The 144,179-nt window shown below is 37.6% G+C and overlaps 1 protein-coding gene across 1 annotated transcript; it reads right to left on the reverse strand.

Moving 5' to 3' along the window:
- Positions 1-71,614: 71,614 nt before the first annotated feature.
- LURAP1L (leucine rich adaptor protein 1 like) lies at positions 71,615-118,081 on the reverse strand. Its single transcript, XM_052645395.1, has 2 exons — positions 117,776-118,081; positions 71,615-71,989 (listed from the first exon to the last, which is right to left on the reverse strand). Exons 1-2 carry the CDS (start codon positions 118,079-118,081, stop codon positions 71,615-71,617), a joined length of 681 nt encoding a protein of 226 aa, XP_052501355.1.
- Between the last annotated feature and the right edge of the window lie 26,098 nt (positions 118,082-144,179).

Below are 144,179 nucleotides of genomic sequence, written 5' to 3' on the forward strand. Positions count from 1 at the left end.
GCAAGGACCTGGTGTATAGCACACAGAACTATACTCAGTGTTTCTAATAATCTATAAGGAAAAAGAATAGATCTGTATATACGTATAACTGAATCATTGCTATTTACCTGAAACTAAGATGATATTAAAATCAAGTATACTTCAATAAAAATAAATTAAACGGATAAGGCCCTTTAAAAAACAGATGTGTAATAGCTATAATAGCTAATTCTCAGAGCCCATTGACACATATATTCATAAACTTAAAGTATTTATTACTCAGTCCCTGTAAACTGGCCCTAGTATTCTTTGCAATTACCTAGTTTTTTGTTTTGTTTTTGTTTTTTTTCCCCACAAGCTTGGTCATTTCTTCAGTTCCTATCACACATTATAAGAAAGTTAGGAAATTTGGGGAAGCCAGCTTTCTCATGTACTTGTGTAACAGTGTAATATCCTGAAGGAGTTTGTAGCCCTGAGAAAACCACTTTTACATTTGGAATATGCTTCACTGTATTTGCAAATACAAGTGATGGTTCTTGCTATGTCATCTCACCAACATTCATGGAGTTTATGGTCCTTCATTATGTACTTGTTGTATTTCAGGTACTCTGTGAGGACACAATGATAAATCCAGTTGCAGGTGAAGAAATAAGATAATGAACTGTGGCAAAGACTGCACATACACAGTGCTATAAAAGCATGTTGCTATGATTGGAAGACTTAAGTTCAACATTATTTTTAAGTCTTGAGACTTGAGTAGGTAATACTTGAGTTGAGCCTTAAAGAAGGCTCCATCAGCACATAAAGGATCAGTATAAACAAAGGCATGGAAACTAGCTATCACATTGAGGTGACAGCAAATAATTTAGTATAATTGAATATCTGGGTGATGGGGGCAAAGTCAAGGAATAAAAGATAAGGCTACAAGTATATGTTGAAAATTGAATGCCTTTTCCTTGGCATTGTGATGATTATGTCATATACTATAGTATATATATATATATATTCCTTTTACACATATATTTGTATAAAATATGAATGTATGCATCAGTAAATTTTAAATATTTTTTAAAAATTAAACTCATAAAGTATTTGGGAAATATTCAAACTTTCTGAAGACATGAATTCCATTATAAAGTTTGCCTTTTTGAAAGACCTATTGACATTGCAAAAGATATACTGAAGGAGAAAAATAACAGAGAGATAGTAATAAGGAAGTTAGCCTAATAGAGTTATTGTGAGGATACGGATACTGGATGTGTGTTTTGTGTTCTGAACATATGTCATCATTATTATTAGAGGTTAGGATTCTTGATTTTATGCAACTGTTGGTGCTTTTTAAAGAAGTAATGTTCTCAAAGATTAAGTGGAAACAAACATTCAATTATTGCTGATGCTCCCTGTTCAAACCTTTTCTTCCTAAGTTCCTTCTTAAGTTATCCAAAATGTTTCTGAGAATAATGACAGTTCTGACTTTTGACAAACTGATGAAGAGATTAAAAAAATTAAAGAGAAAGTTAAAGTGGATGTATATAGAAAGGCTAATGGGTACAGATATAAATTATAGTAGTTGTGGTAGGATAGAAGTGTGAAAAATTTAATCTCACCACATGTTCCTCACTGAGCCTCAGTTTCCTTATCTGTCAAGGGTGCAACCAGTAGCACCTCCCTCATGATGTTGTATCAGAAATAACTTAGTAATATTTTGAAAGCACTTGGAAACATGTCTATGAAAGTGCTCCATAAATATTTGACAATGTGTCATGCAAGGTTTTGATATAAACGTATACGAATACATAAAAATAAATATCCTCAACTACCCATTTTATGGATACCATAAATTTTATTTCACTATCTTTGCTCTATCATGGTTATCTTTTAGAAGGTGAATAGGGAAACTAGGTAAAGTGGTACCGGGATGAGGGGGATACATCTCCCTTTAATTTTTATGTGTGTGTATGCACATATATATATATGTTTGATTTTTGAACACTGTTACTGCATTATCTATTCAAAAAAATAATGATAGTAGAACCTAGCATTTACTGAGTTTCTAACACTGTAGTATACACAGAACTAGGTACTTTACATATACTGTTTTATATTTAATTATTGTAAATCATACATATAGCAGATTGGTTTCCACTTTGGTTTCCATTCAGATGTGTGAAGAGAGGTCTTGGGTTTCCGGGGGCTTGTGGACAAGATTCAGGGATGAATGACTTAGCATAAGCTATGGAGAATGAGGCAATGATATAGGGAAACTCAGTGAGTACCACTGTGAAGAGGCATTATTGAGCACTTGAACCCTTCTATATTCCCATTGCACTGATACTCTGTAAACCCCAAAACTTAGGCACATCTCAGGAAAAAGAGGATGAGAAGCAAAAAACTCATGATGTTTCTGTCATACAGATAAAATGAAGCACAAAATAGAAGCTGCTCAATTATAGACAATTATAGAAAATATTAGTAACAAAATGAGAAGACTTATACTGAGTATCTTAAAAACTTAAAAATAAATTAGAAAATTCAGTATGGATCTCCTTCTAGTGTAAAAATCGAATGCAATTCTTAAAAAGAAACATATTTCTTGTGCATTTGAGTTGTGGGCTAAGACTAATGTCTGCTACACATGTTCAACAATCTTTATATAATAATTTAACCATCTACTACTGTTCTTTAACACCAACTGAATCAAGAAATTATAGGTTTACACACATTGTGGGATCTTTCTAAATATAAGTGTTCAATCATCTCATACTTCCTTTCATAGGAAGAAATCTAATCCAAAGAGAAAATATACTTTCCCAAGGTTACATAGAAGATGTGTGGCAAATTTGAGCATAAAATATTTTTCAATTATTTTAGGGGCACTAAACTTTCCTTGTTTGTAAACAGTACCTTTCTCCACCTTCAGGCACTTGAAATTTCTGTTTTTTATAGGAGCGCATGGATGGGTAAAAGAAGTCTAAAATACATTCAGATTTAATCAGTTGTTCTCCATATATGTATGAAAATCCTAACAAAGTGAAAACAGAAGAGAGAAAAGCATTTAATTAAGCATCCATTCCATTTTTGTTAACAATAAATATGAGTATCAGAGGTTTTAGCCACAGTACAATCATTAATGTGTTTAAAAAGACGTTTTTTGAGCTCAAAGATGAAGGAAAAAGGCCCTAACATATTTATGAATAGTGGGAATAAGAATCAGCATTCTAGAATTTCAGAGATGATAAAAAATAATATTTCCTGGAAAAATTAGAAAAAGCTTCACAGAGACAATGAGGTTTTACCAGGCTTAGAGAGTGAGATCTGAGTGGACCTAGAAGGTTGGAACAGACATTCCAGGTATGAAAAATAATTGGAGGAGGAAACAGAGAAGATTGTTGAAACAGAGAGGACATTTATCATTCATCAGGACCCCATGAACATTTACTGAGTCTTATGTCCTTTTTTTTTGTTTTAAATTTTATTTTTACTTTATTTTACTTTACAATACTGTATTGGTTTTGCCATACATTGACATGAGTCCACCACGGGTGTATATGAGCTCCCAATCCTGAATCCCCGTCCCACCTCCCACCCCATATCATCTCTCTGGATCATCCCCATGCACCAGCCCCAAGCATCCTGTATCTTGTATCGAACATAGACTGGCACTTCGTTTCTTCTATGATAGTATACATGTTTCAGTGCCGTTCTCCCAAATCATCCCACCCTCTCCCTCTCCCTCAGAGTCCAAAAGTCCGTTCTATACATCTGTGTCTCTTTTGCTGTCTCGCATACAGGGTTATCGTTACCATCTTTCTAAATTCCATATATATGTGTTAGTATACTGTATTGGTGTTTATCTTTCTGGCTTACTTCACTCTGTATAATCGGCTTCAGTTATCCATCTCATTAGAACGATTCAAATGTATTCTTTTTCATGGCTGAGTAATACTCCATTGTGTATATGTACCACAGCTTTCTTATCCGTTCATCTGCTGATGGACATCTAGGTTGTTTCCATGTCCTGGCTATTATAAACAGTGCTGCGATGAACATTGGGGTACATGTGTCTCTTTCAATTCTGGTTTCCTTGGTGTGTATGCCCAGCAGTGGGATCGCTGGGTTATAAAGCAGTTCTATTTGCAATTTTTTAAGGAATCTCCACACTGTTCTCCATAGTGGCTGTACTAGTTTGCATTCCCATCAACAGTGTAGGAGGGTTCCCTTTTCTCCACACCCTCTCCAGCATTTATTGCTTGTAGACTTTTGGATCACAGCCATTCTGACTGGTATGAAATGGTACCTCATTGTGGTCTTGATTTGCATTTCTCTGATAAAGAGTGATGTTGAGCATCTTTTCATGTGTTTGTCAGCCATGTGTATGTCTTCTTTGGAGAAATGTCTGTTTAGTTCTTTGGCCCATTTTTTGATTGGGTCGTTTATTTTTCTGGACTTGAGCTGCATAAGTTGCTTGTATATTTTTGAGATTAGTTGTTTGTCAGTAGCTTCATTTGCTATTGTTTTCTCCCATTCAGAAGGCGGTCTTTTCACCTTACTTATAGTTTCCTTTGTTGTGCAGAAGCTTTTAATTTTAATTAGATCCCATTTGTTTATTTTTGCTTTTATTTCCAGAATTCTGGGAGGTGGATCATAGAGGATCCTGCTGTGATGTATGTCGGAGAGTGTTTTGCCTATGTTCTCCTCTAGGAGTTTTATAGTTTCTGGTCTTACGTTTAGATCTTTAATCCATTTTGAGTTTATTTTTGTGTGTGGTGTTAGAAAGTGTTCTAGTTTCATTCTTTTACAAGTGGTTGACCAGTTTTCCCAGCACCACTTGTTAAAGAGATTGTCTTTACTCCATTGTATATTCTTGCCTCCTTTGTCGAAGATAAGATGTTCTTATGTCCTTTTACTCTTCTATATTTCAAGGAACAGAGACATACCCAGTCTTCTGTAATGCTGCTGCTGCTAAGTCACTCCAGTCGTGTCTGACTCTGTGCAACTGCATAGATGGCAGCCCACCAGGCTCCCCCATCCCTGGGATTCTCCAGACAAGAACACTGGAGTGGGTTGCCATTTCCTTCTCCAATGCATGAAAGTGAAAAGTGAAAGGGAAGTCGCTCAGTTGTGTCTGACTCTTAGCAACCCCATGGACTGTAGCCTACCAGGCTCCTCCATCTTATGGGATTCTCCAGGCAAGAGTACTGGAGTGGGGTGCCATTGCCTTTTCCTCTCCTGTAATGAGCTTGCTTTTTTATTATAAGTAAGTTGTTCTGCCCTAGGAGTCTCCTGGTATCACTGTTCTCTGTCTAGTTATTTCTTTTTTTTCTGTGTCTCCTTTTCTCTATTTCTCTCCACCCATTCCCATCTTGGAATGTGGAAGTGAGGGGTAGTAAAGAGATGAGTAAAATGTTGGGTGAACACATTTGCCTTTGACCTTGAGAAATTCACAGTCTCCTTAGAAGATAAGACAAAGAAAACCCACTATGATCCATTCTATAGCAGAAGACAGCAGAGGGTGCTATGGGATCAACAAGGGCCCGTTGTTGAGTCTGAGCAGAGTTCAGAGAGGGTTTGTGGGTGCTATGAGCTGTGCCTTAAATATGGGTCAGTAAGGTCATGGTTTATAAGACTGCAGCAGAGGAAATGTAAGGGGCAGGAGCATGTATGATTCATCATGATGGGCATTGAAGAAATACAGTAATCTGGTTTTCTAGGTTATAAAGTGAAAAGTGAAGAAGATGAGCAATGATTGTGTAGGAAATAGTTGGATTCGAGTGCCCTGCAGTGGATGTGAACTTGTCTCACAAGATATGGGTTGCTTCTGGAAGGCTGTAAGCAGCAGAGTAAACTCTGGGAGTTGGTGATGGACAGGGAGGCCTGGTGTGCTGCAGACCATGAGTTTGCAAAGAGTCGAACATGACTGAACTGAACTGAACTGAAGGAACAGAGCATAGAATTGCATTTTGAGAGATTATACTTTTTGGCTGAGTGAAAGATGAATGTGAGGAAGGAAAAGATAAAGACCTGAGTAATGTAAACATACTCTATTTCTTCATTCTCCAGAGTGCATCCTATTTTTCTTTACATAGCCTATGTCTTGAAATCATCTTCCAGTGCCATACCGAATAAGGTAAGATGGTGACAAAAAATACTGTTAGGGCAGAGAGAGTCTCTTTTCCCTTTACCCCTGGGTGATGGACTAGAGACCGAAGCAGATAGCTTTCAGTCATGGGCTTAGGAGATCAGACCCTGTTTTTGTCAACAATATCCTCATTACTAAGAAAGCTGCTGTCATCACTCCTATGTTATGAGAAGGATGAGCTTCCCATAAGACTAGTGCAAAATGTACAATTTGGTTTCATTGTCTGCATTAGAATATATATTCACAGAATACAAAACTCAACAATGCTACATACATCTCCACGCCACAGTCTTGTCACAGTCTACAATTGAAGACATATCTGCAGCCATGAAATTAAAAGACGCTTACTCCTTGGAAGAAAAGTTATGACCAACCTAGATAGCATATTGAAAAGCAGAGACATTACTTTGCCAACAAAGGTCCATCTAGTCAAGGCTATGGTTTTTCCAGTGGTCATGTATGGATGTGAGAGTTGGACTGTGAAGAAAGCTGAGCACCGAAGAATTGATGCTTTTGAACTGTGGTGTTGGAGAAGACTCTTGAGAGTCCCTTGGACTGCAAGGAGATCCAGCCAGTCCATTTTAAAGGAGATCAGCCCTGGGTGTTCTTTGGAAGGAATGATGCTGAAGCTGAAACTCCAGTACTTTGGCCACCTCATGCAAAGAGTTGACTCATTGGAAAAGACTGTGATGCTGGGAGGGATTGGAGGCAGGAGAAGGGGATGACAGAGGATGAGATGGCTGGATGGCATCACTGACTCGATGGACATGAATCTGAGTGAACTCCGGGAGTTGGTGATGGACAGGGAGGCCTGGCGTGCTGCGATTCATGGGGTTGCAAAGAGTCGGACATGACTGAGCGACTGAACTGAACTGAACTGAAGTATCAAATGCTTATTCCAGGGAAATTTTATCAGCCTCTCATTTAGACTTGCTCAGTTGAGTGGTAGCTGTTTTACAGGGATGAAAGTAGCTGTAATTGGCAAATGCTGATGAAAGAGCCATTAACAAGTCTTTGAAGGTTTCTGAAACCTCAGGTCTTTCTCAGCACCATTTCTCACCTTATTTGGCACAACTTTTGAGGTGATTGAACTTGTTTGGTTTGTAAATTAGAAGGATGGAAGTGTAGGTCATTCATTAAAATAACTTCAGAGTGAGTTTGCCAACACAGGAAAGCATATTATTAAATTTTATTCTTCATAGCAAAAATATAACTCAGTAAAGTTATAAAGTTATATTTTTATAAATTCTGATCTTATATAGTAGATGTTATGATAATGCAGTCAAAATAAACTTGTTAATGAGAAAAAAGAAGGGTAATGGAATTTTTTTTTACTTGAATTATTCATGTTGTTTATTTTCTTAAGATACATTTACTGGATAACTCTGGAACTTTCCATTCAACTTTGCAATTCACTGGCTACTTAATATAGTGCAATGAATGCCATAAGTTTTCAAATATTACTAGATAAAAAGTGAAGAATAGGATCATATAATTCCTCATACAGACAGACTTATGGAAGGCAGTCAAGAAAGTTGATTCAAGAGGCAGATTTTGGTCCTTCTAAACAGGATGCTAATGTACATTCCTCATGGTTGAATGTTAGGATGTTCTTTTTATTTCTTTCTCTCTCTCTCTTTTTTTTTTTTTTTTTGTATATTTTTCAAGGAGAAAGCTGAGATTATCCTGATTATGAGAGGATGTTGACTTTGCCAACATTTCCTATTCCACAGGGGAAGGGTGGGCTGACATTGTGTAAAACTCCACAAGTTCTCACTCCAGCCCTGGTCTCATTTCCACAGTGAACTCCAAATAGCCCCTTCCTGACTGTAGCTAGTGATAGTGCAGGCCATTTTGTAAAACTCCAAATTCAAGGACCAGACTGGGGATTTAGAGAAATGGAGCCTTTCAACTCATCATAGGCAATGTTACACTCCAATTACAGAACTAATTAAAGTTGATTTATTACTTTTAGGTCAGAGTTGCACCAGACTCAGTCTACACAAGGAGAAAGAGGCCAAATCAATAGTATTTGCCTGGCTTTTGTTTTGAGGAGTCTTTTTTTTAACCAAAAATGTGGAAAGACCACAGAGTATGCACAATCTAATTATCTGCATTTTCAGCAGAATTCTCTATCTTTTCTCAGCTTCACTGCTCAAAGGAATATCTGCCTCTGAGGTTTATATTTGGCCCATGAATCTTAAACATCAAACTTTGTATGTGAATTAGGTCTTCACTTTTAGAACATTTGTATTCAACCTTTTGGTCCAGTTTTTACATTTTCAATTTTAAAATAATTTCTTTTTATAGTTATATTCATTTATATACATTGTACATGTACATAAATATAAAAGTAAATTTATAATTCTTTCTAACATGTTTGAAATGTAATAATTGCTCACCACTTAATAAGTAGCTTAATTAGACAAACATTTGAAGCAATTGTCACTCTAATTGCAATTATTGCTTTCTTTGAATCTTACAAATAATTTGCTTAACTTTCTTAGTATGTGTCTGATCTATACATGTTTCTGAAATAATAAATATGTTTCAGTGCTTATTAAACCTTACGAAAAGAAATGCTTCTTGTCTTGAAATCTTGAATGCTTACAGTGAATCCAAGACATATATTGCTAAAAGAGAGACTTCAGCTTAATTATTTTTTAAGCATTCTCATCTTTTAGTGGGAGCTTTGTGTTAATCTTTTATACTTGCTTGTAGTGTTTAGATAAGCACACATGGTTTCCTTGGAGTAGATTTATTTGGGGTTGGGTCGTACAATGGGTGGGGTGTAAAACATTCATAGGGAAGGAAATAAGTGATAGTAGTATTACGATAGGAGGAAAAGTGCCAAAGTTCATTTTTAATAGTTACAGATGTGTGGCCATCTGTATTAATTCATCCTCAAAGTTTTATTAGAGGACTGTATTATGTTCTTTTTTTCCTTGTATTTTTGCATACAGGGAGAAAATTGTTACAAAAATCCCTCAGATCTATCTGTTTCTTCTTGACTTTGGAAACTTGCATGACATATTATCAACAGGCAGGCAAATCCCACAAAGCTATTACCTTTCAGGATGTATCTCAGGGTGGTATGCTCCTGGCAGAATTTCACCATGTCTAGTTACTATTTGCAGATTCCATGCAATTTTTAAAATGTTATTTCAATAAAACAAGATGATCATATTAGTGAAAGTATGTAAGAGGAACAGAGAGCTTCAGAAACCTCAACTGTAGTCCTACTGGGCACAGTCTGCAGCTGGGCTTGACAAAGAGTCATGTGCCGTATCAAGAGGGAAGACAGCGGTCACACTTAAGATGGTTTTGTTTGAGTCAAATGATCAGGGCTCTCCTGTTTTATCTTAAACTTGTGGAGACAGGTTATGTTTCTGATGAGGGCAACCAAATAATGCACTGGTAACCCAAACCTGTTTATCCTCCGCCTGTGCGGTATGTTACATTATACTTTACCTTTCAACCCTGGGAGGTGATCTTAGTAATAACGTGACATGTGCTTTCCCTGAACTGGGATCCATCTTCCAGATAAGTATCGGAAACCTCCGCTTTGAAATGGGTCTTACCTCTCGTATCTAGAAGAGGTGCGGTCATGGTGGGGTTCAGTGGGTTACCAGAGACACTCATATTTTCCTTATTTAAGTTGCTTTAATGCATAGTATCACCACTATTGAGCTTTCTGTTTTTTTCTCTTCAAGCTTATCATTCCTTTTGTAGTCTCTATTTTACTTGGGGCACCAATTTCCATTAGCTTTTCAAACTATAATAGTAGGAGTCAACTCCTAATTTCATTTTCTTTCTCTGACTCTGTTCCCATCATTTGTTTCTATTTGACTTGTTCAGTATAAAGCTCATTAGAAGAGAATAAAGTCCTCTTTGGAAAAATGAGTTTCTATAACTAAGCTAGTCCTCATGTAAACAGAAGAAAAAAGGAAAACCAAAGGGAAAGGAACCTCAAATCTTCCCAAACATTTGTCTAATAAATTATAACATCACAAAGTACATCTTTTTCAAAGTTATTAAAAAATGAATATTTTAAAACTGAACTATAATTCAATATACTTTTTTATTTATAACTTCTCTCCTTCCTAAAAAATGGTGTGTATTTTAATGAGAGTGCATGTTTTATAGGAAATTGCAAGAGAGAGATCAGAAATACCAAGAATTTTTGTAGAAAACACAGAAATTAGGGAAAGTGACTTAATTTTACCTTTTATCATGAAGAAGAGTGACTAGGAAACAGTGTCAGACTTTATTTTTGGGGGCTCCAAAATTACTGCAGATGGTGATTGCAGCCATAAAATTAAAAGACACTTACTCCTTGGAAGAAAAGTTATGACCAACCTAGATAGCATATTGAAAAGCAGAGACATTACTTTGCCAACAAAGTCAAGGCTATGGTTTTTCCAGTGGTCATGTATGGATGTGAGAGTTGGACTGTGAAGAAAGCTGAGCACTGAAGAATTGATGCTTTTGAACTGTGGTGTTGGAGAAGACTCTTGAAAGAGTCTTCTGCAAGGAGATCCAGCCAGTCCATTCTGAAGAAGATCAGCCCTGGGATTTCTTTGGAAGGAATGATGCTGAAGCTGAAACTCCAGTACTTTGGCCACCTCATGCAAAGAGTTGACTCATTGGAAAAGACTCTGATGCTGGGAGGCATTGGGGGCAGGAGGAGAAGGGGACAACAGAGGATGAGATGGCTGGATGGCATCACTGACTCGATGGACATGAGTCTGAGTGAACTCTGGGAGTTGGTGATGGACAGGGAGGCCTGGCGTGCTGCGATTCATGGGGTTGCAGAGTCGGACATGACTGAGCGACTGAACTGAACTGACAATTAACATAAATTATATTGAGTTTCCTGGTAGCTAAAGGATGCTAGAGAGAAGCTAATAATTTATCAAAAAATATACACTTAGATTTATTCATGTAACTGATCACAGGTAAACAAATAAGAGACATTTACAAGACAATATTTGTAAACAGATTCTTCATAGGCAAGAAAGACTCTTCTTTTGAATTCTTTCCAAGTCTGGAATCTGAAACCATTAATTGATCTGAGATGATCTCTCCTTTCATACTGTCCCTTCCCTGAATCACACAGTTAAGTGACCCTCAAATTAAACTTGATTTTTCCTAAAATTGATCAAAGATGATGACAGTGGCTTTATTTGTTGATCAAATTTTTCAGGGCTTAAGAAGCATTTTAGCTATGAATATTTTTAGAAATTATAGCATTTCCCTTAGGAAACTAAAGTAGCATTAAACTAGCATATTTGTATACAAATAGTAAGATAATGGCATAAAAGTGGGGGATATGATTATTAAGAGCTTAGCATAAATATCTATAAAATTATCTTGAGCTATGTAGATAGTCAGTTATAGAATTTATCTTTTTCATTTTTAAAAAGTTTTACTGGCATATAGTTACCTTCCAATGCTGTTAGTTTCTGCTGTACAACAAAGTGGATCAGCTACCTGTATACTTATATCCTCTCCCTCTTGAAGCTGCCTCCCAACCCCACCATCCCCCCCATCCTTGTCAACCCAGAGCCCTGAGCTTTGATTCAGCAGTTAAAACCTAAAATGACTTTTGATTGCAGTAGGTAAATTCACATAAATATCTCTAATAGGAGATATGTGCTGCATGAGTTACAAAAAAGAGAAACCCAGACTCTAGAAAACGAAAGTGAAAATCTTGGTTCTCTACTCTTAACTTCCATATTTCCTCTAAAGCCTGACTTGTGATTTAGTGCCTATAGCTACTTTATTTACCCTAGCATTTCAAATCTTAGAAATTTCTATTCTTTAACACTCAGTGCCTTTGGGTAGCTTGCCACCCACTTCTTTGAGGTTTATCCTATAACTGAACCTGTGATAAGCAAAGAAAAACATACCCTTTTACTTCAATAGTTCTGTAAAGATTCGGCACTTCCTATCTAGATTAGTATTTAGAGCTGAGATTACCCTGAAAAAATCAATTTGCCATTCTATATAGAAACAGAAAATGTGTATGTTGACCAGCCTCATCTTTCCATGCATCCAAAATGTGTGTAAACATATTGTTTAGAATAACAAATATCTCTTCCATGCAGGTGAGTGGTACACAAAGAGAATGCAAAAGAGCATGAGGAGGCCAAAGTTCACAATAGTTTGATGAATAAACAAGGGTCACAAAAGCTGGAAATACAGGCAGTCTTACCAGGCTTCATGTTTCTGCTAACTCAAGTCTAAGAAAAACAAAGGGTTAGGTGTCAGTAACCAAACACGGTGTTCTTGCTTTTTTTAAAATGTAAGTTAACCATATTGTAAAAGATACTTTTTCTGTGCCTGCATCTATTCAAAAGGAGCAAAGATTTTAAAATTTATGAGAGAAAAGTAATGCTTTAGCTCAGTTCCATTTGGTTCTGTTCACTTAACTGAAACTCTTGAGGTAGATACAGAGATAAGCAAGGAGCTAAAAATATAGTTGGGGAAAGAGTACAGTTTGTTTGAATACATGTAGAGTATAATGTCAAAGGTGACCATATTAGTAGATAGTAAAAAGTGTACTGAAATATACAAAAAGAGACAGGTTAATTGCTTTAGAAGATCGAATACATTGCGTGAAACCTAACAAATGAGTACAGTTTTCACATTCATTAATCTAGGTCATGGATATATTATCAACAACATCTTTTGTTGTTGTTCTTAGTCCCTGCATTTAGTTGAGATTGGGGAGAACATAGGTCATTCTCTATATTTCTAACAAATACCTTCACTTAAACTTCAAAGTCCTTCCCAGTATGATTACCATATGTTTTCTTTTACTCTCCTACTTATGCCTTATACTCTGGACCTTCTGAAATTTTTACAAATGCCCTAAGTAGGGGTTTGTGTGTGTGTGTTTTCTCACCATCTTACCTGCTGCTTCCTCTGCTTAAGAATACTGTATTTTATATACTACATGCTTTTTGAATATGTATTGCTTCTTTAAAACTCAATATGCATAGATGTAAAGTCTTGGGTGACACCGAGAGACAATAGTTGCCAGTTGCTCTAATCTTGCTGTACCTTTGACCATTTCGATTGACTTATTTTTGCTTTATTATATATCATCTGGCTACTCATTAGACTGTGAACCAATATTCATTCTCATGGTGGCTAGTAGTTCCTAACTATATCTGATAAATGAATGAATGAAGACCAGCATGCTCCATTAAGTCTTGCCCAGTGATAATACTACCTTCTTTGAATTCCTGGTGGATTTATAGCTTTATAGACTTCTGAAAATCAGTCTTTTAAGTGAATTCTGAGAGTTAACCAGCCTGAAACACTTGGAAAATTTTAATAGAGTTGTCATTTGCAAATGTGTAAGCGTATTTATTCAAAACCATTTGTTGACTGTCTTCTGTGCTCAAAGCCCTGTACTTGATGACATGAGAGATAAAGAAAAAATTTACTCTGAGAGCTCAATCAATATTTATAAAATGAAGGTATAGTAAAACAATAATAAGGCGCCGGAGGGAATGGAATAGACATCGTCTCAGGATTTCAGAGTGAAGAAAAGAGCACCCAAACCATATTTTAAATGTTTTTAAATTATTATTATGGCAAGAAGCATATAACATGAAATCTACTCTTGGATTGTTTAAATGTATAGTGCAGTATTATTTGGGCTTCCCAGGTAGCTCAGTGGTAAGGAGTCCATCCGCCGTGGTTCAGTTCAGTTCAGTTGCTCAGTCGTGTCCGACTCTTTGCAACCCCATGAATCGCAGCACGCCAGGCCTCCCTGTCCATCACCAACTACTGGAGTTCACTCAGACTCGCATCCATCGAGTCAGTGATGCCATCCAGCCATCTCATCCTCTGTCGTCCCCTTCTCCTCCTGCCCCCAATCCCTCCCAGCATCAGAGTCTTTTCCAATGAGTCAACTCTTTGCATGAGGTGGCCAAAGTACTGGAGTTTCAGCTTTAGCATCATTCCTTCCAAAGAACACCCAGGGCTGATCTCCTTCAGAATGGACTGGTGGGATCTCCTTGCAGTCCAAGGGACTCTCAAGAGTCTTCTCCAACACCACAGTTCAAAAGCATCAGTTCTTCGGTGCTGAGCTTTCTTCACAGTCCAACTCTCACATCCATACATGACCACTGGAAAAACCATAGCCTTGACTAGATGGACCTTAGTCAGCAAAGTAATGTCTCTGCTTTTCAATATGCTATCTAGGTTGGTCATAACTTTCCTTCCAAGGAGTAAGCATCTTTTAATTTCATGGCTGCACTCACCATCTGCAGTGATTTTGGAGCCCAAAAAAATAAAGTCTGACGCTGTTTCCACTGTTTCCCCATCGATTTCCCATGAAGTGATGGGACCGGATGCCATGATCTTCGTTTTCTGAATGTTGAGCTTTAAGCCAACTTTTTCACTCTCCTCTTTCACTTTCATCAAGAGGCTTTTGAGTTCCTCTTCACTTTCTGCCATAAGGGTGGTGTCATCTGCGTATCTGAGGTTATTGCTATTTCTCCTGGCAATCTTGATTTCAGCTTGTGCTTCTTCCAGCCCAGCGTTTCTCATGATGTACTCTGCATAGAAGTTAAATAAGCAGGGTGACAATATACAGCCTTGATGTACTCCTTTTCCTATTTGGAACCAGTCTGTTGTTCCATGTTCAGTTCTAACTGTTGCTTCCTGTCCTGCATACAGATTTCTCAAGAGGCAGGTCAGGTGGTCTGGTATTCCCATCTCTCTCAGAATTTTCCACAGTTTATTGTGATCCACACAGTCAAAGGCTTTGGCATAGTCAATAAAGCAGAAATAGGTGTTTTTCTGGAACTCTCTTGCTTTTTCCATGATCCAGCAGATGTTGGCAATTTGATCTCTGGTTCCTCTGCCTTTTCTAAAACCAGCTTGAACATCAGGAAGTTCACAGTTCACGTATTGCTGAAGCCTGGCTTGCAGAATTTTGAGTATTACTTTACTAGCGTGTGAGATGAGTGCAATTGTGCGGTAGTCTGAGCATTCTTTGGCATTGCCTTTTTTTGGAATTGGAATGAAAACTGACCTTTTCCAGTCCTGTGGCCACTGCTGAGTTTTCCAAATTAGCTGGCATATTGAGTGCAGCACTTTCACAGCATCATCTTTCAGGATTTGAAATAGCTCAAATAGTGGAATTCCATCACCTCCACTAGCTTTTGTTCATAGTGATGCTTTCTAAGGCCCACTTGACTTCACATTCCAGGATATCTGGCTCTAGAGGAGTGATCACATCATCGTGAGTATCCGGGTCATGAAGATCTTTTTTGACAGTTCTTCTGTTTATTCTTGCCATCTCCTCTTAATATCTTCTGCTTCTGTTAGGTCCATACCATTTCTGTCCTTTATCGAGCCCATCTGACTGAGTGACTGAGCACACACATGCATGTGAGCGTGTGTGCGCACACACCCACACACACAGTATTATTTAGTATAAGCACAGTGTTGTACAAGAGATTGCCAGAATGTTTTCGCCTTGCATGACTGAAACTACATTCCTTGAACAATTCCTCATTTGCCCTGCCCAAGCCCCTAACCCCACCATTCTACCTTCTGCTTAGATGAGTTTGACTACTTTACTACCCCATCTACATTTCCTCTTTGGAAAAATGTCTCTTGCTACTTTTAAGATTCTCTCATGACTTTTGACAGTTTGATTATAATGTGCATGGTGTAGACTCCTCTGAGATTAGCCTATTTGAGATTTGTTGGGCTTCTCAAATCTGTAAGTCCATATCCTTCTCTCGGTTGGGAGTTTGTGGACCTTATTTCTTTAAATAATATTGCTGTCCTGTTCCCTGTCCTTCTCTCTCTTCTCCTTCTGGACTCTAATAATGTATTTATTGGTCCACGTAATGGTATCTCATTAGTCCTTTAACTTTTCTTCATTTCTTTTTTTTATTACTTTCCCCCTCTTAGTGGATAATTTCCAATGATTTCAAGTTCACTGATTTATTTTTCTGCCTGATGAAGTCTGCTGTTGAACTGTTCTAGTAAAATTTTCTGAACAGTTGTTGCATTCTTTAATTCCAAAATCTGTTTGATTTGTAAAGAAAATATTTTTTCTCTGTTGAAATTCTCATTTTGTTCATGCCTTGTTTTCCAGAGCTCACTGAACAGCTTTACAACAGTTATTTTGCATTTTTACTCAGGTAATTTATTGACCTCCATTTCTTTCAGATTGGTCTTTGGAAATTTATTGCTCCTTTGATTGAGCTGTTTCCCCCTGTTTCTTTGTGTTCCTAGGAATTTTGCATTGATACCTATGGATTTGAAAAAATGGTCATCTATCCCATCCTTTATGGAATAGCTTCATACACGAAAAGAACTTCATGAGTCAGGCCAGCTTTTGAGTCTGGAGACCTTTTGAAACTTTTCTGTGGATTTCTTTTCTGTGTTTGTGTGTGTAGATTCCTAATTAGAGAAATTTGCTGGCTTTCTTTTTAATTTTATTTCAGGAGAATTGATTTAAGCATTGTTGTTGGATTGGTATCTACATTTGAGGAAGGAGAGTCTGGTACTTCCTATTGTTCATCTCACTCATGTCACATTTAACGTTATTCTTTTCAATGTCTTTGGATTCAGAGAACACTTTGAACTCACTTTGTCTGAATTTGAATTCTACTTTTCTATGTTCAGGGCTTCCCCAGTGGCTCAGGCAGCAAAGAATCTGTCAGGAGTGCAGGAGATCCAGGCTCAGTCCCTGGGTTGGGAAGATCCCCTGGAGAAAGGAATGACTACCCAATTCAATATTCTTGCCTGGAGAATTCCGTGGACTGAGGAGCCTGGTGGGCTACAGTCCACGGGGTTGCAAAGAGTCAGACACGACTGAGCGACTAACACTTTCACACTTTTGTTATGTTCAGCCTATAAGCAAGTAACTTGACTTATCTGAGTTTTGGTGTCCTTCTTTGTAAAATGGAGATAATGTCAAGTCACTCCTGGAACTGTTGTTAGGAAAGTCCTTGGCAGAGAAATTCTCCTTTTTTTTATCCTCCTCCCTAAATAAATGTCTAGAAGGATATAGGTCAAAACCTTAATAAACAGGTAACTCTGAAGGTAGTCAAAGTGTGTTTATTGTGTATGGTTTTATGTTTCTTTCTGTTTATTCTAATTTTCCTACTGCTGCTGCTGCTGCTGCTGCTGAGTCGCTTCAGTCATATCCGACTCTGTACGACCCCACAGATGGCAGCCCACTAGGCTCCCCTGTCCCTGGGATTCTCCAGGCAAGAATACTGGAGTGGGTTGCCATTTTATTCTCTAATGCATGAAAGTGAAAAGGGAAAGTGAAGTCATTCAGTCGTGCCCGACTCTTCGCAACCCCATGGACTGCAGCCTACCAGGCTCCTCTGTCCATGGGATTTTCCAGGCAAGAGAACTGGAGTGGGGTGCCATTGTATGTATTATTAGAAATTTTGAAGTTTTCCTGTGTTTTTTTATTCTTCTTCGATTTGAAAATCCTTTCTGGCCTTTTCCAAACCATATACTGATTCCTCACAATTATTTTACACATATTTCTAAAATGCGTAAAAGTTGTTCAATCCCATTCTAATACCAGTTAAAGAGATTTGTTTTTGTTTTTTGTTTTTTTATGATTAAGAGATAAACTCACCTTAACGGTAAAGAACTTGTGGCTCTCTGTTTTGTGTAAACGGACTCATTTTCATCACTGATGAGGACCATTGACATATTTATTTTTAGCAGCAAGTATATTACCAAGACACATGTATGTCAGCATTTCACTGAGTGATCATATCAGAGAATGTTGAAACAGGTCACATTGAAAAGAATATTGATTTTAGCCCCAGAACTTAGAGTATATTGAAAGGGAACAACAACTGACTGCCACAAAATAACCAATGTTATTTCCTTTTGTCTCCGTGACACTATTTACTATGTGTATACATAGTTTTGTAATTTATAAAACCCTTGTAAGCTGCTTGTTCCATAAAGTTAGTTTTCTGCTGGGCACAGTATTTGTCCAGGTGGTTTTAGCCATCGTATAATCCTTCTTTTCCCCCTGAAGTGTCTGGGTTTTTCAAGTTGTTGTAGCTTTTCTTATCCCATTGCTCCTTGCTGTGAACAACTAAGGTACTCAGGCCCCATTTTAGAAGTGAAAAAACATTATAATTTCACAATAATTCACAGTGAAAAGAAGTAGGAATCAAATCTAGTGTTTTTCATTTCCACTCATGCCAAGCCGAGTGTCCCTCTTTACTAGTGTCCTGACTGCCTCCCAGACCATTTCCCATTTTACCACTACTGTGCCAGTAATGATCACCCTCACCAGACCAGTTGATTGACCAAATCATGGAGGCCATGCCCAAATCCTACACTACTAGTCCTTATACTGTGCATTCTAGTGAAGATTCTATTGGGTCTCTTACCAAAGATGTTGTGAGCTGGATGGTGGCTTTGTTGTTTAGCTGCTCAGTCACGTCTGACTCTTCGTGACCCCATGGACTGCAGCACACCAGGCTTCCCTGTCCTTCACCATCTCCCAGAGCTTGCTCAAACTCATGTGCATTGAGTTGGTGATGCCATCCAAACATCTCATCCTCTGTCATCCCCTTTTTTCCTGCCTTCAATCTTTTCCAGCATCAGAGTCTTTTCTAATGAGTCAGCTCTTCATATCGGGTGGCTGAGATATTGGAACTTGAGCTTCAGCATTAGTCCTTCCAATGAGTATTCAGGATTGATTTCCTTTAGAATTGACTGGGTTGATTCCTTGTAGTCCAAGGGACTCTCAAGAGTCTTTGCCAACACCACAGGTCCAAAACATCAATATCATTCTAACAATATCCAGGTTTGATGTAAAAAGAGTCACCATACTTAACCTCATTTGTACCTCATTTTCTGTCTTTGAGGTTCAAATTATACTTGCTTCAGCTGTCAAGGGAGATGGCATTATAGGGAAACATCATTACTCCTGCCTAAACTCAACTTGTTATTACTCCAAATGTAGCAGTGGTGGTGAAACCTCCAGAAATGAGAGACCCTCCAGTCTGTGAAAGATCTAGAAGTTTCTCAGATTTCTAGTCTCTATCATGCCAGAAAGGAACCTTGCAAAGAAGGATACAAAGACTGACTTCCTAACTTTTCCTGCTCTTCCTCTTAGCCATTTTGATGCCTGGTGAACAGAATGCTTTGGAGTTCTGAAAATATTCCCACAATGACATTTTTGTCCATTTCACTTAATTCCAATTAAAATAGAGTGTTTGTATAATAGTTGTCTAGGGTAACTTTTGGGGGCTTCTCTGGTGGCTTGGATGGTAAAGAATCTGCTTGCTAGGCAGGAGACTCAGGTTCCATCCCTGGGTTGGGAAGATCCCCTGAAGAAGAGATTGGCTACCCATTCCAGTGTTCTTCCATGGAGAATTCCACGAGCAGAGAAGCCTAGTCCATGAGGTCACCAAGAGTCATACATGACTGAGTTACCAACATTCACTTTTCTTTCCAGGGTAACTTATTTGCAAACAGTTTTATTTTCCATAATTATATTTCTTTAATGTCTACTTTATTTCTTTTGGAAACTAGAGTTATACACTTTTTTTAACATAAAATATATATCCAAAATGTATAATGGTATTATTATCAACATACCATTATTGCACCAGATGACAGTAACAGTTTACATTTATTAGACACAAATTTAGCTTCCAGGCCTTTTATCTACAAATTCTAATCCACACAATACCATTTCTTATTTATATTATTACCCATCACTAAGAAATGAGGACAGTTTTAAAAAAATGTATCAGATGTAAATATTCATTATGGTGAAGGACTTTTACATACAATATTTCATTCCCTCTCACAATGTAGACCACAGTCCATTGGCTAGAAGGTAACAAATGACCCCACATAACTGTGGAGGCAGAAAATTACAATCTAGCTGTGTGCCATGCAGAAAAGGAAAATTGATTTATGGATCACATGTCATTGTGACTGCAGCAGTGTTGTACTCTGTGCTAAAGAAATAATTTCAATATGTGAGAAGACAGAAAAAGACAGCAATATTCTCCCCTTGCTACTTATTTTTTAAAGTTAACCTACAAAATTATAATACTAGAATAACTAATGAGAATATTAAGAAAAAGTTCAAGTCAAATTCACTAATGAACATTAATGTAAAATACCTAACATAAATGTATATATCATCTTAATATAGGCTCATCAAAGCCTTTCATGTCCTATAATTCAACATTCTTTCATACACAAACATGATATTCAGTAGTAAGTTACCAAAATTCTTCCCCTTAAAATCTGAAAAGGACAAAGATATTTTCTATTACTATTTCTATTCAATATTACACTGGAGGTCTGAGCCAGTTGTATAAGGCAAGGTACATAAAAGGTGTAAAAATCTGAATGGAAGAAACAAAGCTGTCATTTATTGCAGATAATACATAGAATATACAAAAGAATAAAAATCCGCAAACAGTAAATTGTTAGGAATAAGAATATAGTAAGAGTGTAGATGGAAAATTAATATACAATAATCTGTTGCACTTCAAAAATAGTAGCAAAAAGAATTCAAATGAGTCTTTTTTAAAAAGTGTATCATTTATATTAACATCAAAACCTAAAGTAACTAGAAATAAATCCAACAACATTGGTCCAAAATCTTTATGGAATGACTTGTAGAACTCTATGGAAATACATTTTTCAAAAAGCAGATACACAGATATATTCATGGCACAGAGGGCTCAATACTGTGAGTGTCACTTTTCACTTAATTCATCTGTAGAGCTATTGCTTTTAAATTTTTTAATGGAATTTTTCAAAGTGAATGAGAAATTTATATGAAAATGCAAAGAGCCCAAACCATCAAGATAGTCTTGAAAAGCAAGCTGGGCATACTTTCCCTATCAGACACGAAGACTTAAAAAGCTCTGTTGATGAGAGGAGTGTCTACTGGTACAGGGATATAAAAATTGTTGAATGAGTAGAACACTGAATATAGTAAAAATTACATGCAAAAAAGGCATTTTACTGAGAAAGACCTGGACTTTTCAGTAAATGAATGTGGAACAATTGATTATACATAGAGGGAAAAATTAAATTGGATCATTACCTTATAAAAAATCCATTCCAGGTGACTCAGTTATAAATGTGAAAAGCAAAATTATAAAGATTCTAAAATTAATGTGACTAATACTTTTATATCCTCAGAATTTCTTAAACAAAACAGACTATAAATTATAAGATTGAAGGCAGGAGCAGAAGGGGACAACGGAGGACAAGATGGTTGGATGGTATCACCAACTCAATGGACATGAGTTTGAGCAAGCTCCAGGAAATGGTGAAGGACAAGGGAAGCCTGGCGTGCTGCAGTCCATGGGGTCACAAAGAGTCAGACTTGGCTGAGTGACTGAACAACAACATAAACTATAAATTATAGAAAAGATTAGTAAATTTAGTTACATTGAATTTAACTTCTTTTCACCAAGAGATACCACATATGGAACTGAAAAATAGAAATTGTAATTGTTATAACCACATATAATTGGCTGAGTGAATTACTACAACATAAAAAAAAAAAAAAAACCCTCATACAAAAGGATAATAAACAAACAGCCTTAGAGAAAGCTAAGCTGAAGATGTAGTCAGAAAAGCGCTCATGGACTTTAAGATAACCTGACAAAAGATGCTTGATTCTCTTAGTATCCAAGGAAATGCAAATTAAAACCACTATAATGTATAACTCTGGACCATAAAGCTAGCAACATTTAAATATATAACAACTGGATCAGATAAAGCATAGCCTTCTGGTTTAGACTAAGGATTTGAGACCTTATTTTGTTAGTAACAGGATCCTTTGAAGAGCTGAAAATAAAGATGTGATCAGATTAAAGTTCTGGAAAAATTCCTGTCCTGTATGGAGCCTGGAAAAAAATTGTTGACCGTATCAAATATTGGTGAGAATGTGGAACAAGGGGAAATCTCATCCCCTATGGAGCAGAGAGTCAATTGATAGAACCGATTTGGAAAATAGTTTGACATTTTCCTGCATATTTGAAGATATGCATTTATTCTCATCCTGAATTCCACTCTTGATCCATACTTTAGAGAAACTCTTTTTCATGTTTACCTAGAAACGTATACAAAATAATTTAGAGCAACTTTAAATGAAAACAACACAAATGTTCATCTAATACAGATTGAATAAGTAAATCATGATATGTGCACACATGCTCCTATTGTCCATGGAATTCTTCAATCAAGAATACTGGAGTGGGTAGCCATTCCATCTCCTGGGGATCTTCCCAACCCAGGGATCAAACATGGGTCTCCTGCATTGCATGCAGATTCTTTATCATCTACGCCACCAGTGAAGATTTTATCATATTTTGCTACAAGGAAAACGAACATACTGCAGCTACACACAACAACATAGAAAAATTATATCAACACAATGTTGAGTGAAAAAAGTGGATATGGAATTTATACAATGTGATTCTATTTTAACAAAGTCCCAATTGGGCCAAGCTAAATAATGTATTGTTTAAATCTTCATGCATAGAAGGAAGGAAAGAAATTAGTTATCACAGAGATGATTATGATTACATCTGTGGGAAGGAAAGGAAATTCATTTGGGAGGGGTACACAGGAAGCTGCTAAGACATTACCAGCAGTATTCTGTTACTTAACTTGGATGATGGCTCTATGGGTGATTGCTTTATTTTTATTCTTCAAATTATATATCATTGTCTATACTTCAGTGTGCATGATATATTTCACAAGAAAAAAAAAGGAAGCTTTGTAGGTCTATTTTTGATGGACTGTGTGTGAGAAAGTTGCTCAGTCGTGTTCGACTCTTTGCGACCCATGGACTATACAGTACATGGAATTCCCTAGGCCAGAATACTGGAATGGGTAGCCTATCCCTTCTCCAGGAGATCTTCCCAATCCAGGGATGGAACCCAGGTCTCCTGCATTGCAGGCAGATTCTTTACCAGCTGAGCCACAAGGGAAGCCCTTTGACGGATTATGCCAATGTTTTTTATCTTTTCTGTCTGAACCCCCCCCACCCCAGAAAAATATTCTCTTATTTAGATCTAGTTTTATTCTCAGTGAAAATTTAAAAATAGGTTTCTTTTGTTGGAATTCATAAGAATGTATCCCACAAAGATCTAATAGCTTAACATTTATCTGCATGTAAAAGAATTATAACATTTAAAATAATGTCTTCTACATCCTGAAAGTGATTAATTTATCTGGAATTTATATTCGATTTGATATTTATAATTTTTTATTTGAGTATCATATAGCAAACAATAGTAAAGCAAACCAAAACTTCTTACATCTGTATAGAAAATTATTTTGTGTAAGGTAATGATATGGTAACAACAAATAATTATGAAGGAAGTAGTTTGTCCATATATGATATTGTTTAAGACTCACAACACAGTAGGAGGGATATACAATTAGTATCCTTATGTTTTAATGTGGAAATACAATGGTTAACATTTGTTGGAAATCAAGACGAAGAAATTAAGTAACTTCCCAGGTAAGAAAAGGACAAATACTGTATAATATAATTTACATGAAGAAACTAAAAAAGACAAACTCAGAGAAGCAGAGAGCAAAATAGTGTTTACCAAGGGCTGGTGAGATGAGGAGTAGTGAGAATGAGCTTAAGCTCCAATACTTTGGCCACCTTATGCAAAGAACTGACTCATTGGAAAAGACCCTGATGCTAAGAAAGCCTGAAGGCAGGAGAAGAAAGGGACAACAGAAGATGGGATGATTGGATGGCATCACTGACTCGGTGGACATGAGTTTGAGCAAGCTCTTGGAGTTGGTGATGGACAGGGAAGCCTGGTATGTTGCAGTCCATGGGTTCACAAAGAGTCAGACATAACTGAACAACTGAACTAAACTGAAGTGAGAATGAGTGATGTTGGTCACAGAGTGCAATCCAGTTATAAGATTAACAAATTTGGTCACAGAGTGCAATCCAGTTATAAGTTATAAGTCTAATGTGTAGCAATGATAGCTAATAATACTGCATCTTATACTTGAAAGCTGCTAAGAGAGTAGATCTTAAATGACCTCGGTACAAAAAAGAAATGGTAAATATGTGATGGGATGCAAGTGGTAGCTAAGGCTTTAATGATAATCATTTTGTACTTTGTAAGTGTAGCAAGTCAACACATTCGTGCATCTTAAACTTACACAATGTTATGTGCAATAAAAGGCGGGGTGGGAGGTAGAAATTAAGTACACTCCCTATATCAGTTGATAACCCAAGTATTTGGAGGTGATTTCTAACTCTTAAGCTGTCCTAAACCAGAGCCCATCCTTTTTATTACTACAGGGGCTACAAACCATTATTTGGGGGCAAAGACTTGTGGTTTGGTTTTTTTCTGTTTCTTTTTTGTCTGGCACAGGGTTAATCTTTTTTTAAAGAAATGAAATGTTTTTGTGAGAATACTTGCTCATCCCCAAACCTATAGAGCCCACCCTCCTCTCACCTGGGTGATCATATTTCAGTGACACACATCCTCATGCCCAAACTCCTGCAAATATTTCTATTTTTGACCAGTTTTCTCCCAACAACTGAACTTTATAAGTACTCAGGGAGTTAGGTAAAGAAAGCCGCATTTGGCAAGTGAGGAAACCAATTCTCAGTGATAATGTGATGGACCAGAGTCAAATAATTAAACAAGTATTTTTTGAAATTGCTTTATTTCTCAATGTAATATATTGGAGGAGGAGCAGTGAGAAGGAGAGATGTTGGGTGTGGGGGGGAAATAAAATAAAATGAATTTCTCAGTCAGAAAATGAAATCTGACACACCTTCCAATAAGAATTAATTTGTCGGATTTCTTTCTCTGCCTCAGAAAAAAAAAAAAGTGAACTTCACCGCTGTCACAGGCATCCTGGCTTTGCTTTCATCTTACTGGACCTTTTGCCTTCTCTGGAAAAAGAAACTTAACACCATTCAAGAAAGGATTTTTCCTTCTTAGATTTTCTGATGTGAAATACATTCCCCTAATGTTTTCCATTGTCTTAAGAGTATGATATGCCTAAATAACACTTGTTCTCCTGCCTCTCAGAAACAAAGAAAAAGGAATGGTGATTTTTGTCTTGGTTCATTGAAAATTATGGCTTTATTACTATTAGCTTTTTAACTCAGATAATGAAAATAATATTCCTCTGTCTGTGAAAAATAAGTTATTTTCTGTGTACCTTTAAGAGAGAGTGTGGGAGGAGGGATTGAGTGGGAAGGAAAGAAGATTTGGTGGAGAAAAGTAATGGAAAAGAGCAAATTACTGGCATTTCCGAGGATCAAAAAGAGCCTAACATAATTTTAGTTGAAATATAGAGTCATTCTGTTTCTCCAACCTGTAGATCATGATTTCAGCTTTTAAGCTTTATGTAAGACATACAGATAACCAGCGCTGGCACAAAGCTTTGCCTAGCTGCACAAGCATAAAGTGTCTCTGTGCTTAGAACTCTAAGTAGTGCAGCCCTCGGTCAGCATGATCAAAGACCTGCTCTCTATCAGCCTGAGAAAATGCAGGAAAAATTACTGATAGGTCATTTTCCCAGGGGATACATTTGAAAACACTTGGCAAACTTACAAAGAAACTAGCAATAGTGTATGAAGGCAAACATACTATGCAGGTGCCATTGAGTATTTTAATATTAACAGCGTCTCTTAGAGAAGATGGCTAAACGCCTCCAACTGATTTATCTGCAGTTGATTGCTATGAACCAGGTACTGGATTTCAGTTTGAGCCAGTGACTTAGAATTGTTAATACAGATTTACAGACTGGTGAAACCAGATATTTCCTTTAAGGGAATGACATTCTCATGCAATTTGATTAACACAACTACCAGAAGTTCATCACAATATGGTAACAATTTTAATAATGGTAACCTGCCAACTTTAGCAGTCATGGAAGGATTTGGCATCCTTGAATTTTCCCAAAGAAACTTTAAACAGAAATGAGCCAAGATCTTTTGAAAAGTGTGTCAAGTCACCATCATCAATAAAGAAGAAAGGAATTTATTAATCTGAGTCACTAGAGTCTTTACTAACACGAATTCACAGTGAGCTGGTTTATGAATGCAAGCTTTATAGGGCACTGTACTGGGAATACAGATAGATGCCCTGAGCTTTCCTTCCCCTCTCCAAAAATGCACCACTATTCTAAAGTTGATGGATGGCCCCCTTGGTCTCATTGTGATATTTTTATTACATGAAATACAGTGTATTAAATTGTAGGTTTTCAAAATACCCACGAATGTTCTCATTTTGGAATTTGACTTTTTCCTCCCATTCAAACCATATATCTATGCTAGTAAGGCTATTTAATGGCTAGTTGTATACTGTTCACTGTATGATTTTTCCATGTTCTTGGAAACAAATTACTTCATGATATTTACTCTTGGTGTCAGCACTACACTGAACATCCTTATATTAACATCATCTACAGGTGTCAGCATTACCCTCTTCCTCTTATATATGCACAACAGATACAGTCAAACTGTTCTCCAAAGGGTCTATACCAATTTTTACTTCCACCAGGATAAGAGATACCATTTCTTCACATCGTCTCCAACACCTGAAGTTTCTAGGCTTTTTATAAAGTTTCATAAAAGAGAAGAGTAGGACATTTTCTTTCATTATTTTTTTTATTAATACTTGTGTCCCCCTTCACTACTGGTGAAGCTGAACATCATTTCACAAGTTTATTGCCCATCTTGATTTCCTCTTCTGTCACATGGCTGTTCACATCCTGTGACCATTTTTCTTATCTATTGCTTGTCTTCTTCAACATGATTAGTCAGAATTCTGGTTGTGATTCTTTGTCTATTTATTTAGGTAAATCTTGATCACCACCCCCCTGCCCCCCGCCCTGTTGTTTAACTTTTGACTTTGGTTATGGGTCTTTTGAAATATGATGTTATTGAGCACATCAGTCTTTAAATTTATGATCACTGTGTTTTTTGTTCGTATGGAAGAAATTTCCAAATGCCATTTTTCATATATTATGTTTCCATTTGTATTGGTCTTTCACTCTACCCACAAATAAAGACAAATTTTATTTCTGTTCAAGTTTTAAAACTCTTCTTTCTTTTATTTTTATTGTTTTAATTTATATTTTAAGGAGAGAGTGGGATGACTTGAGAGAATAGCATTGAAATGTATACTTTTATTTTTTTAACTTTTCTATTTAAGGTCTATAAATGATAAAGTAGGAGAGTTCCTATTTTGATTCTGACTTCAGCAGGATATGGTGCATTATATTAATGGATTTTTAAAAATAACTTAATATCATTTTACTTATGTGGCAGTATGTACTTATTCATGATACAGTTTTGTGGTTTGTAATAGCACTTATTTAAAAAGTAAATATGAAATTCAAAAGCTATGAGGGCTACTTCCTGAATACCTAAATTTTATTAACCAAATCTCTTACCTCAATATCCCATTTGCTTTCATCATATGATATATCCCAGTTTGCAGTTATTTTGCTTTGCTTGTTTGTCTTGGGTCTGTTTTGTTCTTAGGCTGTTAGCTCCCTGAGGACAGTTTAGCACTCCTAACTTACCCATCTTGGTCTGATTGCCCAGTGTCAACCCAGTGCACAATACAAAGCTCGTGCTTAGTAAACCTGCTTGAGGAGTGAACACTCTAGGTTGGTCTGTGCTGTGGGACCCACAAACACACAAATGCATGTACACACATACGCACGCACACGCACGCACATGCACACACACGCACACACACGCACACACGCGCACACGCGTGCAATGACTGTCTGCCTTCTCCAATTTTGCCACAGTTTCTGCAGCCTGTGTTCCTTAACCTGCTGACTTCATTCCCCCCAAGCGGTAAGTCAGTATTCTTCTGTCTGCATGGACTTTATACTATGCATAAGTCTGAATTAGGCTTCAGTTTCTATATTTTCAGGGTACATATTTTTGTCAAGCCACAAGATCTGTACCAGGAATATTCTGAAATCAGGTGCAGTGAGGAGACACTTATGACTTCAGACACAAACTGGCTGGGTCATTTCAGGCAATTTCCTACATGCTTCTTTCCCTGAGTACTATCTTTGTACTGTAGGAATTATAATACCTGTCTCATCAGATATTGCCAGCTATGTGCTGATTAAAAGATAAATTCATAGCCAATATTATTCAGTGCTTACTCTGTGCCTGGAATTATTATTAGGACTTTGTCTGTATGGACTCATTTAACCAATGAAATCATTCATGTGAATGTGCTGCCTGCCTGGCTCAGTGTTTGGCACAAAATAAATGATAAATAAAAATGGATTTTAAAAAATCTCTCAATGGGGAATTAGGCTAGAGCAGAAACTTAATCATAGAGAGGAAACTAGTAGACAGGAAGCTAATGTGTATCAGACACATTAAAAATAGAATTACAATAGTTTAAATATGAATGAGGTAGTTCTTGCTTTTCAAGAGCTCCTGGTCTATCTGGTTATTACACGTAGTGGGCTTCATCAAAGAAATGATGAAAAGACTGTAGTTTTTATATAGAGTCTACTGGTATTTATGACTTTTTTTTTTTTTACATGTGAGAGGTAAAGAATACTAATTTACAAAATAAATATTTTAAATTACACTATGTTCACTTAGAAACAGCAAGGTTAGACGGTTAAAACAGGAAATTTTTAGGTGATTATAAAGTATAAGGGTGCAAACAATAATTTAAGTAAGGTTCCAATTTTCTTTTCCTTTTGGTTGCAAGGACTGGAGTCACTCTTTCAGAAAATTGACTCTGTGGGTGGAGCAGCCCTAGAGTGGCAACAATGGAATCACAGAAAAGAAAGGGGGAGGGAGTCCTGAGTTCCTCACCACAGTGAGTCTTTGTTAATTAAGCCTCACATTGCTATCCAAGTCAAACGGTTCTGCAGAGTGACTTAAGAATTAGGCAATAAAAGCTCTCTGTCTTGGTCAGTGGTCAGGCTTGCTTAGACTGAAAGAAAATAAAAGAGAAGCATTTCTCCTCAAGCCTTAATTGCTCATAAGCAATGCATGATAGTTTACTCAAAGGCCTGTGGAATTACTAGGGCTGAGCTGGTTTCTATGAAGGATGATCCATTGCTTAGAACTGCATTACGTAAGTGTAGGCAATACAGCTTTTTAAAACAGTGGATGGACTTCCTTAGTGTACAGCTTGTGAAAAAGTGCTAGTCTCTGAGGACTGTGATTCTAAATAGGAGTGATTCAAGCTGTTTCAGACCTTGATGGTTAATAAATGGGGTCTTTTTCCCACTTTATAGCGATAGCTATCTGATGGCTCAGATGGTAAAGAATTCACCTGCAAATGCAAGAGATTCAGGTTTGATCTCTGGGTCAAGAAGGTCTTCTGGAGAAGGGAATGGCCACCTACTCCAGCATTCTTGCCTGGAGAATCCCATGACAAGAAGAGCCTCACAGACCATGGGTTCACAAAGAGTCGGACACGACTGAGTGACTAACATTTTCCCCACTGTATCCTGAATCTATTTCCACATCTATTTATTGACTACAATCAACTTACTCTTTGAAGGGTTAATTTTATCTTGATCCTATTGGCTTAGAGCTTTTCAAAGTTTAGTGCTATCCTAGAACATATCATTTGCTTTTGTTTCTTTCTTTCATTCATTCAGCCTGTAAGTATTTACTGAGCATCTACTGTGCGTCACTCACTGCCCTCGGTAGTCAGGTACAATTCTGGGGCTTTTAGGCCTCACATGAAGTGGCTTGTCAGGTGGTGCAGTGGTGAGGAATTCACTACCAATGCAGGAGACATGGGTTTGATCCCTGGCTCAGGAAGATCCCTGGAGTAGGAAAGGGCAACCCACTCCAGTATTCTTGTCTGCCAAAATTCCATGGACAGAGGAGCCTGGCGGGCTATATTCGAGGAGGTCACAAATAGACATGACTGAGCATTATGAATGTAATTGCTACAGCAGCTCTGTGCCCAAAATACTTCCATAATTCCTGCACCCCAGACCTGGCCCATTTCTATACATGCAGATCTCAATTTAAATATTATACTTCTTCAGGAAGGCTCTCAAATTCCCTTTCTCATCCTAGAATAATCTTCCAGTACATAAATTTTTATAACTCATTATGTTTTCTTCAACACACTGATTACAATGTTAATGAAGTTATATAAGGAGGCTCACTAAGCTACAAGCTCTCTTAGGAGGAGATTCATGACCTTTCTGATGTACCCTCAGATTTCCAGTGTCTCAAAGAGTGCCTGTGACAGACAAAATGCTATCATATAATTCTACCTGTTAGGAAACTTTCCGTGAGGTAGATTGACTTCAGGTTGGATTTTTGACCCTTTAATGTATCAGCATTATATGGTATAATGGCACTTCAATTTATTGTATGCCTGGCCCTCCTCTCTAGTCTTCTAAGTCACTGATACCAATGTCCCACAAATGCCCCAGGTCTCATCCTTTGAAGGACAAACCCCTGAACATTCCCCTACCCTGCCATCAACCTTTACACATGCATGGGCACTTGTTCAGCTTCCTTGTTTACATTATTCCTCTTATCACATTTGTATATTTGTTTAGGTCTTTCTCTAAGCCTGCAGGTCTAGAGACATTAAGAGGATGCCCAGATAAGCTTCTTTGAACACTTAATGACAATAAAACAGCATTAAATATTTTGCATGACCCAGTTTCTCCCCATCCCATTCAACTTGACATTGTGCCATTTTCACCAAGTACCTACCCCGGAAAGTCTGTTTTCCCTCTGAGTTCTTTTCTTTTAACTAGAGTTAAAATAATTCCTATGTTTCCTTATTTCCATTTCAACTTTTCTTCCTTTATACCTCTGCCTCAGAGCCAGCTATATAACTTGTACAGAGGAAAAATTAAGAATTTCAAAACCCGGAAAAAAGGGCATTCAACCACACTGGGAATCTTAATACAGGGCCTTGTGCCCTTGCAAGAAGCTGGCTTCATCCCTCTTTAATATCACCCCCTTTTTTCCTCAGTCTCATTCTCCCTACCCTCTATTTTCTTCTCTCTGACAAGCACCATCACGTGTCTTTTCTTTCCCCAAGAATATTTCCTCCTCCTGGATCGGCCAGATTGGAATCAATCACTGAAAGTTACAAGTGAAATATGAAGTCTTGTGGTCCTATCTGATTTTGTGGGCAAAATCAACATTAATGTCACCGAATGCTTGTTATTTTATTTTAAAACTATATTCTTTGAATGAACTTCCAAGTTATAATGACTTGCCTAACCCCATTTACAGGGTCTAGCTTTATTTTTTAAATAAATCACTGCAGAAATTTCTTCCAGGATGGCTACTGTACATTTCTGTTCTTACTTTAAAAATTGGGCAGAGAGGGTGACAGGTACCAGGAAGTCACTTAGGGTGCACCCTCTTCTCTGGTATCTAGTTTCCTTGTTTTGCTCCTTGGCCATCAATTCAAACTGTGCTTCTTCATCCTGACCCCCACATAGCACAAATTTACATTGGCTTACATGACATCTCACTGTCATGAGGTCTGCAACCAGCACCCACCCCCCAAGAAGTCCATGCACCCAGGGATCTGGTCTACTTGTCCTTGGCCCCAGTCCTACATTCTGTGACAACCCACAGCCCCCGTTCAACCTCTGTGCTCTGTCCTTCTGTACATCTACATGGTTGAGCACCATCTCTGCTTTGTAACAAACTGAGCGTGTTCATGGTCTTACAGGAAATCCATTCCCGCCCAGCATTCCGAGCTCTAGAGCCATGGCTGGTAGGTAGGGCACGTCATACTCCCTGTCTTTACCCATCCTGCTCATTCAGTCTCTTATCTCTGACCCCTAACATCCCCTATATCCCTCCCCTTTCCTGTAATCAAGAAGAGCATTCCTACTCTTCTCATGCCAAATAAGAATTGTTTTGCTTACCTACTAGCCCCTTTGCCAGAGAAGGCAATGGCACCCCACTCCAGTACTCTTGCTTGGAAAATCCTATGGATGGAGGAGCCTGGTGGGCTGCAGTCCATGGGGTCGCTAAGAGTCGGATACGACTGAGCGACTTCACTTTCACTTTTCACTTTCATGCATTGGAGAAGGAAATGGCAACCCGCTCCAGTGTTCTTGCCTGGAGAATCCCAGGGACGGGGGAGCCTGGTGGGCTGCTGTCTATGGGGTCACACAGAGTCGGACACGACTGAAGTGACTTAGCAGCAGTAGCAGCCCCTTTGCACTTTTGTATTCTATCCTCAAGTCTTCATAAATTTGTCTAAATACAGTCCACTTCCTAAGATAGATTTCTTTTACACATGTTAATATAATCATATGTTTTATCTAGTCATACCTATATTATCTTGTTACTGGAGTTAGCTACTCCTGTATTCCATAACTTCACAGACCAGGAAGCCTAGACTTTTTTCAAATTTCAGATATTTCCCCCCAGACTTCATTAGCATTCTCTACTTACACTTTCAGATGTTGTCTAATTTTTAATTGGAAAATATATTTCTCACGGGATACCTCCATTAGGTATTGATGGTAGGTTTTCTGTGTTGTTGTTGTTTATTTGCTCTGTCGTGTCTCTTTGGCGACCCCATGAAATTTAGCCTGCCAGGCTCCTCTGTCTGTGGGATTTCCCAGGCAAGAATACTGGAGTGGATTGCCATGTTCTTTTCCAAGATTTTCTGTAACATATATGTATCAGAAAAGACCTCAGCCCCCAAATAAGACCATGATAAACTATTCAGGACTGAAGTGCTTATCTTCCCTTGACCCTTCATTAGCTTCTGACACTTTCCTTGGCATTTGTTTGATTTCAAGTTGCATACTTGTTTCCCATGAAATATGGGTTACTTTTCATCTGTCTTATACCATGACCATGCCCTTAGACTGCTTTCTGTTACAGAAACCTGCTGATAGTTAGTCCCATAGAACATTTTTTTCTGCGTTTGAATAACGTATGTTCAATGTATTAAACTTGGAGACTATAGAATATAAAATAAATAGCCATTTCTAGTCTTGCTCCCAAGAAATAGCACATGTTAACACTGTTTAATATATATTGTTAACATTTTTTCTAGATATTACTTTGTACAAAGCAAGTCTCTCAGATATATAATTTTATATTCTATCTTTGTTCATATAACTTTATATCATGATGATTTTTTTTAATGTGTCTTACCTAGTTTTCTTTGCATGAAATGTTCCCTTGGTATCTCTAATTTTCTTGAAGAGATCTTTAATTTTCTTGACGAGATCTCTAGTCTTTCCCATTCTGTTCTTTTCCTCTGTTTCTTTGCATTGATCACTGAAGAAGGCTTTCTTATCTCTTCTTGCTATTCTTTGGAACTCTCCATTAAGATGCTTATATCTTTCCTTTTCTCCTTGGCTTTTCACCTCTCTTCTTTTCACAGCTATTTGTAAGGCCTCCCCAGACAGCCGTTTTGATTTTTTGCATTTCTTTTCCATGGGGATGGTCTTGATCCCTGTCTCCTGTACAATGTCATGAACCTCATTCCATAGTTCATCAGGCACTCTATCAGATCTAGTTCCTTAAATCTATTTCTCACTTCCACTGTGTAATCATAAGGGATTTGATTTAGGTCATACCTGAATGGTGTAGCGGTTTTCCCTACTTTCTTCAATTTCAGTCTGAATTTGGTAATAAGGAGTTCATGATCTGAGCCACAGTCAGCTCCTGGTCTTGTTTTTGTTGACTGTATAGAGCTTCTCCATCTTTGGCTGCAAAGAATATAATCAATCTGATTTTGGTGTTGACCATCTGGTGATGTCCATGTGTAGAGTCTTCTCTTGTGTAGTTGGATAAAGGACAGAAATGGTATGGACCGAACAGAAGCAGAAAATATTAAGAAGAGGTGGCATGAATACACAGAAGAACTGTACAAAAAAGATCTTCACGACCCACATAATCACGATGGTGTGATCACTCATCTAGAGCCAGACATCCTGGGATGTGAAGTCAAGTGGGCCTTAGAAAGCATCACTATGAACAAAGCTAGTGGAGGTGATGGCATTCCATAGAGCTATTTCAAATCCTGAAAGATGATGCTGTGAAAGAGCTGGACTCAATATGCCAGCTAATTTGGAAAACTCAGCAGTGACCATAGGACTGGAAAAGGTCAATTTTCATTCCAATCCCAAAGAAAGGCAATGCCAAAGAATGCTCAAACTACCGCACAGTTGCACTCATCTCACATGCTAGTAAAGTAATGCTCAAAATTCTCCAAGCCAGGCTTCAGCAATACGTGAACCGTGAACTTCCTGATGTTCAACCTGGTTTTAGAAAAGGCAGAGGAACCAGAGATCAAATTGCCAACATCTGCTGGATCATGGAAAAAGCAAGAGAGTTCCAGAAAAACATGTGTTTCTGCTTTATTGACTATGCCAAAGCCTTTGACTGTGTGGATCACAATAAACTGTGGAAAATTATGAAAGAGATAGGAATACCAGAGCACCTGACCTGCCTCTTGAGAAATCTGTATGCAGGCCAGGAAGCAACAGTTAGAACTGGACATGGAACAACAGACTGGTTCCAAATCGGAAAAGGAGTACGTCAAGACTGTATATTGTCACCCTGCTTATTTAACTTATATGCAGAGTACATCATGAGAAACACCAGACTGGAAGAAACACAAGCTGGAATCAAGATTGCCGGGAGAAATATCAATAACCTCAGATATGCAGATGACACCACCCTTATGGCAGAAAGTGAAGAGGAGCTAAAAAGCCTTTTGATGAAAGTGAAAGAGGAGAGTGAAAAAGTTGGCTTAAAGCTCAACATTCAGAAAATGAAGATCATGACATCCGGTCCCATCATTTTATGGGAAATCGATGGGGAAACAGTGGAAACAGTGTCAGACTTTATTTTTTTGGGCTCCAAAATCACTGCAGATGGTGACTGCAGCCATGAAATTAAAAGACGCTTACTCCTTGGAAGAAAAGTTATGACCAACCTAGATAGCATATTCAAAAGCTGAGACATTACTTTGCCAACAAAGGTCCATCTCGTCAAGGCTATGGTTTTTCCAGTAGTCATATATGGATGTGAGAGTTGGACTGTGAAGAAAGCTCAGCACCGAAGAATTGATGCTTTTGAACTGTGGTGTTGGAGAAGACTCTTGAGAGTCCCTTGGATTGCAAGGAGATCCATCCAGTCCATTCTGAAGGAGATCAACCCTGGGATTTCTTTGGAAGGAATGGTGCTAAAGCTGAAACTGCAATACTTTGGCCACCTCATGCGAAGAGTTGACTCATTGGAAAAGTCTTTGATGCTGGGAGGCATTGGGGGCAGGAGGAGAAGGGGACGACAGAGGATGAAATTGCTGGATGGCATCATGGACTTGATGGATATGAGTCTGTGTTAACTCCAGGAGTTGGTGATGGACAGGGAGGCCTGGCGTGCTGCGATTCATGGGGTCGCAGAGTCTGACACGACTGAGTCACTGAACTGAACTGAACCTAGTTTTCAAGAAATCAGAACCTGGGGCTTTATTTTAGACTATTATCTAGGGATCAGAACAGGGGAGGGCAAATGAAGTAGAGAAGGATGCGGAAAAGCTAGTATAAAGATGTAATAGTGACTTCCCTGGTTGTCTAATGGTTAAGAATCTGCTTTCGAATGCAGGGAACACAAGTTCAACCCCTGTTCAGAGAACTAAGATCCCACATGCCAAGGGTAACTAAACCTACGGGCTGCAACTAGAAATGCCTGCGGGCTACAACAAAGACCCAACATAGCCAAAAAAAGGAAAGAGAAAAAATGTGATAGCAAAGTGACTGATAAATGCACCACTTACGTGGCCTTGGGGTCCATTCCCACTGTTTCTTAGGGCCATCTGGTGTGGGTCTCAATGTGGCAGCAACCTACAATCTATTCTCCTGTTGTGTCATCTCACCTGTGAACCAGGCTCAAGTTCATTTCTTCTCCAGTGACTGTAAAGGAAAATCCTCGTATGGCCCTTGATGTGAGTTGGAGCCAAGATGTCAGAACAATAGGGGTGATTGACATGAAGTCTGATTACCTGCTACTCTGATGGAACTCCTGACACCCTCTCCACAAAATATAATCAAATGGAACTGCTACCCTGCATTATGGCTCATTTTTGATAACACGGAGTTCAAAATGGGCTGTTTCTAAACCAATTAGTCACTTCCTAAAGCACAGTTACTCAGTCTCTTTGAGGGCTTGGGTACCCTGGGAACTGTTTATCAAACAGAGTAATTTTTGTCCATGAAGGAATAGTTTTGCTCTATAATTCTAGGGGTTTGTGATGTGCATTTTTCTGTTGAGATTTTCTAGGGACTCCACAAAGCAACCTATTCCACTGTGGACACCTCTGACACCACTATTGAAATAACTGGCCAGAGGGTCCAGGTGACACAGGAGCATACACCTCTGCCTGTGTGTATGTCAGATTCCTCTCTTACTCTAAGTGCCAGTCAAGGGTCTCCAAATACAGGGGCTTGAGCAAAAGTATCATATGTGCTTGGTCCAAAATCCTGAGTGCAAGAGTTTGGCCTCTTTTTTCTTGGTGTAAGGTGCAGATGGAACCACATCCTTTGCCTTAATGGCTCCAGGCCACCAGGTCCAGACAGTGTTAGTCACTCGGTCATGTCTGACTCTTTGTGACCCACCAGGCTCCTCTGTCTATGGAATTCTCCAGGCAAGAATCCTTGAGTGGGTAGCCATTCCCTTCTTCAGGAGATCTTCCTGACCCAGGGATCAAACATGGTTCTCCTGCATTACAGGCAGATTCTTTACCATCTTAGCCACAGGGGAGCTACTAGGTCCAGAAGAGCTTCACTAATGTGGCAACAGTGAGGATTTGTGGATCTTGTTTCTACCTCTCTGACATACCTACGTCTTACTAGGGCATTTAGCAAACTTGCTGCTTCTTAGTCACAGGATCATATTAGTAGGATATCATCAAATTATTGGACCAGTTTGTTCACTCAGATGTCAAGATGATCAAAGACTCTATAGACTATAATATAATAGGGAGAAAGGATAACAGATCTCTGCACGAATCTGCAGAGATTTCTATGCAGATTTCTATGCTATCCCCACCATATGAAGCCAAAATACTTGCTGCCATCTGACAACTTGATATTCCAACTCCAAAATGGTGGCCTAAAAGTCTTCTTTCTAGGACATTCTAAATGTCTTGGTTTGTTCAGAAAGCAGAGCTCGAGGCAAAGCCTTATGTCCTTTTACTTTATTAGAAAGCGCAGCTCCAGGGAATAGGACTAAGGAGAAAAGAAGTGAAACATGAAGAACCGATATGAAGTTTTCATCTCAGTCCTGAGGAAACATTTTCCAAGAAAGCTTATGAGCTACAGCATGAGTTGTCAGTCATGGGGAAGAAAAGGGAAATGAACGTATCTACTAGCTACTCTTTCTTCCAGGTCCATACCCATAGCATCCGAACTCCCTCACGTGAGTGTTGCTGTGAGCAGGCTTCCTGGTAAGCCACACCTCACGGTCAACAGGAAAACCTTCCAATAAAAGGCAAGAGGCCTCATATTAGACATGAACCAAATTGTGTTAACTTGAGCTAGTGGGAATCACCTAGAACTTAGCCCAAGTGGATTGCTGCAGCAGAGTTAGAGATTTAATAAAAGGCAAGGCTAATAGGTGAATAGGATCTGAACTATGGCATGAATAATGTGATACATCATGCTATTGAAGATGCTTTAAAGCTAGTCTTTCCATAGATATACAATATACTTCATTTCATTGTTCCAGTGATGTGCCCTGATCTGTTGTAACATTCCCTAATTGTTAGATTATTTCCCTTCAATTATTAATATATTCCCAGTAATTTTTTATATGAAAATAGGCATTCATTATAGAACAATTTTTTAAAATTATTTACAAGCTTTAAACCAAAAAAACATAACTGAACACAGTGACATTGACTTGGTAGCATGGAAACACTTCAGCCCAAAGTGAAGTGAATTTGTCTTTGATGAATTTATATAAAATAAATTCTCATGACATGATTCCAAAATATATGTATGAACTGATGTGGCATGATTATAAACATAAAGTAAATTTAAATACTGGTATTACTTTACATGATTTCAATTTAAGGTCAATGACTGGAGAGTTGTATTTTTTAAAAAATCTGAGATAAAATATTCTTTAAGAAGCTACCATGTACCTATGTACAACTGAAGATTGAGTGTTAAAAATCTACTCTTGATGAACACATTAAACAAAGGATACAACCTCTATCACACATCTGTTCCCAAAGCAGCATGTTATTAAAAGTATACATGTCTCTACAAATAAACATTGCAACATTAATAAATATAGAGAAACCAACAGAATGAGTTCCAAAATATAATCACAGTAATAAAGCTTAGTTTTGAATGACTTATCAATAATTGATTCATATTTAACCCAAGCTTAACTCTTGGGGCTTTAGCATTAGATACCCTTATCAGTATGATATTTTCTGGTGATCTTGATTTGTGGCTGAAGTAGAAATACCCAAACTGAATTCAAGCTGGACTTTCTAAGTGGCATCACTGTGTAATAGAGAAATGGAGGTGCTGCTTCTTTTTCCATTTGATGCCTTTGAAGTCAGTTTTTTTCCTTCCATATTTGTTGAGCCCTTAGTATGTGCCAAGTGCTGAGCTAGAAGTTGGAGATACAAAAATAAGTAAGATATAACCCTCTGTCACAAAGAATCCTGATCCAGTGCAGAAACAGGGTTACTACGAATGTAGTTGTCTAAGAACCACTTCTCAACATTTCCCATCTACATAATAATTTGCATATGAGGGCATATAACATATTATTTGCAATTGAAATGGCTGGATAGTCCATAACAGGGATTCTATTAATAGTTCTTAAAGGTCAGGTAGGAAGATTATACGGCTTTTGTGGCAGAATGTTTTTCAGAGTTAGGGAACATCGGATTCTATATGATCTCCCAGCAGTAATAACACCACATGGAAAGATAAAATGTTATTGTTCAAACCTCTCATTTCACTTTCATTTCACTGAGAGTTAATTCTCTATGCCAGGATGGAGCTGAGTCAGGTCTCTTCTCTGTGGTCCCAGAGTGAGCTTGTTGGAGTGTGGGGGAAGGAAATTAGCTTCTTCATGGTGATTATTTAAATATTTCAATGTTGTCCTTAATGTGAATTTGAAAATCCTGTGAGCTGAAAAATCAGAAACTTATACCTCAGTGGTTACAGTGACATAGTTTGAGGATGAAGGACATGGGTAAATTGTAATCTGAATTAGGTAGGTAGCCTAACTTGAGTCTGCACATATTAAACATATTAACTGCCAAACCACATATTAAACACTGTTCCTTTTGTGGGTTAGCATCTTGATACTGTCTCATGCAACGTAAGAGCTGGTTATAACAATCAAAGAAACATATGAGCTCTCTTTAGTGGCTACTTTTCATAAAAGAGTCATACTCTCTATTCTAAAATCCTGACAGGGATCTCCTAGGAATTACTGGAGTCTGTGTATTTAGAAAATCACACTGCTCCTTTATTGCACTTCCTTCCCTAAAGTGATTAAAACCATAAAATCTTATAAAATGGGACAGAGTAAAGGGAGAAACAGCCAAATTGATATTGGTTGTGGGACTTCTCAAAGCAATAAGGCGAGGTTCTCACTGTTTTTCCTCTCTCAGCTTCTCCCTCTTTCTTTTTCCCTTTCCCCTTCCTCTCTCTCTTTAAAGTATTGTAGTACTATGACCTTTTTTCCCATTAGTAAAAATTTCAGTTCTTTCAGTTTTGTCCTATTGCCATCCACTCCCCATCTCTTACATGATGTTATAAGAAAGAAAATTCTCTGCCGAGAAACATATTGTAATTTTGGAATCCTAGCAAAGATGACAACTTTCTTAAATTTATTCTATTGCTCATGACATAAAGTGTAATCCCATCAAATACATTTGTCTTGTTAAATATGCACCAGCATCAGCAATACTTTCAAAACTGAGCTTTGTCAGTGGGAGTACTTGGCTGTACTGACAACACTACTTCATCTTTCTGCATCTTCTGCCACTGAGCTGTAGACTTTCTAAAAGTCAGAACCAAAAGGCCAAGAGAATAATATTCCTGCTTCCCATTTTCTGTCATGTAGGTCTTATCCATCTCTCTTCTACTAAGTAAATTTGTCTCTGGCTTTCTTCCTCTTAGTTTTGTCTAACTGCCCAAATACCTTCTTGTCTTTTGAATTCAAAAGACACCCTCTGACGTTTCCAATCAGATCATCTGAGACTGATGGGATGTATGTACTCTCTCTTGGTTGCTTTGTGAGAAAGTTCTGCTGAAAAAGCCTTGTGTTTCTCTCTAAGACAGTGGCACCTGTCCAGCACTCTGCCCAGTTTGTCAAGAGGGTCTGACTGAAGCTCTTCATTATTGTCTGTTGGTGAAATAATTTGCCTGAAGGGGAAATGGCTCCTTAATAAGAGGAATGAATGGTGCATTGTTTTTGCCGAATACTCACAGAGCTTCTTCCTTGTAACTTCCGTTCCTGGCCTTTACTTTAAAGTGTCTACCTGCTTAGCAAGCTTCTGTGTGAGAATTTAGGCAGTGGCCATGAGTAGTGTGTTGCTGATGCCAGAGTTACCTGAGGGAACTGAATCACAGAGTAGATCAGAAAGCCTTTTGTGTTTTCTCTAAAAGGAACTAATCATTACAAAACACTTGTGTTTAGGTCCTGAGGCCTTTTCTCAGACCCTGAACCTCAATTCAAAGTGAGGCCAAAGGTGGTACTAATGGTGCAGACAGATATTTCAAGACACAAAGGCTAGTTTTGGGTAGGACAGCTTAGAATAGACATATGTAAAGTATTTGACCTTGTTGACAAAACCATTTTACGTGTCTATCTAAAGGCTGGATTTCCAGTAGCCAGATTTGTTTTCCACTCCCTGTGATGAGAAATGTTTAATACCATGGTGAGATTAAGGCAACCTCTTTTTCCCTGTCTTGAAAACTGAGAAGAGACCAGGAAACAATGAATGGATCCTGTGTATGCTAAGAAGTCTAACTTAACTCAGGAACATGGGACATTCATATTTTCCTGTGTGCACTTCAAAGCAAGGAAAGCCAATTTTCATAGAGGAATGTACATAAGGGAAGTTGAGAGGATTCCACCAAGATTCTTGATATCTTTTCTGTCCTGAGAGGACTGTCTGAATTCCTTCTTTTCCCCTCAGCTGGAGCTAGCTTGAGTAACGGCCAATTATTTGCAGTTAAGAGTCTTGAATAATAGTAATACATAAGTAAATACAGGTAGATGCTCCTTTATACTCCCAGAAATCAAAATTGACAATTTTGCACGAAAAAACCAACCAGGTGGAAACATTGTATTTTAATAGTATGACACATGTAAAACTGAGTGAGTGAGAGTTGACAGTTCCCTTGGATGGCACACTGGCTCATGCAGCAGGCAAGGAAACAAACATGGAAACAAGACATGTCAAAAAACTCAAGTTTCTAAGTGGTGCAAATCGATAGCAACTTCAGTGGGAGTAACTTGGGATAAGTTGGATTGACACAAATATTTACATAGAAGAAAACATAGTCATGCAGTGTTATTATAATCATTATTTATGAAAACGTGTCACTGCAAATCATAATGTCTGGAGGGATAATTTATAGCCAAAGTTATTTTAGTTGCTTTGTACCACCCTCTGTTAGAATTGTCTTATTAGGAAGATATTAAATAAAAACAAAACCTCTGACAACATGGCTCTTCATTTCTTTAAATAAAAAATTATTCATTTAGCTAAAATATAAACATCCAAGACTTTAAATATGTACTCATGTTTGTTGGTTTTTACTATGGAGACTGCTCATTCTTAAGAGAAAGGAAAATTCTGTGTATGTGTCATCACAGCTAATAAAGGGAAGAGCTTTATAAGACATTAGAAACTACTCTTGAATTTTTCTCACTTCTTATCATAAAGTTACACTACCATAGTATATTTCAAAGATTATTTTTGTTAAATGTCTGGACAAATAGGATTTAATTTCTCCTAAAAATGAAGATAGACTTTAAAAAATTAATCTATATTTGATAATTCCAACATATATTTATTCAGTTTTTCCATCCCTTCTAGAAATAGTGATTTTAATATTTTTAGCATAAAATAGCAAAGAAATAAAGCATTAACTCTTTACATATATAACAGTTGCTTTTCACTCCTATCATTTACTGAACCATGAATATCATTTCTATTTTTTAAGTTGAAAATGGAGATACAAATCCACCATGGAACCTGTCCACATTTCTTATAGCCAGGCTTTTGGGGAGGATACTAAGCCCACATTACCTGCAGAGCAGCCTAGATAGCAGAGCCTTTCAGAGAGATAGGCACACAGACCTTAGAAAGGCAAAGTATACTCAGCACCAGATTCCAGGGGCAGTAAAGGTGTCCTGTTAGGCAGAGGCAGGGAACCTGAATTGTGTAGTTTTAACCTAGAAGACTAGATCACTTTATGGTTGTGTCTGGAACAGGAACTAACAAAGCACCATATACAGGAACCAAAGCAGAACGTTAGTGTCAGAGACCAGAATGAATAGGCACTGATGGACTTCAACTTCATGGAGTTGGAAAGTAGACACAGTAAGCTGCTCTCGGTCCTGGAAAAGAAGGAAATTGCTGAAGTTTTTTTCAACCTTGCTGGTTCTACATCCCAGTGATTCAGGGTGTTGGGATGGTAACTGATTTCACAGATGGAGCACAGGGAAAGCAAAGGATTAATCTACAGCTGTTAGGTAAAATATCAATACCTGAATCCTATCATTGTATCCAGTTTACTTAGTGTTGAGAGGTTTCTTCTGCTGATAATGTTCTAGCATAATTCTCTTATTTCTCCTTCCTCACTCATTGGTACAGCCAAACTTATCTATTTGATACCCTACTTCTTTCCTTTTGCCCATACAATTTCATATCTTTGGATATTCCTATCTGTGTCAGTTCTATCTTCAAGTCCCAACTCAGGTTTTATTTTATGCTAATTCTCCAGAGTTGGGAAAAAATTAGTTTTTCATGATTCCTTTAAAATATTGTTATAAAATATATCACATCAGATATAAAAGTACAAAACAATTCATTTTAAAGAATCATCTATGTAACCGCTACCCAGGTGAAGAAACAAGACCCTTTTAACATCTCTTTAAAAGTCCTTTATGTGATACACCTCCAGATGATGTCCTCTTTGTTCTTCTTTGGAGGTAATCTCTGTCTTGACTTTGTACTAATCATGCCCTTTTGTTTAATAAACTTATTGTATTTTATTTAGACTTACGCTGCCTATGCACAGTGCTTTAAGTAATGTTGTTTAACGATATAATTGCATCTTACTATGCATATTTTGTTCTTCTTTTGGTCAACGTTTATGTTTCATCTGTTTTTATTGCTTGTGGCTAAAGTTCAGTTACATTTTTTATAGGATTCCCTTGTCTAAATATTATATAATTTATTCTTTGTACTATTCATCAACATTTGGGCTGTTTCTAGTTTAAGGCTGTTATGAACATTCTTATGTAAGTATCCTGGTGCACGTGTTCTTAAATCATTTAAATTATTTAACTTTATGAGCAAATATTTACCCTATATTTTAAAATACCATAAAAATTTCAGTTGTTATATAGTATTCTAGCTTGTGTTCTTAGCACAATGTATAGAATTGTGACTCTGTTTTAGGTGTCTTGGTATCTGTTATAGATAACACTCTAATGAATACTCTGAATATTGCTGTTGTTCAGTCACTCAGTCATGTCCAACTCTTTGCGACCCTGTGAGCTGCAGCATACCTGGTCCCTGTCCTTCACTATCTCCTGGAGCTTGCTCAAATTCATGTCCTTTGAGTCAGTGACACCATCCAACCATCTCATCACCTGTCGCCTCCTTCTCCTCCTGCCCTCAGTCTTTCCCAGCATCGGGGTCTTTTCCAATGAATCAGGACTATAGCCCACCAGGCTCCTCTGTCCCTGGAATTCTCTAGGCAAGAATACTGGACTGGGTAGTCATTCCCTTCTCTCAGGAATCTTCCTGACTCAGGGATTGAACCTGTGTCTCCTGAATTGCAGGCAGATTCTTTACCATCTGAACCATCAGGGAAGCCCACTTAGGAATATATTTTCTTCCTATATGAGGTTACCTCTATAGCAAACATCTGCGTATTGGAATTGTCAGGTCAAAGGGTATGAATATTTAAAGATTCTTGATTTAATAAAGAAAAATGACTTGCCAAGGTTGTAATACACGTTTTTATTGACTGCTTGTTTTTGGTAAGGAATTGTTTTTGGAAGAGACCAAATATGCTAATTGGTTTTAGGATCAACTGATCTTCATATTGTAACCATTGAGCCATGTATTCTTTCTTGCATAAGTTAGGAAAAAGGAAACCTGTTCTTTTTCTTGATTACTAGGAACTAATTCTCTATCTCTGACTGAAAATTTGTCACATTGTTCTCAATATTTTGTCACAGTCAACTTTTTGATGGAAGGTAAGGTCCAGTGGTCATGTATGGATGTGAGGGTTGGACTGTGAAGAAAGCTGAGCGCCAAAGAATTGATGCTTTTGAACTGTGTTGTTGGAGAAGACTCTTGAGAGTCCCTTGAACTGCAAGGAGGTGCAACCAGTCCATTCTAAAGGAGATCAGCTCTGGGTGTTCTTTGGAAGGAATGATGCTAAAGCTGAAACTCCAGTACTTTGGCCGCCTCATGCGAAAAGTTGACTCATTGGAAAAGACTGTGATGCTGGGAGGGATTGGGGACAGGAGGAAAAGGGGACGACAGAGGATGAGATGGCTGGATGGCATCCCTGCCTCGATGGACATGAGTTTGAGTGAACTCAGTGAGTTGGTGATGGACAGGGAGGCCTGGCATGCTGTGATTTATGGGGTCACAAACAGACACAACTGAGTGACTGAACTGAAGAATATTAGACTGATTAGAAATAGTAGCCATCTAATAACTCAATCAGCTGGATGAGGAAGAAGTACTCTAGAATAAGATGTGATAATTGTCTATTAAACAATTAAATATCCTTTATTTTGGTAACATCTCCAGACCATAATTTTTGCAAGAGATTGGTACACACACACAAGCATACAAGATGTACATAAAGAGGACAAATGCTTGAAAATTAATATTAAGGTGGAGTCTTTTCTCGTCCATTTTACCACCTGATTACATCTTCCCCAAATCCATTTGCCAGTTGGTGTACGTGTGTGCTCAATCGTGTTGTCAGACTTTTTGTGACCCCCCTGGACTGTAGCCAGGCTCCTCTGTCCACAGAATTTTCTAGACAAGAATCCTGAAGTGGATTGCCATTTCCTATTTCAGAGATCTTCCCTACCCAAAGACTGAGCCCGCATCTCTCAAGTCTTCTGCATTTACATCATAATATATTTGCCACCCTTCTCAGGCTGACTGTGACGGTACATGGTACATCTTTTTTACGTCCCTCAGTGATAGGAACCAGTGGTCAGAAACATGGGAAAATACAAGATGATAAACGGAACTGGCTGTTCTCCAAGCTTAAACGATTCCAAGTATCAGGAGTCTGTGCCATTGTGATATTTGTGGAAAGGAGCAATGAGACAATGATTATAAAATAAGGGCCATGTCCTCTGCTAATAAGACAAACTGGTTGAGTTCAGCAGTTCTGCCTTTAAGTGTTCTGTAGGATCCAAACAGGAAAAATCCATTTATCTTACATTTGTGCCTTCCAATTAAAACATGCCTTACTTTCTGTATCAATCTGTAACTCTTTTGGCTGTTATCGCAAAGAGACAATAGTATAGACATATCAACAATGTTTAGCAATAGTAGGTTTGATTCACCTTGTTAAAAACTGAAAATGTGCTTTTTGTATATTTTGACCATAACAGCATGCATGTGACCTTCTTAAACTCATAAATTAATGTTAAAAACACAGGGTCCTCACTTTTAGATTTAGTCTTCTTAAAAGTAATTCTTACACATGAGACACTCAGTATTAATCTGCAGGTCCTCATGTCTCAGGTAAATGGCATGGTTCTTTTTTGTGAAAAATATAGCTTGTTTATTGACAAAGGAGCCCTCTGGAGTTCTTAAAGGTAAAGTGTTCATAAGGCTGCAGACAGGGTTTCTAGGTTGTTGTAAAATCAGGAGCCATTATCTTGACAATAATCTTATCCCAGTAGAAGCTATGAATTTGTTTCATTTTTTCCTCTCTTCTTCTGCAAGAAACACCTAGATTCTTTCTGACTTTTAATAGTTTTCTTCCATAAATTAAAGCTTACCTAAGGACACAAATCAGAAGAATTGCAGGTGCAGAAAGTAAGGATATTACATAGATTTAAAGTCACTTGGTGGGTGAAAAACCTGTAAGTCATATGTTAAATATGGATTACCTATTCGATTACTCAAGTACTCTCTTTAATGTGTGTCTGTGTGCTCAGTTACTCAGTGGTGTCTGACTCTGTGCGACCCCATGGACCATAGCCCACTAGGCTCCTCTGTCCATGGAGTTCTCCAGGCAAGAATACTGGAGTGGGTTGCCATTTCCTACTCCGGGGGGGTCTTCCTAACCCCAGGATTGAACCTGTGTCTCTTGCATCTCCTAGATTGGCAAGCTGATTCTTTACCACTGTGCTACCTGGGAAGACCCACTCTGTTTAATATTGCCCCTAACCTGTTAGCAGTGGTATTTTTGGCTAAAGATTGCATGAATCCTCTGTCTTCATTACATAAGCCAATATGAAAATTATATGGACAATAAGATTCTAAAATTGTTTTACTGTTTTATTATAATTTCTCCATTTCAAATCTTTGATGCTTATGAACTCTCGCTAAGCTATAGGCTTTTCATAATCTTGTCCCAGTCAAACTCTGTAACCTTATTTTGCATCATTTGTACCTCATTATGAGACCTAAACATATTGAATGCCTCTCATTTCACTAAAATTAACATTATCCTGCTTAATGTCATTCTTACAAGCCGTATTACCCATTCTTAAGCAGACAAGAGTTAATTGCCTTATTCCCCATTCATAATCATGTGACAGTCATTTCAGGGGTAGTTTCCCACCTAGATGGTATCCCTAATATCATTAACTATATTATGTTATCATACAGTTCTTGTGTTTGCTGTTCATATAGCTGTTCATATGGTATTATTGTCACAATATACTTGTCTTCTATTCTTTTCTTCTGTTACTCATATATTATGTTAATATTAAGAGTGTCTGGCATTTCAGAGTAGGTATTGAAAATTATTAAATAAGTAAGAAAGTAAATAAAGTGAGCAGCCACAATATAATAAAAAGTACATCTCTAACCTCATAATTCGAGGTGAAGCTTTAGACAGTTTGAAAGTAAAGAACCAACACATTTGTTTTCCTGTTTTTAATTAAGTAAATGCTAAAATCCAATAGCTAAATAATATTAATTTGATTTGATCTATCTATATAGCATTGCTGTAAACATGGGCTGATTCTTTCAAATCTTAAAATGAAAAGAAATAGTCTTGTTTAGGGAAAGTAAAATGAATCATATGTATAATCTTTGAGAGAAACACTAAATCTACTCCTTCCATTCTGGTGAATCAGATTAAGCATAATGTCTTCAAGGCCAGAAGTCAGCCAATGAGCTTAAATTTTATTACCATTATGTCATGATGTGCATAAAGGAGGTTTTTACATCTTTTTATGAAGGAACACAGGGGAAGACTGGAGTGCAGAATCCAAATTCTGTGATTATTTCCATACCTACACTTAAAACAGATATGAATACAAACATAGATGTTCTGGCATTCATATCATCAAAATACAGAGATGTTGCTGTCTTAGAGGCAATTATACTCCTTTTCTTTGATTTAAACTTCCAGGGAAATTTGTTAATTAAAAATGTTTTGGCAGGGGAATCAAGATGGTGGAGTCAAACGACCCTGATCTCACTACCTCCCATGGGTACACTCAAGGATAGTTATCTATGAGAAAGACCTGAAAACTAACAGGAAATATTTTCTGCAGCTAAAGATATAAAGAAGGAACCACAGGGTGATGGATAGGAGGGATGGAGATGTCATACAGTTAGGATCCACACCTACCATTTAGTGACTCACACACAGTGAGACTATCACAACCACAGGAATCCTCCCTGAAGAGTGAGGGATCTGAAGCCCACAAGGAGCTCTCAAGCATAGGGTTCTGCACCAGGAAGACAAGTCCTCAGAGAGTTTGTGGAAATCAGAAGAGCTTACATTCAGGAGAGCCAGAGGGCTGTTAGAGACTCCATTCTGAAAGGATGCATGAAATCTCATATTCTCTGAGTCCTGCAACTGCAGATGTAGCAGCTGGAAAAATGCCTGAGTCAGAACCACGTGCTGATCTTGGCGAGTTCCTCAGAGAGGCAGGAGGCCTGCCAGAACTCACCTGGGAAATGCAGTCGCTGGCAGCAGTCATTTCTGAGATCTTGTTCTTTCACCACTGGCACCAGTGCTGGGAAGCACCATTTCAGAATCCTTTGTCTAGCCTGCTGGTTCCAGGGGCTTGCCTCACCCTCCAGCAGGATTACAGTAGACATAAAGGGCTGAGCCACACAGCCAGCCACATGGGTAAAATGCTCCATCTACCAACAGGTCTGCAGCTGTCATGAACCACTAGGCTGCAGAGCCAGCCTCTCGGGTAGACTGCCCTGCCCACCACTGGATCTACCCCAGGTGTGTACCGTCTGGAATTAAAACCAGCAACGCCAGGTTTCCTGCTCCACCTACCAGCAAACCCATAACAACCACACAAGTTAGGTCCTCACAGGCTGCTGAGCCAGGGGCCCGCTCGCCTATAGATACCTAGTTATTGGCTTTGCCACAATAGAAGAGCATATACAGCTCACTCTGGATGTACCCCTGGAACATCTAGCTCTGATGGCCAGAGGGGAGCATGCTCATGGATCCGGTACCTAGTAGGATATTCCATAAAGCCACTTCTCCAAGATCAAAACACATAGTGGACCTGCTCAGTACATAGAAATAAAACAGGAAATTGGGCAAATTGAGAATACAGAGAAATATGTTCCAAACAAAGGAATAAGACAAAACACCAGAAAAAGAACTAAATGAAATAGAGGTAAGCAGTCTGCCCTGTAAAGAGTTTTGAGGTAAGATGTTCACTGAACTTAGGAGAAGTTGGATGAACACAGTAAGAGTTTTAACAGAGTTAAAAAATATAATCAATTAGAGCTGAAGGTTACAATGACTATAAATGAAAATATAGAGTAGAATGTATCAACAGAAGATGTTGTAGAAGAATGAAATAGTAATCTGGAAGACAGAGTAGTGGAATCACCCAAGAGAACAGAAAAAATAATTTTAAAAACTGAGAGTAGGTTGAGACCTCTGGGACCATGTCAAGTGTACTAACATTGACTTTATAGGGGTCAAGAAAGAGAAAAACAGGCAGAAAACTTTTTTGAAGAAATAGTAGTTTAATAATTTCCTAACCTGGGAAGGAAACAGACATCCAGATCTAGGAAGCACAGAGAATCCCAAACAAGCTGAACCCAAAGAAGTCTACATCAAAACATCTACATCTACATTACACTGAGAAAGTTAAAAAAAAAAAAAATCAATATTAAGAGATAATCTCTTAAACAGCAAGAGAAAAGAAACTAGTTAACATACAGAAGAATTTCCATAAGGCTATCAGCTGATTTTCAGTGGAATTTTTCATACCAGAGAGAGTGTCACAGTATATTCAGAGTGCTAAGAAAACTTGCCTTCCATGAAGCCCCACAATGGAAACTCTGCGATTAGGGTGCTAGATTGCTAAATGTAAAAAGCCAGCTTATACTGTGAAGGCAGGTTAAGCATACAGTAAACCTTCCTTTAAGACACATATTGTTGAGAATTGGCTTCATCTCTAAAGATGGCTAGCTTTAAGAAAGGCTATAACCCCGAATTTCTTATTTGCAAAATAGACAAATTCAGGGATAGTACTTCTGTTTTTCAGAATACTGACATTGCAGAATACACTTCCTCTGCATATAGTTACTTAAAAATCCATCTCTTTTCAATATCTGAACTATGAGTCAGTTTTATCTGCCTTGCTGCAGTAACTCACTACTGGGGAAGGTGAATCATATAAAATTCATAATATATGAATAATCATGCAGCTAGTAGAATGGATAATTGAAGAGGATATGCTGCTGCTTTAGATGACAATAATGAACTTGATACGCAGATGCTGGATCTGAGTCAGTGAGGAAGACTTCCAGCTAGCGGTGCAGGCAATGTTAGAATAGTATTATATCTTGGGTGACAGCACAGTGTTATTGTAATGGACAGAGAAGGCTTTCATGCTAAAGTGAACAGATCCCCCTTTCTAGCTCTGTTGCCTACTGGCTATATGACCTTGATTATACATCGATATAGTTTCCCTTGCCCCATAATTTCCTTATCTGTAAAATGAGACAATGACATTTAAGTTGTAAACACATGCCACAAAATAAATAAAATAAATATACCTCGTGGTTTCTAATAGTAATTAGTGTATACTAATGGTAGCATTTTAAAATTATTTTTCTTATTTTATTTATATATTTTGGGAGTATAAAATGGATCCATGTTATATAGAGAAAGTGTAGGAAAATGGGACAACAACAATGTGTGTTGTAACAAGTCTGTAGTTACTGACTATATGTCAACTAAATGTCCTCTGAATTTTATGTGTGTGATAGATGTATTTCATTCTGTGTATCTACAACCTATTTTTTTTAAAGCTGTGTTTCTTTTCAGAGATAAACCATTTTAAATTATTCATTCACTTATTTTTAATATTAATGCCAAATCTTATTTTAAGGAAAGGTTAGTGAGAAAAAAAAGAACAACATTCATTTAATTTTTTTTAATCCTTTGCCATTTGTGGAATGGCTGTTTGTTTTGTGGGAGAATGTTTGCAGCCCGTTGTAGCTATAGTAAATCCAAAACTAACTTGAGAAAGCCATACTTGTACTATCTCAGTAACATTTAGTTTTCTTTTTTTAAAAAGGGCAAAATTTGTTTCTAATAAATGGCACTTCATCTTCAAGTTCATTATTGACAGGTCCATTGTGTTAGGGGTACATTTTTTTCTCTGTGCTGGCTTAAAAATATAAACATACATCATGAAGAAGTAAACCTTTTTTACAAAAATTTTCACATTTACTTAAATATAAATTTCACTCTTTTTTTATTGAGGTATAATTGACATGCAACATTATATTAGTTTTAGTTATACAATATAATGGATCACAGCTTTGAGGGTGAGATACAATAGCCATGTAATCAGGCCTTGCTTACAAATGATACCCCTTAGAAGGAGTGGAGAGAAAGGTAAATACTTGTGTTTTTATTATTGTGATTTCTGCCACATTCTTATAGCACTTATCATACTTTATGATTGTTCTTATGTGACTGTGAAATATTCAACATCAAATTAAGCCTTTCCCTTTTTAGCTTAACCTCCAGCACAGCACCCATCTCAGTTAGAGCACAGTTTATTGAATGAATGATCTCTTGAAAGATTAGATCTGTTTTCATAAAACTGTTTCTCATCTTCCCAGTTGTCTTGCTTTTCTTCTAAAAGTGTGAGTGTTGACCTGGAATAGATTAATTGTATATTTTATGTTTTTTGTCAGAAATCTTAAAATAGGGTAATATTTTCTTTCATAAAATCACACAGAGATCAGCTTCCTACCATTTCCTTTATTTGTATGTAAACATATTTTTTCTCTTTACAAATTTAAGAAACTCTAGTAAACTCTTGGGATTAAAAGGAGGTTCTCAGTTCTCTTGTGAGAATTTGACTTAGACTAAAATGGCGGTTAAATTGTAAGTTAAGAAGAAAGAAAGTAAGCATACACAGCTGAAAATAGACATTAAGTGTGGTTTCAATGAAAGCCAATTTAACTCAGAGTTTAATTCTGAAATCAAGCAGAGCCACATGTGAATACGTACAAATCAAAATGGTAACTGTGCCAGTCTAAGAAGTAAACAGCATTATTATTGCAAAATTGTATTATACCAATTCAAATTATAAACTTGTTTTTAAACTAACCAAATAACAACAAAAGGCTTTCTGGAAAATTCCTTGTGAGCAGTATAATTTTATGTTATAATTCATGTAATACGTACTTACTATCTACTATGTGTTTGGCACTAACTTAAATAATTCAATCATTCTTGGTGAGGGCAGAAAAACAATTCTTAGTGATAATAGCTTTCGACTACTGTTTTAAAATTTTTTTCATGGCCAGAGATCAGATATTCTTTTGTGACCATTTCACGGCATGAAATCAAAATATATAAACCTTAGATTTCAATAATAACAGTTCTTAGAACTATGGAATTATAAATGAATCTTGTTTTATAGAACATTTCATTTGAAATAATTTCAAATGAATCATAAATGAACATCACCAGCACCAAACAATAGTAAATTATTGATAAAAGCTTTCCCGTCAAGCTACTTTCTATAATTACATCCTTTTTACTCTATTTGCTGCAATTGTTTTTTTCTGAATCTGTTTATCTTTTTTCTAAATTTCAGAGCTGCAACTTTTAAATACACTTTTTTTTATCATGTTAATTCCTGATTTTTATCCCAATGTTTGAAATTTAAAATGTTTTCTTCTCTAGCTCTCTTATGGTAATTTTTAAAACTAACACTATAATGCACATGGGATTAATTCAGCTTATGTTGTAAATTGTAGCTCTAAAGCAAATTTTTATCCTCAAATTCCTAACATTTTATCTCAGTGTTACTGATTAAATAAGCTGTTTTTCCATTATTTTCAGATGCTTCTTTTGTAAATATTAAATCTTTATGTACAATTTTTCTATTTTCTTCTGGAAGTTTTTTTTTTTTTTTTGGTACCAGCGACACACTGTTTTAATTATTATAGGTCCAAAAAAGTTGATTGTCTGGTAAGAAATTTCTTCCGTGCTGAATATATTCTCTCATGTTTTTACCCATTCTTCCTTACTTGATTTAGATATTATTCTTTTTTTTTTTTTTTACTTCTGCAGCAGTGTGTATCACCTGCTTATACAGTTCCATAAATAAACAAATAAACAAATAAATAAACTGGGAAAAAATTGCACATTATAATATCTTTCCATCCTTTCAACTTTTATATTATCTTTCTGGAAAGTTTACCATTTCTTCATTCGGTCAAATAATTTCTCACTAAAATTATTGTTAATTATTTTACATATTGGGGGCAGGAGGAGAAAGAGACGACAGAGGATGAGATGGCTGGATGGCATCACTGACTCGATGGACGTGAGTCTGAGTGAACTCCGGGAGTTGGTGATGGACAGGGAGGCCTGGCGTGCTGCGATTCATGGGGTCGCAAAGACTCGGACACGACTGAGCGACTGAACTGAACTGAACTGAACTGATTGTCAATTATATCTCCTGGTACATTTCTCAAATGACTCTGGTGTATAACAAAATGATATATTTTTAAAAGTATTGGCTTATTCATTTAATTTATTTATTAATTAAAATTTTTATTTGGTAGTTTTGGCTTTGCTAATCACAATATTATATAACTTCCTTATTGTTTCTTTGATAACTTTTATATCTGTTTTCACATTTTTTCCCAGTTTTATTGAAATATAACTGACATAAAGCACTGTATAAGTTTAACATGTATAGCTTGACATAGTAATATCATGAAACGATTATCACAGTAAGTTTAGTGCGTATCTATTATCTCATATAGATACAAAGTTAAAGAAATAAATTTTTTTTTTCATATAGTGAGAACTTGTAGAATTTACCATCTGTTTTAATAGCCTTCTGGAGAAGTAAATGGCAACCCACTCCAGTATTCTTTCCTGGAGAATCCCATGGACAGAGGAGCCTTGCGGCCTACTACAGTCTATGGGGTTGGAAAGAGTCAGACATGACTGAGCAGCCAACACTTAACAGCCTTCATATATCACATACAGCAGTTTTGATTATATTTATCATATTGTGTATTACATCCCTGGTACTTACTTATCATATAACTGAAAGTTTGTGCCTTTTGGCTTCCCTCATCTTATTCCCCCTCATCACCCCTACTGGCCCTGGTACCACAAATCTGACCAACCTCTTTTTCTGTGAGTTTGATTTTGAAATATAATTGACCTACAACACTATGTCAGTTCCTATTACAAAACACTGTAAATTTTTATTTCTATACATTTCAAAATGTTACTGTATGTCACCACACAAAGATATAATTACTGACTATATTCTCCACACTGTACATTTCATAGACATGACTCATTTATTTTGCAACTTGAAAGTTTGTACCTCTTAATTTCCTACACCTTTTTTCCCCTCCCTCTACTCCCTTCCCCTCTGGCAATCACCTATTTGATCTCTGTATCTAGAACGCTGTTTCTGTTTTGTTATGTTTGTTCTTTTTTTTTTTTTTTAAGATTCCATGTATGAGTAAAATCACACAGTATTTGTCTTTTTCTCACTTATCTCACTTATTGCAAAATGCCCTCTAGATCTGTCACAAATGGTAAGATTTCATTTTTTTAATGGCTAATTTTCCATGGTATAAATATGTGACATCTTCTTTATCCATTCATTTATTGATTGACGAATAGCACTTGGGTTGCTTCCTTATCTTGGCTATCGTAAACAATGCTGCAGTGAACATAAGATGCATATATCTTTTCTAATTAATTTTTTGTTTTCTTTAATTAAATACCCAGGAATTAGAATTGCTCACCATATGATAGTTCTGTTTTTATTTGAGGAAATTCCATATTATTTTCTGTAGTGACTGCACAAATTTACCTTTCCAAAAGTGGTGCAGGAGGGTGCCTTTTTCTCCACATCCTTGTCAACAAGTGTAATTTGTCATCTTTTTAGTAACAGTCATTCTGACAAATATGACATGATATCTCATTGTGGTTTTAATTTGCATTTCCCTGATGCTTAGTAATGTTGAGTGTTTTTTTTTTTTTTTGTATGCCTACTGGCCATCTGCATGTCTTCTTTGGGAAAATTTCTCTTTGGATCCTATTTCATTTTTAAATAGTGTTATTTTTTTGATGTTGAGTTGTATGCATTTTTTAATGTATTTTGGATATCAACCCTTTATCAGATACATAGTTTGCAAATACCTTATCTCATCAAGTGGTGACCGCTTGATTTTGCTAATAGTTTTCTTTGCTGTGTAAAAGCTTTTTAGTTTTATATAGTCCTATTTGTTTATTTTTGCTTTTGTTTCCCTTGCCTGGTGAAATATAGCCAAAATTTTTTACCAAGACAGGTGTTAAAGAACTTACTTCCTATGTTTTTTCAAGAAGTTTTATGGTTTCAGGTCTTAAATTTAAGCCTTTAATCCATTTTGAATTTTGAATGTATTTTAAATTTAAATTTAATATTTATAAAATATCCCATTGTTTCTTTCTTTGATGTCTTTTATTTCTCTTCTCATATTTTTTAGCCATCTATTAAAGACAATGCCATCTATTAAAGACATTCAAAAAACTAAGATCATGCCATCTGGTCACATCACTTCATGGCAAATAGGTGGGGAAACAGAGGAAATGGTGACAGACTTTATATTTTTGGGCTCCAAAATCACTGCAGATGGTGACTGTAGCCATGAAATTATGACGCTTACTCCTTGGAAGAAAAGTCATGACCAACCTAAACAGCATATTAAGAAGCAGAGACATTGCTTTGCCAACAAAGTCCATCTAGTCAAAGCTATGGTTTTTCCAGTAGTTATGTATCGATGTGCTGCTGCTGCTGCTAAGTCACTTCCGTTGTATCCAACTCTGTGCGACCCCATAGACAGCAGCCCACCAGGCTCCCCCATCCCTGGGTGTGAAAGTAGGACTATAAAGAAAGCTGAGTGCCAAAGAATTCAGGCTTTTGCACTGTGGTGTTGGAGAAGACTCTTGAGAATCCCTTGGATGGCAAGGAGATCCAACCAGTCCACCCTAAAGGAAAGCAGTCCTGAATATTCATTGGAAGGACTGATGTTGAAGCTGAAACTCCAATACTTTGGCCACCTGATGCAAAGAACTGACTCATTGGAAAAGACCCTGATGCTGGAAAAGACTGAAGGCAGGAGGAGAAAGGGAAGACAGAGGATGAGATGGTTGGATGGCATCACTGACTCAATGGGCATGAATTTGAGTAAACTCCAGGAGTTGGTGATGGACAGGAAGGCCTGGCATGCTGCAGTCCTTGGGGTCACAAAGAGTCAGACATGACTGAGTGACTGAACTCAAAGACAATTTAAATAATGGTAATATGTTGATGGTATGAATAATTTTTCTGCTGATTTTAATGACTGAAATTTCATTTGATAGTGCTTACAAATAAACTCAAGTAAGTTTCTTCTAGAAATATCTGTTGAATATATACTAAGAATGAATATTATGAAATATGTAACATTAAGGCAGTAAGGAGTAAAGTTTAGGAGTCTACCATCGAATTACTTACACATATATATATTCACATACACATATACTTACATCATATTATAGAAAATTCTTAAGTTCCAAAGCTCACAGTACAGTCAGCAAATACTGCAGGTTTGCAGTAAAGTTGACTGCACCTCAAGAAGATATTCAAAGATAAATGGATTTGGATAGATAGAGGACAAGCAGAAGGGAATTCTTGAGCATGGGGAAGGAAGAGCAAAGACATGGATACAGTATTCTCAAGGTATGCTCATATTATAGTCAGACCTGTTCAAGGTGAGAATAGTGGGCATGGCGTATCCATGGTTTATTTATCTAGCTTGTCTCACTCATGAGCCACACTTCTGCTCTTCTCTAGAACTGCCCAGTGTTTTGGATAGTGGGTGAGAGTTTACTCCTCTTCCCTGTTTGAACCCTAACCTCTTTCCCTGGTATCCTTTGGCAAGATTAAACACTTTTAGCTTTGTATCCAGATTTACTCTCTAATGTGATCTTTTTGTGATTATCTCCCTGGTCCTTTGACTTTGGTTGTTGAGCATGCTTTGTGGCTTTGCAACTATGTACTATTGGCTTCAATAATGACTTGATGATGAAGAAAATCATTATTTGGTTTTTTCCCTTAGATCTTTATGACAATTCTAGTCATTTTACTCCTCCCGTTGGGAAGGAAGAGTACTCTTATTTTGCAGAGCTAACATGGGCAGATAAAATTGCAGGTGTGAGTACTAAGGTAAGGGAATTATTTTGCAATAGAAAGCTCTCAAAGGGAATATGTTACAGTATATAACTATAGAATAACTATGATTAAAGGGAAGTTATACACAAAAATGTTTTATAGTTACTTCTTCAAAAAGAATTTAAGTATAATGTGACATACCATAGACTTTCATTCTTAGGAACACAAGCCTCTGTGAAAATATGGAAGTTATTTGCATTACTAAAAGAAAGAATGTATCACAGTATTTATTTAAAAGTGAATTGTTTAACTTAAAATTAAATAGTTCCCCATTAGCAAATAACAGTGATCCCAGTAACTAGTAATTCAGATTTCCCTGAAGAACTCTTAAGATACAACCTTGTGGTGAAAACTATATATTGTTTATTTTCTGTTCTTCATTCCTGAGCAAAATTTTGACATTGATATTTGAAGGCCTTCAAAGTCTGTGAGTTCATACATACTTCTCATCAAATGTAAGGATCTCAAATTTAAAAAAAAACCCACACATTTTCTGGTGATATTTTCATTTTTCCAAAAAGCATTAAAAAAAAATCAATTTGTCTAATTTTGCAAATTTATCAAGAGTCTCAGGGTTTTAACATTTCTTAGTTAGTCATTGTAGAACACACTACATGAAATTTTAACCATTTTCATAGATCTGCCTGTCTTTTAGAATTCTGGCATACTTGCATTGTGCCTCTTAGTAATTCAAGAGCAAACCTCTAATAGTCAGGCTTGCTCTGTGATAACTTTTCATCCTAACTACTGGCAGATATTTAAGCCTAGATCCATATTAAAGATACAGATATTTAAGCTAGTGAAAATCCACTAGAATTTTAATGTTTCAAAGTTCTATAGGTAGTAAGCATTTGGAAGAAGATACAGTTATGATAGGGTTTCAAAAAATAAATCACTGAACTCTTACTGAATTAAATGTACTCTATGACAAGTGGTACTTGTGACTGTAAATGATATCACTGGCTATCATTATGTTACCTATTGTTTTCCCACTGATTGATAGGATGAACCTAGTAGGAAAAGTGGGTCTGATACAGTTATATGTTAAATTTTGTTCATATTTATATTGGCTTTGTTTTTCATTCTATAATAAATCTACTAAAATAATAGAGTTTTCTGTTACTGTATGTGTATGGGAGCTAAAACAAAAAAGTTAAATATAGATATTCCTTTTTCTTTTCTAAAAAACATAGCTCCACATGAATTTGAGACAGCAAATTAACAGTGTTTCAGAAAATATTGTCTAAAGAATTCTCTATGTAGATGATTGGTTTCCAAAAGCTAAATTTGAAAAAAACTAGAATCTGAATTCAGCATTTTCTTGTCATTCTGAAGACTTGACTATTGCTCTAAAGCATGTATTATAAAAACAAAAGCTTGTTTGGCTTAAAAAAAAGACTTATTAGCAGTATTATCGTGACCCTTAGGGCAAAAGAAAAACAACTGTGTTCAGTTTGTCTAATTCAGTGCTGGCATTGAGTGTTAACAGTCCTAAAAATGCAAGTTGTACTTTTAATGCCTTTACTTGCAAGAGTTTTACAACTGCCATAGGAAATAAGAATGTGAGAAGCTCAAAATATTCTGAGTTCAGGAATGGTTTATATAAACAGCTCAAAGTCAGCAAAAGGGTTTCCAGAAACTCTTGTCAGATTTCTGCTTACAACTTATTGGACAAAGTTTTGTCCCACAACCATGGCTAGCTCCAGGACAGCTATTTAACTTCTGTTGGGAAGAGGGAGTTTATCAACACAGAATTTAGTTGTGAATAATATTGGATCACACAGCAGTATATGTACCTATACTATATGACCCATAATAGGCCATCCTTAATTTCTTCCTTCTTCAATTTAAACAAATTCCTTTACTTAACTAGTTGTTATAATAGTAGTAACATAATTTATCAAGCATTTCTGGGTGCTCAGTCATATTTCAAGCACTTTCCAAACAATTCTGGGGCAGGCTGCATTAAGCCCATTTTACAGATGAGAAAACTGAGGCACAAAGAAATAAAGTTAGTTATTTCAAAGTTAATATATGTAGTAATTGGCAGAAGGAAATACTCGGAAACCAGCGTCTTTATACTTTTGTCCCATCCCTTAATTGTAGGTTAATGACTATGCCATTTCATTTCTTCAGTGTCTTTCTTTTCCCTTTTTGTATTATGTTATTAATATTTTAAGTAGAATTCATTACTTTTGTTTGTTTTACTTAAAAAAAACTTAAGCCATTTATTCTTTGCAGCAAGAACATTTTCTAAAGGTCAGATCATTTTCTAAATCATAATTCAGACAGACTTGTCCACATTGTCTATCATATGTTACAAGCTGCCCAGGAATGCTTCATTTAGCATGGTTGCAAAATGATAGATTATTCTCCATGCCCTCGAACAGCCCTTCAAGATCCATCATCATATAATCTCTGATTTAAAAAAATCAGATCTTTGAGGGTCCAGCAGAATATGTGACCTCAGTTCATTTTTTATGAGGGACAAAATTGTCAGATGGTTTGAGAGATTAATCCCTAGTAAGTTTGCAAAGAATCATCAATAAAGAAAGACAAAAATAATGCTTTGAGGTGAGGGCCAAGTGACAAGGAACTGGAATGCATCAGTTATAAAGGAGTAGGAGGTCTTCTGACTTCTTACATATATCCCTTTCCATAGGAGGGAAAAAATGCAGAGTTAATAGCTAAAATTGTATTTGATTTATAGGTGGATTTGGCTGATGTAAAAATAATTATAAATCACTCTGAGAATAATCTAAAAACATCAAGAATGCAACATATCCCTATTGGTACATGATCCCTTATTAGTAAAGAATGAAATAATGCAGGCTCTGATAATTCTTTCTCCCACGTTGGACAAACAGGCAGGATATTAGTGACTTGAAAGAATGCCAATGTGAGGCAATGTTTGGAATTTAACTAGCGCTCGTAAATACAGGTAGATGTCATATGATCCTAGCACTGCGTCTGGTTTGGTTTGACCAGGCCTTTGATGAAGCATGCTATACAATAATCCAGAGTAATAGGTGAGAAGCTTTGAAAGAGTATTGTTTAACATTTATGGGAATGCTCTACTAAACATTTAAACAATGGTAACTGTGGTTCCATAGAAACAGTGTGAGATGTACCAGTCAACAAAATCCAAGCAGAAACTGTATCCTGTGCAAGGAATTAAAACCCTGTGCAAATCAATTCTAACTCCTTCTCTCTTCTTCCTTCATACCACTATTATATTTCCATACTTACTCTGAGAAATCCTTCTTCTTTGCAAAACTGGATTTAAGTCTTCCAGACTTAAACAGATAGCATGATAATGGACTGTAATAAAAATGTTAGCTATAAATATAACTGTATGCAGACAAGTCTTATTTTGGTACATCTCAGGCCAAGAAAAGATATTTTGAGTTAAGCATAATATTTTTTTTTGTTATACTCTGCGTGCTGTAAGTTTTGGAGTCTGTAATGCTTAAATTAGCATCTTCGATCTGACCATTATTATTTGAATGAACTTGAGTAATTTATTTAAAGATTTATTTGGGTTGAAAATAACATGGGTTTGCTATTGTATCCATGGTCATTAGACAACTCCCAGCAGAAAAACATTCTTGATTCCATGAGATGCAGTTTCTGGTAGTTAGTATCTGGTAGTAATCATGGAAATAGGTATTCTCATTGTCTTTTATTTTTATTCTGATTCTGTTCAATAAATCCATCCCCTTGGAACAGTAACAAATGTAAGCTATATTAGCAAGAAATCTATTGACAAACTCTAAGCCATCTATTTATTAGCATTATCTTAAGTTTTATTGAATTAAACACAATTTAAAGGTAGAAAGATTTATGCAGAAATAGTTGAATTATACTATGTCTCTCTCAGTAATGAGAAAACAAATAATAAATCAGTGTCCCTAAGATATGCTTTTGATATTTACCAAGGACATATTTTACAGATTTTGCATTAAATCACCAATACCACTTTCCATGTTAGACCATACTTCTTACTCAGCAACTATCATACTGTATTGTAATTGTCTTCATCCCTTCTGAGATTATAAGCTCTTATATAAGCAAGACAAATAGCTAAAATATTTTAGAAGGTTTTAAAATCTGGGGGCTGTGGTTCAGGTGATATTTAAAATATGAAGAAATGGAGGCAATCTATTGGTTACAAATGCATTTTACTGAAATAATAGTACTGTCTTAATATCCATTTTGACAGTATAGAAAATGTGCTTGAAGCTCAACAGCTCTTCAAACAAATGGCCATCAAATGGTAAACACAAGATGAAGGGTAACTCTGAATGTGTCATAAGAATCACTGAGGAAATAAGAAAATGAAAATTGTATTGTTGAAATTAAAAACCTGGTTTTAAAAGGTGGCTTATCTCTTGATTAACCAGTGTGCTAGGGAGGAGACCATAGAATACACAGCTGACTGGTTCATGTAATATGGTTCAAGTCGCCCTCCTACGTGTCCTAAGTGCTTCTTAGAAAGATATGACTTTCAGAACATTTTCCCAGAATGGAGGTTACTACTGGCATCACTTCACCTGTTAGGAGCCCAGGCATGTTTATATTTGTCATGTTTATTCATGAAATTAGAAGGAATAGGAATTTGGTCCTACATGAATTATCTTAAAACATGATTTGTGAAAATTGTGGGTGCCTAGCTGCATCCTATTGTATTCTCTATTATAATACAGCCCAGAACTCTTTCTTGTTGAGTATTTACCGTCTTCTTTGGTAATAATAATAAAAAAAGCACAGAACTACAACAGAGAAAGACACTTGGGTAGAGGCGTTATGTTAGTAAGGTAATATTAGGTAACATAATCACAGGTTTTTAAAAATTGGGAGGTAGATATCTTTGGGGGTTCATTACACTTCATAGCAAAGTCTGCTCTCTGGACCTCACAGTGTATAACCATCTCACATGTAAAATTCATTCACTCCATCTAAACATTACCAAATGTCTCAATTCAACATAGCATCTCATCACCTCAGAAGTCCCACATTTATTCAGCTAAATCATCCAAATCAGGTATGCGTGTGGCTTGGGTATAATCCATTCCCAAAACACAATTCTTCTCTATGTTCAAACCTGTGAAACTCAAGAAATAAATTATATGCTCCCAAAATACAGTGGTGGGGCATTTATAGGATAGCAGTAATTTGATATCTCTATTCCTTTCAGTCCAAGCTAACAAAGGATTTGCTGGTATAAGATTATCAAGAACGTTATGCGTCTCCTGTGTATGTCACAGAAATTCATTCCATTAGATAAGAAGCCCTTCCACAGGCCTTTCTTAGAAAATTCCATCTCTATTTTTGGCTTTTGCTCACATAGTTGAGGGAATCCATTAGTCAGTCACATGTCTGATCTCTTCAAAGAGACGTCACTGTGCTTGAACACTCAGAACTTTGGATTTTTCTAAAGCATTAGAAAAAGCTTGTCCAGACACAATCTTGGCTTTCCCTCCAGATCATTCTTTCTCAATGGTGACTCTCCTAACAGTAGTGTCTTTTGCAATCTAGACAGCTAAGAACTCTGTATTTCATCAAGTCCTGACTTCCTTTTGACTAAACTCTCCTCTTCCTTATCTTTTTCCTCTTGCATTTTACTATAAGAAGCAGTAAGAAACCAAGCCATATCTTCAACATCTTCAACACTTTCCTGGGTTCAGAAAAAATATCCAAGTTCATCACTTAAAAGTTCTGCTTTCCATGTAACTGTAGGACATAGTTCTGCTAAACTTTCCACCTCCATATAACCAGAGTTTTCTTTCTGCCAATTTCTGGTAATGTTTCTCATTTCCTTTTGAGCCTTTACCAACAATGCTTTTACATTCCTTTCAAGAGCCAGCTTATGATAACTAAGTATTCTCAAAGAAAATACAGCTTTTCTCTACTTTTCTTCTCACTTCCAAGTCTTTACTAGCAGAGTCATTAAAATCCATATTTTCACCAACAGTCTTTTCAGAGCAATCTGGGCTTTTTCTATCAGGCTCCTCAAAATTCATCCAGTAACTATTCAAAGCCACTTCCACATTTTTAGATACTTCTTTCGGCAGCATCTCACTTTTTGTTACAGAAGTCTTAATAGTGTCCTATTGCTACTTAACCAAATTACTACAAACTTCATGAGTTTAATGACTTAAAACAACACTAATTCATTGTTTTATAATTATGGAGGTCAGGAGACCAAAATACATCTTACTCGGCTAAGATAAAGATGTCAGTAGAGTTCTAGGTGATATTTATTCCTTTGTCTTTTGAAGCTTCTAGAAGCTTTGCCTATGTGGATAATCCAGGGACACCTTCCCATCTCAAGATTCTTACCTTAGTCACATTTGTGAAGTTTCTTTTTCTCCATGTAAGGCATTCACAGTTTCCAGGGATTAGGACATGACATCTTTGGGTGATGGGAGTATTATTATTTCCTGCCATGAAAACATGCTACACAAAAGAATTTCTTGAGATCAGGGTTTGTACCTTCCTTTTTGCATCACAAATCCCTAGAACAGTCATTGCCTGTTACCTAGAAGGCACTCAGCAAATTAATAATTGTTTCAGTAAAAATAAAAATGTATTTGGTATCTATTGTAAGACACAGATTTTCTAGCTGATGGGAGATACAGTGGTAGATGAAACATAGTTCTTGTTTTCCTAGAACTTATATTCTAGTGTGAGAAAGCACAAAATATACACATAAAATAGGTATCAGATGATAATATGAAGAAAAATAAACCAGGGTAAGAACAAAATGTTCTAGGTGTGCTTTGTAAGAAATCCCTTGCCATTTGATATGACATTGGAAAGAACTGGGTAATCAAGACTTATGAACATTCAGTAGATGAACATTTCAGAAAGAGGATATAAGAAGTGCAAAGATTCTAATGTAGGAACTTGTGTAGATTTTGAAATTTTTAAAGAATTGTAAGGATGTAAATAAGGCTTACAATGAGAGAGGGTGGAGAATGGTATAAGGTGAGTTCAGACACTAGAAAGGGGAAAGACTGCATAGGATTTTGTAGTCTATGGTAAAGAGTTGACTTATACACAGATATGAAGTATAAAAACGGTACAGCATTGGAATTCAGTTCAGTCTCTCAGTCACGTCCAACTCCTTGTGACCCCATGAACTGCAGCACGCCAGCCCTCCCTGTCCATCACCAACTCTTGGAGTTTACTCAAACTCATGTCCATTGAGTCAGTAATGTCATCCAACCATCTCATCCTCTGTCGTCCCCTTCTCCTTCCACCTTTAATCTTTCCCAGCATCAGGGTCTTTTCCGGTCAGTTCTTCACATCAGGTGGCCAAAGTACTGGAGTTTCAGCTTCAGCATCAGTCCTTCCAATAGATAGTCAGGACTGATTTCCTTTAGGATGGACTGGTTGGATCACCATGCTATCCAAGGGACTCTCAAGGGTCTTCTCCAACACCACAGTTCAAAAGGAATCAGTTCAGTACAGTTCAGTCACTCAGTTGTGTCTGACTTTTTGCGACCCCATGAATTGCAGGTTGCCAGGCCTCCCGGTCCATCACTAACTCCTGGAGCCCACCCAAACCCATGTTAATCGAGTCGGTGATGCCATCCAGCCATCTCATCCTCTGTCGTCTCCTTCTCCTCCTGCCCCCAATCCCTCCCAGCATCAGGGTCTTTTCCAATGAGTCAACTCTTCGCATGAGGTGGCCAAAGTATTGGAGTTTCAGCTTTAGCATCAGTTCCAAAGAACACCCAGGACTGATCTCCTTTAGAATGGACTGGTTGGATCTCCTTGCATTCCAAGGGACTCTCAAGAGTCTTCTCCAACACCACAGTTCAAAAGCATCAATTCTTCGGTGCTCAGCCTTCTTCACAGTCCAACTCTCACATCCATACACGACCACTGGAAAAACCATAGCCTTGACTAGATGGACCTTTGTTGGCAAAGTAATGTCTCTGCTTTTGAATATGCTATCTAGGTTGGTCATAACTTTTCTTCCAAGGAGTAAGTGTCTTTTAATTTCATGGCTGCAGTCACCATCTGCAGTGATTTTGGAGCCCCCAAAAATGAAGTCTGACACTGTTTCCATTGTTTCTCCATCTATTTCCCATGAAGTGATGGGACCAGATGCCATGATCTTAGTTTTCTGAATGTTGAGATTTAAGTCAACTTTTTCACTCTCCACTTTCGCTTTCATCAAGAGGCTCTTTAGTTCCTCTTCACTTTCTGCCATTAGGGCAATGTTATCTGCATATCTGAGGTTATTGATATTTCTCCTGGCAATCTTGATTCCAGCTTGTGCTTCTTCCAGCCCAGCGATTCTCATGATGTACTCTGCATATAAGTTAAATAAGTAGGGTGACAATATACAACCTTGATGTACTCCTTTTCCTATTTGGAACCGGTCTGTTGTTCATGTCCAGTTCTAACTGTTGCTTCCTGACCTACATATAGGTTTATCAACAGGCAGGTCAGGTGGTCTGGTATTCCCATCTCTTTCAGAATTTTCCACAGTTTGCTGTGATCCATAGAGTCAAGGCTTTGACATAGTCAATAAAGCAGAAATAGATGTTTTTGTGGAACTCTCTTGTTTTTACCATGATCCAGCGGATGTTGGCAATTTGATCTCTGGTTCCTCTGCCTTTTCTAAAACCAGCTTGAACATATGGAATTTCATGGTTCACGTATTGCTGAAGCCTGGCTTGGAGAATTTTGAGCATTACTAGCGTATGAGATGAGTGCAATTGTGTAGTAGTTTGAGCATTCTTTGGCATTGCCTTTCTTTGGGTTTGGAATGAAAATTGACCTTTTCCATTCCTATGGCCACTACTGAGTTTTCCAAATTTGCTGGCATATTGAGTGCAGCACTTTTACAGCATCATCTTTCAAGATTTGAAAGAGCTCAACTGGAATGCCATCACCTCCACTAGATTTGTTCATAGTGATGCTTTCTAAGGCCCATCTGACTTCACATTCCAGGATGTCTGGCTTTAGGTGAGTGATCATACCATCATGATTATCTGGGTCGTGAAGATCTTTTTTGTACAGTTCTTCTGTGTATTCTTGCCACCTCTTCTTAATATCTTCTGCTTCTGTTAGGTCCATACCATTTCTGTCCTTTATTGAGCTCATCTTTGCATGAAATGTTCCCTTGGTATCTCCAATTTTCATGAAGAGATCTCTAGTCTTTCCCATTCTGTCATTTTCCTCTATTTCTTTGCACTGATTGCTGAGGAAGGCTTTATTTCTCCTTGCTATTCTTTGGAACTCTGCATTCAGATGCTTATATCTTTCCTTTTCTCCTTTGCTTTCCGCTTCTCTTCTTTTCACAGCTATTTGTAAGGCCTCCCCAGCCAGCCATTTGGCTTTTTTGCATTTCTTTTCCATGGGGATGGTCTTGATCCCTGTCTCCTGTACAATGTCATGAACCTCCGTCCATAGTTCATCAGGCACTCTATCTATCAGATCTAGTCTCTTAAATCTATTTCTCACTTCCACTGTATAATCATAAGGGATTTGATTTAGGGCATACCTGAATGGTCTAGTGGAGGTAAGGTGAAGTCACTCAGTCGTGTCTGACCGACTCTTTCCGACCCTGTGGACTGTAACGTACTAGGCTTCTCCGTCCATGGGATTCTTCAGGCAAGAATACTGGAGTGGATTGCCATTTCCTTCTCCAGGGGATCTTCCCGACCCAGGGATCGAACCCAGATCTCCCGCATTGGAGGCAGATGCTTTAACCTCTGAGCCACCGGGGAAGGTCTAGTGGAGAGAGGCTGGCAAAAATCCAACTTGTTTCTTAATAGATTACTCTTGTTGCTGTGATGGAAATTAACTGTGGGGAGGTAAAGGTAGAAGCAGTTTAAGACAAAACAGGGCTATTTAAATAATCCCAGGGATAAGTGACGCTGACTTGATTAGACTCAAAACAGGGGTAAGGGACACAGATGTAGGGAACAAACATACAGACACCAGGGTGAAGAGGGGGTGCGATAAATGGGGAGATTGGCATAGACATGTTTACACTACTACGTATAAACCAGATAACCAATGAGACCTATTCTATACCACAGAAAGCTCTATTCAATGGTCTGTGGTGACCTAAATGGGAAGGAAATCCATAAAAAGAAAGGGATTTGTAGTTGTTTAGACACTAAGTCATGTCCAATTCTTTGTGACCCCATGGACTTTAGCCTGCCAGGCTCCTCAGTTCATATAATTCCTGAGGCAAGAATACTGAAGTGGGTTGCCGTTTTCTTATCCAAGGGATCTTTCTGACCCAGCGATCAAACCCATGTCTCCTGCTTGGCAGGTCTTCACCACTGAGCAACCTGGAAATTCTACCTAAAATGAAGGGATATATGTATACACATAGCTGATTTACTTTGCTGTACAACAGAAACTAACACAACATTGTAAAATAACTGTACTCGGTAAAAATTTTTAAAAATCTATAGCTCATTCTGGATATATTTCTAAGGTGGTTCTTTTTATGATTTACATGACAGATTGCATGTGGTAGATGTGGTGTGAAAGAGAGCACTTTAAGATATGATTTCAAGGATCTGGGCTGAGCATTTGGTAATTAGAGGAAGCATTTACTGAACTGGGGAAGATTACAGAACAAGAGCACAGTTTCAATGTTGGTTATGTTTTGACTGAGATTTTTATCAGAGATCAAGCAGAGATGCTGTGGAATCAGATGTATATGGGAGACTGGAGTTCAGAAGGGAGACTGGGGCTAGAGATAGACTTGGAGGAATCTCAGCATGTAGATGACATTTAAAGCTATAAAATGGATGAAATCCCTATGGGAACAATTTCAGAAAATAAATGTGGCCAGAACTGAGCCAAGAGACACTCTTGTGTGTGGAGGTCAGGAGAATGAAGAAAATCTAGCAACAGAGTAGTCCAACAAGCAGGCAGCAGCAATGAGGGAATGCATGAGATAGGGATGTTCCAGATGTCAGGTGAAGACAGTCTTTCAAGAAAGGAGTGATCAAATTTGTCAGTTTTTGCTGAGATGTCAATGATATGAGAACATCAAAATAACCATTCATTTTGGCATCACGGAGGCAATCGTGGTTTGATGGACTCAGGAATAAGAATACATATTGATGACGTTAATCGTGGAGTCCCAAGTACCTTTACAATTCGCTCGCGACAAAGAATCATATTGCGTTTCTTGTTGTTGTTCAGTTGCTAAGTCATGTCTGACTCTTTAGCAACCCCATTGACTGCAGCCCACTAGGCTTCTTGGTCCATGGAATTCTCTAGGCAAGAATACTGGAGTGGGTTGCCATTTCCTTCTTCAGGATATCTTCCTAACTCAGGCATCAAACTCAAGTCTCCTGCCTTAGCAAGCAGATTCTTTACCACTGAGCCATCGGGAAAGCCCACATTGCATTTCTAATGGTTGGTTAATACCTAATTAGAACTAATTGATGCTGTGTATGCAGTTTGGGGCTGACATAGTATAAATACTGGAGTTTCTTTGAAATTAAGACTTCTAGGTTGATTATCTTGAGTTTCTTTATTTGCAGAACTCCAAATATGTACTAGCTTTAAATTGCCTAAATTCCTTACCAGTAGAAGACAGTATACCACCAGTATACTTACCAGTATAAGACAGACAAATCCATAAAATGTAGAGGCTACTGTAACTGAGGAAAATCCCATTTTTCTGGGAGAACACAACTCAATACAGGCAGAATAGTTTGAAGGCACTTTAACTTTTTACCTCATTTCTTCATGGTGCTGACAGAGATAAAGTATCAAGTATTCCAGCTCACACATTGGTTATGGGAATTATTTATTTGAAAATGCATCCATTCTCTTGAGACCAATGAATATGTCAACAATTAGTGTTTAGCTTCATATTTCCCTCTTCTTAGTAAAATCAACTATCAAAACATTGTTAGCTTATATGTGACTCCATATGTCTAAATCATAGACTGTATATTTGGTATCTTCTATGAAAAATAGGAACTACAGTAAAGTACATAAAATCGTGAAACTTATATAGCCAAAACATTTTCAAGTTTTCTGCCAGTGTTCCTTATAGATCCCTTAAAATAAGATGCACAAATGAAAACAGTTCTGCACATTTCATTCATATTGTATTCAGGCTTTTTCATTTCCTTTCTATAGAAATGAAATTTATAGAGGGCCTGGGATGGACAGGGAGCAGGAACACAATTGGAAAAAGGGGCATGTGAAAGAAATTGGTCAGATTGAATTTACAACGTGAAACAGTGATCCGAGGACAAAACTCATCTTTCCTGTGCCTGGCTTATTCTAGACAAATCTCAGGTTTTGAAGAGGTTAGAATTTAGCCTTGATGCCTCTTACAGTTTTGCTGTCTCCTCGTTTCCCTCTTGTTGAACACGTTCTTGCAGTGCTGTAGATGTATAGTTACAAATGTCGTTGCTCTCTGTTTGAAATTCATTAGTCTTAGTTCTACCTACTAGATCATAATGCATGTTCTTGGATTTTAATCTGGTAAAAAAATAATCTGTGCTAAAAGTTGCTTAGTTTAATTCCACATTAAAACCAAACAAAATAGCCAACCCACCAGCCTTTACTAAAAGTTTAAAATGAAAGCAAGTAGAAAGGGGTAAAATAATGGGGGATAGCTGGCATGTGGCCAACTCCCTGCTTCACCTATAAAAACAACACTGACTGTGGACATGTGATGTCAGGAATGGACTAAAAAACCTCAGGATTTGAGCATGTAGGTCCTACTAATTTAGAAGAAAAATGATAGGTCACTTTTTGTCATGGGTTAAGTTTGCTTTCTCATCTCCACTTTATTATTTAACTTCCCTAGGTACCAAGTTTTATTACCAAGTTTTATTGTTAGAATTAGACAGGCTTAAGTTTAAATCCCAAATTTGACACTTACTGGGAGATTTGACCCAGTTACCTACCTTCTTTGTGTTTCATTTTCCTCAAACAGAAGGGAGACAATCCTGACATCTTGAGATTGTTGTTGATGGGGATTTTATCTACAATTTAAGAAAAAAGGACCAGTGTGAAATATAGACCCTGTAGATCTTAATTGGAAATTGAATAATATATAACTTGGAAATAATAAATTTGACTGTGTGTAATATGTATAAAAACAAAGCAAATTTGGGGGAAATTATTTCTGGAGTATGGCCATTTTTCAGTTACAAGTAGAGTTTTTGGTTCACACTGTGAAGTGTTTAGTGCAGAAACATATATCATTACAGAGAACAGTTTGAAATCTCAATTATATTTACTCACGAGGAATCATCAAGGTAAATGAAATATAGAAGATTAATATCACATTGAAATTTATCACTACATTAATGATATTTCAGATGTCATTCCAGAAAACAAAGAAATTATTTATTCTTCTCAGAATGAAAGGAACTATTAGGTTTTGTAAGTAAATAGTGATACTACTCCCGACTTCATTCATCCATCATCCATCCATTGTATAAATCTATGTTTTTATATATCCTATAATTGTAAAATGCTCAAAGTAAACATCAACAAAATCTCAGAATACAATAAATCTAGGACACCTTAACCTCTAATCACCTTCTCACTTAATTTCAGTTATTCTTTGAAATTTGGGAGAATCATATATTTAATTACACAAATTTGTCTACAGCTTGAGTTAGAATCACTGGTGACAAAATGATCATCTATAGTATGAACACAAAGTTGAACCGAATAGATTCCATAGAGTTGGGGCTTCCTAATGGTTCTCATGAGAAGTGTGTGGTTGACGGTATTATTGATTTCACACTAGGAACTTGTGGCCTCGAAATAATGCCTAGCTTAGTCCCAAGCATGTTGTCCAACCTAATATAAAAACAGTAACAAACCTCAGTGTCTTCTGGAAAACAAACCTTTGAATCATTTAAGAATACAGACAACAAAATCAACTATTATCAGACTTTGGTTTATTGTAAAATTTAGCAAAGTTTATCTTGTAATCCCTGACTCCTTGCTCTGAAAACAAAAGCAAAGATATAATTATTGCTTATTCTTTTCCCCCTACTTTATTTGTGCCACTGTGAAAGAAGGGAGAAAAATCATTGTAATAAATAGACTTAAGAGAGAAAGAGAAATCAGTCCAGATGAGAAATACTAGGAGCAATAGAAATACCATCAAGCCATTCAAAATAAGCTTCCTTTTAAAAGGTTGTCGTACTTAAAAAAAAAAAAAATTCACACCAAAAATATAGCAGCGGAGAAGGAGGATAAATACAAGTTAATTGCACACCAATCCCATGCATAAAACTGGGGCATTAGCCAAAGCAGTAGTATTCAGAATCCAATTTGGGACGCTTATACAGTGCATGTGAGTCCCCTATGACTGAACTGTCACTGAACTGGTCCAAGTCTGAGGGGGTGTGGTGGCCTGGGACGTCATCTGCCAAAGTGTCCAGGTAGCTCCCAACGGAGATGCCATCTAGCCCGTCACTGCCATCATGGAGGCTGGTGCAGCTGCCATGTAAGGAGGTGCTCTGACTCTCCAGTAAGCTGCACAGGCTGCCACTCAGACTGCTGCCTCGGCTGGTGATGGTGGCTTTCTCTTCAATCATCCACTTGATGGACTCGATGCTCTCATTGATGAGGAGCAACTGGCGCATGAGCTTCCCGTCTGTGGCTCTGAGGTTAACCTGTGGAGGGCAGGGAGAGCAGAGAGACCTGCCAGTTATTCTGTGTTCTTGAAAGACCCCAGAGTCATTTAAATTCTGCCTCCTGCAGTCCATCATTTTACATTCAGAGAATAAAATACAAATTTACTTGAGCACAGGATCTTTTTGAAAACTGCTTACAAAGGGTAGGAGTCATACTCAAAGAACTCACCTCCTTCCAGCCCTAACAGGCTCTGAAAGGGACTATAAACTCTCACTGCATCTCTGACCCTCACCAAGCTACCTGGAAATATCCTATTGAATGACAGATTCTGTCCAGAGACTTGTTCTCTCTATGCCCAGATTGTTTGTTGTTGTTTTAGTTGCTTAGCTGTGTCTGACTCTTTTGTGACCCCATGGACTGTAGTCCTCTATCCATGTGATTTCCCAGGCAACAATACTAGAGTGGGTTGCCATTTCCTTCTCCAGGGGATCTTCCTAACCCAGGGATTGAACCTGTGTCTCCTGCATTGGCAGGCAGAATTCTTTACCACTGAGCCACCAGGGAAGCTCAGATTTAATAGTTTATCCTTGTTAATTGAGAGTATGTGTATGGATAGAGAGAAGGGGGGATAGGAATCTGTAGAAATTAAGGAATCATCATCATCATTGTAGCAGCTCCTATTTTTGAGAGATTATGTGACAAACACCATTTATAAAAGCTCAACACGCATTATATTGCGTTGGCCAAAAAGTTTGTTCAGGTTTTTTGATGTTACGGAAAAACCCAAGCGAACATTTGGTCAACTCAATGATAACCGTGTGCGTTAAGTATTATTATTTTTATCCCTCTTTTATAGATGAAGAAACTGAAATCTGAAAATAAAAAATTAAGAGTACAGAAAATGGCTGCACCTTTTATGACTATACTGACAAATATGTAGTGCTGAGTAATGCTTTCATGTTTAACAGGAACCAAATTGTTTCAATATTTCCTGAATCCAAGAGGCTGATAAATGAGGCTGATCTACTTTACACAATGAAGTGTACAAGTATTTTCTGTAGATTTCATTATTTCCTTCAGATGTGTCAAGAGCAGCTCCAATCAAAACTGGGATATGAGACTGGGACAGTTCCCTTAAATGACTTCTAGGTATATAGTCTTTCTGATGGTTTTAAATTACTTCAGAGAAATCTGTCTTCTTAGTTACAAAGCAGAATTTCTCTGTAGGCCCTTCAGTTCAACAGGAATATCTGTTAACATGAAGGGTGTTTCTGAAGGAAGTAGGGGGAGAGACGCTACAAGATAGCCCTTGTTCTGGTTGGAATTGAAGAGATAAGGCTCCTACAGAGATTCCGGTGGACTGGTCTGTGAGGCAAGGACAGATTTAGCCACCAGAGGTCCTAGTCACATTCATCAGGGTTTAAATGAAATTCCAGGTTTTTTCACCTGAGGTCTTTTAACCCAGGAGACTGGACCTTGCTTATTCTCTCTTGAACACACAGGAGAATTCAGATTTGCGCGTTTCTAGAATTATCCAAGGCACTCAGTTGTGAGTGACTCAAGTCAGAAGAGAGAAAGAAGCTTATATATGCATTTATATTGTAAATGTATTTCTAGGAAACAATCCATCTCTGAAAGGGAACTTCGGATTGAGTGAATGTGATAGATAGCCATTAGGAGAGATGAAATTTCTAGGATGACTTCAGAGATTTAAGATTGCAGGTAAACTACATGTGTATATGTACACAAATGCTTACGTATGTATGTATGAAGTATGAAGTATAATTTAAAACCCATTAATCCATCTAGGATATTAAATAAAGTGACTTAGGAGACTACCTTATCTTCTCTGAGAAGTGTACCAAAAATTCTTAGGCAGTCAGCAAGGAAAATCAATTTTCTCTGAGCCATTCATGAACAGAGCTTAGTAAGTCTTGAGATGGTTTTCTATTTGTGGTGTTGTCTCAGTGACCTTGCTTTAAGGTTGTGTGGGGGAAGGAGGTTTTGTGGCAATTTTTTATATTTGAATTTACCCCCACACCCTATGAGTCATCAAAATACTGTTCAAATTACAAGTAATACAACAAATATTTACAAATCATCAACAATTTGCTTACGTCCACAGAGGAGCCAGGAAAATCAATAGAAGTCAAAGTCCTACAAAATTGTTCAGTTAAGCATCTGTAGCCGATAAAACATGCTGTGCCCATTGTAGGCACAGTGCAATGTAAGTGTGACCATTTCCCAATAGCTCCCCAAATGAATCACAGCTGCATTTGTTCACATCCCCACCCTGTCCTGTCAGAATGTTCCTGCGCATGCCCAGATCTGGACGTATTCCCTGTTACTCCCTTCACTTGAAATACTTGACTGTTTTCCCCTCCAAATCCTCCCCATTCTTGAAGTCCTAATTCTTCCATGAAGTATCTCTTCTGCTGGCCTGTTTACCCTCTACTGTGTAGTTTGTATCTGACAATCTACCTTAATTGTGTACACTTATGTTGCTACCTATTATTGTGTCTTTTAGCTGTTTCTTCAGCTAAGCTTGCAGTTCCTTAAAAAAGCCATGTCTTACGTTTTGTCCATCTCTTATGGTCTGTTTTAAGGATGGATTGATTTTGCGGAGGGGAAATAGTCACAATTTTAGGGTCTGAGAAAGTTCAGCCCTTAAGACAATAATGCTGCACATTCCCAGCAACTGTGTCACTGGAGGGCTAAAACATACTTACACTTTTTTCCAGCAGTTTTTGTCTGAGCTACACAGTGGCTGCGTCACATAAGAAGTGTTAGCTTTTGTTGAGCAATATGAATGAGAGGGGAGTAGACTCTGAAGTAACAAAAGCTTCCTTTGACCATGAAATGATTTATTTAAATAAAAAAATTCTTTTCTTCTGAAAGCAAACATTCACAGGCCATTGAACCACTGTAGGGGAAAATATGACGAAAGCAAGTCACTAAGAACGTGTTGGTCCGGCTGAAAATGATTACCCACTTAACTGCATCTAACCCTGTGTCCTCCTGGGGAGAGAGTAAACAGCTTCCCACCGTGGGAGCCCTGAGCCATTCGGTTCACATGGCTGTCTGCCTGTCACCTGGCACTCCACCTAATAGTGCTTTCTCCTGGAATTAAGGTGCAGTTATGCTCCTCCTGGTGAACCTTCAAAGCAGGAACGATCCACCACCAGGACTAAATCACCATGTGGCTGCTGTCTCCAGCAGCTGCCCTGCCTTCCCTCACTGTCATGCACACCAGTCCTTAGGAAGTCTGCCCATCCATTCAGAAGACAGCAGTCTTGCCCAGTGGGCAGAAACCTGTGTGGTTTTCTCACTTGAGGTCTTACAAGATCCCAGGACGTTTCTCTGAGGACAGTGGTTGTTGGGAGGACTTCCTCATGGTCTGAGTCTAAGTGACCCTTCCTTGGAGAGCCCCTTCCTGATCAATCATAGTATCTAATTCTTATGCTTAGTTGTATACAGCATTTCTATATTTTTATATTCCCTTCATAATACTTACGACTAATGGAAATCATCCTACTTATTACTTGTTTACTTTTCATTTTCTGTCTCCCATATGAGCATGTAAGCCATCACACAGGGCAGGGGTCTTGGTCTGTCCTGTTCACCACTGTGCCCAAGACCTCCAAGAGTGCTTAACGCAGAGTGGATGTACAAGTCTTATTTGTCCAAGGCCTGAATGATTGCCATAAGCTGAACCATCTGTCAAGAATGCCCCTCCCTTGAGTTTTGCTATAAGTCAGTAATATCATAGGGCTTCCCTAGTGGCTCAGATGGTTAAGAATCTGCCTGCAATATGGGAGACCCAGGTTCAATCCCTGCATTGGGAAGATCCCCTGGAGAAGGGAATGGCAACCCACTCTAGTGTTCTTGCCTGAAGGATCCCATGGCAGAGGAGTCCATGGGGTCACAAAGTGTCGGACACAGATGACCGACTAACACTTGCTAGTGATACAGTGCTTGAGGGGAAAGAACAAGGTAGCAAGAAAGAGCTCTGCAGTATTACAGCATTCCAAGCATGAAATCCCACACTCACCGATTCACAGAGTTCAAACACTGAGTAACTAGGTCAAAGTTATTCCCAGCTTAAATATACAGGTTACAACATAGTATCTCTGAAAGGAAGTGGACTTCACGATGTAAATCACACTCCAAGCATTATTCTGTAAACACTTAGTGAAAGAAATTAAACAAAGGGAACAAACAAATAGGATGCTACCAAAAAAATATTTTTTGTAAGGTTTGCATTAATTGATCCAAAGAGATGTCAATGTCCTTTCCTCTTTTCCTCTTCACTTGTCACTGCTGGCCCTTAGTTATTGCAGTGCAGCCCATCTTCATAATTAATTAGCCTCTCATGCTTCGAAACTGTAGCATAATAGGTCTCTCAACTCTAGACAGAATGAAGACTGAAATTTCATGTCAATTATGATCAGTGAACTGGTATATAGAAGAACTTAATGGGGGGGGGGGGGCGTCTTGAAAAGCAAATATTCTTAATAACAAACTTTTCCAGATCTATGTTTTTGTCCAATGTATCATTTTACTACTACAAAATTACAAAGGTTATGAATTGTCTCACTGGAATCCAAGAAAGAGAGAATACAGTCATGCTTTCACTTCATCACGAAGTTGCCAAATAAACTGACTTCTTTGGCGGTGGTGTATAAGGAACCCAGGACAGAGCTCTGGCCTATCATTGTTACAGTCTACCTTTGGGCAAGGTGGCTTGGCATATACAATCTTCTTATATAAGAAGAAGAATCCTGGGGATTAATTTTGAGCTCTGGTGAGCTCCTGGACTCAATAGACATAGTAAAGCAGTCTGTGAACAAAGTCTAATTTCTGCCCAATATTTAAAATGTAATTCAGTAGAGAAATCCACATATACTTTTCTCTGCTCTCTGTATTGAGGTTTCATTGAAAATGTTATAAGAAGATTCTGTAGATCAGATCATCTCAGGATTTCCCTTCACTCTAACAGTCTCTGATTGTCATTCCTGTGGCCGTTTGATTACTAAATTGTTTCTGCTGTGAGAGAATCATTCAAGCTATACAGGAGACAGAGCAATTAATTTACTGCTCCATTTCTGGCAAATTACTTCGCTAGTAAAAGCTCCTGGCTAAAGTTTGAGCTCTATGTGAATTTTAATCACCTTATCAGAAATTCTGTGGCGATAGTAATTTTAGCTCTTGCCATTTGGGTTTCTCTAAAAGTAATATTTGTGTTCTGTGCCAAGATAAACATACATACCATGTTTAATGGGTCTATATATTAACTGAAATGGGTGAGCTGCTGAATATATCTGCCAAATAGGGACACTGCTCTCTCCTTCTTGTCATCCTGCAGGCTTGCGTAGCACCAGTGTTCATATCTCTCACAAAGCTCTCCTGTACCATTCTTATCTTTTTATTTATGGGAATTGACTAATCAGATAAAAGCAGGCCATCTCCCAGTTATGCAACCTACTGTAAAATCCACAGTATCCATGACCCAAATCCCAAATGCCCAGCAAGCTGTTATAGGAAGAAGACTACTTTGCAAGCAAGTTCGTGATCATGAATATGAAGGAAGGAGAATAAATTAGATTTGCCTTTTAATGTGATGCCCTAATCCTAGTGTCTAAGATGAAAAAACCAATCAGCATTTTTTTTTCCAAATTTCTAATTGATGGAAGGCCTTTTTTCTAGCTGTATTTATTTCTAAATATCTAAAAAAAAAATCAGAAGCATCTAATGTACTAAATTAAAAGGCTGTTGTAAAGATACTTAGAATATTGTTTCTCCAATAGTTTATCCCAGTTTATCTGCATGTTCCCTTTGTATAACCTCCTCTTGTCTAAATGTACTCCTTCCTCAAATTCACCACATCCTCAATTTGAAGAATACAGATTTCCTGTCTACTCATCCTTAAAATTTTCAGCAGTTTTGTTAATAGCTGTATTTCTAAAGCACTCCTGTTTTGTCCAGAGGACCCTTAAGGATGGCACCATCCTACTGCAGTCTGAGAAGACACAGTATAATACTTGCATCCAATGCTTTGGGTTTAGAATGCTTTAGGAGATGAGCATGCAGCATTTGCAAGTCAGAGCTAGTCTGCCAAAGTTTTCCTCTGCTTTTGTAGCCAGTTCAAAATTTACAACAAAATTTGTTTTGAATTGGGAAACAGAGGATTCCATTTTTCTATCAGTCAGCTTTGTCTTCCTCCATTTGAATTGTTTTTATGTGGAACTGAACAATAGCTAAAACAGTTCACTGTTTTCCCAAAACCTCATAGAGGGGTAATTTCCCCAAAGACTAAATTACATACATAAAAACACTATCATAAGCACAGCTGACCAATTGATATTGTTTTGATAAATCAGATAGCTGCATCTGGTTTATCTGAAAGGGGCACATGTGACTCTCCTGAATCTTGAACATAAATTCCTGCCATCAAGCCTGCTCATGAGATCTGTATAGTGTCTGCTGGTGAGTCCTCTGATTACCAAAGTAAGACAGAGAACTCTACAGCCTTATTCGGTCAGGTTTTAGCTCCAGCTGATACTTAGATGCCTGTGATGAAAACTCTTTTACCATAACCTAATACAGTGAAAATTTTTTTCTTGAGAGATTTCAATATGTATATGCAAAGTATAATTCTGGCTAATGTATGAGACTATAAATCACCTGAGCTGAAATTCATTTGGAATGATGTCACTGAAACATGGACTCCCCATATTTGTAATAGAAGAGCTCCCACACAGAACACAGAGCAGAAGAGTTTCTGCTAACTTATAATAAATGTTCTTTCTGCATGTTCATTTTTCTAATTTAGAATTTAAAGTGCGATTTTTACACGGAAGGGTCGGATTTGGTAACGTGGCCCCCTGTGATTTGTAGTGGCTGTGTCTCCAATGGGAGGGAAGCAGGAGGCAGGGTGGTTTGCTGGGAAATGTTGAACGGTTGGCTCCCTGGAAAGCTACACACACACAAACACGCATACATGCATGTAATAGAAACTGTGCTGATACAAATAATACTAAAATATTTTTATAAAATATATATAATTTATATAAAATATTTTATAAAATAAAATATACAGTACCTTTTATTGTAAACTTCATGTACTGTAACTGATTCTCAGAGACTCCTTTTGTTTATTTTTGTTGAATTATTGTACGTACAGCGACTTCTAGTTTCAGTCCAACCATAACTGAACAAATAGAATTGATCTCAGTCCACTAACTCTTTTCTAAATAATTTTTCTTCCTTAAGTCTGATATGTGATCTGTTGTTTAACCATTTTCCACCCTAGTGCAAATTATATTCATTAAATTGAAAACTGTTTCAGCCTCAGCATGAGTTACATCTGAGCTTTATGGATTTGTCAGTGATGGGAGCAATTTGGCTGAGTTGGATGAGTTTTTGACTGCATAGAGAGCATTTCCCAGTAATTTTTTTGTGCTATGGATAATGTAATAGCTAAGGACATGACACAGTTTTAAGTTGAATCTGTAGTATCAACATTTTCCCCATTAGATCATTTTCCCCTTAAGATCATTGTCTTAAGATAATCAACAAAGTTAAGTCAAGTTCTGATTTATGAAGTTTTACAGTTTCTATGCTGTAAATACTCCTACAATGGCCAGTGTCCAGCTGCCAACATGATGTCACTAAACATACAGTTGGTATGGAATGGAATTTTATCTTTTCCCCCAAGTAGAATTTGAGGGAGATGTAAAATATTTACACCAAAGTTATTAGTGGTCTTTTATGGAAAGGTTTCAAATACTGAATATGATTATTCTTTAAGCATCATTGAGATATAAAATCTATTTGGAAAGGGAATAATCAAGATACTTAGAACCCACTTAGTATTTTTATTTCTATATTCTAATTTTTCATGGATTTATTTCCAAAATATGCTGTGCACTTCTCCATCTCTGTAACTAGAACAAAGTAGTAGAACCAAACAGAATCAAATAGTAGTAAGAGGCCACCACCATGAACAGAGTTTTTCTAATTCAGAGTTATTCACCAATGCACTTAGGGGTTACTGAGGTAATAGCTTGTTAGTCCTTTTTTCATATGGTCCCTTCTTATAAAAGTGCTCAATTTTCTCTTTCAGTAACTACTAGATATTGATATTGGATCTGTTTGCCATGGTTCTTGCGCTGCTTTTTCTTCCTCAGTCCCTCCATTCTTTTTAATCTGCTATCTGCAGCCCAGCAGTACTTCAGGAATACTTCAGTGACTATAATTTTCCTATTTGTTGAGTATGAGAGAACTGAGTTGCAAGCAAAATTAACCTTTGCAATTCTTAGAAAGTGACTTTAAGCAGTGAGTAAAATTAGGTGAAGAAGCAGCCTCTGCAAAGAGTAAAGTATGTGGGCCGTGCTCCCTGGAACAGTGCTTCTTGACATACACATTCCCTTGTTAAAGTTCAGATTCTCTTCACTCATTCTGTGATCCTGCATTTCTAACAAGTCCTCAGCAGATGCCAGTACAGGTAGGCAGCCTCTAAGATGCCTCCCAATAAAACCCCCTCTTTCCTGGTATCTATATTCTTGTGTAATTCCCTGCCTGAGTGTAGACTGGACCTTTTGACTGGTTTCTTAGGAATACAGTATGACAAAAATGATGGGATGTCAGTTCTGAGAAAATATTACAAAAAGACTGTTTTCTGTCTTGGGTACATTCCTCTACTTGCTGAGAGGAGACGCATCTGCCAGGCTGTGAGGTGTACTACTGTGAGATCTCCATGATAAGGAACTGATATCTCTGGACAATAGTTAGCAAGGGGCTAGACGCCAAAGAATTGATGCTTTTGAACTGTGGTGTTGGAGAAGACTCTTGAGGGTCCCTTGGAATGCAAGGAGATCCAACCAGTCCATTCTGAAGGAGATCAGCCCTGGGATTTCTTTGGAGAGAATGATGCTGAAGCTGAAACTCCAGTACTTTGGCCATCTCATACGAAGAGTTGACTCATTGGAAAAGACTCTGATGCTGGGAGGGACTGGGGGCAGGAGGAAAAGGGGATGACAGAAGATGAGATGGCTGGATGGCATCACTGACTTGATGGACGTGAGTTTGAGTGAACTCCAGGGGTTGGTGATGGACAGGGAGGCCTGGCGTGCTGCGATTCATGGGTTCGCAAAGAGTCAGACATGACTGAGTTACTGAACTGAACTGAGGCCTGCCCACTACTACTGCCTGTGTGAGTGAGCATGAATCAGTGAGGGGGCTGTGAAATGACTGCAGCTCCATCTGATGTGCTAATTGCAGACTTCAAAGAGACTCAAGCCAGAGACACTCGGTTTACCTGTGCCAGACTTCTGACTCACAGAAACTGAGATAACACATTTGTTGTTTGCCTTGGTAAAGTTTGGAGTATTTGTTACACAGCATGGATAAACATACATCAATGCCATTGGTATATGGGCTACACTTTGAGTAGCAAGGACCTATATATCTTTTCTATTTGTGGATAATTTGGGGTGTTAAATGCTGGACCACCATGTCTGTGGAATGCTACTCTCCTGGCATATTGTTTTATAGCTTGAAAAAAGTAAAAAATTGAGTAAATAGTGAAATATACATTGATGGAGACAAGAAATGTTAGAAAGAAGTCATGGTCGTCTTTGAGGGGCCATCTGCATCACCCACAGGACAAATGCATGGTTTATTATCCTGAAGGCGAAATGACAAATGATATCTCTGATATTTAGTGACACAGATGATGCTTTAAATAGAGATCACTTATAAATAATACTCCTATAATTTGAGGACCATAAAAAGTAGGGTATGCAATGATAAGATAATAAACTTAGATGTTAATATTCAGATAGCTTAAGAACTTAGAATACACTAAGACTAGTGACATCTTTGAGTTTTCAATACTGACAAGTTGACTAAATTTTAACCCTGCTTTTCTGAATTCATTTAATTTGAAGGATTCACTTTAATGTGTCCTCACTAGGGGAAAGAAAGGAGGAGATAAGGAAAGCAACGAATGTGTTTATTATCTCCTATGAACCAGACTTTGTGTTTCACATATTAACCCATTTTTTTAGAAAGGGCCTCTGTAGAATGGTCCTTGTGCATAGGGAATATAATTGAGACACAAACCTTTTGTTAGAACCATTCGTTTTTTAGCTAATGTTGATAATTTTATAATATTTGGAATGCTTCCTTTTATGATGAAGATCAGTTTTATTTTTCATATGATGCCTAAACACCAACTAAATATTCACATTTGGGAAAATTTGGGTGGGGCTCTCCAGAACATGAGTTGCAGCGCAGCAGTGATCTCACTCTATAAAGTGTGGCCAGTGAGAAACAACTCACTGATAATACACTGACTTTCTTATTTAGTGATTTTGTCTGATTAAAAAAATCTTTAGGAATATTAATAAACATATCTTCCATTTATTAGTTGCTTCTTATATATCATGTCTTAAATATTAACTTATATATTTAATGTCATTATCATAATAAATCTGTAAAGCTGATTCTCACTGTGGTTCGAGTCTGAGGTTGAAAGTTATCACTCCTGTTTCCCCATCTAGAAAAAAACGGAATAAACTGAAGATCAACAACTCTTCTTATATCCACCAGAGACTTAAGGTCACAGGGTAAACTGCTGCCCCCAGGAGACAAAGAAGTGGAAACAGAGAATCTTTGCTTACCAAGAACAGATGCCCAGAAGCAGAAGGCCCTGGCTGGAGTTAGTAGGAAAACTTAAAACTATAATTGAATTGCTGGAGATTCATTGTAGACTAGCTTGAGAGTTAAAAACTCCACGTTAAAAACTTCAGGGGAAGCCCCACAGTTTCATGAGTTTTATCTCCAGCAGCCCCACTAGGTCCCAACTTTCCCTGATGCTCTGATAGGGGCAGGAGCAAAGTAACCATTCTAAAATATGCCCAAAGCTCTCTATTCTCTTTCTCAGGGCCTGCTGTCAAGGAAAACTATTTACCAGAGCCTCACTGACTGGGGTTTTCCCAAAGCCTAACCAACCTTTCTCGTTGTTGTTTAGTCACTAAGTCATATCCAGTTCTTTTTCGACTTCATGGACTGTAGCCTGCCAGGCTTTTCTGTCCATGGGATTTCCCAGGCAAGAACACGGGTGGGTTGCCGTTTCCTTCTCCAGGGGATGTTCCTGACCCAGGGATCAAATCCTCACCTCCTGCATCTCCTGCATTGGCAGGTGGATTCTTTACTGAGCCACCAGAAAACCAACTAGGGGTGAAGAGAAACGCCCATCTCAGGCTCACAAAAAGACTGAGACCAAACCATGGACTCTAGACTGCCTCTCCTCCCTACACCATACACCATGTCAATAGGGCTCCTGAAAATAACGGGGACTGCAGCTGGAAGTCCCACAGGCCTCAGACTCTATTTAAGGAAACTCTAGGAAAACCCAAAGACAAAAAAAAAAAAAGACCAAAAAAGAAAAGATACTAGAGGAAATATTAGTCTCTGACACCTACAGCTAACAGTAAACACAGTTTAACTCCTATTCAGATAAATATAAAACCTCACATTTCGGGTCTCTCTCAGTTCCTTTTATATCATACACAGCTTGCAACAAAAAATTACAGGACATTCTGAAAAGCAAAAAGTCTGAAGAGACAAGTCATGCATCAGAACCAGACTCAGATATGGTACAGATTTTGATATTATTAGACTAGGAATTTTAAGTATGATTAGTTTGATAAGGAATCTAATATAGAAAGTAGACAACATGCAAGAAGAGGTGTGTCATGTGAGCAGAGAGATAACATTTGGACAAACAATCGAAAGGAAATGCTGTAAGTCAGAAACACTGCAACATAAATGATGAATTCTTTTGATGCATGTATCAGTAGACTGGACACAGCTAAGGAAAGGATTCATGAGCTCAAAGAGCTTAACAATCTCCTCAGCAATGTGTTGAAGCATAGCCTAAGAGGCTTACCAAAGCATAATTTAATTACCAATGGAGAGATATGCTTGTATGACCTGTAATTTACTACTAATTTGGCTCAGACTTATAAATTTGTAAGTTGACGTGTAGATTTGTGTTTTGAAGACCTGAAAATGATTTTGGCCCAGTGGAAAGAAAAACATCTCAAAGCTATGGTTTTGTTGTCCTGTTTGATGTTAAACGGCTTTGTCTCTAAACAGATTATTTCATATATCTTTCCTGAGAAATTACATAAACTCTAATTCTCTTTTGGGCCAGCTGTATCATCTTGCTGCTTTTTTCATTAAATAAGCTAAATAAATCTTCAGCAAATGCTCCCTCTATGTTTGTATGAGAACCATGTTTTTAACTACTTAAAAATTACACTTTGATAGGGTTGGAGGTTGCCGTCAAAATTCATAGTATGCCTGCCTGCTGGAACTTGTGAAACAGTTCCAAAGAAGGGGCCTTTGGAGTAAAATTCTGACTCTCCATTTTCTTCTGATTTGGTGCCTTTTATTCTGGTTTGCTTGCTTCATTATTATTGTTTTGGATCCTTGGCTAATAGTTACCAGTTTTGGTTAACTCAATGTTTAGGTAATGTCCATTTTCTCAACTGGGTACTGAACACTCCTGTATTTAAAAAAAAAAAAAAAGTATGCAAAACCAGCCAATTCCAGGAACTCATGCAATGAACCAAGAGGCCAGTCAAGGCCCCATAATCTATAAATGATTTCCTGTTTGGGGTAGCACTAACTGGCAATCTGGTTTTATGATGTATTCACTTGGGATCTCTATAGGATGATGGGAATCTATTCTCTGTTGGGTGAGAGATGACACAGAGTTTGGTCAGTTGGTCTATATTGTTTATCTTTTGTTGTGCTCAAATCCACGTAGAAAATATTATTTCCACTGAATAGGAGAAAAGCACTTTGAGAATGTGCGTTTTGTATTTTCTACCATCCTGTGCCTAGGGTGGTAGAACTGAAGTTTTAAGTCCTGTTGGTGGCTGTGTATTTGACAAAAACCTTTTACTGCTCACAGATAAGAAAATGAAATATTTCTCTACTTCTAGAATAAATTAAGTTATAGTGTCTTAGGAAAAAAGAGAATTTTCTCATTAGAGATACTAATAAATACTTGGAAAATTTAATATTCTCAGAATTCCAAGAATGTAAATTGAACTTTAATATTTTGAATGTACTGACATTTTTAAGGGAAAAAAAATCCTTCACAATGTTAGCTTAGAAATATCAAAGTGAATTTTTAGACATGAATTGGTTTGGTAAATTTAGGTTATAAATAACTAAATGTCTTTTCCTTGCTTTTTTCAATATGGAGACTAAACATGTAATTTAATTTTTCTTGCTTAAGATTTGGATTTATTTTCTAATGAAGAGACTAGTTAATGCTAACTTCCTGAATTCCTTTAACTGGTTTACTGTTGAAATAAGCTAAGGTTTCTTCCATATATTGAGATTAAGAAAATATGCAATTATGTATTCAACTATATTTTCTTGGGCTCCAAAATCAATGAGGATGGTGACTGCAGCCATGAAATTAAAAGGTGCTTGCTCCTTGGAAGAATAGCTGTGACAAACCTAGATAGCAGAGACATCACTTTGCTGACAAAGGTCCATATAGTCAAAGCTGTGGGTTTCCCAGAAGTCATGTATGGATGTGAGAGCTGGACCATGAAGAAGGCTGAGCGCTGAAGGATTGAGGCTTTGGAACTGTGGTTCTGGAGAAGTCTCTTGAGAGTCGCTTGGACAGAAAGGATGTCAAATCAGTCAATCCTAAAGGAAATCAATCCTGACTATTCTTTGGAAGGGCTGATTCTGAAGCTGAAGCTCCAATACTTTGTCTGCTGATGCAAAGAGCTGACTTACTGGAAAAGACCCTGACGCTGGGAAAAACTGAGGACAAGAGGAGGAGGAGGTGACAGGATGAGATGATTGGATGGCATCACCGACTTGATGGACATGAGTTTGAGCAAACTCAGGGAGATAGTGCTGGACAGAGAAGCCTGGTGAGCTACAATCCTTGTGGTTGCAGAGTCAGAAACAACTTAGCAACTGAACAAAAACAATATTAAGTTATAATTCTTAATCTTTTTTATTCAACTGTAATTGTGTTCTGTCAGTTCAAACATAATTTGGAGGATATTAATTATAGAACTTAATATAAATCAAGTTAATAAATAAAAAGTTATGGCTATAAATAATATCTAAGGAAAATAGAATTTTCAGATGTATCACCAGTTGTTATGTATATCATTGCTTTTTATTTACAGAGTGGCTGAATCTTTGGGTCATTTTAATAAACATATTTTTGCATCCACGAAAGTGTTAAAGGTGTACACTTGGCTGTGAAGATCTTATAAAGTAGTTGTGTAAGCTTTGCTGGTCTCCTTAATGCTTGTATATGATAGTGGTTACTCTCCAGTTTTTCTCTGAAAGGTTAGTAAGTTTGATTAAAACTTATGGCTTATATAGGTGGTTCAGACTAGACTAGAAATAATCATGGCAAAGAACTATAACTAAAATATACCTTTGCTTGTCAAAAAAGAAGAGTATTTTTGTTCGAAGTAAAAGTGGTTTGTTCCAGAATGTGAAAGGAGATAGTAAAGAATAGAACTTGAATTGAAATTGAAAACTGACTATACCAAAAATTCCAAAATTATTTGCCTTTAAATATCATATCTACAAAGTCTTCCCTGGTGGTTCAGATAGTAAAGAATCTGCCTGCAATGCAGGAGACCCAGGTTTGGTCCCTGAGTCCGGAAGATCCCCTGGAGAAGGAAATGGCTAGCACTCCAGTATTCTGCCTGGAGAATTCCAGGGACAGAGGAGCCTGGCGGGCATATATAGTCAATGGGGTTGCAAAGAGTCAGAAATGACTGAGTGAATAATACACAAAGAATTATATGGGGAAAAAGTAATATAATGTGTAAAAATGTCGGTAAAATTTGCTCAGTTTTGATGGCTTTATTAGGAGATAAAATTTTTAAATCTAAAAATGCATTTAAAATAATGAATAACAACAAATTTCATTAAATGTTAAACAGTTTAGTTATCAAAGACATTTAGTCAATATGTTAGGAAACAAATTTTTAAAGGAGTTTATGGATGAAATACTACATTACCAATGCAAAGCTCAAAGTTGCTTTTTGCCCTCTTCTGTTGGAATGAAAAATTGGTGTAGAATTTAGTTTGCTCTTAGTAAGAGATAGTAAAATGTTATTCTTCTGTTATCTGCCCAGATAGTAGAGATGCCTTATCTAACCTGAACATTTTCCATTCTTTGGGCTGATTTTGGCTTGTCCTTGAAAAAAAAGAAACAAGTTACTTAAAGAATTACTTAAAATTGTGTCGCATTCTTAATGCCAAACAATGACCATTCATTGTTTCCAAGCACATAATGCCAGTGTTTTAATCAAACAACTAAATATATGCTAATAATACTTTAACTCTTTTAATTTTACCTTTCCAAGATAAGACCCTAAATTCAGGGGGAAATTTTTAAAAAGCTTTTATGCCCAAGCTGTTCTTTATGGGCTTTGCAAAGGTCCCCATTTGCTAGACAGCAGGCACAGCAAATGACTGAACAAGCGTGTGTTCCAATAAAAGTATTTACAAAAACATGTGAACTGGATTTAGGCAGTGGCTGCCAGGGTCCTAGTCTTACAGGTATTAAAACAAACCAAAAAAAGAAAAAAAAACAACCCACCACATCCTAATGAATTTAACTCAGTATATTTTTTTCAGGGACTTATTTGACCTCTGTGCCTCTATTCTTCCTTTATCCACCTTTTCCATCCTTACAGTTTCCCCTTATTAAAGAGCTAAAGACACCCTAGCATATGCTTACTTTAGGTTTGTATGAGTCATTTTTTTCCCCTTTATTTTATTTTATCTTTTTTTTGGAATAATGTGCTTTGGTAGACTCAAACAGAGCCACCGCCAGAAATCTACGTAGAAAAGGCATAAATGCAGATGGGTCCAGGAAAGTATATGCAGCACAGATGATGTATGTGAAGCAACTGAAAAATGTGACTTTGTGTGACAAAAGTTTCTGTTAAGTATGTATCACTAAGTCTTTAACTCCTTTTTATCTTTAATCACTTTTAATCTCCAATTTATTCCGTAAAAAGTTGCCTTTATTGTGTAAAAGAACATGCATAGTCTGAATTTAATACTTTAAGTAATACTCCATAAGCTTTGTTTCTTCTGGGTGGGTCAAGGTGAATTCCAGGAGGAAGGAATGGATTAGCTCTTCATTTTGGCTGGCTTCCCCTCTCTCTGATTATCTGTGATTCAGCATATATCTAGTATTGTGATGATCCAGTGCTCTTCATTTTACTGAGCGCTTTACATTTTCCACAAATAGCTTAATGATATCTCTGTGCCCAAAGATTATCAGTAACTAAATTTATATGCTTCGATCTTTAGTGTTTTAGAAACTCAAATGTTTAAACTGCCCCTTTGCATGATACTATTTTGAAAAATTATTGTGTTTGCTTTATTTTAAATGAAATTTGTTAGCTCTTTAACATTGCCTCAAATGCTATATTCATTCTCCCAATTTAGTACGCTCCTAGAATTTACTCTAATTAGATGATTTCACCTGGATGTATAAGAATTTGTTCTTCTTTGAACAGTGATGTAGTTTGTCATGTTTATATCTACACTGATCTATTTCTGGAAGAAATAACATACAATGCTTTTAAAACAGAGGTGATGGCTGAGTTGTTACTTATTGATACTAGTGATGTCCTGTGATTCAATTACCCATTGATGGTGGAGTTCAGTGAGGATAGCAAGAAAACCTAAAACTTTGAGTCTAGTCTTGGTTCTATCAGTAACTTAACTTGTAACAAGTCACCTAATCTTCCCATGCCTCCATTTCCCTATTAGATTCCTTTCAGCCCTAAATTGCCTTGATTCTCGAATGTAACATGTTAATAGTAAATGTATACACTTGGCAAAAGAAATTGGAAGTTCCTCCATTTGTCCAATAGAACGCTGTCGGGATGATCCCAGAGTTCGATTCTGGTAGATGACTACATCAGTAGAAAGAGTTTATGCAAGAACGAGGGGATCTTTCAAGATAGAGAATTTTTCAAGACATGGCAGCAACAAACTTAGTGGTAACAATCGAATATAGAGACAAATGACAAGGAAGTAGTAAGCAGGGCCTCCTCCAGTGCAGTGGGTCTGTCCTGTCCATTCATCCTAGTTTCTTACTGGGATTATTAGTACATGCCAAATCTATAAAGGTATGTTGAATGAAGAAATGAGTGAGAATGGAAAAAACAGGTCCATATGTATATGATAATGTAGCAGAGAATAAGTATGTATTAATTTTCTTTGGGAAAAGAGGATGTATTTCAGTTGCCTAATGAAAAATAAGATGGATTTGGATAGAGAGATGGGTACTGGTGGCCAGTCAGGAAGGACATTATAATTGGAGCCTGTAATGAGGAAAATAGGCAAAGGTCTAGAAATGTATAAGTTCACTTCCTGCTCAGGCAGTGGAAAGCCAACCAGATGACCTGAGGATCAAGAATGTGGTTGGAGGTGGGAATGTAGTTTGAAAGCATATCATGAAGGGAGTCTGGAGTGCTGGACAAGGATAAGATGCTGTGATAGTCCATGCCTTAGAGGAGTTCACCACATTCTCTTAAACAGAAGCTCTCAGAGTCTCGCCTCACTGCTGTAATGTGGGTTACTAAATCTAGCTGCCCTCAAGAGAGCTTCAGAGGGCTTCATTAGTATCTCAGGCCTATTTTTAGTAAGGGCAAAATTTTACTAGCTGCAGCAACAAAAGATATTACAGAAAACAATTTGGCTGTGTAGCGACATTAGCTAGGACTGGAGCTTAAACTGACACCAGAAAGCTTTATTGTGTGCATCTTTTTCTTCTTGTTCAGTTGCTCAGTCATGTCCAATTCCTTGCGACCCCATGGGCTGCAGCATGCCAGGCTTCCCTTGTTCTTCACCATCTCCCAGATCTTGCTCAAACTCTTGTCCATTGAGTCGGTGATGCCATCCAACCATCTGATCCTCTGTCGTCCACTTTTCCTCCTGCCTTCCATCTTTCCTAGAATCAGGGTCTTTTCTAATGAGTTGGCTCTTTGCATCAGATGGCCAAAATATTGGAGTTTCAACTTAAGCGTCAGTCCTTCCAATGAATATTCAGGACTGATTTCATTTAGGATTGACTGGTTTGATCTCCTTACAGTCCAAGGGACTCTCAAGAGTCTTCTTCAACACCACAGTTTGAAAGCACTAGTTCTTTGGTGCTCACCCTTCTTTATGGTCCAACTCTCACATCTATACATGACTACTGGAAAAACCATAGCTTTGCCTATACAGACCTTTGTTGGCAAAGTAATGTCTCTGTTTTTTAACATGCTGTCTGCTAAGTCACTTCAGTCATGTTCGACTCTGTGCGACCCCATAAACGGCAGCCCACCAGGCTCGCCCATCCCTGGGATTCTCCAGGCAAGAAAACTGGAGTAGGTTGCCATTTCCTTCTCCAATGCATGAAAGTGAAAAGTGAAAGTGAAGTCACTCAGTCGTGTATGACTCTTAGCGACCCCATGGACTGCAGCCTACCAGACTCCTCCATCTATGGAATTTTCCAGGCAAGAGTATTGGAGTGGGTTGCCATTGCCTTCTCCGAATATGCTGTCTAGGTTGGTCATAGTTTTTCTTCCAGGGAGCACACATCTTTTAATTTCATGGCTGCAGTCACCATTTGCAGTGATTTTGGAGCCCCCCAAAATGAAGGGGGGCTGTTCACTGTTGCCATTGTTTCCCTATCTATTTGCCATGAAGTGATGGGATCAGAGGCCATGATCTTCATTTTTTGAATGCTGAGTTTTAAGACAGCTTTTTCTCTTTCCTCTTTCACCTTCATCAAGAGGCTCTCTAGTTCCTCTTTACTTTCTGCCATAAGGGTGATTGTCATCTGCATATCTGAGGTTATTGATATCTCTCCTGGCAATCTTGATTCCAGCTTGAGCTTCATCCAGCCTGGCATTTCATATGATGTATTCTGTACAGAAGTTAAATAAGAAGGGGGATAATATACAGTCTTGATGTACTCCTTTACTGATTTTGAACCAGTCCTTTGTTCCATGTCCAGTTCTAGCTATTGCTTCTTGACCTGCATACAGGTTTCTTGGGAGCCAGGTGAGGTGGTCTGGTATTCCCACCTCTTTAAGAACTTTCCACCCTTTGTTGTGATCCACACAGTCAAAGGTTTTAGCATAGTCAATGAAGCAGAAGTAGATGTTTTTATGCAACTCTCTTGCTTTTTCGACAATCCAGCAAATATTGACAATTTCATTTCTGGTTCCTCTGCCTTTTCTAAATCCAGCTTGAACATCTGGATGTTCACGGTTCATATAATGTTGAAACCTAGCTTGGAGAATTTTGAGCATTACTTTGCTAGCGTGTGAGATGAGTACAATTGTATGGTAGTTTGAACAATATTTGGCTTTGCCTTTCTTTGGAATTGGAATGAAAACTGACCTTTTCCAGTCCCGTCACCATTGTTGAGGTTTCCAAATTTGCTGGCATACTGAGTACAGCACTTTCACAGCATCATCTTTCAGGATTTGAAATAGCTCAGCTGGAATTCCATCACCTTCACTAGCTTTGTTCATTGTGATGGTTCCTAGGTCCCACTTGACTTTGCACTTCAGAATATCTGGCTCTACATGAGTGATAACGCCATCATGGTTATCTGGGTCATTAAGATCTGTTTTGTATAGTTCTGTGTATTCTTGCCACCTCTTCTTAACATCTTCTGCTTCTGTTTGGTAGATACAATTTCTGTCCTTTATTGCACCCATCTTCGCATGAAATGTTCCTTTGGTGTCTCTAATTTTTTCTTGAAGAGATCTCTAGTCTTTCTGATAGTATTGTTTTCCTATATTTCTTTGTATTGCTCAGTTCAGTTCAGTTGCTCAGTTGTGTCCGACTCTTTGCGACCCTATGAACTGCAGCGCGCCAGGCCTCCCTGTCCATCACCACCTCCTGGAGTTCACTCAAACTCACGTCCATCGAGTCGGTGATGCCATCCAGCCATCTTATTCTCTGCTATCCCCTTTACCTCCTGCCTTCAATCCCTCCCAGCATCAGAGTCTTTTCCAATGAGTCAACTCTTTGCATGAGATGGCCAAAGTACTGGAGTTTCAGCTTCAGCATCATTCCTTCTAAAGAACACCCAGGACTGATCTCCTTTAGAATGGACTGGTTGGATCTCCTTTGCAGTCCATGAGACTCTCAAGAGTCTTCTCCAACACCACAGTTCAAAAGCATCAATTCTTCAGTGCTCAGCCTTCTTCACAGTCCAACTCTCACATCCATGACTACTGGAAAAGCCATAGCCTTGACTAGACGGACCTTTGTTGGAAAAGTAACGTCTCTGCTTTTCAATATGCTGTCTAGGTTGGTCATAACTTTCCTTCCAAGGAGTAAGCGTCTTTTAATTTCTTGGCTGCAATCACCATCTGCAGTGATTTTGGAGCCCCCCAAAATAAAGTCTGACACTGTTTCCACTGTTTCCCCATCTATTTCCCATGAAGTGATGGGACCAGATGCCATGATCTTCGTTTTCTGAATGTTGAGCTTTAAGCCAACTTTTCCACTCTCCTCTTTCACTTTCATCCAAGAAGCTTTTTAGCTCTTCTTCACTTTCTGCCATAAGGGTGGTGTCATCTGCATATCTGAGGTTATTGATATTTCTCCCGGAAATCTTGATTCCAGCTTGTGCTTCTTCCAGCCCAGCATTTCTCATGATGTACTCTGCATATAAGTTAAATAAGCAGGGTGACAATATACAACCTTGACGTACTCCTTTTCCTATTTGGAACCAGTCTGTTGTTCCATGTCCAGTTCTAACTGTTGCTTCCTGAACTTCATACAGATTTCTCAAGAGGCAAGTCAGGTGGTCTGGTATTCCCATCTCTTTCAGAATTTTCCAGTTTATTGTGATCCACACAGTCAAAGGCTTAGGCATAGTCAATAAAGCAGAAACAGATGTTTTTCTAGAACTCTCTTGCTTTGTTCACTTAGGAGGGCTTTTTATGTATTCTTTGGAACTCTGCATTCAGATAGGTATATCTTTCCTTTTCTCCTTTGCCTTTCACCTCTTTTTTCTCAGCTATTTGTAAGGCTTCTTCAGACAACCATTTTGCCAATTTGCATTTCATTTTCTTTTTCTGAATGGATGCAAACTCTTTCTAGAACTAATTTGCCAAACTAAATAACCTACTAGTTCATGCTCCTGAATGTAAAATGATAAGATTCATGTTTAGGAGGAACTGGGATGAGCATTAAAAAAATAAATAAATAAAAGTCTGTTTGTACATGTGAAGCAAGGCTGTTTTCTGTTTTTCAATCAGAAGCAAAGATGTGGGTGAAGTGACAGAGAAAGGCCCAGAGGTCTTGACTCCAAATTCTTATTCTGATCTCTGATTTCCTCCCCATAAACCCAGTCTTACTGTTCTTAAAATTCTCATAAGAAATATGCATTTCCTCTTGAGTTTTGACTTGTTCTCCCTATTTAGGGACATATTTAAATTTCTCTGAAGTCTATGTTTATGCTGCCTTTTTTGGTGTGACTACAAAGGAAGTTTGTTACATGCCTTTCAAGTGCAATAATGTTGTTTCTAACTTAATTACTAAACAAACTATGTTTTAAATTGCTAAAACAACTTTATGTTTTAAATGAGTGCATTTAAAGTGTTCTCAAGAGAACAAGCAAGATTTCATTTTTAAATTGCATCCTTACAGCAGTTTAATGAAGTTAATGCAGTAAACATTTCTTAAAAGGAGTGATAATTGAGAATTTGTTTCCCTTTAGAAGAAGAAATGTCTGATCCTCCATCCTATAAACAAGGATATAGATTCCTCAGATATACAGTGACACCTGGTTTATTTCATTGTATGCCAGTTTCTTGACAGCTTTAGCTATCATTTATATATTTAACCACTTTCAAAATAATATCCTGAGGCTACCTTAGAGACTCTGCTAGCTGGTAGAGTTGTTAGATGGTCTTGGAAAAAAGATGCTGTGTGGAATAGCAATGTGATTATCATAATTAAGAAATCACATTCTCAGCTTATGCAACTCACTGGGGAAATTTTTCGTACCAAGCTTAAGAATCTGATCCTTATCTCTATGTATTAATAAAAGACCTAAATAGATTCAGTTGCTTTTACACCTTAAATTTTATGATTAGTCCAAATTAAGAGGTATCAGTTTCTGTTTGAGCTTCTCAAGAGAGACTGCTGTTCAGAAATAATTTCTTTTTTAATATTAAAATTACAAAGATACCAGACATTCGAATGATCTTAACAGATTCTTGCTCACACATTGGCAATACCATTTTACACAAAGACTTTACCTCTTTCCTCTAAATAAACTAAGAGAAGTAGACATTTTTGCTTTATCTTGTCTTTTCCTTTTTGACTTAGTATATTTGGGCATTTCTTTTCTTTATGAAGTTCCAGTCTCAAACAGGTAGGAAAATGGTATCCCAGGCAGTTTGGTATCCCAGAAAGAAGTAGAGTTTGGATCTTGAAAGTTCAGGTATAAAATCCAGTTATTCCATTAATTAGCTCTTAGGATTTGTCAGTGAGACATGCTATTTAATATTTTCTCTGCACCAAAATTTTAATCCATAAAATGGTATATGTTACCCATTAGATTACTGTATTAGTATGGCTGGAAGAACTGCATGAAATAATATATACACATAACATAGAGCCTGGCCCAATGGTGCTCAACAAAGTGTAATTAACTCCTGAACTTTGCAGCGGTAAACACCGACTTGGAAAAAGTAAAAAAGTCTCAAATCAACAACCTGATGTTATATACCTCAAGGAACTATAGAAAGAAAGAACTAAACTGAAAACTAGCAAAATGAAGGAAATTTTTTTAAAAAAAGAACAGAAATAAATAGAAAAGAGAATAGCAAAAATGATTTAAAAAAAAAGAAATTAATGAAGCTAAGAGTCTCTCTTTTAAAAGATTAAAAAAATTGACAAACCCTTAGCTAGACTAAGGAAAAAAGGGAGAAAACTTAAATAAGAAAAATTAGAAATAAAAGAGGAGAAGCCACAGAAACAAAAAGATTTTGAGACTACTATAGACAATTATACACCAACAAATTGGATACCTAGTGGAAATGGCTACATTTCTAGAAAACCTACCAAGACTGAATCATAAATAAATAAGACAACCTAAAAAGACCTATTCATGACAGGCTACCTCTAAGAAAAAGGCACTTTGGTATATTGAATATTTCAAGCTGAAGGAGTTTGAGAAGATAGCAGAAGCAGGAAGGTCACTCTGACCACCTTCCCACATTCTTCTCCTGAAACATATGCTAAAACTCTCAGGTGAGAAGTACCTTCCCTTTCTTTAGAGGAAAGACGCATCCCTGTCTTTAAAACCCAAGGGTATGCTAAAAAGAATCTGAACAAATAGGCCTTGTTAAATTTCCTCCAGTTCACTATACTGAGCTCATACTCTTCAGCCTATGCTATTTCTCCGAGTGTCCATTCTTCAGGTAACCCAACATAAAATAGTCAGTTTTAATCTTTTCTTCAGTCCTTATGCAGACTCCTGTGTTATATAAACTTTATATTAAATAAATTTGCATGCTTTCCTCCTGTTAATTTGTCTTTGTCAGTTTAATTTTCAGACCCAGTTAGGGCACCTAAGAGGAACAGGAAATTTTTTTCTCTCTTATAAATTAGTAGGAAAGTTGAATTATCAGTCAAAAACCTCCTTACAAGAAAAGACCAGAACCAGACAGCTTTACTGGAGAATTCTACCAAACATTTCAAGAATTAAGTACAATCCTTCTCAAACTCTTCCAAAAAACTTGAAAAGGAGGAAATACTTCCTTAGTCATTTTATGAGGCAGCATTACCCTGATACCAAAATCAAAGACACTATGTAATATGAAAACTATAGCCCTAATAGCCGTGATTAACACTGATGCAAAAATCCGCAACAAAATGCTAGCAAATAGAATTAAAATACAAATTAAAAGGGCCTATGACCAAGTAGGATTTATTCCTGGAATGCAAAGATGATTTAAACATAGGAAAATCAATTAAATATACCACAGTAGCAGACTGAAGGACAAAAGCCACATGGTCATCTCAATTGATGCAGAAAAAGCATTTGAAGAAATTTGACATCCTGAATTGTTTCTAAAAAGCCTACCACATTTGAGGATGCTGAAATTCAAGGTAATTTAGCAGGTCAATGAAACTGACTGAATTTGTTTCCAATAAAAATCTGGTTGTTCCCTTGCTCAAAAAGATTATACTATGGTTTCAGGATAGAAAATCTACACGATACACGTGAGTTAAGTCATTTTTATTTTCATAAGTCATTGATATTTCAATCAAAATATCTAATATCATTGATACATATTATACTTCAGAATTACATGTACATAATGAAAAATTAAATGAATTGATGCATGCATGCATGATTAATTCCATGAAACCAAAAAGTATATACCTTAAAGACAGGAATAAGAATCTCAGATTGCTAGTGGTAAAAGAAACCACAGTTAATAATTAAATCAGGCTACCACATTCTATGAGACCTGTATGTCAACTTAAGATTGATGACTTGCTCCACACCGTATCACCACTTAGTGGCAAAAATAGTACTGACACCTCTATCTTCTAGTTTCAATTCATTGATATTTCCACAACACTAAAAAGCTGAGATATATTAAATTATGGTCTGGTCTGTAGTATTAGCCTTTAACAGATCATCCACACCTTTTGATGATAGTTTAAGATTGGATAAAAATGAATCATTTTTTTTTTAAAGAGATCTACTTGGATTAAACAGGTGCTGATTTGAATAAGGATTCATGAACTATTTGATACTATTATATTTGATGTTATATTTCTTTGATCTAAATTTAACATGTATTTTAGAACCAAGAATCCTATCTCACATTTTGCTGTTGAAAAATTGGAGCCATGGAAGTATTATAATTAACTAAAACTTATATACCTATTCAAAAAGGTAACTGAGAATAAAAATATATTGTTGATTTTTATTCTTATCCTTGCATATTCTGTTCCACCTAAAAAATCACTGAGGCCAAATTAAATGGTTTGCAAATAGCTGTTCTCTTACAGTAGAAAAATTAGCATAAATTCAATGTTAATTCATCACTTCTAGCTTTGAAAGATCACAAATGAGGGTGATAAAAACAGATGCCTGGCATATGGCAACAGATGGGTCACCACATTTAAAAAGAGCTACTGGGAACAGGACGGTTCATTTTACTTAATTCTTATCACATAAGGTGAAAAGGATGGAAAAGAAAACAGTCAAGGCAATGCAGGCATAACTGGGTCCAATTTTCCTATAGTTTTAAAATGTGTTTTTAAAATACAGGACTTAGTTTGCCCCTATGTTTTACATCATAATGTTGTCCGTAATCATGTAGAAAAATCAATAATAGAAAGAGTCAAACAAATATGGATAGAAACCTACAATACCTATTGGCAAAAAATAAGTCTGCTGGTGGCAAGATTTATTGAACAGATGGCACATGATGAATTCATCAGGACATGTCTAGACACCCAGATTCATAATAATATGAAGTGTTACTATTTTTACTCAGATGATGCCTTATCCTAATATTACACTGAAAATTTCATCTATGAAGCAATTACAGTTTTATAAATATATATGCCCTTTTTTTATAAATTTGAAATAAGAATGATGCCTATGATAAAACTTACTTAATACCCATAAACCACTACAGAGATACCCTAAGATGCGATGATGCTTGCCTAATATACTAGCCTCTAAACTACTGGTCATTTTCAAGAAATAGTCAATGATCTATTTGGATTTGGTTCTATAAATACAACTATAAATTCAGGGGATAAAAAAGAAACAAAATACTTGCATTCACACATGTTATATTGGCTTCCCTGGTAGCTCGGACAGTAGTCTGCCAGCAATGTGGAAGACCCGGGTTTGATTCCTGGGTCGGGAAGATCAGCTGGAGAAGGAAATGGCAACCCACTCCAGTACTCTTGCCTGGGAAATCCCATGGATGGAGGAGCCTGGTAGGCTATAGTCCATGGAGTTGCAAAAAGTTGGACAAAACTAAGCGACGTCACTTTCATTTTTCATGTTATACTACATAATAGCTGGCTTTTATATAACTGTGTGCCACAGAATTAGCAAAGATGATGCCAAATCATTTCTTTTCCTTTGGGTGTCAATCTTCTTAATAAAGCTATTAATATCTATTGATATCTGTCTATTAAAGAAAATACATAATTCCAACTGAAATAAAATCCTTGAAGAATTTTCTGAAGTTAAAAGTCAACAGCTTATCCTATTATTGTTATTGTCGTTGTTTAGTTGCTAAGTCTATCTGGCTCTTTTGCAACCCCATGGACTGTGTGTACTCCACCAACCTCCTCTGTCCATGTGATTTCCCAAGCAAGAACATGCCATTTCCTTCTCAAGGGGATCTTCCTGACCCAGGGATAGAACCTGAGTCTCCTGCATTGGCAAGTGGATTCTTTACCGCTGAGCCATCAGGAAAGCCCCATTCTATATTGTTGTTGCTGAGTCGCTAAGTCATGTCCAACTCTTTGTGACCCCATGAACCATAGCATGCCAGGCTTCCCCGTCCTTCACAACAATCAGGGAAGCCCCATCCCATATTGTGCTGGTGGTGGTTTAGTCACTAAGTCATGTTGATTCTTGAGACCCCATGAACTATAGCCTGCCAGGCTCCTCTGTCCATGTGATTCTCCAGGCAAGAATACTGGAGTTGGTTGCCATTTCCTTCTCCAGGGGATCTTCCTGACCCAAGGATTGAACCTGGGTCTCCTGCATCGCAAGTAGATTCTTTACCAACTGAGCTATGAGGGAAGTCCCCATCCCATATTTTAATACAGAATAAAAGCAAAACTACTATAATGAAAGTTCAGACTTACAGTCAAATATCACTAGAATTTATAATCATTGTCTAGAAGTTAAAATTTTGTTGGATGCAATTTAAAACATAACCAATGTTGTGCCTGCTGCTGCTGCTAAGTCCCTTCAGTCGTGTCCAACTCTGTGCGACCCCATAGAAGGCAGCCCACTAGGCTCCTCTGTCCCTGGGATTCTCCAGGCAAGAATACTGGAGTGGGTTGCCATTTCCTTCTCCAATGCATGAAAGTGAAAAGGGAAAGTGAAGTCGCTCAGTCGTGCCCGACTCTTAGTGACCCCATGGACTGCAGCCTACCAGGCTCCTCCGTCTAGTTTCTTCTAAAACTAGGGAAATTTTTATTTTTCTTTTCCTATTGTCCATCTTCTGATTTAGAGATGTTATTCTTGCAATCAGCTAAAACTTGACATTGGTCCCACCTAACAGTCTGTATATATGGCTTCTCTAAACTTATCAGAGTGATTCCCATTACCATTCTTCAGTAATAGCATCTTTCTAGGCTGGTTATACAGTGTCAGAATTCACTGCTCAGATAAAGAGCAGCTGGAGATTATGTATTGAATTCTGGGAAATAAGCATAGGTACCATAAGTAAAGCCCTGTGACCGATGTCAGAAATAGGAGGAATCCTGGAAGCAGTGCTTTTTAAATGTAGTGGAGGTTTTATTTTGATAAAAGTATTCACAGTTTGAATTTTTGTTATATTGTTTATATAATCCCACTTAGAAAATTTAATAAGTTTTAATAAGTTTAATAAGTTTTAATAAGTTAAGAATAACTTCCAAAGTGACAGCAAAGAATTCTAACAATAATCATTGCATACAAAATAATGGCTAGTTTTTAGTAAAGCACTAGGTCATGATGTGTGTGTGTCTATGTATTTCACCTAATTTTCACAAAAACTCTGATGGATATCATCCTCTTCAAATTGCAACTCAAAGAGGATCTGTAACTTGCCAGCATCATACAATTGGAAACTGATGGAGCTGGGATTCAGTCTGAGATCTATAATGCGTGGTCACGCAGATGCTTACCTGCTCTTTTCCCCTCTGCAAGAGATCAGAAAATAGTATTCATGCACCCTTTAAAGAAAAACAAACTACGCAAATATTCAGTCTGACAAAAGAAAAAGGAATGAAGAGTTGGAAAATCATGTTGCAAGAGGAATGACAGTTATTCTGCCTGCCTAGGAATTATTAAGGAAGTATTACATCATTACAACAAAAATATAAGAAACAAGTTAACTATCCAGTATTAGGGAAATGCACAGAAAACTGAGTATTTTTCAGGGAATAAAAATCAAGTTTAGAAAGATCATATAGGAAAAGGCTTATAATACAATGTCCAGCAAAAAAAAAAAAATGAGCTACAAAAAGTAAAATATAAGGTGTAACTTCAACAATGCAAAGGAAAAATTACAGGAGAAAAATACTTTAAGACAAAAATGTTACACTAGTGGCCTCAGGGTAATGTAATACTTTTTTGGTCCCTCCATCTTTTCCTTGTATTTTATGTACTTTCTAAAATATGTATCAGGAATGTATATTACATTTTAATCAGAAAACTACTTTAATTTCAAAATAAAGCAAACAGTCAGAATTATACAATTAGTGCATAGATAAATGTCATTTGGATACTTAAAACATAATTTTTTTGCTTAGAAAATATCAACACACTAATAAAGGCAACGTAAATTTATTGAGGGCATATATTGTAATCATATAATCTGTAATTATGAAATTATACCTAGTAGGAAGAAAACAAAAATTTCTGACATATTTCTATTTGAATAAGTATAGTCTTCTCTCTTTCCTTGTTCCAGAGATATTTTTGTCATTTTGCTATTCTGCTGCATGCTTTCATTGCTCAGTAATAAACAGCGTGCCTCCTTGTTTATGAGTATTTCAAAAAGACAGCATACTTTAAGGATCCCATAATGTAAAACACATGGAAGCCATTTAGTTCTCAAGAAAACTTAAGAGAAAAATAATATATTAAAAAATACAGCTTTTGTTACATGGTCTTTAGTGAAAAAAGTGAAAGTGTTGGTTGCTTGGTTGTGTCCAACTCTTTGTGACCCCATGGACTATATATAGTCCACAAGGCTCCTCTGCCCATGAAATTCTCTAGGCAAGAATACTGGAGTGGGTAGCCACTATTGGTCCTTAGTGCCAGTCAAATCATATTCAAACTTCTTAGATTAGTATTTTCTATTCATTTGGGTTATTTTCCTGTTCCAATATTCTTTTCATTGACTCCAGCATAATCTTCTCATCCACCTCAGTCATTCTCATTACAGTTGAACAGGCAGTCAGTGCTTTATACTATCCTAAATTTGCTCAAGCTGATATTTCTACTGACAGTTATTCTCCTAATTACTTTCTAGACAGCTTTATTCATTTATTCCTCCACTACTGAGCTCTTAAACTTTGCTGAATTCTAGAAATGAAATAACTGAATGAGATTCTGGCTTTGAGAGAACTTATAATCTTATGAGGGGTATAAAAAAAAAAACAAAATACAGTATTATCCATGATATGACTGGAACAATAAAAAATCAGAGTTAAGAGGAAGTGGGAAGGATGAGGATGGGAAAGAAAAAAGATGCAGACAAAAGGAATGGCATGTACAAATGTCAAGCCAAGAGTATACACAGAGGACACTGAAGAAGTTGAGGTGGGGTGATATATTAAGATGTAAAAGATAAGTGTGTATGGACAGTATAAACAGTTAGATATAATTTGTTTCCAATGAAAATTACATTTTATTATGGGTCAGAACCTTTTGGCATTAGACCAGAATTCTCAATAATGTGGAGGTTAAATATTGCTATTGTTTTAGTAACAACCTCATGCCTTATCTGATTGATTTACAAGTTACCTGAAATTCTTGTCTGAAATTCATTTGTATTTTTCCTGGCGTTTATATGGTAGTGGGATAAAGATGATGTTTAGGATGTGTTTTATTTACTTGATCTCTATTCTAGAAAACATTTCTAGAAGCAGAGATGGGGAATAGTGTCCAGGGTGGATATTTACATAGTTAAATGATTTGCAGTTGAGAGTTTCCATCTGTCTTTAAGGGCCAACAAAGAGTGAGGATTTGGAAAGATGTATATTTACTATAGATGTTGGAACAACTAAAATATCTGGCTGGGGCAAAGTTAATTTCATATATAAGGTCAAGAGAGAGAAAATAGATTCACACATTTGGAAATGAGTCTAACAAGAATCAACTTGACATTCTTAGTATACACTTATTTTATTTGTTCTCAGAGGAGTTAGTGTCCTTGAGTAGCACAGAATTCTGCTTACAAAAAGGCACTGGGTTTCATGTAGATAAATTTTTCAAGTTATTTGATCCTATTGACAAAAAAAATCAACTCAAAGATGTAAAAGAAAAACTAAAAAAGCACAGTGTATCTCTCCTGAAGGAATACTGGGTGAAATCCAAACAGAATCAGTTCGTCATAAGACTGAAAGCAAACAAACATAACACAACAGTTAGTATTAAGAAATTACTGGGCATTCCCATAATGATATCTGGACTTTGGGAATTAACATATAAATGGAAATGCATCTCCTCTGTTTATGTTGGCTGCTCCACAGTATCCGGAACAACCGGTTTGGGAAGTGGGAAGTCTGGCCTGGTCTCAGTCTACTGTAAATCGCTCTGTCTCTGTATCTCCATTTCCGACTCAGCAATGTGAGCGTTTGATAACGCTCCTAGGAAGCTTAGTCAGTCATTCATGGCTTTAAGTAAAAGTGTTACAGACTCTTAACAGTAATCATTTTAACCCACCTGCTTGTTAATGCCAATAAGGTAAGATAGTTGTGCTGGGATTATTTAAAAGTATCCAACACAGAAAGTAGTATCCTTTGGTGAATTTAGCCTTGTTGTTTAATTTATTGACTGCTAATGACAATATTCTGAATTCATTTTGTTTATTAATTAAATCAAAATGTTTGGGCAATTCCATTTTGTGCCGGCACCACCCTCCAAAGCCTGTGGATTCTCCTTGTCTATTGCCAAGTTACGGCTCACTAAAAAGACTGCTTTGTATTGTAACTGGAAGGAATACTGTTTAAAGAAATTCTTTCACTGTCTTCTTAAATTCCCTTTAAAGCTATAGTATATGTTAATATTGGAGAAGGAAATGGCAACCCACTCCAGTATTCTTGCCTGGAAAATCCCATGAACAGAGAGCTTGACATGCTACAGTCCATGGGATCACAGAAGAGATGATACAACCTAACGACTAAACAACAATACTACATTAATACAATACATGACAACCATTAAGATCTCTTGATCTTAAAAATTCCTCCAAAATTCCTAATCTCATCATGCCTGCAAATGCAGGAGACCAGGGTTTGATCCCTGGGTCAGGGACATCCTCTGGAGAAAGGAAGGGCTACTCACTCCAGCATTCTTGCTGGGAGAATTCTATGAACAGAAGAGTCTGGTGGGCTATGGTCCTTGAGGTTGCAAAGAGTCAAACATGACTGAGTGACTAACACTTCTTATCATGTATGAATCCAGATGACATTTTAACTGCAACAGAATAGAAGTAGTCAGTTGCTTCACTGAATAAGTTTCCCATCTTCTGTGAAATTGGTGTTTTTTTAATCTCACTTATAAATGTAAGCCATAACTTGGTTGGAAAGGAGGGCCATTAAAAATTACTGCCAGTGAGCAACTGAACAAGTTCAAAACATGCTTACCAGGACCCACAGGATATTCATCAGACTCCACTTTGAAGTACAAATCAAGGCAATGGACAATACTACGCTAATAAAAATCAACTCAAATAATAACCCAAAGAAATTATACCAATACAGACATCTAAGAAAATAGTTTCATTATGCATAAGCATACTGATATGAAAAATTCAAATGTCATTTCCCTGTGGTACCAGATTATCTTGAAGCGGGACACATGATGGTAGAGATGGCAGTTTAATTTCTGTATAATTTCATAGGCTGAAGGATGGTGGTTAGAGGGAGGGAACTGGACAGAGTGGAGGAAATTTCAAAATCCATTTCTAAGTCCTTATGTAAGTTTGGTCCCCATGAAAACTTGTGGGTTCATCCTCATGGGTCCAATGTCTACCAAAATAATCTTTGTCATATTCTAGTTCATTTTTTTCCACTGACAAAAATACACATAGAAAGAAAACTATAAATCTCAACTTTTCGTTATCCTGACTTTCTTCTCACATATTTATTCTGGCTTTTCCAAACTAACTTTTAAAAACTTCCAAATAAGGAATAATTGGAACAAGTATTACTTTATAAAGGAAACAGAAAAGATTTTTAAATAAAAAAAAAAGGAAATTTTAAAACTGAAGTAGTAAACTCAAAATTAACAAGCAGAATATAAAAGTTAAAATTCTCTTTCATCAAGCTTGTCAGAGCCGTAGTTCTTGGCAAACTCTTAACATAGCCAGAGTAAAGGAAAAACAAGTGGGCATTTTTCAAGACTTATTTCAATATATGGATTTTACTATTGAATATAATGGCAACCCACTCCAGTGTTCTTGCCTGGAGAATCCCAGGGACGGGGGAGCCTGGTGGGCTGCTGTCTATGGGGTCGCCCAGAGTCGGACACGACTGAAGCGACTTAGCAACAGCATAATCCCCCAAAGGGGCTTGTCTGAATTTTAAATACTAAATTTAATATAACAAGATGATGGTCATAGCAAAGCTTGATTTATTACTTCTTTAGCCAAGTGAGTATAATATCAGGCAGAAGTCTATTATTATTAGCCACATTTACTAGGCAGATACTATACTTTAACAAATGAATGCTATAAACATTGTAAAATAGCATATGCTGCAAATGTTACATTCACTGTCTAGTTGTTGTAACCTCATAACCCCATGACTGAGAAAGGAAGATAGCATATGTGAAAATGCTTTGTAAACTATGGTTTACAGTGCAAAATAACAATTCCAAGGAGAAATATTTTCTTAGACAAAAAAAAAAAAATGCTAAAAGGGTATTTACTTTTCCTGCATAGTCTTCTCTGCTCTTCCTCACTTAACAAAACTAGCTTCCAGCATCCTTGCCCCTATACAGCTTAAATATCAGTAGTAGAAAGTGTCTAACATTCAAAATGTATTTTCTGAATACTACCTAGTGTCCAAAATCTTCCAGTTACCGTTTCATTTTTTCATATGGAGCTCAAACTCTGTCTGAAAAGATGATTTTGTAAAAACAGGGTTTCTGGCATTAAGTCAATAGGAAGGTAGGAAATTGAGAGCATATTCTTCCAATTGCCCCAAATATGCTTCAGGTAGACACACGTGTACAATTTAACTGAGTGCTGGCCTGAGGTATGCTTCTGATTGATGTGAGGTGGCCACCTGTAGTGCTCTGTTGAAAAATATTCTTAGGACAGGTCTAAATTCAGCAGGAAAAAGTGATGTCAGTCATTAATTATGAATATACTATACATAGGAGGGAGGAAGGGCAATATTTATAATTTCTTGTGCTGAAACTTTCACTGAAGTATCTAGAGGGAAACTTTTAAGTTGAAGAATGTTTAAGGGAAAGTTAAACATCCATATGTGTATGTGGATATGTGTGTAGGAGGATGTGGGAGAGCTTGCTGCTGCTGCTGCTAAGTCGCTTCAGTCGTGTCTGACTCTGCGTGACCCCATAGACAGCAGCCCACCAGGCTCCCCCGTCCCTGGGATTCTCCAGGCAAGAACACTGGAGTGGGTTACCATTTCCTTCTCCAATGCATGAAAGTGAAAAGTGAGAGTGAATTCGCTCAGTCGTGTCCGGCTCTTAGCGACCCCATGGACCTACCAGGCTCCTCCGTCCATGGGATTTTCCAGGCAAGAGTACTGGAGTGGGGTGCCATTGCCTTCTCCATGATTTCAGGACTGTTTTTGTAGCTTTTATGTAAAGTCCAAAATTATTTTAAAATACAGTTTTGAAAAAATTCCCCACATATTTGTAAATTTTTCCTGTTGGTAATATAAACAAGAAGTAGGAAGATTAAAAGCAGCAAAAGACCATGCAGTGTAGCTTCTTGGAGGGGAATAAAACCAAAACCACTTTGGGAAAGTGAGTAGTATTTAAAAGTTCACATAGGGACAAAAAAATTCTGAAGGAAACCCATGCAGTTGCTAGGTTAGTAGTGATACTAAGGTATCTGATGCTGGGAAGGATTGGGGGCAGGAGGAGAAGGGGACGATAAAGGATGAGATGGCTGGATGGCATCACTGACTCAATGGACGTGAGTCTGAGTGAACTCCAGGAGTTGGTGATGGGCAGGGAGGCCTGGCGTTCTGCGATTCATGAGGTCACAAAGAGTCGGACACGACTGAGCGACTGAACTGAACTGAACATATCTGATAGCCATTTTTCATCTTTGAAATCTAGTTACAAATTAAAAACCGAAAACTTGGTTCATTCTTTGAAACAGTCTCCAGTTCTAGAATCTTATAATAAATCCTGAAGAAACCTAACTTTTCTCATTCCGTCAATCTAATTTACCCGTCTGGACATTGCTGATGATGTTCACTGCGAGTTTGCAGACTGCCTTAAACACCTCAGACACAGTGTTCCCAAGTCTGTATTGAGGATGTGCCAAGGAGAGGCAGAGGAGTATGCCCAAGAAATCAGTGTTCTCTGAGTACCAGGGTGGACTGCAAAATAATTATCATTTTCAACCAAAACCACATAAACTGTGTTATATATCAATATGTATTGTATATAATATTATAAATGATGTCTCTCTTTAAGTTCCTTTTTTTTTTTTTTTTTTAACTCTGGGACTTCAGAACCTCATTCCAGAATAGGAAAAGAAGATGGCAGAAACTAAAATGTGCATTTCTTTGTGCACCTAATGGAGATGAAAAACATCCTTTCATTCCTATGTGGCCAGTATCCCTGAGAGTAACAGATTCTGAAACTGACCATATGTGAGAATAGAATAGGTCCTGAAACCAAGAAAAATTCTTCTGCATCACTTCACAGAGGAAAAAAGGTTCTTTTCTTTTCCTTCCTCCTTTTCTTCAACCTCCTTACCCCACTTCCTCTCTCTTCTCCCCACCCTCCCTCCTGTTTCTCTCTCTTAAGTCAAGTGTCACAGTAACAGATATTAGGAAGAAAAATGTCTGTCTTTCTTAACTAAGAACTTAAGTTCCAGGTGACTGGGCATGGCTGGTGGGAAGCAGTGGAGGGATTGGGGTTCTATGTTCGAGTCCCTAAAGGCAATGTTGTTAATGCCTTCCAAAGCCAAAAATTAGAACCAGGACTCAGATGTACTTTGATTTACACATTAAACAAATGCTGAGTCCTAAATGATTGCTTGGGCGTTAGGGAGACAGAAGAAGTGCTTAATCATAGCTTCTGCCCTCAGGATTATTATAGAGAGGGAGAAGAAGATAGTCGTTTTCTTAACCAAACTGAAATATACAGCCAAGATTTGGCCCAAATACAAAGTGACAAATGAAGTCATGTACATATAGATAGGGAAACAGTGGAAACAGTGGCTGACTTTATTTGGGGGGGGGCTCCAAAATCACTGCAGATGGTGACTGCAGCCATGAAATTAAAAGACGCTTACTCCTTGGAAGGAAAATTATGACCAACCTAGACAGCATATTAAAAAGCAGAGACATCACTTTGTCAACAAAGGTCCGTCTAGTCAAGGCTATGGTTTTTCCAGTAGTCATGTAAGGATGTGAGAGTTGGACTATAAGGAAAGCTGAGCGCTGAAGAACTGATGCTTTTGAACTGTGGTGTTGGAGAAGACTCTTGACTGCAAGAAGATCCAACCAGTCCATCCTAAAGGAGATCAGTCCTGGGTATTCATTGGAAGGACTGATGTTGAAGCTGGAACTCCAATACTTTGGCCACCTGATGCGAAGTGCTGACTCATTGGAAAAGACCCTGATGCTGGGAAAGATTGAGGGTGGGAGGAGAAGGGGATGACAGAGGATGAGATGGTTGGATGGCATCACCGACTCAATGGACATGAGTTTGGGTAAACTCCAGGAGTTGGTGATGGACAGGGAGGCCTGGCATGCTGTGGTTCATGGGGTCGCAAAGAGTTGGACACAACTAAGCGACTGAACTGAACTGAACATAGGATTTTATTAGACTTTTACATTATGGAACTCTTTAGCTCCAGAGATTTATAAATATATCTTAAAGAATCATGTGCTTTTTCTGCAGAAAAATTGTGTCAATGAACAATATTTCAAATACCATTAAATCATTAAGTTTTATAGTGTGGTTATAAAATCACTGATTTAAGTGATGAAACTGGTGGCCTTCTGGCACCACTATTTTATCATCATCTTGTAAGATGGTAAGTGGCTTCCCTGGTGGCTCAGCTGGTAAAGAATCTGCCTGCAATGCGGGAGACCCGGCTTCAATCCCTGGGTCAGGAAGATCCCCTGGAGAAGGAAATGGCAACCCACTCCAGTACTCTTGCCTGGAAAATCCCACGGACAGAGGAGCCTGGTAGGCTACAGTCCATGGGGTTGCAAAGTCGGATGCGACTGAACAACTTCACTTTCATTTCCTTTCCTTTGTAAGATGGTAAGAGGCTACAGTATGTTTTCAGATGCTTACCCATGAAATCCTATAAAGGGCTTTGTTTGTCTATAAGCAATTACTTTTGTCCTTTTCTGCATTCTGAGCAATGACTGCTTTTCTCACTGAAATCCTATGTAAAATCTATCAGAGTCAATATTTTCTACCCACCTATTTCTGGCAGGAGGCATGGGCTCATAGGAGGAAACTGTGGAATGCTGGTAAATGTTCTCAAAGTAGTCGTCCAGTCCATTACCTTCCTTGTGGTGGTCTTGTCCACGATTACCATCAGCCATTGCAACTAAGATCCTAAGGAGTCAGTTGATTTGTAATTCACCCTACTCAATAGAAAGGATTTGTCAGTGTTGAAATGATCATTTCCTACTTGGGCAATAATAATTTCAGATGTTGTTTTTGTGAAAGTATGTTCCAGGCCTATTCAGCAACCTGGATATAGTTCATGCAGGACAAGAAGTTGTGTTGTGTGTGTGCATGCTAAGTTGCTTCAGTCATGTCTGACTCTTTGCGACCTCATGGACTGTAGCCCTCCAGGCTTGTCTGGCCATGGGATTTTCCAGGCAAGAATACTGGAGTGGGTTGCCATGCCCTCCTCCAGAGGATCTTCCTGACCCAGGGATTGAACCTGCATCTCTTGTGTCTCCTGCCTTGGCAGGCAGTTTCTTTACCACTCGTGCCACCTGGGAAGCCCTTTAATGTCTCACTCTTAGGATTTTTTGCTTTGCAATCTTCCAACTCTCCACAAGATGTGCCTTCATGGAGAGGGCAAATTGGTCAGCAGTATAGCTCTACTTTTATACATCACTTTCATGTAAGAATCAGCTTGAAGGATATTAGTTATTTCTTCAAATAAAGAATCCAGTGTTATGATTATGCCTGACCTCTGCGAGTAGAATCTGTTTTGTCCTCATGAGCCTTCCAAAGTCTGAACAAATCTAAGATGGTTTTGAGATATGACCACAGAGGCACTTTAGTTTTAAGGATGGCCATTCTAGTTCCTGGATGTGGCATGAATCATCTTGTGCCATGTTAGCATTCTGACCCAACTTTAAAAAGTTTTGTTGATATTATTATTAAAAAAGCTCAACACAGAGATTATGTTAAATGGCAAGTGACTGATGAGAAGTACATTCCAGTTTGAAGACTTGGTTACTTTCTTCAAAGGAGTGATGGAGTGGTCTGATTAAGTCAGATTTCTATGGGTAGAATTTGATTCTAAAAGAACTACTGAATATTTGGATAATAATTTATTATTAAAAGCAAACTAATGGCTTTTGCATTTTAATGAGTGACTAGTTGAGATTCATGTAAGTCAATTGACAGAATAAGATACAAATTGACTAGATAAATATTTCTTAAACTCTTATCAGTAATCTGTTTATATTACCTAACACCCCACAGGTCTTACCTCACAAGTGGGTTAGGAGTGAGAATGAAATGGCACAATTCATGAAACCTATTTACAGTGCCAACTGGTACATTGTACTAATCCAATAAATGCCAGGTGACATAATAAAATATTATTGTGTAAAATAAGAAAAATGAAATCCACACATGTTATATTCTGTAAGTGTATATATGCCTATATATGCAGGCAAAGACATAGAGAAACACCCAAGAGGATTCACACCAAATTGCCAGCAGTGGTTTCCTTTCGGTAAGGAGTAACAGGGAAGATGTGTTAAGGGTAGGTGAAAAGGGACTTTTGTTTTCCTTTATATAATATTACTGAAAGTTTTATAATAAGAGAGCATATATTTAAATTCAATAGGAAACAATAATATTTTAAAGGGATACCAAAATATCCACTGGTAGTTGTGTGATGAAATTATTCTGAAAATGTCCATTCACAATAAATGCACACTTCATGGTGCTGAGATATAGCACTGCTTGGGAATAACTTGGATCCAGAAGATACCCAGTGGTTCTTGTCTGAATGAATGGCTGGGAAACCACTTATGGTGACCTAGTCAAATGATTAACCCCTGTGAGCCATAGTTTCCTTATCTGTAAAATTAACATAATAAATATTGAGCACAGTATTTATTCCCTTTTTTAAAAAGGAGAGTTACTTGGGTTTTATTTTAAAGACTGAGACTTTTGAAATGTATGTTTGAAAATATAATTTTTCTTTATGAAATTCTATGACTAGTTTACACTGAGCACAGTTTGGATCAAGGTGTTTTGAGCATATATCTGTAAAGTCCTGGCAGGTGTAAGGATTTCTCATTTCTACTACTTTCTAGTAAGTTATCTAAGAGCCAACCTTAATTTCAGAGACTGTCTCAGGGAACTAAAATGCTACCAGTGCTAAGTTTTTAAAACTCCAAGTCATGAACACAATTGAGCTCCAGCATTGAACTCTGAGCCTTGAGCTAGTCAAGGCAGGGCATTAATTCATCAGCAGCTTTTGTACAAAAGTATGTATGGGAATGTTGGTGATGGTGGCAAAAAGACAGGGTACAAGTACTGGAAACAAGCTGATTTTAAACATGTTTGTCCAAATCTTGGTTGTTCCTAAGATAGATGTCTTTAGTTTTTCTTCCTCTTTGGAGGGTTTATGGTAAAAAACCACACAGTTTAACTCATTTGTAAATTCTAGAAGACAATCACACATGTACACTTAAACCTGAGTGTCAATATGGGCAACAGGGTTCTCTAAAGGGTGAAATGTAGCAACACAGGCTTAAAGCTCAGATTCTGACCCCAACCTAGCTTATCCCCACTCTCTCAGTAGTTTTGAGCATTAACAGCAAGCCTCAATGCTTTATCTATAAAAAATATTTGTGAATAATATATTTAGTTATGATTATTATAAGAATGGGATAGTACATATAACTGTTAAACTAACACAGTGCCTTCTACATAGAAAAGTCTCATGATAAGTAACCAAATACTAGTCTCAATTCCTCAGACTTCCTAAAGAAATTAAGTTCTGCAATTCTTTATGCTACTATAATTTGCTTGCACTAAAGCTGGGGAAAGGCTTCACAGGTTTCTTTTTTGCTTTTTATGGAAAGGTGGTCTCGATGGAAGATCTGATGCATAAATGCTGTGATGGTCAGTCTGATAGAAGAGGTGCCTGCACTTTCATCAGTCCCATCAAGGACTCTCCTTGTATGATCAACAGAACAGCCATGTCATTGACAGAACACCTATTACTGTCATCATTCTTACTGCTTTTGGATGCATCAATAATAGCTGATTTTTTTAATATTTCATTGGATTCTTACAATGCCTTATGAGAGATGCTTTAATCACTATGTTAACAGAAAGCAGAGTCCTAGAGTAGTTACATAACTTGCAGATGCCACATAGCAGTGAGTGAAAGGGCCAAGATTAGAATGAGGGTTGCTGAGAACTGGGCAGGCCCTCCCACCAGGGAAGATGGACTAAAAGTCTCTGCAAGAACAGAGTTCAGGACCTTGGCAGGCTGGTGGGCCCTGTGGTTTGTCTGCACTCTGACTTGCTCTAGGCTTGACTGGGAATCCCTGCTTGTCCAATTCCAAAGTTTAAGAAGGCTCTACCGAACCAGAGGTTCACCACTAGAGTAGTGACTGAACAGCTTTAAAAGATAATCAAAAAGGAATGTTCTTCAAAGAACTGTCCCTGCCCCCCTCCAAAAGAAACAAAAATAACAACTTGTCAGGAATCCCAGAGATTCCAGCCATGAATCACGGTTTCAGAAGTAGTATCTTCAAAAACTAAAGTCTTACGTGAGAAAGTGTTTTAATTATGATTCATTACCATAAAATGGAAGGTAAACAATGTTTTTATGCTACCAAGGAAGTAAACATAATCCTTTATGAGAAGTTAAAAAATCCTCATAAAGTTTGTGGTCTCTCAAGACTGAAGCAGTATGGTTGTACAACTTGAATGGAAGGTAATTCTTTCCATTTGGTGTACATTCCTGGGGACAGGGCAGGGCTCATCGGTTCTTTGATATGTTACTTTTTTTTAAAGTTTTTCATAAATCCTCTAAATTCTATGTGTTTCTACCAAAGAATAATTACTACCTTTGCCTACACTGCTGTCAGTTTTAAGTCACTGTGTAAGGAAACACAAACCAACATAATTTATTAGATTAAGTATAACAACATTCCATGTGCAAAATAACAGAAGAAGCTGCTGTTTAGGAATCAGATTTTCTCATCTCTTTGTCTTTATCACTAATATTTAGCCCTTAATTTGCATGGTTATCAGCACTTTTAATTCCTTGTACAAGACACATTTGTCAGGAGAAATCTCCTGAGCTTTATCTTTTAATCTCAGCAGTTATGTCCGATTTCTACTATGGCATACTGACATATTGGTTTGTAATCTTTCCCTGGCAAAATTATATCCCCGTCTTATCTTTTCAGCTGTCCTGTGAACTCATCAAGGAAAATGCCTTCCATGTATGACTTCTCAAGTATTTACCCAAGAGTTTTACATAAAGTTTTGTCCAATTACAAAAAAAAAACAACCTACATGATAAAACAGTAACAATACTACTGAAACAGTATTATGGAACAAATGATAGAAATCTCCTAGCCTAATTTGAAACATGTCCAAAGCAATTGTGAAATTAATTTAATGAAATTATTATCACTTTCTGAGGAAATATAAAGTAACTTTATTTTTTATTACAAAATAGACAAACCATTTGTTATGAGAAGGGGCATGGAAAAGATAGACAAGAGAAAGTATTGATAAAAACCAAATACAATTCTATCCTTTTCAAAAATTTTCAATTTATGTTCTAGTATTATTATGTGCCTTGTATTTATGTGTGTTTGGGTCTAGCCCTGGGTATTATCTAGAAAACTTTATTAAAGCAAGAGTTGAAGAATTAAGTGGAGTATTTGAATGCTTTAATAGTAAGACAAATAACTTGAAATTGTTTATCCCTCACTATTACACAGCTGCAAAAATAGTTGCTAAAATATGGGATGAGGAAACAATATTTTCAGATTAGTCATTCTTAATGGCACAGCATTAACCATTCCAGCATGACACAGAATTGACTAAAATTCCAAAAATCTGGAATGTGGCATAAATAGGTAGTATATACTTCATTCAGCATACTTTGTTGTTCTGAACAGTAATTATTTAGGAAAGCAAACTTGGGTGGGTCCATTAGATCCCTTCTAACTCCGGACTCTGATTCTTGAGTGATTACCATTATAACCTTATACATTTCAAAATTTTTCCAGAGTAAATCAACACACATAATGTTCAGTCTTAAACTAGAGGTATGGTACAGATGTTATTGAGATAACACTAAAATCCCTGGAACATCTTGTTAAAGAAAACAGCAGTATAAAATTTACTACTAACTGGTAAACACAGACTTTGACAGAGATTATTTACATTAATTAGAAAAATATTTCAGATATTATGTGACATTCTAAAACTTAGAACAGTATTTGATAAGCAATATTTTAACTCTTATTCTTAAGAAACCTTTGCAAGTGGAGTCTGCATAGATAGTAGAATGAAAATTCCAAATATAGGGCAGAGCCTCCAAAGACTGACTTTTTAAAGTAAGCATTTTGTACCAAATCCCCAATGTCTCAAGGCAGGCCTGGTACATTGTTGGCAGTTAATAAATATCTGTTGGTTATTGAATGAACCAATATCTGAAACTACCCATGACATGACATCATGATGACTTCTTTTTGTTGGTCCTTTAAGTACTGTAGGTAGGGGTTGTGACTTATCACAGATTTATAAAAATTATTCTGCATTTTGAAGAGAATTTATTGGGATGCAGACTAGAATGGGGGAAAAGCATAGTACATGGAGTCAGATGATATGCATTCAAATTGTGATTCTGTTTACTAACTAGCTGTGTGACCCTGGCCTGTTTCCTCAACCACCTCTAAGCCACAATGATCTCATTCCCAAAATGTGAAGATACTTCTTTCTCAGTTATGACCTGAGACTCAAATAATAATGGCAGATAGTAAAACACTCTGTGAACTGAAGAGCAGTGAACAAATATTACTGGGCAGACTTTGTACAAGACATCAGACATCTATTTCCAACTTTGTTATAAATTTCCTATATATATCCCTGCATTTGCTTATTGTATTGTCAAATTTCCTTATCTCTAAATTGAAAAATATTTTACCCATTGGGAAAATGTGCTCCCTCTCAAAAATATCCTGATGGTTACTCTGAATTGCCCTACTGTATCAAATATATGGGCTTCCCTGGTGGCTAGGTGGTAAAGAATCCATCTGCCAATGCAAGAGACATGGGTTCCATCCCTGCGTCAGGAAGATCCTCTGGAGAAGGAAATGGCAACCCGCTCTGGTATTCTTGCCTGGGAGATCCCATGGACAGGGGAACCTGGTGGGCTACAGTCTATGGGGTCACAGAAGAGTCAGACATGACTTAGCAACTAAAACAAAAACAGCAGCAATCAAATATATGCCTGAAAATTTCCTTTTCCAATATTTTCCTTCCCACACTCTTCCTTCCCACGTGAACATATGCTATTCATGTTGCTAACAAGAGTTTCAAGGTTAAGAAGTTTGGCCACAGAAACAGCTCCTTCCCACTTCAATCTCTTTCATCTTCCTTCCTTTAAACCTGAGTCTCACAGACGTCTAAGAGCTTTGATTGTAATATTTACAGATAAGAGTTAAGGTAATGATTCACAAAATCATAAAAGGAGATGAGAGAGAGACAATGAGAAAACCAGGTGTGTGTCAAGAACTCAAAGTGTTGAGATTCTATCTTAGAAAAGTCTATGGTGCCTTTTGTCAATGGTTAGCACATACATTTTAAGAGGAAAAGAAGGAAGTCTTAATTCCTGCAAGTGTCCAGAAAGTCTTGTACAAGACTAAGGTGTTTCATAGGAAGGAGTTCTGAGGGCAAGACCCAAGCCTAATAATTCCAGATCATCCAGAAGAAAAATCTGTGAACACAAAGTAATGAGCATAAAATGTGGGTCAGGCATAAGTCCAAACAGGCTGACTCAGTGCTCACAGGAGAGGGCAGAAAAGAACATACAATTCACAGAGGACTCACCCCAACTTCTCTTCAGGAGGATGTTAGGAGACAGAAAGAACTGTACAACTACATCTGTTCCACATTTATAACAAAAGTGCCAAGTCTACATAAAAACAAATATGTTGCTTTGCAATTATGCTGAAGCTGGAGGTTTTAGCACCCACAAGAGTTACATAAAATGGGGGAAAATTATCTCATTGGCAGGGGAATATACCTGTTTTTGATTCCTTCCCTCTAAACTCCCATGGCCAGTGTTAATGTTATCATTTGCTCAGTGGAGACCTTTATTAGAGGACAAAGTTGAAGACAAAAACATCTGCTCTGGCATAAATCCTCCCAGATGCATATATAACTATGCTTCAACGTAGAAAGTATAGTCAATTTAATAATCTGCTCCTGCTGTTGCTGTTTCTGTTTGTTATTTTTAAATGTATTTATTTATATAACATAATCATCATATATAGCAAGATCTGGCTTGGGAAAACAGATTTCTATGACATTTTCATGGAGAAAAATAAAGGCTAGAAAATACCTTTCACTGAAAAATAACAATTTTCTAAAAATCTTACAAAATTTTTCAGTACACTTGGCTTGATACACAATTAATATAAATAATAAATGGTGAGTACAAGAGATTTGAGAGCCCCAAATGGCAACCCACTCCAGTGTTCTTGCCTGGAGAATCCCAGGGACGGGGGAGCCCGGTGGGCGGCTGTCTATGGGGTCTGCACAGTCAGACACAACTGAAGTGACTTAGCAACAACAGGAGAAGCAAATAGGCTCCTTGAACTTTTATGTTGTGTATTTTGAACACCTGGTTAATTACCAGATATAGTAAATGTGCTTACTGAATAATTATTGAGTAATATGTATAACCTGTGGTGTGTGTATATATTTAGTGAAATATCGTAAGAGTGAATAGAGTAATGATATCTTTGCCATGCATACATAGAACTATGTATGTATGAATCTCTACATGTTTGCTTTCAACATCTGGTGCATTCCAGTTGGGAAGAAAATGAATACTTGAGGCATAAAAAGTAAAGTTCTTAAGTAGACCAGTTTAAGAGATCTTAAGAGAGGTTTTTGGAGCCCTTTTGTTGATAGTGTGGTAAAAATTCTGAATGTAGGACATGATCTCTGAAGAATGGCTTTTTGTACAAATATGTTTGCCAAGATTACTTTATGCTGTGGAATTTATTCCCTCCCAGAATTCCAACTGCAAAAAGAGAGGAGCTAGGGTAACATTACCGGTTACTTCTTCTTCATGCAAAGCCCCTATAGATAGGATGTATGTAGAAGTGGCTGAGGCTCCTGTTGTTACTTTCCTCATTCCCAAGCTGGTGGGAAATGCGGTTTTGTGGTGTGGTCATCTTAAAAGGATTTGGGAAGGAATCATTTCCTCCAACCAGTTCATTGTAAAAAATAAACCGAGGTCCAGAGAGGTTAAGTAATTTGCCCGAGTTCACGGCAAGTAAATAAAGTGTCTCTCTCTAAGTACATCCGGGATAACAAGTATTCTAGGACCCTTGTTAGCCCCATTGTCCTATTCTTAGGCTAACGTTTGCAAACAGCACAGAAAACAATTGCAGATTGAGGACTGAGGGGGAAGGGTAGGAAGTGGTTATTAGCAAATCCCTGGGCCTGGGGATCACCTGCTCTTTCGGATCAACCGTGAAACAAGCTATTCATGAGGACATCGAGGACGACTGAGCCATTGTTTTCAGAACCAGCAGTGGGGAATCAGCTCCACAGTGGCTTGGGGGTTGCACCAAAGGGCGGGAGCAGCAGTGGTGTAAGAGGAGTGAGCCAGGAAGAAGGGCTGCAGGGACCCCGCCGCGCCACCTTTCGGCAAACCAGGAAGTGTTTTTGCAATAAGCACGACGGACCGACCCACGTTTGGAAACGAAAGTGTAAACTGCAGACAGAAGGCCTCAGATGCGTGCAGTAACTGCAGACCCTCGGGCGGGTTTACGCCTGGGAGGCTGTGGACCGGCAGCTGAATGGTCAGAGCCGGTAGCAGCGAGTTGGCTTCAGAAAGTACACAGAGCAGGGCAGGCTTTCCGGTCTTAGCGAACTGCGAACTGCGACTCAGCAGTCTCCCGTAAACAAGCTTCCCGCAGCTACATCCATATGCGCGCCCGCTGCGCGCCCCTCTCACCAGTGTTTCCCATGCACCCAGCCCTCTGCTCGGCGCCCCAGTCGCCCTCTCTCCCCTGCTCCACCTCCCGGGTCTTGCTGACCGGGTTCCCACTCCCACAGCCGGGCGCACCACACTCACCATCTCTTGCCTGAGGAGGTGAAGCTTGGTTTCCAGCCTCTCCAGGGTGCTACTGGAGTGGCTGGGTCGTGGGGAGCCAGAGGTTGGGGAGGATGAAGAGGAGGACGACAAGGAGAGAGGGAAACTGCAGCAGCTGCTGCTGCTGCTGCAACCGCTGCCGCCGCCCCCGCTCCCCTCTCCGGGGTCTCTGTCCCTCTCCGGGGGAACCGGCTCCTCCCCACGGAGCGAGCGCACTAGGCTCTCGGGCACTTTGCGTCCCAGCTTCAGCTCGATGTCTCTGAGGTCGGGCAGCGGGCCGTCTTCCATGACTTTTCAAGAACGATGAAAATGGTAATAAAATACCACCGATGAGAGTCAGCAGCGGCCTCCAAGGCTGCCTGGAGATCGGCACACCCCTCCCGAGCCCGGGTGTCTGTCCTCAGTGGTTCAAATGCACTGTCCACTCCATAGCCGCCTGCGCGCGGTTTAAGTCCTGAAATCCGCACAGGACGCGGCGGGTCGCAGCCGCAGTTCCCGGGGCGCTGTGACTCGCCCAGCACTTACAAGATTATAAAGCCCTCTTCATCCTCTTCCTTTTTGGCCACCCCACTGCAAAGTTGAGTTAATTGATATTGCAGAGAGGGGGAAATTCCGAGTGCTAGAGACCAAAAGACAAGAGAGGGAAATGTCTGTTTCAGCTCTATTGGGGGAAATATTCACGTTATAAAACTGTCCATTCACATCCCAGCGCCATTCACCGACTGCCCATCTGGTACCATGCGACACAAAATAATGATGTGGCCACACTCCAGGGTTGTTTCATTTCCCAGCCATATGTCTTCAAGCTTGTGGTATATTCTGGATTATCAGAAATAATTTCTGGTCCACGAGAGAAGAGGTCTGTCGTGTGCCCAGACACATTAAAAAAAAATAAAAAAGTTTGCTTAACAGTTTAACGGCTTCCTCAATGCTGCAGAAATTCCCATCTCCCCATTTAGGCTGTTAGATCCAAGTCATTGTGTTCCTCCAAGCCTCGGAAACTTTAAACTCTGCTGGCAGGTGGACCAAACCAGGGCCAACCCTTGTACCGTAAAGCATAGGCAAGAAGAGCAACAGAAAATTTCCCACCCCTGCTGCTCCCTGTAGTTTCAACGTCCTATCTTAGTTGAAAGCACCTACACTTTGATTAGACTTAAAGGTTCAGTTTTTCAAAATTGCCGGGTAACTACAACGTCTAGAACTGGTAACAAATATTAGAGGCAGAAAAATGTCTTTAGCTATAGTATCATTCCCCATCCCTCATCTTCCTATATGGCAAAAATTTTGCTTCAGAGAAGCCTCTCCTAATAATTTTGTACTAATGTAAGGTGTAATAATTCCACCAAAAGTTCATTGAGAGTGTACAACCAAAGTTAATCGTCTTATCAAACGTTACACTATGGCAGCACAAGCAAATGTGAAAAATTAAATAGCCAGAATAATCTATATGATTACTGAGTGGTAGATTTTAAAAGGGGAAAGTTGCTGATATACTTTTACCTTAATTATGGAGGAAGAATATTGAATCTAACTGGTAAAAAGTTGTCTTTGGTAATTTATCTTTTTTTTTTTTTTCCAGCTATTTAAAAGAAACCCAAAGCATGCCATCTATGGATCTGAGAAACTTCTACCAAATAAGTTATTATGAACTCTGTAGATTATAGTTTTGATTTAACATTGAATTTGTGTTAAGAATCTTCAAGCAGAGGGTACTGTTTTTCAGTCTACTAAACTACTATTTGGGATTCCATTAGGATTTTTCAAAATAGGGACCCCTCTCTTTCTGGGACAAATAAGTACTTGTGTTCTTGGTCTTTCCCAGAGATATCACTCAGGTTTTACACATATGAGAACATGGGCAGGTACATCTCAGAGTATGTTTTTAGCAGAGCCATATCCAAGAAGCCTAAGGATAGAAAATAGGCCTTCTCAGTAAAATATTTCATATCGGGGAGAAAGTTGCTAGAGTTCTCTTGTCAGCATGTCAGAAATTATAGGTTATTTCTTCTCTTAGAAAGAAATGAAATAAAAAGCTGTAAATTAAGTGACTCAATCAAAGGGGAAAAAACTAAATCTCACCTCACTGATAAAACTTCATGCTTTGTCCTGTATTTGGAAAACCGCAAGATCATTGGGTAGTAATTATAATGAAGAGGTTTTTTTTCTTTTTTAATTTTTTTTGTCATAAAGCCCTTACAAAGTTCAGCATAGGGCTGGTTGAGAAAAGTAGCATACAAACACAGTATCTAACTTGAACTTGGTCCATAAAAATAGTTTATTTTTAAATTAACATCGATGTAATTGTACAAAGAGGAACACCTCTTTGCTGTGAGTCAAAGACAGTAAAACGTGTGTTTGATACTGAAGGTAATTAAAAATTAGAAAATGTTTTTTTTTCTGTTTTAGATTTCTGCAGAGAAAGCATCTCCAAAAGTAAAACTATGATCTATATGTAAATTAATACTTCGTGCCAGTGCAATATAAAACAAACATAAACTTTTTAGGAAAAGTTTAATTATGTTACACCTTTAAAATTTCTTATTAATGCTTTATGACATTTTAGTTTAAAATAGAGATGTTTTGAATGACAAAATAATCATTTCCAAAACATGTTAGAATCACAGTAGTCTTAGTAGGCTACTAATAGATGGTATGAACGCTGTCACTACTGCTTTATTTGGTTTGATCTGAGGACATTCCTGATCTAAAATGTTCAAAAATAAGGGTCTTTTTTACTTTGGGTCTTGAGAATATTTTGTTTTCAAGATTTTTCTATGATGAAAAAAAAATGTGTTAGAGCTTTAACTAATTGCTGTTAGCCCTATATCACACATTGATTTGGGGGATTAGTTGACAAGAACTGCAGTACTGGGTCTAGGATTCGGGCTGAGGAGGAAATAAGGTCATCAACAAGAAGAAGGCACATGGGGAGTAAAGAGAAAAAAAATAGGAGGGAAAAACTCTTCAGAGCAATTTTTTTTTCCTGTATTTCGCTAAGCCCTCAGTCTTAGCAGTGCTGACTTCCTATCCCTGCTTTTCTCATCCATCTCCAACCTCCTCTTATTTCCATAATTGATTGTATCTTCCAGCAACAACCTAAATTCAGGATGTTTCCCCAAGCCTAACATATTGAAAAGTAAAATCCTAAAAGTTAGGATTACTGTATTATTTGTATTTGTAATATAATTTTCTAGACCCAAACTACTTGATTATATGCATCCTTTATCTGACTGCATTATATATGAGCTGTATTTGCCCTTTGTCTGTTTAAATGCCTAAGGAATCTAGGACTTCCCTGGTGGTTCAGATGGTAAAGAATCCACCTGCAATTCAGGAGACCTGAGTTTGACCCCTGGGTAGGGAAGATCCCCTGGAGAAGGGAATGGCGAAACACTAGGTATTCTGGCCTGAAGAATTTCATGGACAGAGGAGTCTGGTAGGCTACCATCCATGAAGTTGCAAAGAGTCAGACACTACTGAGCAACTAGCTAGGAGTCTAAGAATGGTCACTAAACTATGCGGAACTTTAAGAGACTGGGTTTCTTCCCTAGTTGGATTATGTTCACAGAGAAAGAAAGAGAGCCTCTTATTTATTATCATTTTAAAAAATCCAGTAGCTAATGAAGTGGGAACATTGTTGAACTCAGATGACAAGTTTTAAAGGAATGCCTCAGTCACAAAAACAGAGTGATGTGATGTAAGCTTCACACATTCCACCCTTAGAACACTTCCTGGTATGAGACAGTGTTTAGGGCAAAAGTACACTCTCTAAGACTGTATGTTGTGAGTAATGTCACTCTTTAATCTGCTGCTGGCCTTGTGGTGAAAGGGGAAAAAAAAAAAAGGCCTCCTACCTTCGCTCTGTCACTGATTGAAGTTTTCAGCTTTCCCAGCTCTGCTGGCACAGAGCTCAAGGATTAGGACAAAGTCTCTAACCTGAGATTCTACTCCCCATAGTTCAGAGGACTATCAAGCAGTTAACAGCCTCAGGTTACCTTTAATAATTTTAGGAAGTGTCTTTTATATTTAATGGGTGTGGGGTTCTTTAAATCTTTGTTTTAAATGTGTAGAGGTGTTGTTCCTCCTTTTTTTGTTGTTGTTCAGCTGATTATGTGTTTAACAAGGAAGGTGTCAGCAAAACTGAAGACTGTTGATCTTATTCATTACATATCTGCTAAAGCTGCAAAGATTTTTCCCTGCCTGTTTATTGTCATTCAATTTGTGTATAATTTTGTAGCTGAGTTGGGTCTGTTTATCAAGTAAAATCATCTGGTTTGTTACCAACTTGAAAACATGTGTATTCTTTATATATCCATCTAATATATTTCTGAAATCTCTTCCTAAGAAGCATAGATCCTTTAAATAGTACTCTGATTGGAATCTAATTAATATTTATAACCAGAGCTAAACACTTTCCTGAGAGGTTCACTAGACAGTGCTAAAGTAGGTCACCAGCATTTAAGTCTGTCTTATCCCCTCTTCATAATCCCTGTCAAATCTCTCTGCCTTCATTGTTTGTAATAGTCTTTTATTTCCTTTTACTTGATGTCCTAAACTCTGAATTTCTACTGAATGGTGCATAGCAGGGCCCAGAAAATAGATATCTTTAATAAACCTAATTTGCTCTTTTCTTCTGTAGCCATCCCAGTTTGAATGGACTTAAAGGTTGTTTCAGTGGAGTGCTGGTAAATGTTTATAATTAGCTGTTTGAAAATATAGAAATAGCTGACTTGTAGCTTTTGACAGTTTTCATAATGTAAATATTTCTACCATAGCTGATTTCAAGCTTCCAGTGTGAGTTGGAAAAAAATGGGCAGTAGTACATTTTTTTCCCTACTGTTTCCATTGAACAGATAAATTGATGTAAGTAGTGTCAAGAGCACGGATTGTAGTAAATTGTAGTCAAATAATTAGGAAGTGATGAGTTTTGATATTCATTACCTTTGTCTTAGTATAATTCACCTAATTTAAAGCTTATACAATGTAATTTTAAAAGTTATGGCTGTGTTTAGCAATTGGCTAACAAAATTCCAATTGGTTGCTATAAACTGGTATGGGCTGGCTCCGGTGTACCTGTGTCTCATAAAATCTTGGGGGATGGTCATTAATTATAGTTAAGAGATAAAAACTAAAACCAGAGAAAGAAGTGCAGCTTTAAATCCAAGGGCTGGGTAAAGTGGTAATGGGAAAGTGAGTCCTGACGTTGGAGCCAGAAGTTTAGAGGACTCATAAAACTGTGTTGGTTTCCTGGAGCTGCTTAACAACACAAATGGAGAGGCTTGAAACAAAATTGTCTTACAGTTCTGAGAATAAGAAGTCCAAAATCAAGGTTGACAGAGCCATAAGGCCTCTGGAGAGTTTAGGAAATGATCCTTCCTCACCTCTTCCAGCTTTTGGTAGCCCTGCATATTCCTTGGATAGCATAACTCCAATCTCTGCCTCAGTCATCACATGGCTATCTTCCTTCTGTGTCTGTATCTCAACTTCTCTCTGCTTATAGGAGGTCAGTCATTTTGGGTTAAGGACCCATCCTACTCAAGTATATCTTCACTTAGCAAAATAAAACAGTAACAACTGTATCCCCAAATAAAGTCACATTCTGAGGGATGATTTTCCAACTCCCAGAGATACTGAAGGACAGGGGAGCCTGGTGTGCTGCAGTCCATGGGGTTGCGAAGAGTTGAACATGACTGTGTGACTAAACGGGAGTGTGATAGGGCTAGGATTTCAACATAGCTTTTCCAGTGACACAATTCAACCCATAACACTGTGAAATAATGTCTGGTCTTACAGATTTGCTTCAGGCATGAGGCTGTGAATCACATGAAAGAACTGGAAATTTATTTTTATTTGGTACTTTTTTATTTTTGGTAGTGATGTATAGAGGTCACCTTAAAGGTGGAAAGCCACAGAAAGGAAGTAGTTAAAGGACTCTTTCCCTTCTATTAATAATCACTTATGAGTTAGATAATAACAGCTATTAGCTTGTATAGACTAGGAAACTTTAATCACTGAAACATCCTGATCTTGAAATGGCATAGTCTTTGACATAATTCATATAATCCACTTTTGATATCTTTCATCCAATACCTTGACAATTTCTGAAATTGAATTTGAGGTGGGCTCTAATAGTGTATGCTGCTGCTGCTAAGTCACTTCAGTTGTGTCCGACTCTGTGCGACCTCATAGATGGCAGCCCACCAGGCTCCCCCAGACCTGGGATTCTCCAAGCAAAAAATACTGGAGTGGGTTGCCATTTCCTTCTCCAATGCATAAAAGTGAAAATTGAAAGTGAAGTTGCTTAGTTGTGTCTGACTGCTGGCAACCCCATGGACTGCAGCCTACCAGGCTTCTCCGTCTATGGGATTTTCTAGGCAAGAGTACTGGAGTGGCTTGCCATTGCCTTATAACACTAAAACATAAAGGTGGCACTAGTGGTAAAGAACCCACTTGCCAATGCAGGAGACTTAAGATACGGGGTTAGATCCCTGGGTCAGGAAGATCTCCTGGAGAATGAATTGGCAACCCACTCCCGTATTCTTGCCTGAAGAATCCCATGGACAGAGGGGTCTGGTAGGCTACAGTCCTTGGAGTCCCAAAGGGTGGGACACAACTAAGCAACTCAGCACCAGCAAAACATAAAAGGACTAAAGAATATCATCTTTCTATGTCCTAGCTTAGAGGCAAACTTATACATTTGATTTGAAAATGATTTGACAAATTTTATTTGAAGTATTGCTTTTATAGAACACAGAAGCTAAGCATATCAAACTAGAACCTCAATCACGGTAGAAAAAGGCAATGGAATGCTCACAGAGAGGAAATGTCCAAAAGTTTACAGAGACCTATGCTTTTACACAAAGATTTCTACCTGTAGATGTGGCTCACGCCATGGAATTTGAACCTGGATACACGGCTTCAGGATCAATGCCAATTTCTGGCAGTGTCCTATGAATATCTCAATATCTATCTGTATTTTAGGCTTCTAGTTTCTCCTTATTCTTAGGGTTACAGGTACTGACAGAAAAGCAAAAATGCCTTTCGAAAGCATGGCAGGAAGAGAATGAGGAAAACAAGTTTTATGCATTTTTAATTTCAAAAAGATCATAACGATTCTCTATAAAGACACACATAAAGTGAGTTAGTATATTTGCGAGTGAAAACTCAAGAACTTCTCATAGTAGAGTTATATCGATCTTAGTCTTAAGACTTAAGAGCATTACTCAACAGTTGAAATGAAAACCTTGTTGCATGGAGAGTCAGAGAGAGAGAATATAATTTTCTTTCAGAAGTCTGTATGATTCAATGAGAATACTTATGTGACCAGAATGAGACATATTGAGCATATGCATCTTATATAAAAGATAATACTGTAATTACATCTTCAAATATTAAGGCTGAAATTTACTGGTTATAACACCCATTTAATGAATCAGGCAAGAACCTTTTTGGAGTTTTAAAAAGCACTTTTAAATCAGAGCAGCACAAATCACAGTGACAAAGTAGAGAATGTATCTGTTCTATATGTCTGCATCTACAGCAGAAACTAACGCAACATTGTAAAGCAATTATATCCCAATAAAAAAGTAATTTAAAATAATTTAAAAATAAAGAGGAAACTCTGAAAAATAACTGGCTAAAAGAATAAGTGTTATATGTTAGACATTATTTTGTGAGATTCTTTACATGTTTTGTATCGTTTAATCCTCAAAACAACCCAGAGAAGCAAATGTTATTAACCCTGATCTCAAAAGATTCATTTGCGGCTCCAAGAGGTGAAACCACTCACTTAATGTTCCAAGAGCATAAGTGAGAAAGCCGGGATTTGCCCTCAGCTATACTGACCCCCAGGGCTTCCCTGGTGGCTCAGCTGGTAAGGAATCCACCTTCAATGTGGGAGACCTGAGTTCGATCCCTGGGTTGCAGGATCCCCTGGAGAAGGGAACAGCTACCCACTCCAGTATTCTGTCCTGTAGAACTCCATGGACTGTTCCATGGGGTCACAGAGCCAGACACGACTGAGCAACTTTCACTTTCACTTTCATACTGACTCCCAAACTCCTATTGCTTCCATGTTTTATTTTTTGAAGATAGGCATTAGCCCTCTTTCAGAACTGTTATGGGTTCTACTGCTACACACATATTTTTAAGAAACCAACATTGAATTAGTGCTTCCTGTGTTCTTAGAGAAACTCATATTCCAAAAGAGGTAGAGTTAAAAAGTAAAATAGATTAGAAAAAATAAAAGTGCATTCATGGGAGATTCATTTACAGTGCATCATTAGGGAGCGTTAGGGTGTTCTAGAATGCTGTTCCCATTCTCCACCTTTGATTTCAAATGAATTATTACTCCTTCCTCTCGCATGGAGCTGGAGTTTGAGGCTGAATCTGGCACTTCATGGAGCCCAGATTTAAATAAATGTGGGAGTTAATAATTTGGTTCACAAAGTGATGGCCCTATAAGAAATGATAGACATGGGCAAGCAGAGAGGTCATAAAAAGGTCCTGTCTGAAAGCTTGTGCAATAGTCAGCGCTGTGCAGAAGGGTTTACGACCTTTTGTCCAGGGAGTCTGCTCTTTTCCAGTGTGATGTGACAACTGCCTAGGGCAATGCAAATTCATGGGGTTAGAAAAAGCCCAAGGCCCCCAGCCATTCCAGAAGATGAAAGGCAACTGAGATGGCCTGGCTCAATCTCTTCTTGCACCATATATACCCAGCCCACGTGGTGTAGCTGATTTTGCAGTAGCTGATCCTCCTTTCCATAACCTTTGGCTTATTGCTTGAGGTTATGCTTTGGTACTTCAAATATGCCCTGGTTTGATTTAAGAACATTGCTCAATTCTATGTAAATTTCAGTATGCTGTACCAGAAACGCTTCATATTTGAATTGTGTTTGCATCGGTGCTGGTCCTTAGGAGTCAGTGGAAATGATGCGATCCTAAATATCCGAGGTGCTGTAGGACACAATGTGGTCTCAGAAAGAGAGAGAGAAGGAGGGAAAGAAGGAAGGGGGGGAAAAAAGGATGGGTAGTGGAAATTGGGGGAGAGGAATAGCGCTTCTGACAGGTGCACACCTAGCAATTCCACGCAGACAGTGAAGATCACTCTTGCAACAGCAATCAGTTTCATCTGACAGCTGTGGAGAAATGGGGAGCAGAACACCTTTCATTTCATTCTCATCCTCTCAGTTTTGGTTTTGTGCTGCAAATGATTTAAGGAGATAATAGGATTCTGAGAAGACAAATTTTGATTAGGATGATTGCCTGTTATAACCCAGAATGCCATAGTTAAAAGCAGACTATGTGTGACATAAAATAATGGGTGCTCTATATTTTTAGTAAACGATCTAGCAAAGTTATCTTCCCACAGCATGAGCACTGAACTTTATTATTTTCTTTTTCACATTCCCATTCAAATATGTTAACTAGAAAGGAATTCACCTATGAATGTTCAGGAACCCTTTAGCCTGGTTAGTTTGTGCCATGTTGGGTAACAAATAACTTGGTAGGGGTACTTAAGAGATGGGATAATATTATGGGAAGGGTCCAAAGCCATAAATGGAATATAGGGACTTAGTTTAGAGTCCTGTGTTTGGAGGAGACATAGATGAGCCTCTGGGTACATGTATCTGGATATACAGGAGGAAAAGAGAGTTGAGAGGAGATGGGTCATCAGATACAAGTGCTGATGCTACAGTTTTCCCTGTGGTCATCCAGGAATGTACATGCCTTACATATTAAAGTCTCTTGGCCATCAAATCTGTAATTCTGTTTATATGAATCATTTCTCACCTCGCAAGAAAACTGCATGTTTTATCTCAGTAAACTTGTATCACTAATTCATCTTCATTTCCTTAGAATAATATGAGCATTGTAAATTGAATTATTTTTGGTTCTTGTGTGAGAACTGGAGTAATCCATAATATATAGATATACCATGGAGTTTATTCATTTCTTCAACATGCTATCAGCTTCAGACAGACTCCTAGGCATTTGGGTCAGAGATTCATTGAAAGAATGGCTTAGTTGACATATAACCTGGCATTACCTCATTCTGAATTGTGTATGAATAAGGATTATAAAAAAAAATTTGCTAGTTGGCCAGAATGTAGACTCCCTTTTATAGAAGTTAAGTTTCCTGGTGTAATGTAATATCTTCTCTTTGTATTATGGTACCTTTCCTAATTATATGTGTACTTCATTTAAAAAAGTGTTTAGGGCCAAACCATATTTGACTAAGAAGGCTTGCAGTGCGCATTATTTAAACAAGCATGTTTATGTAGCTATAGAAATAGGAAAAAGAACAGAAAATAATTAGATGAAATTATATTCTTCTTTTAATCAATTCCCATTTGTACAACACTAAGGTTTTTTTTTTTCTCCCTTATGTTTTTGCTCTCCAACTAAGCTTTCCTTTGCCATTTAATTTTTTTTTCCAGTTTCGTTCATAATTTTATTGTGTTCTACTTCTATTTCAATGACAAAGGAGTGATATGTGGAAATGTCAACTATGACTCCTTCTGAAATTCAAAAGAGAGAGGATATATGTATATGTATAGATTATTCACCTTACTGTACAGTAGAAACTAACACAACATTATAAAGCAAATACACTCCAGTAAAATTAATTTGTTAAAATATGTAAATAAGATTCCCTCCCTTGTCCCCTTTCCCCACAGCTCTTTTCAGTTTTTCCCTGTCACTTTCTGCCCATTCTTCCTCATTTTTATCTCATTTTTCCTTTCTCAACCTATTTCTCATTTCTCAACCTATCCTGGTTGCTAGCCCTTCTCTCTCTCCCTCTTGCTCTCCTTTCTTTTCTCTTTTTAATCCTGAGATTTAAAGACTGAAAACAATTAGTGGTGTCTCATGCTGATTGGGGCTGATCTAACACTGTTTCCTTTTAATAATGCTATTTAGTGTTTCTTGAGTACTTGCTTATATTTCATCTTATCTTCACAACTCTAGGAGGTAGGTATTCTTACGGTGCCCATGTTACAACGTGTGGCTCAGTTAACTTCAGCAGTTTTCCTGTGGCCACACAGCTAGGAGCTGTGTTTTATCTCAAGATACATGCTCTTCTGATTCCAGAGTCCATGCACTTAACTTAATCATTATTGAATGCTTTCCCTTTTCATCAAAGGCCTGTGATCAGGTCCTTTCCTTCTAATTGATGCTATCTCCCTGTAGGCTGGTGTAACTCAGCTGTGTACCCCTGTCACTCATAACTACTTTCTCCCTCTTCTACCCTCCCAATGTACCTGTCCTTGTGTTTGCTGAAACTTGTAGAACAAATCAGTTAAATGAGTTGGGGTGTCTAGTTCTTAATTTATAGTTAGGAAAATAGGGGTAGGTGCTTGGTTGACAAGAGAAAATTAAGTCTATCCTAAGATATGGTTTTTTTTTTTTAGAAAATTACTCCTGTGTTCACTGCAGTTTTATCTTCCATCTCTTTGAAAGTAGATATGGGTGAGTAACAACCTCTGTAAGACCCTAGAAAGAGCAGATAAGCCACTTCTATGTGAATCAGGCCAAAATGTATACCTCTGCCTTAGATCTTGAATTTATAACTTACATAAGATTTGACAATAACCAAGAAATCGAACTATTACCATCTATTTTATCCTAACAGCATTGTAATTATAACAGGAATTTATGTGCTTTTTAAAATATTTTAGGAAACTTAAATACCCAGAGATATTAAATGACCTAATGAAAATGATAATTCAACAAGTATCTTCTTCATGCTCTGCACAGAGCCAGAGTCTTTGCTTATTTTATCTCAACTATGATGTTTTTTCCACTACTTCATGCTACATAGAATCATCATGTCTCAAATTTGTCATATTTTCAAACTATTTAGTTCTGTACTTCCTTATTTTAATTTGTGCTGTGTTGTACTCAGTCGCTCTGTTGTGTCCAACTCCTTGTGACCCTATAGACTCTAGCCCGATAGGCTTCTCTGTCCATGGGGATTCTCCAGGCAAGAACACTAGAGTGGGTTGCCATCTCCTCCAGGGGATTTTCCCAACCCAGGGATCAAACCCAGGTCTCCCATATCGCAGGCAGATTCTTTACTGTCTGAGCCACCAGGGAAGCCCATTGTACCACAGTTTGTGAACTCAACCTCTTCCATCATTTACAAGTTTGAGAATATTTACTATGCCTTTATCTCTTTTACTCTTATATTCAGTTAATCATCAAACTCTATTGATATATTTTAATAAAAGATTTTCTATTTTGGTGACTCTGCTATAGTTTCAGGTTCATCACCCCATGATTACTTTATCACAATTGGATCTAAATGGATTTTCCACCTTTAATGTTTCCTCTCATCTACTTTGCATGCTGCTGTTTTAAGTAGTTTTCCTAAAAAGGCTTTTCATCATCTTAAGAACCTGTAATGGCTCCATTGCCTCTGGTCCCGGTTCTAAATTATTCATTCTAACTTTCACCGTATGACCTCTACAGCATGAAAAATATCTTACCTATTCAACACAAAGTCACATGTCCTCACAAGGAAAATTGCCTGTTCCAACTGGAATGCCTTCCACATAGTTTCACATACATGTACCCACTCACACACTGCCAATTTAAACCACTTTGCCTTTCCCGATAATGTCCTTCTTGTCTAGGATTTCCTACCTTTTTTCATGAGTCCATTCTTCGGTTAACAGACTTATTCTTCTCTTCTTCCAGTTCTTCTCCCCTTCTTACTTTCCTTCCTTTGTCAAACATTACCATTTCTACTATGGCAGGAACCACACTAGGATAAAAATAAAGGACGTGTGTGAAAAAGACCTAATCCTTGTGCTTAAGAAACTCAAGATCAAGTGAATCCAATGTGTTTGTAACATAACCTCATTCATGTAAGTGTTGTTCCTGTGGTGACTCCATTCTGTGAATTTATACTTCTCACTAGCAATTATCATTGTTTTCATGGTAATCAGGAAAAAGAATCAGGAGTACATCCAGTGTGCAAAACAAAATATCTGGTTTTGAAGATATAATAAAGGATCATACGTGGTTTTTGATCAAGAGACTTAAGATCTAGTGGAGGAAGCAGGTTGTATATTAACAAATTCACAGATATATGTAATAATTGACAAAAGTTGGTTAAAATGTGGCTCAAATAAAAAGTGATCAAGGAAGGAATCTATGAATCAGAAAATTTGGGAAAGACTTCCCAAAGTAAATGGAGCTTTAGTTGTTTTGGGGGAAAAATATGACTAACAATAGTCACTAGATGGGGGCAACATGTTTCATACCATTTGATTCTATTAATATATTGTCTTCTAGTACACATTGATTCTTTTATGTCTGGAAATTCTATCTCCCTAACTACCTGGTAGGCTTCTCCAGGAGACCATGTGTTTTCACATGTTTATTTTTGTCTCCTAGAGCATCTAGATCTGACGTGGCCAATAAAGGACCATCCGTTGATTGTGTATAAGCATTAAATTATACAGGCCATAATATTGTGAATTTAAGTTTACCACCATCTAGTTATTCATTATTTTACAACTCACCCAAGTTGTATAATTTTTATTTTATAGCTGGTAAAACCCATACATAAAAGGATTAAACAGTCTATCCAGTAGTAGAAAAACCCTCAATGTGACCTGGGATTAAAACATTCACATCTTCCCATTTTCCACTAAAATTCTTAGGAGTTATCTATGAGAGAAGATTATTATTTGCATTTAAAATGCATCTATTGACTTTCAAAAGTGTTCACTGAACTTTTTTAAAATTTCTCATATGTACACACATACCTAATGAAGACTGATGACAGTAAATACTATTGTTAGTTGTACTGTTTGTCCTCATTAAATATTTCTTAGACAAAGTTGTTCCCAAAACATTATTTCCTGAGCCATGCTCATGAATGCAGTACAAGACATAGAAAAGTCCAAATTAGGAAGAATCAAACAGGGCTTCAGAGTAACTGTTTTAATCTAGGATTTTCTATTTTCAGACTGTGGGTTTGGTGCAAATTGATTTACCCCTCTAAATTCAACTTTTATTGTTCATAAAATAAACCTGATAATACAGCACAGAATTCTTTGAATGGTTACATTAATTTTATCTAACAATCTTGTTTTAAAAAGATGACTTCTTATTTCATATCAGAATATTTTTCTCCATGGAAGAAAAGATGATAGTGCTTAAAACTCACATGGTCTGAAATTAAGAATTATGTGGTAATTTTAAAAAGGTTGCCCAGTCCAAACTTAGCTACTGTAGTTTCTCCATAGCCTATGAAAGAATGAGAAGAACTCTAGGTTCTCTTTGCGTGTATCTTCTGAAGTGGTTCGGACTTGAGCATGACTCACTTGTTGTAGCCTTATTTCTGTATGTTTAGAAGCACACAGACAGAGAAGGCAATGGCACCCCACTCCAGTGTTCTTGCCTGGAAAATCCCATGGATGGAGGAGCCTGGAAGGCTGCAGTCCATGGGGTTGCTGAGGGTCACACATGACTGAGTGACTTCACTTTCACTTCTTACTTTCATGCACTGAAGAAGGAAATGGCAACCCATTCCAGTGTTCTTGCCTGGAGAATCCCAGGGATGGGGGAGCCTGGTGGGCTGCTGTTCGTGGGGTCGCACAGAGTCGGACACGACTGAAGTGACGCAGCAGCAGCAGCAGCAGCAGAAGCACACAGAATGAGTGAAATTTCTAAGGTCGACAGAGTTGTTAATATGATAGAAAGTACTGGAGCAAACACTCAAAATGAAAAACAGCTGTCCCAAATGTTCCCAGAAACCATGACATGTACTCTGTCGTCATAGTAATCCAGCCATTGTGTTTTAATTTTCCTCACAGAAAACACCATCTACTGTGCTATGGGTTTCTCTCTCTCTCTCTCTCTCTCTCTCTCTCTGTGTGTGTGACAGAGAGAGCTGATAATGCACTGAGTATTGTGTTTCTGTCACTGTTTCTGATGCGATGAGAGATCCATTTTTGTTCCATTTCATTGCTACAAAGAGAAGTTGAATAAAAGAAGAGATTTTTGAGCCATTTCATTGCTACGAAGTTGAATAAAAGAAGAGTAAATGTGAAGGTTTTCTACTTTATGTTTTAGTCATACATTTTTTTGCCTTAGGTCATATAAAGAGTATTTGAGAGTGAAAAAATGATATGAAAATTAAAAAAACCTTGTATTTTGGAAAATGGATATCTGGGTGTGATTTTATTTTTCTTTCCATGTTGGCCATTGCTGTAAATACCCACTCTTCATAATTTTATCTAATATTCATTTTCTTTACTAAAAAAATAAGAGTGTTGACCTACATAGAAGTAAGAAGAAAGTAGTTGTTCCAGCATCTATTCAAAGAGAAAGACTAAATCCTGAAGAAATAAAACATATGCAGATGTATGCAAAATTAATGTCCTATTAGTCTCTACTCAGAAAGAAAACTGGTACAGGAAGGTTGTCTGCTCCCAGAATTTGGGTCAAATAATATTGCTTTCTCTATGGAGTGTTGAAATAGATGCTTATTGAATTTTAACATGGCATAAATCTGAATTAGCTTGCAAAAGGTGTTGAGAAAATCAAGGCTCTCTTAGCTTTGATTGCTGTACACATGGGCACACATGTAACCTTTAAAGACCTAGATTTTAATGACTTGTCAGCCATGAGACTATTCCTAACATAATTACTAATACGTTTGGAAGACTTACTGGGTGTTGTGTCTTTCCATCTTGTGTTAGTCAGTCTTCAAATAACTATTACAATCCCACTTAACAAATGAGGATAGCACATCCCATTAAGTAACTTACTCAAGATATCTGGAATCCACCCTGTTCTGTTTGACTCCAAAACCATCTCAAATGTAATACCAACATTCCTCCCAAATTTCTGTATTATGAGTAGGTCATTATGGGTTAAGGGATAAGGTTGATTGTGTATATTTGCTTATGTATTTTTTTCTGCTCTTTTAACATAGTACCTTGTGAGCCTAGGTCACAATTACTTTTTACTACTCCATAGAATGGGAATGCTTAATGGCTCAGTGGTAAAGCATCTGCCTCAATGCGGCAGACGTGAGTTTGATCCCTGGGTTGGGAAGATCCCCTGGAAAAGGAAATGGCAACCCACTCCAGTATTCTTGCCTGGGGAATCCCATGGACAGAAAAGCCTGGTGGGCTACAGTCCATAGGTTTACAGAGTTGGACCCAACTTAGTGACTAAGCCATCACCACCTCTCCACAGAATACAAAATAAAACAAAAGCATGAAAGACTTCCCTGCTGGTCCAGTGGCTAAGAATCTGTGCTGTCACTGCAGGGGGCATGGATTTGACCCATGGTCAGGAAACTACCATCCCACATGCCACGTTGCATTGCCTAAAAAAAACAAAAGCATGAAAATTGTGTCTGTACATTTGGTGCTAGTGGTTAAGAACCTGCCTGCCAATGCAAGAGACATAAGAGATGAGAATTTGATCCTTGGGTCAGGAAGATCCCCTGGAGAAGGGCATAGCAACCCACTCCAGTGTTCTTGTGTGGAGAATCCCATGAACAGAGGAGCCTGGTGGGCTACAGTCTACTGGGTTGCCCAGAGTTGGGCACAACTGAAGTGACTTACCACACACGCATACGTGTGTATGGAGGCAGGAAGCAGAGTAAGAGACAAAAATTGTTCCCCAAATTATCCTGTGCTAATCCTTATGTTGGAATTTTTAAAAAGTGGTGTTTTAATCAAAGAAGCTTCGGATCAGTGTAGAGATAAATGCCTAATCAGTGGAATTGAAGACATTATTAAATCAACCACGTACCCCTCACAGTGACAGGAAAAACAATTCAACAAACTGTTTTAATTTAATTTATGGTGGAAATTATATACTACAGAGTTTTTCATGACTTTCAGTTCAGTTCAGTTCAGTTCAGTTGCGAAGTTGTGTCCGACTCTTTGCAACCCCATGAATTACAGCACGCCAGGCCTCCCTGTCCATCACCAACTCAAACTCACGTCCATCGAGTTGGTGATGCCATCCAGCCATCTCATCCTCGGTTGTCCCCTTCTCCTCCTGCCCCTAATCCCTTCCAGCATCAGAGTCTTTTCCAATGAGTCAACTCTTCGCATGAGGTGGGCAAAGTACTGGAGTTTCAGCTTTAGCGTCATTCCTTCCAAAGAAATCCCAGGGCTGATCTCCTTTAGAATGTATGACTTTGGGGATTTATAAAACCTGCAGAATATATCCCTATGAAATGTCAAGAATCCACTGGAATGTTCCCCATAGTGTGTTATGCAGTACACTGGCTCACAATGTTAATGAGTGTCATGTGAAGAGAAGAGTTCGGCAGTCTAATCAGTTTAGGAAAAGTTTGGCCAAAATTGTTAGATTTCTACAGTCTAAGTAGAAATATATAACACACATGTGTTGTCAACTATAATAAAATAGCTATTTGTGAGTGAACTAGATCTTTTCTCTGTACTTATGAGCCTATTGATATGACTGAAGAATTTGAAGTATTTTGCAAATTATTGCAGAGCTTTATTATCACCACATATAGCTTGTGAAGTTGTTTGTTTTGTATTCAGTTTGAGTAGGAGAATCAAGAGATGAATTTTAAGGGAAGTTACTACATTTCTGTCACTCATTTCTACATCTGATCTTATAAGTATTTTGAAATTTAGAATATTATGGACAATGAATTGTAAAAATTATCCTCCTCATAAACTCATACAGACACCTCCCCTCTGCAGTCAAAGAACAAAACACTCATCTCATTTTTAACCCTTTGTATTAGCAGAAGGATTTTTAAAAATTAGGGTCATCTCTGCCTCACACTAACCCACCATTTCAGGTGTCAGCATGCTAGGAAATCCAGAATTAAGTGAGTAATATGTCTTGACAAGCTCATTTAAAATGCAAATACTCTCTGAAGGAGTATGACTTGAGCAGTTCAGTATGATTTCATTTATCTAATAATTTCCCATCTTATACAAGAGGGCAGACAAGCCTGCGAATTTTGGCCAGTTAACTAGCTTGAGCTAAGTGCTGAGGGGACAAAAAGAACTGCAAGCAGAGACAGAGTGTAGCAGGCAATGCAAGACACATCTCCTACTTAACCATTTGGTTTAGGACTAGTTCTGGTATTCAGATGATGGGTTTTCCAGTGTTAATATGCACAAAGACCAATATAATTCACTGCTTGTGAAAAGAAGAGAGGCTGTTCAAGTGAACGCTGATGTGCTTTTTCCCTCATGCATTTGATCTGAGAAAGTAAAATTAAGGCATAGTCAGACAATAGTCACTGTTGCCAGGGGATAGATGATAGATATATGATAAGTCACTGGGCCAGGGAGACTATATTCTGGTGAACATTTCCATAGAGAGAGAGAGAGAAAAGAAGGAAAGTTGAGTAAGGGAAGACTGAATAAATCCTTATGAGGCATTTAGGGTGGAACTGAGTGAAAGACCATGAAACATGGATAGAAAAGTTTGGGTGACTTTATCTCACAGCTTCAAAAACTTAAGTGGAATGAAGAACATGAATGGTTACTAATTTGATAAAATAATTTTTTTTTTTTTAATGAGCAAGTTAGTTGGGTGGAAACAGCCTGTGAAAATGAACCCATAAAATGCATTTGAATTCTTGGGCTCACCCCTGAGCCAGGAATGGATATGATGCTAAAGAATGTATTAAATGCTTTCAGAATTAAACTGTGAGGTAGACACAGCCCAGGTCCCAAGCTGGCCACTGGGTGGGTGACTCACGGGGAAGTTGTAAATGGCAAGCAAAGACTTTGGATAATTAATTTATATTGGAACCGCAGTCTATAGAATGTGAATCAGAGTATGTGGAGAGTCTAACTAGCCTTCTAAAACAACACCAGGAGAAAAACAACTACAGTGGGACTTTCCTGATGGTCCAGCGGGTAAGACTCCATGCTCCTATTGCAGGGGGCTGGGTTGAATCTTTAGTCAGGGAACTGAATCCCACATGCCACAAATGAGTTCTCATGCTGCAACTAAGACCTGGTGTAGCGAAGTCAGTCAGTCAGTCAGTTCAGTGGGTCAGTCACGTCCAACTCTTTGAGACCCCATGGAATGCAGCATGCCAGGCCCCCAGTCCATTGCTAACTCTCAGAATTTACTCAAACTCAGGTCCATTGAGGCAGTGATGCCATCCAACCATCACATCCTCTGTCGTCCCCTTCTCTTTCTGCCTTCAATCTTTCTCAGCATCAAGGTCTTTTCAAATGAGCCAGTTCTTTGCATCAGGTGGCCAAAGTATTGGAGTTTCAGCTTTCAGTCCTTCTGATGAATATTTAGGACTGATTTCCTTTAGGATGGACTGGTTGGATCTCCTTGCAGTACAAGGGACTCTCAAGAGTCTTCTCCAATACCGCAGTTCAAAAGCATTAATTCTTCGGTGCTCAGCTTTCTTTATAGCCCAACTCTCAAATCCATACATGACTACTGTAAAAACCATAGCTTTGACTAGAGGGACCTTTGTTGGCAAAGTAATGTCTCTGCTTTTTAGTATGCTGTCTAGGTTGGTCATAACTTTTCTTCCAAGGAGCAAGCATCTTTTAATTTCATGGCTGCAGTCATCATCTGCCGTGATTTTGGAGCCCCTCAAAATAAAGTCTCACTGTTTCCACTGTTTCCCCATCTATTTGCCATGAAGGGATGGGACCAGATGCCATGATCTTAGTTTTCTGTGTGTTGAGTTTATAATCATGATGGTGTGATCATCATGATTGATCAATCAAAAGTTGATGAATCAACTTTTTCACTCTCCTCTTTCACTTTCACCAAGAGGCTCTTTAGTTCTTCTTTGCTTTCTGCCATAAGGGTGCTATCATCTCCATATCTGAGGTTATTGATATTTCTCCTGGAAATCTTGATTCCACCTTGTGCTTCATCCAGCCCAGTGCTTCTCCTGATGTACTCTGCATATCAGAGAAGGCAATGGCACACCACTCCAGTACTCTTGCCTGGAAAATCCCATGGACAGAGGAGCCTGGAAAGCTGCGATCCATGAGATCTCTGAGGGTCAGACATGACTGAGCGACTTCACTTTCACTTTTCACTTTCCTGCATTGGAGAAGGAAATGACAACCCACTCCAGTGTTCTTGCCTGGAGAATCCCAGGGACAGGGGAGCCTGGTGGGCTGACGTCTATGGGGTTGCACAGAGTTGGACATGACTGAAGTGACTTAGCAGCAGCATCTCTGCATATAAGTTAAATAAGCAGGGTGACAATATACAGCCTTGACATACTCCTTTCCCTATTTGGAAGCAGTCTGTTGTTCCATGTCCAGTTCTAACTGGTGCTTCCTGACCTGCATACAGATTTCTCAAGAGGCAGGTCAGGTGGTCTGGTATTCCCATCTCTTTAAGAATTTTCCAGAATTTGTTGTAGTCCACATTATCAAAGGCTTTGGCATAGTCAATAAAACAGAAATAGATATTTTTCTGGAACTCTCTTCCTTTTTTGATGATCCAGTGGATGTTGGCAATTTGATCTCTGGTTCCTCTGCCTTTTCTAAATCCAGCTTGAACATCTGGAAGTTCACGTTCACGTACAGTTGCAGCCTGGCTTGGAGAAATTTGAGCATTACTTTGCCAGCCTGTGAGATAAGTGCAATTGTGCAGTAGTTTGAGCATTCTTTGGCATTGCCTTTCTTTGGGATTGGAATGAAAACTGACCTTTTCCAGTCCTATGGCCACTGCTGAGTTTTCCAAATTTGCTGGCATATTGAGTGCAGCACTTTCACAGCATCATCTTTTAGGATTTGGAATAGCTCAACTGGAATTCCATTACCTCCACTAGCTTTGTTCGTAGAGATGCTTCCTAAGGACCACTTGACTTTACATTCCAGAATGTCTGGCTCTAGGCTGGTGATCACACCATCATGATTATCTGGGTCGTGAAGATCTTTTTTGTACAGTTCTGTGTATTCTTGCCTCCTTTTCTTAATATCTTCTGCTTCTGTTAGGTCCATACCATTTCTGTCCTTTATTGAGCCCATCTTTGCATGAAATGTTCCCTTGGTATCTCTGCTTTTCTTGAAAAGATCTCTAGTCTTTCCCATTCTATTGTTTTCCTCTATTTCTTTGCATTGATCGCTGAGGAAGGCTTTCTTATCTCTCCTTGCTATTCTTTGCAACTCTGCATTCAAATGGGTATATCTTTCCTTTTCTCTGCCTTTCGCTTCTCTTCTATTCACAGCTATTTGTAAGGCCTCTTCAGACAACCAATTTGCCTTTCTGCATTTCTGTTTCTTAGAGATGGTATTGATCCCTGCCTCCTGTATAATGTCTTAAACCTCCATCCATAGTTCTTCAGGTACTCTGTCTATCAGATTTAATCCCTTGAATCTAGTTGTCACTTCCACTGTATAATCATGAGAGATTTGATTGAGGTCATATCTGAATGGTCTAGTGGTTTTCCCTACTTTCTTCAATTTCAGTCTGAATTTGGCAATAAGTGTGAGCCACAGTCTGCTGCTGGTCTTCTTTTTGCTGACTGTATTTTTTTTTAATATTTATTATTCGGCATAGCCAAATAATAAATATTAAAAAAAGATAAAATGACTACAACAATCCAACATTTCCCATATGATTTAAGTAAACTGTGTTAAACATAAAAGGATGAAGAAAGGTATAATTCAAATACCTCAAAATATAGCTAGAAAGTAACTTTTGAAACTTGTCTCCTATATTTGTTGAAACAAGGTACCATTAAGTTATCAAGTACAAAGAACTCAACATCACCCTCAGTCAGTTGGATCTACCTGATATTCATGGACACCCTATCCAGCTGCAGTAGAATATACATTCTTTTTGGGTGTCCAAGAAACATTCATGAATATATTAACAGACCAAATCTTACATCATAAAAAAACAAATGTGAAAGAATTGAATTCATACAAAGTACATTGTCTGAAAACAATGTAATTAAATTAGAAATCAATAACAGAAAGATAGCTGGAAAATCCTCAAATAAAAACATTATTCTTTATAATCCATGAAGGCAAAGATGAAGCCTTGAGGAAAATTGAAATATATTATTTTTATCTGGATGAAAATATAAGTACAATATATGAAAATGTATGGAATGAGGCTTGACAGGGCTCCAAAGGAAATCTGTAGCATTAAATACTTGTATTGGAAAAGGAGTGAAGTTGCTCAGACGTGTCCGACTCTTTGCGACCCCGTGGACTGTAATCTACCAGGCTCCTCTGTCCATCGGATTCTCCAGGCAAGAATACTGGAGTGGGTTGCCGTTTCCTTCTCCAGGGGATCTTCCTGACCCCGGGATTGAACCCAGGTCTCCCGCCTTGCAGGCAGATGCTTTAACCTCTGAGCTACCAAAAGAAGAAAAGTTGCAAATCAACAATTTAAGTTTTCACCTTAGGAAACTGGAAAGTGAAGAGGAATATTAACCCAAAGAAATCAGAAAGAATCAAAAGGTAGGTCAGAAATACACAGAAAGCAGAACAAAATAGTGAAAAAAAAAAAAAAAAGAAATAGGAAATTGTATATTAGAATCAATAAAATTGATATATGTATAACTGAAATTACCAAAAAGACAAAATTATCATTTTTAGCAATGAAAGAGAATATACCTTTACAGACATTGAAATATTAATAAGCAATACCAAGAACAGTTATATATATGTACATATATTTAATAATGTAGATGAAGTGGGTCAATTCCTTGAAAGCTATGAAATATTAAAATTTAGCAAGGAAGTAGGTAACATAAATACAGCTATGTCTATTAGAGAAATTGAATTTGTATTTTAAAATTTTCCAGAGATCTCCAGTTCCAGATGGTTTCAATGGTGAATTCTGCCAAACATTTGAAGAAGGAATCACACCAATTCTACACAGTATCTTCCAAGAAATTAAAGAAGAGAGATTATTTCCAAACTTATTTTATGAAGGCAGGATTCCCTGGATTCCAAAACACAGTACAAAAAGAGAAAACTAGAGACCACTTTTCCTCATGAACATGGCCACAAAAATCCTCAACAGGTTATTAGCAATTCAGAGTCTAGCCACATATGAAAAGAACAATATATAATAACAGAGTAAGATTTGTCCTGGGACAGAATGCTAGTTCAACATTTGAAAAGCAATTTATGTAACCCATCACATTAATAGACTAAAATGTTAAACCACATGTTTTTAGCTATTCATGCAGAAACTACACTTGATAAAAAGTAACAAGTATCCATGAAAAGACCTCTGAGCACACTAGGAAAAAAATGGGAACTTCCTTAGGATGATAAAGGACATCTACAAAAAAATCTTTTTGCTAATGTCATTCCGTGACTTATACTTCACACGACATAAAATTAATCCAAGATGGCTTATAGATTTAAGTTTAAAATTTAGAACTTCAAAATTTTTATAAAAAAATACAGGAGAAAAAACTTAGTGACTTTGAGTTGTGCAAAGTTTCTTCAACCTGACACCAAAAGCATGATCCATAAAAGAAAAATAAAACAACTTGGTAAATTGGACATCATTAATTAAAGAAACAACAACAACTTTTTGCACAAGGCCTATAAATGGAATAAAAGGATAACTAGAGACTAGGAAAATTTATAAATCTCATATTTAACAAAAGACATATTTAGGGTATATCTTTAAAAATCTCTCAAAACTTAATAAGAAAGCAAATTTAAAAATGAATCAACAGTCTGAACAGACACTTCATAAAGATCATAGACAGATATCAAGTAAGCTTATGAAAAGATATTCAACCTAATTAGCCATTAGGGAAATGTGACATAAATAAGCCACCACACATCTATTATAATATTTTTCCCTGTAACAAAACCCTCATTTTTTAGCTAACTTATTTTAGTAAAGGAATAAGAACACTGCAGACCTTAGTTATTTGCTGCATCTGTGAGGCAATATCAGAATAAGCCCTCTTTTTGGAAAGATCTGCTGGAGAAGGAATAGGCTACCCACTCCAGTATTCTTGGGCTTCCCTGGTGGTTCAGGTAAAGAATCTGCCTGAAGTGCGGGAGACCTAAGTTCGATCCCTGGGTTGGGAAGATCCCCTGGAGAATGGAATGGAATGGCTACCCACTCTAGTATTCTAACTTGAGGAATTCCACATGAATAGCATCCCAAAAGGCTCAGAAAGAAGTGAAAGTGAGTCATTCAGTCATGTCCGACTCTTTGTGACCCTCTGGACTGTATAGTCCATGGAATTTCCAGGCCAGAATATGGAGTGGGTAGCAATTCCCAAGGGAGAATGGACAGAGAAGCCTGGCAGGCTTCAGTCCCTGGGGTTGCAACGTGTCAGACATGGCTGAACGACTAACACTTCTCAATTATCTCTAGTTGTTTTAACCATGCAGCTAACACCCTGACACCACGGAGCTATTTATTACTTATTTGACAGATACAGCAACCAAGGTCCTTTTTCTTTTTTTTCAACATTTTAAGCAAACATTTACTGAGCAATAATTACATGCCAGGTGTCATGCTAAGTGTTTTTTAATTAGTTAATGAATATTTAAATTTTTATTGGCGTATACTTGCTTTACAGTGTTATATTAGTTTCTGCTGTACAGCAAAGTGAATCAGTTATATGTATACATATACCCCCCTCTTTTTTAGATTTCTCTTCCATTTCGGTTGACACAGAGTAGAGTTCCCCGTGTTTTACAGTAAGTTCTCATTAGTTATTCCTTTTATGCATAGTAGTGTATATATGTCAATCTTGATCTCCCAATTCATCCCATCCCCTCTTCCCTCCTTGGTATCCATGAGTTCTCCACATCTGTGTCTCTATTTCTGCTTTGCAGATAAGTTCATCTGTTCCAGTTTTCTGGACTGCACACATTAGCAATGTTATATGATATTTATTTTTGTCTTTCCATGTCTCTTCAAATTGCATTATTCTTTTTGTGGCCAAGTAATAATTCTGTTGTGTATACGTAATACATCTTTTTTTTTTTCCATTTATCTGTTGATGGACATTTAGGTTGCTTCCATGTCCTGGCTATTGTAGAAACATGCTAAGTATTTTTTTAAAAATCATTATCTCCATTAATCCATATAACCCTATGAAGTAATTTATTTTATCATTGCATAGTTGTCATTTTATATTTGAGGAAACTGAGATTCAGGTACAATATATGTTTCTGTAAAATTATTTATTTGGTAGATTGAATTACTTTCACTAAATACTGCCTTCTAAATATCCTCCCTAACTGAAGATTCTGCTCTGATTAACTCAGGAGTGGCCATTAGTAATGTGAGTGACATTCTCAGGAAGATGCTTTAAGAGTCAGGGTGCAGATTGTCATGTCTGTCTTCTCTTTGTCTCAGTGATGGCAGTTTTCCTGATTTTTAGAGTGATGGCAACATGAAAAAGGGTTGTGGCTGACCCACGATGAGTCTTGCAGTATAAGTGAGACAACTACAGTGTTCAAGATAGCTATTACTGCAGCAAAATCCAGCTTCCTCTCACTGATATATACACATAGCTAGTCAACAGCAGACTTGGGGCTCCATCTACTTATTAGTGTACTTTCTTTACAGAATCTCAACAGTGTGTTAGAAATTTTGTGTGTAGACGATAAACAGTAGATTCCATGTAGGACACTTTCTTGAGAAGATGTGCCTCAAAGGTCCTACTATAATCATTCTTTCAATCTTCATATATAAGGAAGCTTAAAAATATCTACCAGGTGTTTATTATTCTTTCCAGGAAGCTTTTTTCCCCTCTGTTCTGGAACATAGGAAGATGATTACAGTTTCCAAACCAAATGATCAAAGGCTGTGAGATCTCAGTTCAGTTCAGTTGCTCAGTCGTGTCTGACTCTTTGCTACCCCATGAATCGCAGCACACCAGGCCTCCCTGTCCATCACCATCTCCTGGAGTTCACTCAGACTCAGGTCCATCGAGTCTGTGATGCCATCCAGCCATCTCATCCCGTGAGATCTAGTAAATATAAATATACTTAAGTGTAAGGTGGAAGATGTTTGACATTTAAACTACATTGGAAAATTTAAATTCTTTCATCCAGAAAATCTACTATTGTGGTTATTGTTTTGACTTACTAAGGTGCAGAGAAAGATAGGTTTATACTTTCTAGAGGTTTATCTTGAGAAGGCCATATGTGAGAAGGAAAGAGATGATGAATAATCAGAGGACTGTGGATAAGTGATATAATCCATTATGACCTATGTGCATGGGTCATCTAGGAGAGAATATTTAACACTATTGAGGAGGTGGAGGAAAGTCCCTGGTGATGTGAATAGAATTTCTTAGACATTAGGACAAAGGCATTATGAGCAAAGAAAATAAGACACGCAGATCCCTGGGAGTGAGAAAAATCTGGACTTTTTTGGATCTAAGGATTTCAGAATTGCAGAAGGCAGGGTATTT

The sequence above is a fragment of the Budorcas taxicolor genome, chromosome 8 (genome assembly GCF_023091745.1).
Source record: "Budorcas taxicolor isolate Tak-1 chromosome 8, Takin1.1, whole genome shotgun sequence".
In the NCBI taxonomy this organism is placed as follows: domain Eukaryota; kingdom Metazoa; phylum Chordata; class Mammalia; order Artiodactyla; family Bovidae; genus Budorcas; species Budorcas taxicolor.

Excerpts from the sequence above, each read along its gene's own strand:
- LURAP1L (XM_052645395.1), bottom strand. The coding sequence starts at position 118,081 with ATGGAAGACGGCCCGCTGCCCGACCTCAGAGACATCGAGCTGAAGCTG. Across the intron at positions 71,990-117,775 it reads ACCTCCTCAGGCAAGAGATG|GTTAACCTCAGAGCCACAGA; the intron begins GTGAGTGTGGTG and ends TGCCCTCCACAG.